The 144,179-nt window shown below is 45.6% G+C and overlaps 2 protein-coding genes across 3 annotated transcripts; both read left to right on the forward strand.

Annotated features, from left to right (window-relative positions):
- The first annotated feature begins 18,115 nt into the window (after positions 1 to 18,115).
- Positions 18,116 to 87,805, forward strand: DAXX (death domain associated protein). 2 transcript variants are annotated; one of them, XM_040324956.1, is made up of 8 exons: positions 18,116 to 18,268; positions 32,033 to 32,437; positions 38,005 to 38,854; positions 53,826 to 54,010; positions 59,437 to 59,584; positions 67,114 to 68,194; positions 84,022 to 84,157; positions 87,151 to 87,805. In XM_040324956.1, the coding sequence occupies exons 2-8, from the start codon at positions 32,111 to 32,113 to the stop codon at positions 87,202 to 87,204; spliced, it is 2,781 nt and encodes a 926-aa protein (XP_040180890.1). In that variant the 5' UTR covers positions 18,116 to 18,268; positions 32,033 to 32,110; the 3' UTR covers positions 87,205 to 87,805. The 2 variants fall into 2 exon arrangements, with proteins under 2 accessions (XP_040180890.1, XP_040180889.1); XM_040324955.1 differs by having other exon boundaries at positions 18,117 to 18,268; positions 67,111 to 68,194.
- Positions 87,806 to 136,422: 48,617 nt separating this feature from the next.
- ZBTB22 (zinc finger and BTB domain containing 22) lies at positions 136,423 to 138,332 on the forward strand. Its single transcript, XM_040324957.1, has one exon. It carries the CDS (start codon positions 136,448 to 136,450, stop codon positions 137,759 to 137,761), a length of 1,314 nt encoding a protein of 437 aa, XP_040180891.1. The 5' UTR covers positions 136,423 to 136,447; the 3' UTR covers positions 137,762 to 138,332.
- The last annotated feature ends 5,847 nt before the right edge of the window (positions 138,333 to 144,179 follow it).

The following is a 144,179-nucleotide window of genomic DNA, read 5'->3' on the forward strand; positions in this document are numbered from 1 at the left end:
AGAGTCAGAGGCGTGGGCTGATGATGTTACAGCCTCTGCCAATCCAAGCAGACTTTGTATTAATAAATAGAATACATCGCTCGCTGTGATTGGCTCCAGCAAGAATGAAGAAGAATATGGCTCCAGAAGGAAGAAATATGAAGCGTTGGAAGGGGGGTTATCTTATACAGTGAGTACAGGCAAAAAAAATTCAACTGTAAAATTAGGGGGTCGTCTTATACGCCGGCAAATACGGTATATATATATATATATATATATATATGTGTGTGTGTGTGTGTGACGCTATCTTAAAACAATAGATGTTTATTTTAAATGCTAGGCTTTGGTTCAAAGTACAATAAATATACATATTAATGTTCTCATGTCGTCAATAAAATGGACACTTTTTCTGCTTGTGCTGTATCAATGTGCATATACACAATATAGGACATTCCGATTCTGCCGTAAAAAGGCTGCCTTGTAGGGCTCATTCACATGGATGCATCTGCCCATACAATGTTGTGCTTTCATTTTTTTATGGATGTGTACATATGTATATATGCATGATGTGTTGTAAATAAAATTTCCATGATTTACTAGTATCTTGACTGTGTCTCCTAATCTTGCAGTAAGCAATGAGATTCTGCTTTTCATCTTCTAGTTTAAAGTGAATTTAAACTCCGACTGAAGATTTGCTATCTTATTGGGGAAACTCTAGCAAGTTTTAAAGGCAGAAAGTTTTCTACTTTTTCTTTAGCATGCATTAACTGCTTGCCAGCTGTATACAGTTGTGCTCATAAGTTTACATACCCTGGCAGAATTTATGATTACTTTTTTCAGAGAATATGAATAAGACTTTTTCCACTCGTGGTTAGTGTTTGGCTGAAGCTTTTTTTTTTTTTTTTTTTTTTTTATCAATCAACTTTGTTTACTCTTTTTAAATCATAATGAAAGCATGCTCCCCCAAATGACCCTGATAAAAAGTTTACATACCCCAGTTCTTAACCACTAGAGGCCTGCGCTATAGCCAAATGACGGCTACAGCACGGGCCTGAAAATCCGGGAGCACCTCAATAGACGTCCTCCCCTTTGCACGCACGGTGGATCACAGATCCGTGTAAGGGGCCAGTCCTGGCCCCTTACCACGTGATCAGCTGTCAGCCAATGACAGCTGATCACATGATGTAATCAAAGGAACAGCTTGTTTACAAGGGACATCGGTCCCGAAGGAGGCACATCTGCCTTCTGTGTCCAGAAATACAGCCTATAGTGCCATCTATCAATGCCCACCTGTGATGCCAATCGGTGCCACCTAGTAATTCTGCCTCAATGCCCATCAGTACAGACTCATCAGCGTACATCAATGAATGAGAAATTACCCGTTGGCAACATTTTATAACAAAATATATTATATAATTTCTCTCAATTTTATATATATATTTTTTTTTTTTTCCACGCAGAGGTGATCAAATACCACTGAAAGAAAGCTCTATTTGTGGGGAGAAAATCATTTAATTTGGGTAGTGTTGCATGACCTCGCAATTGTAATTCAAAGTGCGACAGCACTGAAAGATGAAAAATTGGTCTGGGCAGAAGGGGGTTTAAGTGCCCAGTGAGCAAGTGGTTAATACCGTGTATTGCCCCCTTTTACCATCAATGACAGCTTGAAGTCTTTTGTGGACGAGGCTCTTTATCCTCTCAGATGGTAAAGCTGCCCATTGCTCTTGTCAAAAAGCCTCCAGTTCCTGTCAATTCTTGGGCTGTCTCGCATGAACGGCACATTTGAGACCTCCCCAGAGTGGCTCAATGATATTGAGGTCAGGAGACTGAGATGGCCACTCCAGAACCTTCACTTTATTCTGCTGTAGCCAATGACAGGTCCACTTGGCCTTGTTATAGACAAGGTTGAGCTGGCCATAGATGGGTATAGGTGATACTTGGTCCCCAATAGTATGCACACAACAAAATGCACTTGAGACTTTTAAGGAGCTTCAGGTAAAAAGTATAAATTATTTGACAAACATTAAATACAAGAAAAACCTATTAAATGTTGACATATAACTCAACATTGCATTTTTATCATGGACCTTTTCATGAGATCTGTAAGTAGTCTATAATGACTGTGCTAGGTCTCAACGTGTTTTGTGAGTCTTCTTCTGGAGGAGCACAGATAGATGTGGATGATAAGGTTGTTCAAATGATTGACTTCTGTTGAATAGGGACGGAGGGAGGAGCTAGCAACATGGCGGCGTAGGGCTGTGTCAGCTCCGAGCTCCATGAACATCTCCAGATGATCCTACAAGGAGGAGGAAGCGGGATGGGTGAAGCCGAATGAGAGGGGGTAAAACGGCTGATAAACAGCTGAACCTCTGGCGCTGTGTCTGTCGTGAAGGGTGGATGTTTGTGGTCCTGTAAGCAGTGGGCGTCTGACACGTGCGTTGCGGTCAGATCGGAGGAGTGTGCCGGGACCGAAAAGGCTGAGCGAGCAACTGTGTGAGCTGGAAGGCATTCAAGACACCCGTGGCTGAGTAGAGCAAGGGAGCCGAGGTCGGGAGGAGTGGCAGTGGGGGCACTCGTGACTGGTGGCGTCCTCTGTGAGAAGGTGGGGGAGCTCTCTAGCAACTGTCTCCCCCTCCCCTCTGTGCCCTCCTTGTCCAGGAAGGATCGGGAGGAATTACGTTCCCTAACTGACTGGCAGGAGCCGAATCTCCACGGACCGGAGGAGTGGGCTGAGAGGTCGGGTCAGGAGGATCCATAGGCAGACAGCAGGCTGTGAGAAGCAGGTGGCTCAGACTTTCTCCTTTATGTTAAATTTAAGGGGCCCCTAGGGGGCTAAATGAAGGACTGAAGAGGCTCCCCCTCGCTTTTATTGTTTTTAGGTCCAGAAAAAAAAAGAGGGAAGGACTGTATGAGGTGCTAAACTGTGCCAGAAATATATTTATTACCCACTATCTGCAACTTGCTGTATTCTGCTGTGCCTTACCATACCTTACCACACATACCCCCTACATTGGTAGACTATACTCTCCTGCCCACTAGAGGGCCAAGAAGGCCTGAGATAAAGGGTCCCTAAGGACGGGAATGATCGCAACAAAAGTTCTGTGGCTAAACAATTGATGACCTGATCTGACCCGACCCATCAGTGAAGCCCAGTTTAACTGACAGCAGCCGATATAACAAGGAAATATTTTCTGAAAAGTGTTTGAAAGCACAAGGTGGCTTTGAAGGTTAGCACACTCTACCTTCCATATCAAGCTTGAATAAAGGTCAAACTTTTTTTTTGGATCTGGACTGTATGGATTAACAGATTAAAGGCCATTGGAACTCTGGGGGAGTTATAGGTTAACAGATCTAAGGCTATAACTAATCTCTTGTGTGTTTTTTTTTTGGGTGCCGCCAGTTATCTGGCTGAGGACATTTAGATATCTGGAGAATACGTCAGACGAAAAGGAGTACAGAAACTGTCAGGTGCACTCCCACTTTTTTCTTTTTCCCCCTCACTCCTGTGGGAAAAGGTGCATTAAAAAGGGGGCTCTTGATCATTTTAGATAACCTAGGAAAAATGGTAAAGAACACTCATAAAGCAATCCAGGGGGAGGCATCAAGTAAAAAAACAATTAAGTCCTATCTTATTGCAGAAGGGGAGGCACAATCAGGGGAGAGCCCCAATAAAATAGGCCCTGGCTCAGCCCCTACGACACCGATGAAAGAGAAATCTTCCCCAGATATGGCCAGGGATACGGTGGAGAAGGAAGGCAAAAATACATCTGGGGCTACCCTAGGGAAAGACAAAGGAAAAACCATAAAGGGCCAAACACCAGAAGCAAAAAGTAAAGAAAGTTTTTGGTTACCCCTGAGAGGAAACAACAAAGGGCAACACCTCTGGAGGACTTACAATTACCCCCTACAAAACAAGATATGGTAGACATGATTGATATATGTCGCCTGGAGCGAACCATTAAAGGTGAGATGGGAGCAACTAGAAAAGACATACAGAGTGTCCTACAAAGAGTCGAAGGGATTGAAGAACAATTAGAAGAACATAGATGCGCAATTTCAGAACTAAGAGAAATTGCAGATTTGGATTGAAATAAGAAAAGCCTGCTATAAACTTGAGGACCAAGAAAATCGTAGCAGAAGGAGGAACCTCCGGATAAAAGGTCTCACCGAAGAGGTTAAAGATAAAGACTTGGGAGATGTGCTTCGGGAGCTATTCAATCTTGCTTTAAAACGGGATCTAACTTTGCCAATGCATTTTGAAAGAGTCCATAGAATCCAGAGGTCCTATAGTGTCCAGAGGGATGTGCCACGGGACACAATAGTAAGATTCCAGGACTATGGTCAAAAGGAGTTTGTCTCCCAAAGCACAAGAAATTCCACCCCTATGGAATACAAGGGCAGTAAAATTATGATTTTTTTTCTGATCTATCTCCTGAGACACTGGCTCGTAAAAGAGCCTTGAAACCTTTGACAAGTGTTTTACAAGCAAAAGAAATCCCCTATAGATGGGGATTCCCAGCGTGCCTGTCAGTGAAACATCAAGGTGTATCCCCTTATGTTCGATTTCCAGAAGACGTAAGGCAGTTCTGTAATGGACAGAATTTTCAAACGGTCCAAGTAGACAATTGGGAAAAAAGACCACCAGTATGGAAAGATCAGAACTGAAACAGAGCATAGTTGATACGATCTAAATTGTAGACCGTCTCCTAGGACGGCCTATAAGGAGAGACTTTTTTTGAAGGGAATTTTTTATTTTTTTATAGAGATTAGAATAACATGGAACTGATCACCTGGAGGGGGGGGATATGGAGTATTGTACCAGCCTGTCCTCCCTGGACCACTCTTGAAGGAATTGGGCCCGGGGAATGGGAGGACACGCTGGTCACTCCATTGGAGGGCCAACTTGGCAGGTTGCCTGGTGGGGCGCAGACCGAGAGGGTTCATATATTGATTTGCAATATGTTTGGGGGGGGAGATGCGGTCTCAATTTATTCTAAACCGATGGTTTTGAAAATAGGTATGGAAGTTCTCTGCCTGACAGTAAACCTTGAATTTCCTCCTCTAAATGTTGATATAGTGTGTATCGCAGGGAGATGGGGGGGCCAGCGGAGAGGGGCTGTTCCCTCGGGGGAGAATTCCACTCGGGATCGCCCCTCCTCGCTCTCTCTTGGGAATATCTTGTTGTACAGGACAGATAGGTTGTCAAAAGAACATGTCTAGTTTAAAAAAAATTACGTATAATGTACGAGGACTGAATGGCCCCAATAAGCGCTATCAGATTCTGCAGGAGATGAGGAGTCTGTCGGCCAACATAGTGTTCCTTCAGGAAACTCACCTAAAGGAGTCATCTAGGTCGAGACTGTACTCAAGGGACTTCCCTATATGGTTCCACAGTTACTCTCCAAATAAAAGATCAAAGGATATCACGATAGGGTTTGATAATACACAGTTTACAGTGGATGCAGAGTCGGACCCCGACGGAAGATACATTTTTATTAAAGGGTCCTTATTTAATACGAAGTACAACCTGGTGAATGTTTATTGCCCTAATACTCGCCCTGTCAGGTACCTGAGGAAAATCTTAAACAGATTAGAGGGTTTCAGAGAGGGCAAGGTGGTACTGGCTGGTGACCTTAACTTTGTCTTTGACCCAGTACTGGACACCCAACCGGTATTGCTAAGGTTGGAGGGCAAATATTTACGTGCAATTAAACATAAATTACATCAAATGCAATTGGTAGAGGCTTGGAGAATTTTACACCCAAAAGGAAAGGACTTCTCATATTATTCATTGGTACATAGATCCTATTCTAGAATATACCATATCATCCTTGATCATCAGCTGTTGAAAGGTTTGAGAAGGATAGAAATAAAATCAATAACACTCTCTGACCATGCTTCGGTTGAGATGATACTGGATCTAGGGGCGATTCCTCTTGGCCAGAGAGTTTGGAGAATAGACGAATCCCTCTTAAGGGATACTAAGATAGCTGGTGATATGGAGAAGGATATGGGTCTGTTCTTTAAAGAAAATGATAAGGAAAATGTGGCTCCATCGGTCTTATGGGAAACTCATAAAGTATATATGAGAGGGAGGATGATGGGGGGGGGGAAAGGCAAAAGAACAAAATCAGGCAGGCTCAGAAACAAACTTTATTAGAAGAAATACAGGCCCTTGAACAGAAACATAAAGATAATCTGGAAGAGCAGAGTCTGACCCTATTAACCAGGAGGAGAGAAATGTTGCGGGAATTACTGGAACAGGAAACTAAGTGGGTATTTGATAACGTGAGTAAGAGGTTTTATGCCATGGGGAATAAACCGGGAAAACTCCTAGCAAGGAAAATCAAACCTAAAAATACAAAGAATTATTTCCTAAAAATTAAACATAAGAAAGGAGATATGAGGCACTCTACCAAGGACATAACAGGAATCCTTCAAGAGTATTATCAAAACTTATACAAAGTAAATAAAGAACAAGATGCAACAGAAATTCAGAGGGGACGGAAAATTGAACAATACCTAGAGGGGAAAAAGAAATATCAAGAGAAGAAATTAGTCAAACAATTAAAAATATTAAAATGGGAAAGAGTCCAGGCCCCGACGGGTATACCTCTCTCTATTACAAAAGATACAGAGAAATTCTTATACCTTACTTCCAGGAGTATATGAACTCCATTGGGAGAGGCCTGCCAATGCGAGAGGAAGCTTTGGGTGCACACATAACTCTCATAGGTAAGGAAGAGAAGGATCCCACACTTTGTACAAGTTATAGACCTATCTCCTTGATCAATGTGGACATTAAGATCTATGCGAAGATCTTGGCAGAGAGAATAAAACCTCTGATGGCAGCCCTGATAGACAATGACCAGGCGTGGTTTGTACCGGGGAGGGAAACACGAGACAATGCGCTGAGAGGACTCTTCCTAATACAAAATGCTAGGAAAAATAAAGTACCGGTAAGGTTTGTCTCTTGACGCCAAAAAAGCGTTTGATAGATTTGACTGGAAATTTATGACAGCAACATTAAGATATATAGGATTAGGCTCTAAAATGCTTAGGTGGATAGAATCACTATACTCTAAACCCTCGGCGCAGCTCCGGGTGAATGGCACCCTGTCGGAGAAGTTCCCACTCTTTAATGGGACCCGCCAGGGTTGCCCGCTCTCTCCGCTCCTGTTTGTCCTTTCACTAGAACCCTTACTAGCAATTATCCGGTTCAACCAGGAGATAAAAGGGATGATGGTGGAAGGGAGGGAACACAAGATCTCTGCGTTCACGGACGATATGATGCTGTATGTATCAAACCCAAGACAGACATTACCAAAAATGATGGCGGAATATGAAAAATACGGTGAGATCTCAAACTTAGAAATCAACAAAGAGAAAACTGAGACCCTGATTATATCTATGGGACAGAAATAACGCAGGGATCTTGGGGCCCTCTATCCATTTACATTAAAACAGAAGGCTATGAAGTATTTAGGGATATTTTTGTCAAAATCAGAAAGGGAATTATATGTAGATAATTATATTTCCTTATTAAATAAAATTAAATCAGAACTCAAAGGTTATAGGACAGACAAAATATCCTGGTTTGGGAGAATAAATACTATTAAAATGATGACATTGCCTAAAGTCTTATACATATTTCAAGTACTCCCAATTAAAATCCCAGATGTTTTCTTTAAAACATTGGGGAAAATGATAAGGAGATATATATGGAAAGACAAGAAATCTTGCATTTCAGCAGAGATCTTGTCTAGACCAAGCAGTGACGGGGGGGATATATTTACCAGACTATATATTATGAGGCAGCGGTCTTGAAAAGGATAACTGATTGGTTTCAGGAAGAAAGTCTAAGGAAAAAATGGGTAGGTATTGAGGAAAACCTAAGCGGAAAGGTCTTGGGGAAAAAGAATATGGATCCCAAAACAATATAGGGATCTCTCTGAATACATCTCATTAATAACTAAAGAGATCTTCAGAATATGGGACAGAGTATGCAAAGTTAAGGGGTGGCTCTACAACAGTCCTCAGTTGCCCCTCACGGGTACGGACTACTTTCCGTGGAGGTAAGGGGGGTGGCCGGTTCCTGAGATGGGCAACTGCGGATACATTAAAATTAAGGGACATAATGAAAGGTGACACTCTGTGTCCTTTGGAAGAATTACAAGGAAAGTTCGGAGCTGCTGTAGGTGATGACTGGAGGTACAGACAGATCCAGCATTTCGTAGACTCTCTTTGAAACCCCCTGCGTGCTTTAAATGAGCTGAACCTATGGGAGAAGCTCATAGATCGGGGAGGTCTGGGGGGGACAAGGGATATCGAACATATATGGCATACTGACCCCGGTGAGAGGAACGGAGACATTGAAAATGTTGGGGGGGGTGGGAATTAGAATTAAAACAAAATCTACCTGAGGGTAAGAAGAGGCAAGTCCTGGACTATGTTCACTCCTCCTCAATAGACACTAGAGCAGGGGTATGCAATTAGTGGACCTCCAGCAGTCCCATCATGCCTCTGGGTGTCGTCCTTGTGGCTGTCAGAGTCTTGCTTTGCCTCATGGGACTTGTAGTTCTGCAACAGCTGGAGGTCCACTAATTGCAAATCCCTGCACTAGAGTAAAAGAGATGAACTATAAGCTCTTGACCAGATGGTATTTTTTTCCACCGAGACTTCACAGAATAGACAGCGGGATGTCACCTCTATGTTGGCGTGGATGTGGGCAGGAGGGAACCCACGCTCACATTTGGTGGCAGTGCCCGCTGATACAGACATTCTGGAAAGAGGTCATGGGTGTTATAAAATAGATAAGTGGAATAGAGGTGAAATGGGATCCTTGGATCTGCCTGTTCCATAACACGAGGATATCAAGGAAAAAATACAGAATGTCCCTGATCCCATACCTATTGAATGGAGCAAAGGCACTGATACCAAAGAATTGGAAAAAAGAAAATGCTCCATCGATGGGCGAATGGATCAGGGAGGTTGATAGAATAGCAGTTATGGAGGAACTTTTGTCAATCCAAAATGAATGTAGGCCGGGATTTGAGAAGACTTGGAGAGGTTGGAAGGAGTTTAAGGGAACAGAAACCTTTACTAATATCATGGATCGATAGGAGGGGGAGTAGGGGGGGCTAGAGAATCACGTATACAGTGGTCTCCCCCCCCCCCCCCCCATGTTTCCTTTTCTTTTCCTTTTCTTTTCTTTTTCTCTTTCTTTTTAGTCTAAAATAGGCCCAAAATGGGGGTGGGCTAACAATGGGATAAATCACCCAAATTACATTTATATATATATATATATATATATATATATATATATATATATATATATATATATATATATATATATATATATATATATATATATATATAAAACTTAATATTAGTCACTGTGGGGTTCACAGATAAGTAAACAGATTTACACCAATATAACTGGATTTTTTTTTTCCTTCTCCTTTTCACAATATATATGAATGTATGATCAAGTGCACACATGACGGATTGTGTACACACAAAATTTCTAAATTTGTTTTTTTTTCTGGTTTGTTTTGGTTGGTCGCTTTTAATTTTTTTAAGATCAATCCTTATGCACGTACGAAAACACTTAATATTAGTATTATAGACTCCGCCACAATAAAAGGAGAAGGAATTTCCCCTTTTTTTTTTTGCATAAATCACCTGAGTTGGCACGTTTTTTTAATTCTAGTATCTAGATCTTAACACATAAATACGAAGGTATGTATATGTGTACACATTGTAAGGGGTTAGCTCGGTAGCGGGGTGTGTGACCCCCTTGGATGGGTTCACCACACACTGAATTTATACAGACAGGCAGTCGAATATGGTTGAAAACAAAGATTTTGGTTTATTCTTCGATCTTGCTGGAAACAAGTGCAAGCATCCAAACAGCATAAACAAAATCAAACATAAAATAAACCCTAGCTACTTTTGGCGTCTACCTTCCACACAGGAACCTATCTATGGAGTCTGGCACAGCCTACTGCTGGGTAGACAGTGCTGGTCATACAGCAGAAAAACGATAGTCTTTTTGTTCCCGTAGGGGGCGGGAATCATTTAAATTAGGCGCGTTCCCGCGCCGATCGTAGAGCGCATGCTCCGTCGGGAAACTTTCCCGACGTGCATTGCGGCAAATGACGTCGCAAGGACGTCATTTGCTTCAAAGTGAACGTGAATGGCGTCCAGCGCTATTCACGATTCACTTACGCAAACTACGTAAAGTTCAAATTTTGCGACGCGGGAACGACGGGTATACGTAACATTGGCTGCCCCTGCTAATAGCAGGGGCAGCCTTATGCGAAAACCGCCGTACGCAAACGACGTAAACTGCGTACGCAGGGCTCGCGTAACGTTGTGAATCGGCGTTAGTATGCAATTTGCATACTATACGCTGAGCACAACGAGAACGCCACCTAGCGGCCATCGCAAGAATGCAGCCTAAGATATGCGGGCATAAGAGCCTTATGCCGCGCAGATCTTAGGCTGCAGTCGCCGTAACGAGGTTCCTGAATCGGGAGCATTCGTTACGCCGGCGCAAGTAAGCAATTGCGCTGCGTAACTATGGTTACGCAAGCGCAATTGCTCTCTGAATCCGGGCCACTGACAGCTATACCCAGGGGCTGAGGTGAAGGCAATGGCTTTGGGTAACAATTAGAGCTTGCTTACACCTGACAACACACAGTGCACCTTATAACATGTGTGCATTGTAATGTGTGATGCGTATGGCCGTATGCGCTGTAACAACTTATTTAGTGTTTTTTTTTTCTGTATTGAAACGTCACAAAATTACATTTATCACTTTTAGGTGTATTACTGCAGTAATATGCTTGAGAAATTGATGCTGGTATTGGATACCTCATCCTATGTAAAAATAGATATATGATATTTGGAGATTAAAATGATATGGAAAGCTGAATGGAAATGAATGTGCTTCCCTACACATGACGTGCGGGAACGTGCCTGAGCTTGGCCACACCTGTAGATGTGAACCAAACCTAAGAGCAGATTCACATCTGTGCAGGGCGTTTTTGCTGCATTGCATTTTACACTCATTTTAGGCACGCTACTATCGAACTCTATAAACGGCACATTTTCACGGATGAAGCATGCAAGATCCGACAGGTGTAATTGTTTTACACTGTCGGATCTTAGGATGCAATACCGCGGCCGCCGCTGGGTGGAGTTCGCGTCGTAAACCAGCGTCGGGTATGCAAATTAGGAGTTACGGCGGACCCCCGACGGATTTTCGCGTTCGCTACGTCGCCGCTAGTCTAGTTTCCCGTCGCAAAGTTAGTCGTCGTTTTAGGTGCCCTAACTTTAGTCAGCAAACGTATTGCTGTCTAAAGTATGGGCGTCGTTCCCGCGTCGAAATTTAAAAATGAACGTCGTTTGCGTAACACGTCCGGGAATACGGAAGTACGCTACGCGCGTCGCCGTTCGAAAAAATTACGTCACGGCGCGCAAAGCACGACAGGATTTGCGAAACGGAGCATGCGCAGTAGGTTCCGGCGCATATTTAAATGGCGCACGCCCATTTGAATTGGCCCGCCTTGCGCCGGAGGCCGCCGGCGTAGTTTTCATCGCAAGTGCTCTGTGAATCAGGCACTTGCGATGAAAACTTGCGGCGGTGTAACGTATCTACGATACGTTACGCCGCCGCAGTTCTATGTGAATCTGGCCCTAAGGTCCCTAACTCAGATTCATATGCTAGGGCCAATTTTAGACAGAAGCCAATTAACCTATCAGCATGTCTTTAGGGTGTGGGAGGAAACCGGAGTACCTGGAGGAAACCCATGCAGGCACAGGCATAACATGCAAACTCCAAGCAGGTCGTGTCGTGGTTGGGATTTGAACCAATGGCCCTTTTTACTGTTAGGCGAGATTGCTACCCACTACACCACTGTGCGGCCCACATTTGGCACCTTTCAGGGGGAAGGGGGGTGCAGATACCTGAATAATACAGGTATTTGCACCCACTTCGGGGCATAGAGCCCTGCAGGGGTCACTCCACCCCTCCAATGCTGTCTTCTGGGAAACACACAGGTCCCAGAAGACAGCAGGGACTAGTGAGGACGCTCATGCGCAGTAGGAAACCAGGAAGTGAAGCCGCAACTTTTCACTTCCTAAGTTTCCCTCACAGAGGATGGAGATGGGGGCAGCTGAGAGGCGAGCGATTGATCGGCTTCTAGCTGCCGACATTGCGGGGACCTTGGACAGGTAAGTGTCCATTTATTAAATTAGTATTTGTAGCTGCTGGCTTTTAATATATATATTTTATCTTATTTCTTTTTTTAGGCGGACCTCCACTTTAACCACTTGCCGCCCGCGAATGACAGATTGACGGCGGCAAAGTGGTTGTAGAATCCTGACTGGATGTCATATGACGTCCTCAGGATTCTGAGCCGCTGCGCGCCCCCGGGGGCGCGCATCGCGGCGATCGTTGTTGCAGGGTGTCAGTCTGACACCCCGCAACACTGATCTCGGTAAAGAGTCTCTCACGGAGGCTCTTTACCACGTGATCAGCCGTGTCCAATCACGGCTGATCACGATGTAAACCGGAAGAGCCGTTGATGGCTCTTCCTCACTCGCGTCTGACAGACACGAGTACAGGAGAGCCGATCGGCGGCTCTCCTGACAGGGGGGGTTCACGCTGATTGTTTATCAGCGCAGCCCCCCCTCGGATCGCCAGAAAAAAAGAAGATGCCAATCAGTGCCCACAAATGGGCACTGATTGGCACACATGGTAAATCAGTGCCGCCCCACAGTGTCCATCAGTGCCACCCCACAGTGCCCATCCATGCCCAGTGCCCACCTATCAGTGCCCATCTGTGCCACCCATAAGTATCCATCACTGCCGCCCATGAGTGCCCATCTGTGCCGCCTATGTGTGCCCAGTGCCGCCCATGAGTGCCGCCCATGAGTGCCTATCAGTGCCGCCTATGTGTGCCCATCAGTGCCACCTATGTGTGCCCATCAGTGCCGCAAACCAGCGCCGCCGATCAGTGCCACCTCATCTGTGCCCGTCAGTACTACCTCATCGATGTCCATCAGTGCCATCTCATCGGTGCCCATCAGTGCCGCTATATCAGTGCCCGTAATTGAAAGAGAAAACTTACTTATTTACAAAGAAATTAACAGAAAAAAATAAAAACGTAATTTTTTTTCAAAATTTTCAGTCTTTTTTTAGTTGTTGCGCAAAAAAAAAAAACCGCAAAGGTGATCAAATACTACCAAAAGAAAGCTCTATTTGTGGGCAAAAAAGGACGCCAATATTGTTTGGGTACAGCGTAGCATGACCACGCAATTGCCATTCAAAGTGCGACAGTGCTGAAAGCTGAAAATTGGCTTGGGCGGGAAGGTGCGTAAGTGCCCTGTATGGAAGTGGTTAAAGAGGAAGTAAATCCTGATGGGTTTTACTTCCTCTTTGTTTCCTTGCAAAGGTAAAGCATAATAGGCTACTATGCATCACATAATAGCCTATTATGTGACACTTACCTGCAGGAGAAGCCCGCGATGTCCCCGTCTTCCTTGCTGGCAGTGAGTGTCCATTCTTCACCCCCTCTTCCTTTCCGGGGCTGCAAACTCCAGCTCTGTGACTGGCCGGAGTCGCAAGTCACGGCATGACCCCAGCTTGAAACGGCACAGCGTGCACTTTCAAGATGGCGCATGCGTTGTAGAAGGCATCGTTCGGGGACATTGCAAATATCTCCTAAACCGTGTAGGCTTAGATATTTCAAGCACCTACAGCTAAGCCTTAATCTAGACTTACCTGTAGGTTAAAGTGGTTAAGGGTTTACAACCACTTTAAAGCGGCGTTCTGCCGGGAAACAAAATATTAAAAGTCAGTAGCTACAAATACTGCAGCTGCTGACTTTTAATATATGGACACTTACCTGTCCAGGGCGCCTGCGATGTCAGTAGCCGAAGCTGATATGTCCGCCGGCTCTCGGATGCTGCAGCCGCTGCCATCTTCGGTAAGGGAATCGGGAAGTGAAGCTTCACTTCCTGGTTCCCTACTGCGCATGTGCAATCTTACTGGTCCCTGCTGTCTCCCAGAAGACAGCGGTGGGGACAGAGTAGGCGCCGGACGCGGCGTAGGTCACTGTGGTGATCTATGCCAGAAAGTGGGAGCAAATACCTGTATTAGACAGGTATCTGCTCCCTCCGCCCCCCTGAAAGGTGCCAAATGTGACACCGGGGGGAGGATTCCAAAAAGTGGAAGTTCCATTTTTGGGTGGAACTCCACTTCAACAAAACAAGGTCAGTGAATTTATTGAGAAAACACAAATACATATAATCAATATATTGTATGAAATATACAGAAATACAATGAACAATGGAGACTGTGGATGGCAATAAGTAATCCTCACCAGCGATTCTGTGTTTAGTCACTTTGGCTCTCATACCTGTTTACCGCTTATGGACCAGAGCAGTTTTCAAATTTCTGCTATGAGCCTGTTTATTCCGTGATAATTTTGTTATTACGTAAAGCGGAGTTCCGGCCACAATTTCACTTTTTAAATATAAATACCCCTGTAATACACAAGCTTAATGTATTCTAGTAAAGTTAGTCTGTAAACTAAGGTCCGTTTTGTTAGGTTGTTACAGCATTTAGACACTTTATAAAATAGAAATTGGCTGGGGCCATCTTAAGTGTGGGCATCATGAAGCCAGACTGTATGACTTCCTGGATTTCAGCCTTGCACATGCTCAGTGCTGCACAAGCAGTGTCAGATCAGGTTTCAGCACCTGTGCTGTCCAAGTCACATGATTCTTTGAGACTCGGGGAGTGCACAGACTCCTGGAAAGTTACACCCACTACATTCCCAGGAGTCTGTGCGGTGTAGGTTAGGAAGCATTAAGCACCTAGGTGCAGGAAGTGGGAAGATTAACTATTCTGCCTAGCAACAACACTTTGAAGGCATCTAAAAAAAAAAAAATTTTTCGTAAAGGACTAATGACATTTTTTTTAAAACTACTAATGTAATGTTATATTTATGGGTGGAACTCCACTTTAAACCCTTTGACCCCTTTCACATGGGTGGACCCCATGTGACAGGTCCGCCTGTCAGTTTTTTAGGCGGACCTGAACAGATGCTCCGTGCAGGTCTATGGAGTCACGGACGTCAGCGGTGACATGCCCGCTGACATCTGACCTGCTCCGATCTGCTAAAGTGTGACGGGTGGAAACCCTATTTTTCATCCGCCTGGCGGATCGGATCGGTTGAAGGTGGACTCCACGGTCCCCCATGGGGGAGAGCGGTGCTCTGACTGGTAGGTCTCTGCACACTGTCATCTGCCTGCTCAGCCTCATCCCCTACTGCGCATGCGCGAGGCCTCGCTCCTCAATCCAATTGGCCCGGCAGCCGAGGGAGGGAAAGGATACCTCCCCCGGAAAGGTGCGAATTGTGACACCGGAGGGGGGGGGGATCCGATAAGCGGAAGTTCCACTTTTGGGTGGGACTCCGCTTTAAGCGTTTCAATTTGTATGTAATCAGACAGGCCTTTGCACTACATGGTTTTGGTAAATCTAAGGACTAAAAACTGCAGAAAATCTTCAGCATGACTCCCATTGGGCTAGATTCAGGTACCTTTTGCGCTTTTTTTTACGGAGGCGCAGGGCAACGTTTTTGCCCTGCGCCCCAGCATATTTTCTGCGCTACCCGCGATTCACGGAGCAGTAGCTCCATAAATTGCGTGTGCGCTCCGGCAAAATGCCCGGCGTAAGCGCGCGCAATTTAAATGATCCCGTAGGGGGCGGGAATCATTTAAATTAGGCGCGTTCCCGTGCCGAGCGTAGAGCGCATGCTCCGTCGGGAAACGTTCCCGACGTGCATTGCGGTAAATGACGTCGCAAGGACGTCATTTGCTTCAAAGTGAACGTGAATGGCGTCCAGCGCCATTCACGATTCACTTACGCAAACTACGTAAATTTTAAATTTCGCGACGCGGGAACGACGGGTATACGTAACATTGGCTGCCCCTGCTAATAGCAGGGGCAGCCTTACATGAAAACTGCCGTACGCAAACGATGTAAACTGCGTACACAGGGCTCGCGTAACGTTGTGAATCGGCGTTAGTATGCAATTTGCATACTATACGCAGAGCACAACGGGAACGCCACCTAGCGGCCATCGCAAGAATGCAGCCTAAGATATGCGGGCATAAGAGCCTTATGCCACGCATATCTTAGGCTGCAGTCGGCGTAACGAGGTTCCTGAATCAGGAGCATTCGTTACGCCGGCGCAAGTAAGCAATTGCGCTGCGTAACTATGGTTACGCAGGTGCAATTGCTCTCTGAATCCGGGCCATTGACTTCTGTTAACCACTTTAGGACCGCCCACAGTAGATCTATTATGGCAGGGCGGCCGCTCTGTAGCGGATCACGTACCTAATACGCGATCTGCGTGCTGGGATAGGAAGAGCGCCCACATGACCCCACCGTCCCGGCTTTGCTGCGATTGGCTGCAACACCAACCAATCAGCAGGTGGCAGCCACTGATTGGTCGCTGGCACCCGACAATCGGCTCCGGACATTACCGAAGAGAGCCCTGCGTAGGTAAACAAACACAGAGCTCTCTTCTGACAGAAGCAATGTGCCATTTATTTATTTTTATTCCTGCAAGGCACATTGCTTAGTAAAAACAGCACACAGTATACACAAAAGCACTGACTAGGCACACATTTAACTCTTTGATCACCCCTGATGTTACCGCTTCCCAGCCAGAGTCATTAGTACAGTAACAGTGCTAATTTTTAGCACTGATCACTGTAATAATTGTCAGTCACTCGTTTCCGCAAAGTGTCAGTTGGTGTCCGATTGTCTGCCGCAATGTCGCAGTCCCACTATAAGTCGCTGTTTGCTGCCATTACTAGTAAAAAAATAAATAAAAAATCCATAAATCTATCCCATAGTTTGTAGACACTATGGGGTAGATTCACGTAGATCCGCGTATCTTTGCGGCGGCGCAACGTATCCGATTTACGTTACGCCTCCGCAACTTAGACGGGCAAGTGCTGTATTCTCAAAGCACTTGCTCCGTAAGTTGCGGCGGCGTAAGCCCGCCTAATTCAAATGTGGGACAGGGGGGCGTGTTTTATGTTAATGTTCTGTGACCCGACGTGATTGACGTTTTTCACGAACGGCGCATGCGCCATCCATGGAAATCTCAGAATGTGCATTGCTCCTAATACGCCGCAAGGACGTATTGGTTTTGACGTGGACGTAAATTGCGTCCAGCCCCATTCACGGACGAGTTACGCAAACGCCGCAAAATTTTTACATTTCGACGCGGGAACGGCGGCCATACTTAACATTGTTACGCCTCACCTTTGCCACCATATAGCAGGGGCAACTATACGCCGGGAAAAGCCTAACGTAAACGGCGTAACTTTACTGCGTCGACCGGGCGTACGTTCGGGAATTCGCGTATATAGCTGATTTACATATTTCGACGCGTAAATCAGCGTACACGCCCCTAGCGGTCAGCGGAAAAATGCAGTTACGATCCGACGGCGTAAGAGACTTACGCCTGTCGGATCTAAGGGAAATCTATGCGTAACTGATTCAAAGAATCAGGCGCATAGATACGACGGCGCGACTCAGAGATACGACGGCGTATCTGGAGATACGCCGTCGTATCTCTTTTGAGAATCTGGGCCTTGAACTCTTGTCCTGTCCTGACATGGCTGCTGGGCGGTTTGAAGACAGGAAAAAACCTTTCATTAAAATATTTTTAGAAATGATATTCTATTGGCTGGATGTAAGCCAAAGAAGGGGGGAAGGAAACACTCAAAATACACTGGCAACAGACGAGAGCGCGCTCTCATGCCCGCGCTTTCACAGACTAAGTTAGTTCTTTCTTCTGTAAAGCCCCGCCCTCCTCCTCCTCCTTCTGTCCTCCCGCTCCGCCCCCACCTTCAGCTACTTTCCAGCTTCCCTCCTCTTTCTGCTGCTCCGCCCCCTGTCCTCCAGCTCCGCCTTCCCCAACTGCTCCGCCCCCTCTTCCAGCTCCTCCTCTCTTGCTCCGCCCCCCTCATCCCGCGCTCTGCCCTCCCCTCCTCGTCCTCTCCGGCCCCGCCCCTCTTCTTCTCCCGCTTGGCACTGCGCGCGCTCTGACGCTTTCCCGGAAGCGGAAACGGAGCTCTCCTCTCTTCTGACGCTTAGACGGGGCACCGGAAGAAGGCGCTGTGTCGTTTAACGGTGCTGTACGGCGTAGAGCAGGCCGTACCGGTAATTGGGCAGCGGCTGTGGTGTCTAAAACAGGTTAGTTTCTCCCGAGCGGACTTTCCCTCTAAATGGAGTGTATATATAGTGTGGGCAGACATAGGAATGGCTGAGACCGGCTGTGACAACAATTCATTGTTTGTCTTATCATCATCCTTCCCTCCCCCCTTCTCCTCTTCTCTTCTCTCATCACCACCTATAATTGTGGTACCTACACTGGGCTGTATACTTCTATACCGGATTGTATATATACACCACTGACTGCTCATTATCTCTATACTGGCCTATATATATATCTATCTATATATATATATATATATATATATATATATATATATATATATATATATATATATATATCATGGTTGGACATTTTGTATTTTTAATATATTTTAGTATTTATGTATAATATATAAATGTATTGTGGTTTTTTGTTTTTCTATATTTCTGATGTTGTTTTTTTTTTATTTTTTTATATATATATATATATATATATATATATATATATATATATATATATATATATATATATAGAGAGAGATATTATAGATAGATTGAGATATGTGTGTGTGTGTATATATATATATGTGTGTGTGTGTGTGTGTATATATATATATATGTATATGTATATATGTATATATATATCAGATCCACAAAGATCTGCCCCCGGCGCATCGTATCTGAGATGCGCTACGCCGCCGTACCTTACCTGGCTTTAAATCGAATCCGTAAAGAATTTGCGCCGTAAGTTACGGCGGCGTAGTGTATCTCAAGCGGCGTAACGTCGCGGAATTCAAATGCGGCGAGTAGGGGGCTTGTTTCATTTAAATGAAGCGCGTCCCCGCGCCGAACGAACTGCGCATGCTCCGTTCCTAAATTTTCCGCTAAATGACGTAGCAGGGACGTCATTGTTTTGACGTGGACGTAAATTACGCCCATCCCGATTCACGGACGACTTGCGCAAACGGAATTTTTTTTTTTTTTAAATTAAACGCGGGAACAACGGCCATACTTGACATAGCAGGTGTAACTATAGGCCACGAAATAGCAGCTTTAACTATACGCCGGAAAAAGCCGAACGGAAACAACGTAAAAGAATGCGACGGCCGCTCGTACGTTCGCGGATCGTCGGAAATAGCTAATTTGCATACTCGACGCGGAAAACGACGTGAATGCCACCCAGCGGACGCCGAAGAATTGTATCTTAGATCCGAAGGCGTACGAAGACGTACTCCTGTCGGATCTTACCCAGATGCCATCGTATCTTGTTTTGAGGATTCAAACTAAAGATACGACACGGGAAATTTGAAAGTACGCCGGCGTATCAGTAGATACGCCGGCGTACTCGCTCTGTGGATCTGCCCCTATATATATATATCTCATCTCTATCTCTATCTTTTGTCATTTGTTTTATCTCAAATTTTTGTGTGAGGCAGATCTATATCTCTATCTCTTTTTACATTCTTTTTTACATTTTTCACCACTTCAATCCCGGAAGAACTGTCTGCCCAATGACCGGGCCATATTTTTGCGATACGGCACTGCGTCGCTTTAACTGACAATTGCGTGGTCGTGCGACGCTGTACCCAAACAAAATTTATGTCCTGGTTTTTTTTTTCCCCCCACAAACTGAGCTTTTTTTTTAATGGTATTTGATCACCTCTGCGGTTTTTTTATTTTTGCGCTATAAACAAAAAAAGCGACAACTTTGAAAAAAAAAAAAGCAATATGTTTTAATTTTTTGCTATGATAAATATCCCTAAAAAAATGTTTTTTTCTCAGTTTAGACCGATAGATATTCTACATATTTTTGGTAAAAAAAATCGGAATAAGCGTATCGGTTTGTGCAAAAGTTAAAGCGTCTACAAAATGGGGGATAGATTTATGGCATTCTTTTTATAGTTTTTTTTTATTAGTAATGGCGGCAATCTGTGATTTTTTATTTTTTTAATAACTGCGACATTATAGCGGACACTTTTGACGCTATTTTGGGACCATTGTTATTTATACAGCGATCAATGTTATAAAAATGCACTGATTACTGTGTAAATGACACTGGCAGGGAAAGGGGTTAAAGTGGGGGTTCACCCAAAAAAAATGTTTTAACATTACATTCAGCCGAGTTGTTAGAATGACAATCGGCTGTTTCTTTTAATTTCCTTGCCGTACATACCGTGTGTGTGTGTATATGTATATGTGTGTATATATATATATATATATATATATATTAGTGTTTGTGTTCACCGCGGCTTCCGGGTATGTAATATGCGGGACTGGGCGTTCCTAATTGATTGACATGCTTCCGACCGGCGCATACAGCGCGTCACGAGTTGCCGAAAGAAGCCGAACGTCGGTGCGCAGGCGCCGTATAGAGCCGACTCGCAGTCCGGCTTCTTTCGGCAACTCGTGACGCGCTGTATGCGCCGGTCGGAAGAATGTCAATCAATTGGGAACGCCCAGTCCCGCAGATTATACCCGGAAGCCGCGGTGAATATATATACAGTGATGAAAATAAGTATTTGAACACTCTGCTATTTTGCAAGTTCTCCCACTTGGAAATCATGGAGGGGTGTGAAATTGTTATCGTAGGTGCATGTCCACTGTGAGAGACATAATCAAAAAAAAAATCCAGAAATCACAATGTATGATTTTTTTAACTATTTATTTGTATGATACAGCTGCAAATAAGTATTTGAACACCTGAGAAAATCAATGTTAATATTTGGTACAGTAGCCTTTGTTTGCAATTACAGAGGTCAAACGTTTCTTGTAGTTTTTCACCAGGTTTGCACACACTGGAGGAGGGATTTTGGCCCACTCCTCCACACAGATCTTCTCTACATCAGTCAGGTTTCTGGGCTGTCGCTGAGAAACACGGAGTTTGAGCTCCCTCCAAAGATTCTCTATTGGGTTTAGGTCTGGAGACTGGCTAGGCCACGCCAGAACCTTGATATGCTTCTTACAGAGCCACTCCTTGGTTATCCTGGCTGTGTGCTTCGGGTCATTGTCATGTTGGAAGACCCAGCCTCGACCCATCTTCAAAGATCTAACTGAGGGAAGGAGGTTGTTGCCCAAAATCTCGCAATACATGGCCCCGGTCATCCTCTCCTTAATACAGTGCAGTCGCCCTGTCCCATGTGCAGAAAAACACCCCCAAAGCATGATGCTACCACCCCCATGCTTCACAGTAGGGATGGTGTTCTTGGGATGGTACTCATCATTCTTCTTCCTCCAAACACGGTTAGTGGAATTATGACCAAAAAGTTCTATTTTGGTCTCATCTGACCACATGACTTTCTCCCATGACTCCTCTGGATCATCCAAATGGTCATTGGCAAACTTAAGACGGGCCTTGACATGTGCTGGTTTAAGCAGGGGAACCTTCCGTGCCATGCATGATTTCAAACCATGACGTCTTAGTGTATTACCAACAGTAACCTTGGAAACGGTGGTCCCAGCTCTTTTCAGGTCATTGACCAGCTCCTCCCGTGTAGTCCTGGGCTGATTTCTCACCTTTCTTAGGATCATTGAGACCCCACGAGGTGAGATTTTGCATGGAGCCCCAGTCCGAGGGAGATTGACAGTCATGTTTAGCTTCTTCCATTTTCTAATGATTGCTCCAACAGTGGACCTTTTTTCACCAAGCTGCTTGGCAATTTCCCCGTAGCCCTTTCCAGCCTTGTGGAGGTGTACAATTTTGTCTCTAGTGTCTTTGGACAGCTCTTTGGTCTTGGCCATGTTAGTAGTTGGATTCTTACTGATTGTATGGGGTGGACAGGTGTCTTTATGCAGCTAATGACCTCAAACAGGTGCATCTAATTTAGGATAATAAATGGAGTGGAGGTGGACATTTTAAAGGCAGACTAACAGGTCTTTGAGGGTCAGAATTCTAGCTGATAGACAGGTGTTCAAATACTTATTTGCAGCTGTATCATACAAATAAATAGTTAAAAAATCATAAATTGTGATTTCTGGAATTTTTTTTTTGATTATGTCTCTCACAGTGGACATGCACCTACGATGACAATTTCAGACCCCTCCATGATTTCCAAGTGGGAGAACTTGCAAAATAGCAGGGTGTTCAAATACTTATTTTCCTCACTGTGTATGTGTATGTGTGTGTGTGTGTGTGTATATATATATATATACACACACATACGGTATGTACAGCAAGGAAATAAAAAAAATGGCCTAATGTCATTCTAACAACTCGGCTGAATGAAATGTTAAATTTTTTTTTTGGGTGAGCCCCCGCTTTAAACAGTAGGGGGCGATGAAGGGGTTAAGTGTGTCCTAGGGAGTGATTCTAACGGTGAGGGGGGTGGGCTACCAGTGACATGACGGCGATTACTGCTCCCAATGACAGGGAGCAGTAGATCGCTAACATGTCACTAGGCAGAACAGGGAAATGCCTTGTTTACATAGGCATCTCCCCCGTTCTGTAGCTCTGTGTCACGATCGTGGGACACCGGCGGACATAGAGTTTGCGGTCACGGAGTACGCAGCAGGCCCACACCCACTAAGCCGCAATTTAAAGGGGACGCCCATTTGCGCAGCCCTGCTATTGTGCCGACGTATATTGTCGTGCGCTGGTCGGCAAGTGGTTAACTGACATGTGACCCTGTACACAAACAAAATCCTATTTTTTCCCACAAATAGAGCTGTCTTTTGGTGGTATTTGATCACCTCTGCGGATTACTTTTTTGCGCTGTAAACAAAGAGCGACAATTTTGGAAGAAAAAAAGTTTTTCTTTTTATTTTTATTTTTTTGCTGTAATAAATATCTAAAAAAAAAAAAATGTATTCATCAGTTTAGGCCGATTGTATATTCTACATATTTTTGGTAAAAATAAAATCACAATAGGCATACGCCTATATACATATGTTGGTTTCCACAAAAGTTATCACGTCTACAGACTATGGGATCGTTTTAGGCACTTTTATTTATTTTTTGTTGTTTTGACTGGTAATGACGGCGATCTGCGATTCTTATCGGGATTGCGGCGGACAGATCAGACACTATTTTGGGACTATTAACATTTATACAGCGATTAGTGCTATCAATAGCCACTGATTAATGTATAAATGTCACTGGCAGCGAGGGGTTAACTGTGTTCCCTCAGTGTGTTCTAATTGTAGGGGGGGCTTACTGGGACATGACAGATCACTGTTCCCAATCACTGGGTCACTAGGCAGAATAGAGAATTGCATGCAGATGGCGGACATTGTGCCCGTGGGCATGCTCGCCCGCTATCCTGCTTTTACGGACTGACTTACAGTTTACACACACACAGCTCCCGGTCCTGTCAGGGGAGAAATGCCTGACCGTCTGTTCATACAATGTATGAACAGTGATCAGTCATTTCCCCTAGTGTGGCCACCCCCCTACAGTTAGAACACACCCAGGGAACATGATTAACCCCTTCCCCGCCCCCTAGTGTTAACCCCTTCCATGCCAGTGGCATTTTTATGGTAATCAATGCATTTTTATAGCACTGATCGCTATAAAAATGCCAATGGTCCCAAAAATGTGTCAAAAGTGTCCACCATAATGTTGCAGTACCGAAAAAAAATCGCTGATCGCCGCCATTACTAGTAAAAAAAAAAATTGGGGTTTCAAGCTTTGAAGAACACGATCACCCATTGGATCAAATAGGCAATTATGGAAGTTTACAAAAATTTTAAGAAGGCGTGCCCCTTCTCCCCGATGTCTACTTCTCGAGCTGGGGCAAGGCCAGAACAAATTTGCAGAACAGCGACATGGTGAAGCTACTTGACTTTCAATAAACAATATAGGCTGGACCTTCTCTTGGCACAAGATCAAGCATTCAGGTGAAAGGTCCTCCAGGCGGTACCCCCCCCCCCCACCCCCCCAATTCTGACAAGTTCTCGTTGATCCTGTCCTGGACAGACGACTGGCGAAAACCAGAGTTAGATTTACCGATAACTGTTTCTCAGAGTCGTCCAGGACAGCAGGGATCCCCTCCCAATATGATGTCAACTTTTTGGACAAGTTTTTTTTGTTGTTTCAGAAGTACTCGGATAAAAGACTGAGGGAGGGGGATGGTGGCCGCCCTTTAAAGACTTAACTATTTGTGTTTCCTCCGGAGGTGGAGCCTGTCTCTCCTGTGCTGTCCTGGACGACTCCTAGTAACAGAGTTACTGGTAAGTCTAACTGTTTTGTTTTTTTCTAGCAAAAAATACAGATATTTACAATGTTTACAAAGGTCTTAAAGTGGATAAAAACTCTTAAGATATTCCACTTGACAAAGTGGCTCGCGACAGAGAGCCATTGGTTTATGTGCTGTGAGTAGAAATATGGACAGAGGGCGCTAGACCACTCAATAATAAATTGTTAATAAATAAAGTGATCCTGTGGAAGAAAATTGCATCAAATATAAATACAAAATCTAAAATAAATTGCAAAACATCATAAATGTCTCTATGTTATGACCACATGACATTAAGTCCCAATCTTGTGAATAGTGTGTCACAACAAAGTGTCACAAAGCGTGAAAGGAATTCTTCTTGGTTGGTTTACTCTTGCTTTTTAGTGAAAAAAAGGAAAATGCCACCACCACATTCCAGTCTTCTTAACCACCCAATATCTGTGCTGTTGAGAAAAGGATGCGCTTACCAGAAGAGATAGACTACTTTATTTAAAAAGCTAGTCAATTGAGCCTATGCAGGATTGTGCCTGCATACACATCGGACAGGAAACAGATCTTAGCCTCATCCCAGGAAGTTCCAGTTAGGATATGCAAAAAAAGGCAATAGTGTAATACTGATAAAAATTTATTAAAATACAAAGTAGAAAAAAACAAAACAGCCGAAATGGCCTCTTACTGTAGGGGTGCCTACCCGGCACTGGGGCTGCAAGCGTGTCACCGCTACCTTGCGGTACGATTGGTGTGCGGGTCGTTCGATACTAATGCTACCACCGTAGCATAGCTTGGCGTCCCAGCTGACAGCTCCACGAGCAGGGGAAGGCACGTCACGTGACCGGGTCCGCCTCCGACGTACGTTTCGTTTGGTAGAACGTCTTCAGGGGGGCGTGCCCGATCACAGGTGCATGATGGTATATGTAGTCACAAAAGACTACTCATTGGTCCAATAAGTAACACATATGTAGGGAGTTTGGTCCTTAACCTCTGACTGCTGCACTTATGTGTTTTTGTTGGTTGAGGTTTCTATGCCGAGAGTGCCCGCCAAGAACATTTACTATACTCCCAGTCTCTGTGATAAGGAGCCAGTGGTGCTAACTCCAGATCGTGTAACAGTTGATCACATCTAAAACTACATTCACACAGCACCCAGGGGCAGCTATGAAGTGGAACTAAACCTATTGATTTTCAGTTGCAAAAAACTGTTTGCATACCCGGCATGCCGGGAATGTAACTGTCACATTTGCTTGAGCTCTCAACCAAACTATCAAACCATCAAATGGCTTGTGTCATAACTGATCACATGTCCCGCACCATGGAAACTGAAAATAGAAGCTGAGATGGCAGCTTCCTTGGCTGAAAAGGATAGGAGAGTTTAGACCCCTTTCATACTGCCGATGCCCATCGCGTCGGCGGTAAAACGGCGCTATTTTACCATCTGATTTTCTGGTGCATTTCAGCCGCTAGCCAGGCACTTTTAACCCCTGCTAGTGGCGGTGAAAGGGCGCATTGCCCGGCGGTATGGCAGCGCTGCCCATTGATTTCAATGGGCAGGAGTTTACCGCTGCTAATGCGCTCCAAAGAAGCTGCTGGCAGGACTTTTGCTGACGCCCTGCCAGCGCACCGCTCCAGTGTGAAAGCCCTCCGGCTTTCACATCGGAGACAATAGAGCAGCTGTTTTAGGGCGGATTGCAGGCGCTATTTTTAACGCTATAGCGCCTGCAAAATCCCCTCAGTGCGAAAGGTGGTGTCGGCGGTAAAGCGCCACTATTTTTAGCGGCGCTTTACCGTCAATTTTGCGGTGCGTTTTGGCTGCTAGCGGGGCAGTTTTACCCCCACTAGCAGTCGAGAAAGGGTTAAATACCACAGCAAAGTGCCTCGGTAAAGCCTGCAGTAATTTCACTGGGCAGGAGTGGTGGAGGAGCGGTATACACACACCGCTCCAAAGATGCTGCTAGCAGGACATTTTTACCGTCCTACTAGCGCACGCTCCAGTTTGAAAGCAGCGGCTGTTTCAGGTCGGTTTGCAGGCGTTATTTTTTGCGTTTATAGCGCCTGCAAACCGCCCCAGAGTGGAAGGGGGCTAACTAGTTCCAGGCTGAGCCAATTCTGACATTTATCTCATACATGTAAAATGCTTTTTTTTTTTTTTTTTTGCTAGAAAATTACTTGGAACCCCCAAACGTTATGTATATTTTTTTAAAGTGGAACTTTACCCATAGCAACGTGAAAAAAATTAATGTTTACCAAGGAACATACATTCCACATTAAAGCGGTAGTAAACCACTGGGTTTTTATATATATATATATATATATATATATATATATATATATATATATATATATATATATATATATATATATATATATATATATATATATATATATATATATATATTTGCACCCTGAAAAAATGTATGATGTGCTAGTAGAGCTGCATGAATAATAGTTAAAAAAAATCACCACCTTGATTCAACCCCCCTTACAATCTTAAAGGAGTTGTAAACCCTCCTTCTGTGCTGCAGCTGCCCACCAAAACCCCCTTTTTTATACCTGAACCTGGTTGTTCCAGCAACGGGGACGAGCACTCGGCTCCAGATGTCGTCTTTGGCTCCCGCTGCGGTCAATCAAATCCAGTGAGGATGATGGCCGCTCTGTGTAAAACCCTTGCACAGAGCAGGTAAGTATGACATGTTTGTTATTTAAAAAAACAAAACCGGAGATTTACAATGACTTTAATTTTGGCATTTCCACGATTCTATGTACACAGTGCAAAGCTGTTCTCTGCTCAGAGCTGTAAAAAAAAAAAAAAGCTGGGAAATGTATATCAACATAGGTTTGTGCCTGAAACCTTCTGCCACAAAGTCATTTCGAGGGATGAGACCAAAATTTAGCTTTTTGGCCACAACCATAAACACTACATTTGGAGAGAAGTCAGCAAGGCCTATGATGAAAGGTACACCATCCCTACTGTGAAACACGGAGGTGGATCGATGATGTTTTGGGGATGTGTGAGCTACAAAGGCACAGGAAATTTGGTCAAAATTGTTGGCAAGATGAATGCAGTATGTTATCAAAAAATACCGGAGGAACATTTGTATTCATCAGCCAGGAAGCTGCTCATGGTACGTACTTGGACATTCCAACATGACAATGATCCAAAACACAAGGCCAAGAAGACCTGTCATTGGCTACAGAAGAATAAAGTGAACGTTCTGGAGTGGCCATCTCGGTCTCCTGACCTCAATATCATTGAGCCCCTCTGGGGAGATCTCAGCTTATCGACACTCCAACCGCCCATCAGACATCCCATCTCCCCAGAATCAAGACGAGACACGCAGCTCTGTACTTGTTCCAAATGTAATGACACTTTAATGGTTTCTTCTCAGCTTTTTATGCAGTTACAATCATGTGACAATATTCAAAGGGACAATGAGATCTCCACCCCCCTAATCACACACCAAGGCTAATTACTAAACATTCTAGACGTGTCGGCGCCGGCCTATATTTATCATGACTAATCACTGCACATTCCTTCATTAACAGCATAACAAACAAAACACCATCACACACTGAGTTCCCTAGGCAGACGTTCCGTCTCCGCATACAGCTTGACACCTATTCACACCTCTGAGCATCAATAGGCTTTAGACAGTGTTATCACACAATTAAAGGCCTTTCAAGAGCCAGCCTTATTTAACATGTCACTAGGCTATCCAGAGAGATGAGTCACTATTGACTGGTTGGGTCACAATTAACCAACAACTTGCAATCTCTCAAGATCCTGCAATATGAACTATTATTAATGTCCCATCTCATGTAATACATGAATTATGATTTACTTGCCACCCCATGCCCAAAGGGCACAGGGTGGACTCGGACCCAAGAGTTATCAGTGACGCTGACACAGGAGTATCCCCCATCCTCACAAAGTCTCTGGGTGTCACGGTCATCCTGTTACAGGGTCATTTGGGTAGTTTTTGTTGCCATTATGATTTAAAAAGAGTAAACACAGTTGATTGGTAATAAATGGCTTCAGCCAAACACTAATCATGTAAACTTCTGAGCACAGCTGGTGCAACGGATCAAAAAACTCACGGTTCGTATCGTTCCTCGGATCAGAGTCACGGATCGGATAATTTTTCGGATCTGCAAAAATAAAAAATCTCCCCCACTGTAATATCCACATCTCCCCCACTGCAGTGGCGTCACTAGGGTTGGTGTCACCCACCAACCAACTATAGTCCCCCCTCAGTACAGACCGTCTCCACCAGTATTGACCCCCCTCCTTCAAAAAAAAAACATGCTTCTCATTTTATCTAGAATCGTGTAGCTCCATGTGCTAGTATGCAATACATACTAGCACATTATGTTAAACTTGCCTGAAAACAAAGCCTTCCAGCTGTCACCGCTGCAGGCATTCTCATTTTGACCCGGTCTTCCTTCCGGGTCCATGGACTCCAGGTGTGTGACTGGCCGAAGCAGCAATGACTTCACTCCCCTGCATGCAGTGGCCGTTCCTTTAGAGTCCATGCGCCGGTGATATCCTTGGCTGCATGTCTAATAAACTCCTAAACGTGCACCTACAGTACCTATGGGTAAGCCTTATTAATTGCTTACCTAATAGGTAAACTCCCATAGCGGACTTTTACCTATTAGGAGTTTACTCCCACTTGAATAATTATGCTACCAAAATAATTGTGTGCTGTAACTTTCCTCCAGCATTGTTCCTCCTTGCTGGAGGTGGCCATTTTGTTGAAGCCCAGGGCCCCTGAACAGCATTAAATCATAAATTTGAACTAAACTCATCGATTTAACAGTTTCAAAATAGTTACATTCCTGGAATGCTTTCAGTGCTAACTGTCACATTTGCTTGTGTCTTTTTTTTTTTTTTTTTTCAAATCAACTTTTTTTTTTTTCAAATCAACTTTATTGCTATCACAAAGGATGAAGAACATCCCTTGTGATAGCATGGGCTGTCACAGGTCCCCTTTATGGAGAAATCTGGGGTTCATTAAACCCCTGATCTTTTGACCTCTAAAGAGATTGGTTTGAGCAGATGCTTTCACAAGCCGGTAACTGTTTGTTTGTTTACATTAGACTGAAACCAGAAGTGACGAGATCCCTTTATGCTGCCGCCTGTAAAAGTGATCCAGTGGCTGTATAGCTGCTAGGATCACTTTTTCATAAAACAGAATCTCCAGCTGAAATACTAGGAGCAGCCGCACTAGAGATAAATTCCCCAAACGTGTTCAGAAAAGAACATCCTGGCCCTGCCTCACAATTAGTAGCAGTGTTATCAGGCCTATTGATTGGGCAACCCAGCAGCCAACTGAAGAAGCGCACAAGGTAGGTGACTTTGTTGCTGCTAATTGTGAGACGTTTAGTGCTACATGATTCCAAACGCACTGAAAAGACAGATTTGGGCCTCATTCAAACTTTTGCACCTATCCCTACACCTGTGTGAAGGGTTGTCTGCACATGTATTCATGCAAACCCGTGCAGACGGCCTGTTCAAAGCAATGAGAGGTGGCCAGCTTCACGGATTTCCAAGCACATCCTGCAATGCGCATCTGTAGCTCTGATGCATGTAGCAGAATGCAGACCAACTGCATTCTGATCGGTGCATCAGGTCTGTATAAGTGTATGCTCTGGGACTCTATGGAAGAGCTGTGCGGGTCCGTTTAACCCGGTCATCGACTTAAACATGCTGCCTGCACAGAACACCCGTGCATCCCATGCGGGTGAAGACCTCTCTTTACAGGGGTGTACAGATAGGCCCTAGAGTTTACAGATTCTAATCCCATGGTGCCCCACCTGCAGCCCTTTGGCACATTTTGCTCAACTCTGGAGACCTCTGAAGACATTAATCTGTGTTTCACAATTTCCCTGTTTATAGTCGTGATTTCCATCAGCCACATTTAATAGGTCTCCCATCTATCAGAGTCTCTTAAAACATGTACCAGGTTTCCAACATTTCTTATAGCCTGTTCAGTCTCTGACCCTCTCTTGTATCATGTCCGCAGTCCCTGACCCTCTCTCTTGTATATTGTCCGCAGTCCCTGACCCTCTCTCTTGTATATTGTCCGCAGTCCCTGACCCTCTCTTGTATCATGTCCGCAGTCCCTGACCCTCTCTTGTATATTGTCCGCAGTCCCTGACCATCTCTTGTATCATGTCCGCAGTCCCTGACCATATCTTGTATCGTGTCCGCAGTCCCTGACCATCTCTTGTATCATGTCCGCAGTCCCTGACCATCTCTTGTATCATGTCCGCAGTCCCTGACCCTCTCTTGTATCATGTCCGCAGTCCCTGACCCTCTCTTGTATCATGTCCGCAGTCCCTGACCATCTCTTGTATCATGTCCGCAGTCCCTGACCATCTCTTGTATCATGTCCGCAGTCCCTGACCATCTCTTGTATCATGTCCGCAGTCCCTGACCCTCTCTTGCATCATGTCCGCAGTCCCTGACCCTCTCTTGCATCATGTCCGCAGTCCCTGACCCTCTCTTGCATCATGTCCGCAGTCCCTGACCCTCTCTTGCATCATGTCCGCAGTCCCTGACCCTCTCTTGCATCACGTCCGCAGTCCCTGACCCTCTCTTGCATCACGTCCGCAGTCCCTGACCCTCTCTTGCATCACGTCCGCAGTCCCTGACCCTCTCTTGCATCACGTCCGCAGTCCCTGACCCTCTCTTGCATCACGTCCGCAGTCCCTGACCCTCTCTTGCATCACGTCCGCAGTCCCTGACCCTCTCTTGCATCACGTCCGCAGTCCCTGACCCTCTCTTGCATCACGTCCGCAGTCCCTGACCCTCTCTTGCATCACGTCCGCAGTCCCTGACCCTCTCTTGCATCACGTCCGCAGTCCCTGACCCTCTCTTGCATCACGTCCGCAGTCCCTGACCCTCTCTTGCATCACGTCCGCAGTCCCTGACCCTCTCTTGCATCACGTCCGCAGTCCCTGACCCTCTCTTGCATCACGTCCGCAGTCCCTGACCCTCTCTTGCATCACGTCCGCAGTCCCTGACCCTCTCTTGCATCACGTCCGCAGTCCCTGACCCTCTCTTGCATCACGTCCGCAGTCCCTGACCCTCTCTTGCATCACGTCCGCAGTCCCTGACCCTCTCTTGCATCACGTCCGCAGTCCCTGACCCTCTCTTGCATCACGTCTGCATTCTCTCACCCTCTCTTGCATCACGTCTGCATTCTCTCACCCTCTCTTGCATCACGTCTGCATTCTCTCACCCTCTCTTGCATCATGTCTGCATTCTCTCACCCTCTCTTGCATCATGTCTGCATTCTCTCACCCTCTCTTGCATCATGTCCGCATTCTCTCACCCTCTTTTGCATCATGTCCGCATTCTCTCACCCTCTCTTGCATCACGTCCACAGTCCCTGACTATAACCTGTTGTGTGTCTGCTCTCTCAGCTAATGAATTGTCACAGAATTTTATGTGCATCCCTTTGGTGATGATGAGGGGCCGTGCTTGAAGCCACCCATATCAACATTGCTGACCACCACTGCTCTTATCTCTCTGGCTAAATGTGCCCCTTTTTCAGTGTGTTCATAATGAAATGTACAGCAAGAAAAACATGAATGTATTTACCCCCCCCTTTTTTTCCCCTCTCTCTTTCAGGTTGGGATTGAGCCTCGCCTACCCTGGCTTGCCATGCTAACGCAGAACTCTCTGTCCTTGAGATTTTGAGGTGGAAAGATGGCCAAGGTGGTTGATATCATTGTGCTGGATGATGGCGATGATGATGAAGAAATACCATCCTGTTCCCCTATAGCATCCTATTCCCCTATAGCATCCTGTTCTTCCCCTAAGGCATCCTGTTCCCCTAAGGCATCCTGTTCCCCTAAGGCATCCTGTTCCCCTAAGGCATCCTGTTCCCCTAAGGCATCCTGTTCCCCTAAAGCAAAGGAAAGTCCACCTGAGCCTCCACCAGCATCTGAGCCGCAGAACAGTGGAAATAAAGATGGCGGAAACACCCATAACAAGGCCTCGATGAGTGCAGAAAACCAAAAACTTTTTGAGGAGGTATTTGCACACTTTTTTTGTTCATTCTTAGTGAGGTCCATGCTTATTTCTAGCTAACCCCTTACCTTTGGTCAAATCTATGATTGCTACTGTCCTGCTCCTATGTTCTCAGGCTGTTTCTTTTTAAAGTGGTTTTAAAGTTTTTTTTTACCTTCATGCATATGCATGAAGGTAAAAAAAACCTTGTGAGCAGCAGCCCCCCCCCCACCCCAATTTTTGCCTGATCCAACAATGTGCACAAGAGCAGCGGCTCTCTAGGGTCTCTGCCGCCTCATTGGCTCCTACTACTGTTGATCACAGGCAGTGAGCCAATGAGGGGAGGGCAGTGGCGGGGCTGAACCACGCTGTGTGTCTAAATGGATAGCTGCTTGCTATGGGGGCACTTGCCAGGAGCGCCAACAGGGGACCCAAAAACAGAGGGGTCGGGGCTGCTCTGTGCAAAACCACTGCACAGAGCAGGTAAGCATGACATTTAAATAAAAAAATCAAACTTTATTATTACTTTTAACCACTTAAGGACCGACTATATACGTCGGCAGAATGGCACGGCTGGGCACATCCGCGTACATGGCTCTTTAAGCGACCCGGTCCAAAGCTCCGTGACCGTGGGACTCGCGGACCCGATCGCCGCTGGAGTCCCGCGATCAGTCCCCGGAGCTGAAGAACGGGGAGAGCTGTGTGTAAACACAGCTTCCCCGTTCTTCACTGTGGCGCTGTCATCGATACTGTGTTCCCTTTTATAGGGAACCACAATCAATGACGTCACACCTACAGCCACACCCCCTACAGTTAGAAACACAAATGAGGTCATACATAACCCCATCAGCGCCCCCTTGTGGTTCACTCCCAAACTGCAATTGTCATTTTCACAGTAAACAATGCATTTTTTGCTGTGAAATTGACAATGGTCCCAAAAATTGTCCGAAGTGTCCGCCATAATGTCGCAGCCACGAAAAAAATCGCTGATCGCCGCCATTAGTAGTAAAAAAAAAAAAATTAATAAAAATGCATTAAAACTATCCCCTTTTTTGTAAAACACTATAAATTTTGCGCAAACCAATCGCTAAATGTTTATTGCGTTTATTTTTATTTTTTCCAAAAATAGGTGGAAGAATACGTATCGGCCTAAACTGAGGAAAAAAAATTATGTTTTATATATTTTTGGGGGATATTTATTATAGAAAAAAGTAAAAAATATTGTTGTTTTTTTTTCAAAATTGTCGCTCTATTTTTGTTTATAGCGCAAAACCTAAAAACTGCAGAGGTGATCAAATACCACCAAAAGAAAGCTCTATTTGTGGGGAGAAAAGGACGCCAATTTTGTTTGGGAGCCACGTCGCACGACTGCGCAATTGTCAGTTAAAGCGACGCAGTGCCGAATCGCAAAAACTGGCCGGGTCCTTTTAGCTGCCTAAAGGTCCGGGTCTTAAGTGGTTAAAGTGGATGTAAACCCGAAAAAATAATTTTTTGATGTCACAATGTAGGGTATAAGATTTTCTATCATCTGTGCCCAGTCTTGCCACACAGAGTTAATCCAGCTCTGAGCAATCCTCTTTTATTGTTCAGTGAAATAAAACGGACTTGCAGAGAAAAATCTAAGTCCGTTTCGCCCTCTTGCTGTGAGTGACAGGTTATTTACATATCTCGTGCACTAGCCTGGAGACAGAGGCACATCCTGTGTGAAAAGTTCACAATTCACATCCCCCTCCACTCCTCTCCCTTCCAGCTCTCCCAGGATTGGCTGCATTTGCAGTGTTTTGACTGGATGTTTCTTATCATGGGGTGTGATCCACAGTTCAGTGTGATGAGGAAAGGCCTGTATAGTGCAGTGAAAACAGAACAGGAAGCAGAATATACACAGACGAGTGATCTGATTTAGGTTAAATGTATCTAGTGAGAGCTGGGCAGAGGAGAAGCTCGAGTGATCTGATTGTTATATTGCAGTGTGTGTGTCACCTGATCACAGTTGCAGCATCAGGTTTTTTACATATCTCATGCACTAGCCTGGCGACAGGTATTATTAATTCCCACCCCCACTCCTTTTCTTAAGTCATGTGGTTACTTTTCTGGATTTTGACTGGATGTTGGTGATCATAGCAGAATTTAGTGTAAGGAATACACAGGACAAAATGTATGTTGACAAGGGGAGTGTAGAGGTGGGCGGGCAGTCTACTGACTTTTACCACTCCACCCACCGAGCTCCAGCTAATGTCACAGAGGCAATCCAGGCTCTACAGGAATCCCGACAATAATGTTGGGATCTACCCAGATGCCTGACCAGCAGCTGACTCGGCCTCTCGGCGCACTGCTGAGAGCCTACGCCAACTGCTCTCGCCCCCTGCACAGTCAGATGCTCCAGTGAGTGCTGGAGGGGCAGAGCACAGAGCGGTGATCAGCGGTTTTTGATTGCTCAGCCCTTTGTGTAGACTTGGCAGCCATCTAGGTAAGTATAAATGTTTGTTTTCTATTCCTGCACTTCACTTTAAAAATAAAAGGGGGGGGGGGGGAAGGGCGGGGTAGTAATTGGTCATGAAGATTGCACTGACAGCAGATTTGCTTTGTTGGCATGAGAAGCTCAATGGAGATGTAATAAAATCTGTACAAGGGAAAGATACAGGTTGGGTATGCAAAGCATGTAATATGTAATTAACAAGGGGGGGGGGGGGGGGTGAGAGAGTAAATAACCTAGAAACGGATGTGGATAGGATAGAAAAAGGGAGGGGCGGATGGGTGCACGAGCCACTTCACCTTTCTGGAATAAAATCTTTGTCTCGTAAACAGAAGGTGCATCTATGACACTTTCTTCTCCTAATGAGAACGTCTAATGATCCCTTCTTTTGTTTCATCCATCTGTCTGTGTAATCTGATCTTTCCTGCACCTCATGTCTATTTCACAGCATAGTGGGGAAGGAGACTGTGGAATGCTGGTGCTATGCTTTGCTTGGTGCAAGTGATATTATTTCTTATATACAGTATCTCACAAAAGTGAGTACACCCCCCACAAATTTGTAAATATTTTAGTATTTCTTTTCATGTGACAACACTGAGGAAATTACTTTGCTGTAAAGTAGTGAGTGTACAGCTTGTATAACAGTGTAAATTTGCTGTCCCCTCAAAATAACTCAACACACAGCCATTAATGTCTAAACCGCTGTCAACAAAAGTGAGTACGCCACTAAGTGAAAATGTCCAAATTGGGCCCAAAGTGTAAATTTTGTGTGACCACCATTATTTTCCAGCACTGCCTTAATCCTCTTGGGCATGGAGGTCACCAGAGCTTCACAGGTTGCCACTGGAATCCTCTTCCCCTCCTCCATGATGACATCACAGAGCTGGTGGATGTTGGAGACCTTGCACTCCTCCACCTTCCGTTTTGAAGGAGACTCCACAGATGCTCAATAGGGTTTAGGTCTGGAGACATGCTTGGCCAGTCCATTACCCTCAGCTTCTTTAGCAAGGCAGTGGTTATCTTGGAGGTGTGTTTGGGGTCGTTATCATGTTGGAATACTGCCCTGCGGCCCAGTCTCTGAAGGGAGGGGGTCATGCTCTGCTTCAGTATGTCACAGTACATGTTGGCATCCATGGTTCCTTCAATGAACTGTAGCTCGCCAGTGCCGGCAGCACTCATGCAGCCCCAGACCATGACACTCCCACCACCATGCTTGACTGTAGACAGGACACACTTGTCTTTGTACTCCTCACCTGGTTGCCGCCACACACACCTGACACCAAATAAGTTTATCTTGGTCTCATCAGACCACAGGACATGGTTCCAGTAATCCATGTCCTTAGTCTGCAAACTGTTTGCAGGCTTTTTTGTGCATCATCTTTAGAAGTGGCTTCCTTCTGGGACAGCAGCCATGCAGACCAATTTGATGCAGTGTGCAGCGTATGGTCTGAGCAATGAGAGGCTGAATCCCCCCGCCCCCACCTCTGCAGCAATGCTGGAAGCACTCATAGATCTATTTCCCAAAGACAGCCTCTGAATATGACGCTGAGAACGTGCACTCAACTTCTTTGGTTGACCATGGTGTGAAGGACTTTTTGCCTATGTGCTTCAGTCTAATGCTCTCCCTGCTAACTTAGTGCTGTGGGTTAGAGGTAACAGGTGTTTCATGTGTGATTCATCTCTCTCTGTGAACACTGTTCATATGTTAAATAAGGCTAGCTTTTGAAAGGCCTTTAATTGTGTGATAACCCTGTCTAAAAACCTAGTGATACTCAGAGGTGTTAATAGGTGTCAAGCTGCATGCAGGGACGAAATGTCTGCCTAGGAAACTTAGTGTGTGAAGGTGGTTTGTTGTTTAAGGAATGTGCAGTGATTAGACATGATAATTGTCGGTCGGTGCCGACCTGTTTAGAATGTTTTAGTAATTAGCCTTAGTGTGTGATTAGGGGGGGTGGTCGAGATTTCATTGTTGCTTGAATGTCTTGGACTGTATAAAAAGCTGAGAAGAAAAACATTAAAGTCTGTCTTGTTCTAGCAGTAAGCCTGGACTAATGTGTGGCTTAATGGGCAATCTCAGGAATATCCCTCCTCGTGGAATATTGGGTGATGTTCTTATGGAAGAAGGGAATCTTTGACGGGGATATCATACCGATACCGTCACACATGGCAAGGCCTATTCGGAGTGGAACTTGTCCTGTTAAACCGCTGTATGGTCTTGGCCACCGTGCTGCAGCTCTGTTTTAGGGTTTTGGCAATCTTCTTATAGTCTAGACCAGTGATGGTGAACCTTGGCACCCCAGATGTTTTGGAACTGCATTTCCCATGATGCTCAACTACACTGCAGTGTAGCTGAGCATCATGGGAAATGGTAGTTCCAAAACATCTGGGGTGCCAAGGTTCACCATCACTGGTCTAGACCATCTTTATGTAGAGGAACAATTCTTTTTTTTTTTTTTTTTTTTTTTTTTAGATCCTCAGGGAGTTCTTTGCCATGAGGTGCCATGTTAAACTTCCAGTGACCAGTGTGAGAGCGATAACACCAAATTTAACACACCTGCTCCCCATTCACACCTGAGACCTTGTAACGCTAATGAGTCACATGACACCAGGGAGGGAAAATGGCTAATTGGGCCCAATTTGGAGATTTTCACTTAGGGGTGTACTCACTTTTGTTGCCAGCGGTTTAGACATTAATGGCTGTGTGTTGTTAATTTGAGGGGACAGCAAATGTACACTGTTATACAAGCTGTACACTCACTACTTTACATTGTAGCAAAGTGTCATTTCTTCAGTGTTGTCACATAAAAAGGTATAATACATTTTTTACAAAGATGTGAGGTGTGTGTGTGTGTGTATATGTATATATAATATGTATGTGTGTGTATATATGTGTGTGTGTATGTATGTATGTATGTATGTGTATATATATATATATATATATATATATATATATATATATATATATATATATATATTAAATATTTTTTACACACACTTTTTTATTTTTTTTGCTGAAAGTGAAAGGCAATGGCTTTGAGGGGGTTAGCACCTGTGGTAAGAGGTTTTTCAGTTTTGTGATGGGAATTTCCCCTAACATCTGCACCCTTTATGCTTTCAGTTTGTGGACTACTGCTCCAAGTTAACCGCCGAACATCCAGAGGTCATACCCTTCCTTCAAAAATGTCACTCCAAGGCCAACGCTAGCTACCTTTCCTCTGTTGAGTTCCGCAACACTTTGGGTCGCTGTCTCGCCCGTGTGCAGGGCAAGCAAACAAAGCTTTATGTTTACATCAACGAACTGTGTACTGTGCTCAAGAATCATTCCGAGAAGAAAAAAGTCCCCCTGCGAACGCAACCGGCCCCTCCACAGCGTGACAAGACGGAAGCTGGATTCCCAAAGGAATGGGTAGAAACTGAAAACTCAAGGGAGGAGGTAGAAACAGAAAATACAAATGAGGAGGTACCGGAAAAGAAAGCGGGATCCAAGCATCAGATCCGGCGCCTCGAGAGCCTTTTGCGGCTTTACGCTCAGGAGATCCAGAAGCTGCAAGAGAAGGAGCTTAGTCTGGATGATTTGGATGATGAGGACTCGACATACATTCAGGAGTCGAGGCTGAAACAGAAAATGATACGTATCTATGAGAAACTCTGCGAGTTGAAAGACTGCTCTAGCCTCACGGGTCGGGTTATAGAGCAACGGATAGAGTACAAGGGCACCCGATACAAGGAGGTCAATCGCCGCCTGGAAAAGTTCATCAATAACACCAGAGATGTCTTCCCGGATTATGGCGACGTCCTTAAGGTGGTGCAGAAAGCCAATGAAAGGCATAACCTGACTCTGACACGCAAGCAAGTGCAAAGCATAGCACAGGACGCTTTTCGGGACCTTGGGAACAAGCTCAAAGACCGGAGACATTTAGACTTGGTGTATAACTTCGGTTCTCACCTGACTGATCCCTACAAGAGCGGTGAGTGCGTTTAGAAGAGATTGTGTTAGTGTGGAAAGTTAAAAATGCTTTTCTCTTTCGTTCATAGACGGACACAGCCTTCATTGACCTTAGGGTTATGCTTCTTCCTACCAGGAGATCAGAGTAACAAAGTCCCTAAGGTCAATGAAGGCTGTGTCCGTCTATGAACTCGGAGAAATGGATTTTACGGTGAGTACAAAAATCCTTTTTTCTCTTTCGTTCATAGACGGACACAGCCTTCATTGACCTTAGGGACTTTGTTACTCTGATCTCCTGGTAGGAAGAAGCAAGAAGCATAACCCTAAGGTCAATGAAGGCTGTGTCCGTCTATGAACTCAGAGAAATGGATTTTACGGTGAGTACAAAAATCCTTTTATTTAACCCCTTCCCGCCTCCCGGCCCTTGAAGGGTTCTAAAAGTGGGTGTTTCGTCAGATTTGGCGACCCGTCAGAATATGTAACGGAACGTCGCCGCCATCTTGCTACAACCCGCACTTCTCCACAGTAAGAGCCGGTTCACACTGGGGCGACTCGTCAGGCGACGCAGCCGCCTGACAAGTCGCGTCCCATTCTAGTGAATAGAACCGTTCTAATAGGAGCGACGCAAGTCGCTCCGACTTAGAAAAAGGTTCTTGTACGACTTCGGGGGCGACCTGCATTGACTTCTATACAGAAGTCATTTTGTAAGTCGCCTTAGATGTCGTCATGTCGCCTGGCCGAGTCGCCCCCGAAGTCGTGCCGCCCCTGTGTGAACCGGCTCTAAGGATACGCTGAGAAGGGGGCAAGCGGACATCTTGTTGCGCCCGCCAGAGTTTTGCATTTCACACTTTATTTATAACAGTAAACGGAGCTTATATGGTATTATAGAGTATTTACAAATACGGTGAACTGTTTACATGTTGAATTATAAAAGCAGTGGCGTTTTGTCAGATTAGCAAACCTGTGAGATCAGCAGGTTTGCCGCTGCTCTGTTTATTGTTAAAAATAAGTGTGAAATTAAATACTCTGTGGGTGTAACAAGATGTTCCGCTTGCCCCCTTCTCAGTATATCCTTAGTGTGGGGTGTAGCAAGATGGCCGCGACGGAATGTAATTTCCATTGCACATTCTGTCGCCTTATCTGTGGAAACACGGCAGTTAAAGGAAGACATTCGGGTCATGTGACCGCTGTGATTGGCTGTAACAGCGGTCACATAATTGGAAAGCTCTCGATCGCTAGTATGTATTGGAAGCTTTCCAGTACCCACCAGCTACCGTGCTGGGAGAAAGTTGTTGGCACGGTAAGTTGTTTGAACTGCTTGCCAACCAGCTGCCGCAGTTATACCGCAGCAGGCCGGCTTTGCTGGGCGAGATCACGTAGCTATATGTCATCTCGCTGAGCAGCCAATAGGGGCGCGCGCGCCGCCGGAGGCTAGCACTCTCGCCCCTGACGCGCGTGCCCGGCGATCGCTCGTTACAGAGCGAGAACCGGGAGCTTTGTGTGTAAACGCACAGCTCCCGGTCCTGTCAGGGGGGGAAATGACCTATCGTCTGTTCATACAATGTAAGAACAGCGATTTGTCATTTCCCTAAGTCAGTCAACCACCCCCCCTCTTCAGTTAGAACACAGCCAGGGAACATGATTAACCCCTTCCCCGCCCCCTAGTGTTAACCCCTTCACTGCCAGTGGCATTTTTATAGTAATCAATGCATTTTTATAGCACTGATCGCTATAAGAATGCCAATGGTCCCAAAAATGTGTCCGAAGTGTCCGCCATAATGTCGCAGTACTGAAAAAAAATTGCTGATCAACGCCATTACTAGGGGAAAAAAAATATTAAGAAAAATGCCATAAAACTATCCCCTATTTTGTAAACGCTATAACTTTAGCGCAAACCAATTAATAAACGCTTATTGTGATTTTTTTTAAACGAAAAATAGGTAGAAAAATACGTATCGCCGTAACTGAGGACAATTTTATTTTTTATATATTTTTGGGGGATATTTATTATAGCAAAAAGTAAAAAATATTCTTTTTTTTTTTTTTTTTCAAAATTGTCGCTCTATTTTTGTTTATAGCCCAAAAACTAAAAACCGCAGAGGTGATCAAATGCCACCAAAAGAAAGCTCTATTTGTGGGGAAAAAAGGACGCCAATTTTGCACGACCGCACAATTGTCAGTTAAAGCGACGCAGTAGCGAATCGCAAAAAGTGGCTTGGTCTTTGACCAGCAATATGGTCCGGGGGTTAAGTGGTTAACAGCTGCTCTGCTCGGTGTTGAGGCCCACCTGCCGAGCGACTGCATATATGTGTGCGGCTGGCGTCAAGGGGTTAACGTAGACCTGTAATTTGTTTTTTACAGCTGATTTAAACACAAAGTTGACATGGTTTGCTAAAGTACTGTGTACCATAAACTATTGCTAAAATACTGACTTCACTTCACTGTATCTCTTTTTTTTTTTTTCGGTTCCTTAACCACTTCCTGACTGCTCTATAGCAGATTTACTGTTACAGGGCGGCCATTGTGTACAGAATCACATTTATATATGCAGGATTATGCACTTCTGAGTGGGGAGCACGCACGCGCTGCTTCTCCTGCGTTTAGTCACAGCAGAAATGGATCAGCGGGTGTGCCCAATGGATATCTGCCAGCACCCACTGAATGGTGATGAGGACGACAGGCCAACTCTATGTAAACAAGGCAGAGCTCTATCCTGTCAGCTGGGAATGCTGTAATATTGTTTCTCTTCTGTTCATGGATGGACACGGCTCCAAATATTCTTGACAGTAGGGTTATGTTCCATCTGTCAGGAGAGGACTAGGCAGACATGTTAAATGGTTAAAAAACATGTACTACAGCAAAGTTGAACAGCACCACCCAAGGGGTTGGCCCTCTGGTCATAACCCTGCAGTCAGCAGCTCAGTTTTTTTTCTGCCTAGCATAGGAGAAGGACCTGGCTCCCTAGGGGCCCATTGGTCCTAGGAGAACTTTATTTTGTTATTTTTTTGATCATGAGGTCTACTATTAACTGCCGGCTGGGTGACAGGCTGGATAATATAGATCCTTGTAGTCTCCCCAGTTCGGCCATCGAGTGTGAGCAGACCTTTAGCTGCGTGCGTGGTTGGCCACAACATACCCCATTACTTCAGGGGTGGCCGGTGAGCTACATGCTCCAGGGCTCACTTATGACCGGGCTACTGCTGTCCGTGTCACAGTGGGCCGTGGCCGACAGCCACTCCCATACTGGTACGGCAGTGGGTCTGTCAGGAACGCTTCCAGCGCTCCCCGCGGGACAGGTAAATAGGATCCTCCGGCCCTGGCAGGATGGAGCAGCTGGGCATTCTTGGGGTGGTTGTTTAGGGGATCTCTCGCCCTCCCTTACCTCTCCCCCCGTCCTTCCCACCTTCTCATGCGTTTCTGGGCCTGCTGTTTTCTGGGGTCCCTGGGGGGGCTCCGGGGTCCTGTGCTGTGTGGGGTGGTCTGCCATTAAGGGGGCCTCCTTCTTTTACCTCAGCATTCACACCATTTTCTTGTAGCCGCACTGTATTTATATCAATTCAGCTGGCGCCCATTTTCTTGTAGTTGCGCTGTTTCTAATGCAGTTGCAGTCGGCAGCCATTTTCTTGTAGCTTGCACTTTTTTTCCATGAGGCAAGCTGCGGCCATTTTGTTGTGGTTTTAACATTGGTTTTGGGCTCTAGCGCTCAAATGGCTCATTCTGTACAGCGCGAATGGCAGATCACCTCAGAGACTCCTCAGGCACTCACTGTGCTGAGTGTTGGTAACGGACCGCAGCGATAAACAGTACCCAGGTCGGGGTGGTGAGTTTCCTCTGGGGTTAACCCCTCTGTCTGTGGCAGGGTGGGTTGTTTCAGATACTTTGACTTGGTCCCTGAGTGGCTGTCAGGTGAGCGGTATGGTGTCAGAGGCTGGCGCTTCTTCCCCAGAGATTCCAGTGATAGCAACTGGTCCCCCAGCACCTGCAGTACAGGTAGACGCTTTGTCGGCGGTCCTGGAATCATTTGTTGCCAGGGTGGAAGCGGTGTGTGGGCATGAGGGGGGTAAAAAGTGCCCCCCCCCCCACCATCATCTGTGGACAGCTCTGATTCAGACTCGGGCCTGGCCGTGGTGCAGAGCCCCTGTTCTGAGGTATCAGAGGACGCAGACCGGGACCTTTCGGACAGTGAGGAGGACTGTCCGGGGCAGTGCCAGAGAAGGTGCTGGTGGGGGCACTTATCACTGCGGTGCGGGAAACCATCAAACCCTCAAACTGGAGGATGCGAGTTGGCGCATCTACTGAGGTGCGGGTCCATTTTGGGTCCCGCAAGTCGACCCGCACTGCCAAGGTTTTTCCTTATCTGTCTTATTTTGATAAATTTATAGACAAGGAATAGGCATGGCCGCAGAAGACCTTTGCGGCCCCAAAACGCATGGCGGTCCGTTACCCTTTTGTGGACCCCCCCGTGTCTAGGTTGAACAAGTTCACCACAATTCCGGTAGAAGGGACCCATGCATTCAAGGACCCTACTGACAGGAGGTCCAAAGCGGTGGCCCGGTCCATGTTCACCATGCAGGGGTCCACATTGCGACGAGTATTGGCCATGGACCTAGTGTCACAGACTCTTAGAGTGGACAAAATTGTTGCACTGCGAGCTGGAGAAGCATTGGGCTTCCCCGGTCTGTGTGGAGTTGGCTGACCAACTGGTGCCTGGCCTTGCGTATATCTGCGATGCAGCTTTGGATACAGCTCCCTTGCTCTCCAGAGCCTCTGTATCTGCTGTGTTACTACGTCGCCTAATTTGGCTAAAATGCTGTTCCGCGAACCAGATTTTCCAGAAGGCTCTGGCAGATTTACCCTTCCAGGGTGAGAGGCTATTTGGAGGTTCGCTGGACGACATTATTAAGAATGCCACTGGGGGTAAGAGTACTTTTTGTCAGTCTGGGCCCGCAGGTAAGTGTTCCCAGGCTGACAAGGGGCCAGCTGAGGGACAAAAGCGTCCATGTATTCCCAAGCAAAACAAGCCTGCGAACAAATCTGCGACAGCATAAAGGTTTGCCCCCGTCCGACTCTCGGGTGGGTGGTCGCCTTCGCAGCTCGATGGACCTCCCTGCTTTCCGACCAGTGGGTGTGCGAAGTGGTTTCATCAGGGTACAAGATGGAATTTATTTTCCCGCCCACCAAACAGATACTTTCCCTCAAATCTTTATCTTCTCTCGATTTGTCAGAATGCCCTATTGGGGGCAGTGCAGGACCTGCTGAGGCATGGGGTAATAGTACCTGTGTCGCTGCCGGGCAGTTTTTAGGGGTTTTACTTCAATCTGTTTGTAGTCCCGAAAAAGGATGGATTCCGTCCAATCCTGGATCTCAAGGCCCTCGATGCCTTTGTGAGGGTACGAAAATTCAGGATGGAATCAATTCGCTCTGTGGTCGCTGCACTCCATCCGGTGGATTTTCTGGTGTCCTTGGACATCGAGGACGCATACTTGCATGTCCCTATATATTCAAAGCACCAGAAATGTATGCGGTTTGCAGTAGGGGCCAGCCACTACCAATTCCCTTTCGGTCTGGCATCGGCACCAAGGGTTTTCACCAAGGTGCTCGCTCCGATTCTGGCCTTGCTGAGACAGCAAAGAATTGCTATCTTGGGCTACTTTGACGACCTCCTGCTCGGAGCCGCTTCGGGTTAAGACTTGGAGGAGGATGTGGTGATCGCTAGTCAGATTTCGGCTGGGTATTGAACCTACAAAAGTCGGTGTTGGTGCAAACTCAACACCTGGAGTACCTGGGGTTAATTCTGGACTCCTCGGAGGCGAGAGTTTACCTCCCCTTAGAGAAGTGCAAACTCTCTTCGGTCGGCGGTGAGGCTGCTGGCATCTCGCAGGTGGTCGACACTGCGCTTCTGCATGCGAGTCCCGGGTCTCATGGTGGCCACCTTCGAGGCGGTACCGTATGCTCAATTCCACACTCGTGTCTTGCAGAAGGAAATCCTGTCCAAATGGGACAAGTCTCTGTTGTCCCTGGATTGTCAGATCCAGGTGGGTCAACTAGTCAGGGCTTCCCTGGTATGGTGGCTGAGATCTCCAGCCCTTCAGTCCGGGAAGTCGTTCCTTCCTTTTCACTGCATACGACGGACAACAGCCTGACCGTCTGGTTAATTGTCGGTTAAACCGACGCAGTGCCAAATCGCAAAAACTGGCCAGGTCATTTATCTGCATAATGGTCCGGGTCTGAAGTGGTTAGACAATAAAAGGTATAGATATATGGTTTATATCCACCCTGAATACAAAGGACAGAATCCATGCCATAAAATAAAATATTGTCTAGAGAAGAAAAAAACATCTTTTATGAAAAAATGCGAGGGCTTTGTCGCCTGTTAGAGCCGGTTCACACAGGGGCAACATGATTTTCAGCACGACTTTGGGAGGCAACTTGAACATGACTTGAGTATGAATCACAACGCGACCCACAACAGAACTTGAAGTCGCCTCGAGGAAGGGGAACTCGATGCCAAATTTTAAATAAAAAACCGTCATGGATTCCCCCTCTAGGAGCATATCGGGTCCTTAGGTCTGGTATGGATTTAAAGGGGAACCCCCTACGCCGAAAAAACGGCGTGGGGGTACCCCAAAATCGATATCAGACCCTGTTTTGGGCACGCAGCCCGGCCGGTCAGGAAAGGGGGTGGGGACGGGCGAGCGCCCCCCCGAGCCATACCAGGCGGCATTCCCTCAACATGGGGGGGGTGCTTTGGGGTGCCCCACCCCATAGCACCTTGTCCCCATGATGATGGGGACAAGGTCCTCTTCCCGACAACCCTGGCCGTTGGTTGTCGGGGTCTGCGGGCGGGGGGCTTATCGGAATTTGGGAGCCCCCTTTAATAAGGGGGGCCCCCAGATCCCGGCCCCCCACCCTATGTGAATGAGTACCCATTCACCTGGTGGTAGAAAAATGTCAATAAAAAAAACTACACAGGTTTTTAAAGTAGTTTATTGGGCATCTCCGGGGGTCTTCTTCCGACTTTGGGGGTCTTCTGACTTCTCCCTTCGCCGTATAGCTATTTTCCAGGTATTGTATCCTGCGGGACTGGGCGTTCCTATTCAGAGACTAAGTGATTGACGTGATGACAAAGGCTTCCAACCGGCACATAATGCGCGTCACCAGTTTCCGAAAGCCAAACGTTGGTGCGCAGGCGCCGTATAGAGCCGACGCGCTTATGCGCCGGGGGGAAGCTTTTGTCATCGCGTCAATCACTTAGTCTCTGAATAGGAACGCCCACTCCCGTGGGATTCAATACCTGGAAAATGGCTATACGGCGGTATGTACAGCGAAAAAAAAAAAAAAGAACCTCCATACTGTACATGTCGGCAGTATGCTGGATGGAATGGTATATACATGTTTTAGGGTGAACCTCCACTTTAAGGTGAAAAAACATGAACCTTTACAACCCCTTTAAGCATAAGCAATGTGCACAAACGGCACATCATCAGATACAAAATATGACTTTCTGTTCTTTTGGAACACCTTATCAGCGTGACCTTGAACCTCGGCTCTCAAAGTAGAACTTTCTCTGAACATTGCACCATGAGAACAACAATTCAGTCCAAGGACTTCTTTCTGCAAAGTAATTCTAGCAAGTGAACCTGTGACTATTCAAATTCTGGATGGACCCTCTGCACACTGCTATATACCCTTTCTACGCCTCGCTGCTCCAAGTGAGCCGGCAAAGCTGCAATCCAATCCAACGATCTGTATAGCAGGGTGCGCACTAGAGGGCGACCGATATGGGTTTTTCTCTGGCCGATGCCGATATTTAGAAATCGGGGCGGCCAATGGGCAAAATATGCCAATTTTTGCGGCCGATATTTTAGGCCGATTTTTATTTTTTGCCAGATGCCACTGATTGGCAGGTGGCACTGGCAGGTAGCACTGGATGGCAATTGCAGGTTTCACAGCCGATAGTGTAACTGTGAAACTGAATGCTCTGTGCAGCGGTGTGTGAAACTGTATAGAGAGAGGAGCTGACAAATTCAGCGTGATGTCGGAGGTGAACGGGAACCGGGGTGGGCAGGACCAAGCGGCTATCCACCCAATGATTGGGCCGTTTAAGAAAGGGGCGGGGCAACATACACGTAGCCGCCCGCCCAGATCCATCCCATTGGCAGGTGTTGGATAGCTGGGTCATGCCCACTCCGTGTCCCATCCACTCCGACATCCAGCCTCTCTCTCTCTCTCCCTCCCCCTCCCCCCCCCCACATACTACGGTTTTGCCAACAGTGTGGAGAAGAGAGGAGGATTCTCCACACTCTGCTGGCAGAGGTGCGGTCAGTGTTCTATCAGCCTAATTTGGATAATAATCGTCCGATTTCTCCAAAATGGCCAAATATCGGTCGACCTCTAGTGCGCACCCCGTCACTGCTGCAGAAATCAGATGGCTGCACTACGACAATTAAACTATTTACTATTCCCACGATTAAATTCATTTTTTATTAAGAAGATCCATAAAAGCATAACATGATGGGCATACAGGCAGGGGAGGAACAGGTTGACGCGTTTCACACGATAGATGCACATCTAACATGTGAAACGCATTAACCTGTTCCTCCCCTGCCTGTATGCCCATCATGTTATGCTTTTATTGATCTTCTTAATAAAAATTTAATTGTATCATTTGTGGGAGTGCAGCCATCTGATTTATTTGTTTATCCTGATAATGCAGTACATGTTTGAAGTTAAAGTTCCGGCCAGAATATGACTTTTAAGATAAAGATACCCCTAGAATACTCATTCCTCATGCAATGTAACAAAGGTATGCTGTAACTATGCCCAGTTTATTTGTGCAGCATTATTTTCTTACTTTGTGAAGTTCCTGCACAGCACGGCCATCTCCAGTGTGGGCATCTGAAGCCACAGTGTCCTCCTTCCTGGATTTCGTGCATGCTGGCTACCCAGCATGCACCTGCTGATCTTGCACATGTGCGGTGCAATCCTGGTCAACTTGCCATGCCAAGCTGACCAACATCTTCCATAGATGCCAATGTTAAATGTTACTCGAGTCGCACCATGCTAAGCTGACCAAAATTTCCATAGATCCCAATGTTAAATATTACGGGAGCAGTGCCATGCCAGGCTTACCAAGATCTCCCAGAGGAGCCAATGCAAAACTGGAAATGACGTCCACAGGCGTGGCTGCTAAAGAAGGAAGTGAAATTTAGATGTAGGTTTTAATCAGGTAACTGAACAAAAAAATAATTTGCAATTAATTTTTTTTTTTTTTTTTTTTATCAATAACAGTTTTATTTAGAAGTTTTCAATACACATATATATGTAGGACCATACACGTAAGCAACATCTAGTGGAGTGGTCATTAACATATTTGACAATCTCCAAAGCTCTATCTGACCAGTTATGTGTCCTCTCACAAGGTAGCGAATAGTTCGTACTGAGCCTTAGCTACATAAACCGGTTAAGTGCAAGGTACGAGATAAACATTTCAGTGCGGCAATTTAATTTTAATGATGCACATTAGTGCTGCATGGCGAGGAGTGAAAAATGTGGGTGGCACTCCGCTTTAATTTGGCCAACTGCGTCAAAGTAATCCCTTTTATGTCCAGTCCTACTCTGCTCTGCCAATGCATATGCTACGGTGGACACCCTGCCAAAATGGGGCATACAGACATGGGGAGGAAGGGGAAAGCTACTTTGTGTCTGTTTGCCCCATGTTGGCATGGTGTCCAGTCCACCGAAGGACTGTCCGTAATAGGGATTACCTTGACACAGTTGGCCATCTTAAACCTGTATTGCAATATGTGTGAACCAAAAATCCCTGTTGCAAAGCTTGCTAGAAAGGGTATATAGCAATGTGCAGAGGGTTCATCCAGAATTTCTGGTAGGGTTGCACCGATACCAGTTCTCCGATGCTTGATACCTGGGCAGTCAGCGGTGGGGGATTTACATGCACCAATCTCCCTGTATTGATTTCAATAAAGCAGGGTTTGACAAATTTGCTTGGAATCTAGGAGCCAGCTAAAAAAGTTAGGAGCCAGAAAACGCACCCCGTCCCGCCAAGCTCGCGCACAGAAGCGAACACATACGTGAGCAGCACCCGCATATGTAAACGGTGTTTAAACCACACATGTGAAGTATCGCCGCGATTGGTAGAGCGAGAGCAATAATTCTAGCCCTAGACCTCCTCTGTAACTCAAAACATGCAACCTGTAGATTTTTTTTAAACGTCGCCTATGAAGATTTTAAAGGGTAAAAATTTGTCGGCATTCCACGAGCGGACGCAATTTTGAAGCATGACATGTTGGGTATGAATTTACTCAGTGTAACATTATCTTTCATAATATAAAAAAAAATGGGGATAACTTTACTGTTGTCTTATTTTTTAATTAAAAAAAGTGTAATTTTTTCCCAAAAAAGTGGGCTTGTAAGACCGCTGCGCAAATACGGCGTGACAAAGTATTGCAACAATCGCCATTTTATTCTCTAGGGTGTTAGGATAAAAAATATATATAATGTTTGGGGGTTCTAATTAGAGGGAAAAAGATGGCAGTGAAAATAGTGAAAAATTACATTAGAACTGCTGTTTAACTTGTAATGCTTAACTTGTAATACCAACGGCTCACCACCAGGTGGCGCCAGCTCACAAATTCTCTAGTCGCCCTGGCGACCGGGATTTGTCGAGCCCTGCAATAAAGCAGCCAACAGCCGCTTTGAGCACAGGTATATATTGATTCTGTTTATTATATAAAGGCCCTAATATTAGCAAAAGGAGAAACTTGGATACCTACCCTACCTTGTGTGTAAGTAGGGCACACCAATAGCCACATATGGATGTAACCAGGACTTTAAAATTTTGTATTGAATGAATGAATGAATGAAAAAATTTATATAGCGCGGCACATGCGAACTGAATCGCCTCTGGGCGCTGGTTGTTTGTGTCTCATGCCTTCAGAAAAGCAGGGTTTTGATCTGCTTTCTGAAAGACAGGTGGTTTTGCTCCAACCGAATGCTGGTTGGTAAAGCATTCCAAAGCCTGGGGCCCTGGAAAGCAAACCTTCTTTCTCCTTTGGACTTGTATTTGGTTTTAGGAACCTTGACCAGATTTTGGTCGGTGGAACGCAGAATGCGGTTGCAATTGTGCGGTTTGATCTTGTCGCATAGATATCTAGGAGCCTTCCCATGGATGCACTTATGTGTCAGGCAGAGTGCTTTGAATGCAATTCTGTCTTTCACTGGCAACCAGTGAAGGGATCTCAGTGAAGGTGAGATTGATTCCCAAGATTTTTTCCCAGTCACCAGTCTAGCGGCCGTATTCTGTACGACTTGAAGACGAGCGATTTGGTACTTGGGGAGCCCGAGGTAAAGGGCATTTGCATAGTCCAGTCTGGAATTCACGATTGTTCCCACCACGACTGCTACGTCTTCTTTGGGGATAAATGGAATAAGTCTGCGTAGTAGGCGCATCAAATGGTGCGCCCTGCTGACTACTGACCCTATTTGTGCGTCCATTGTCATGAAGGTGTCAAACGTGACTCCTAGACTTTTGACTTTGGAGCTAGGGGCGATGATTTGTCCCAGAATGGGCGATGGTGTCCAGTTTGTTGCAGGTTGTCTCTTCCGACTGGCATCGAACATAAAGAGTTCTGTTTTAGCGCTATTGAGTTTGAGATAACTCTTAGTCATCCAGTTTTCTATTGAAGAGAGACATTTCTCTAATCTGAGATGATGATCCTTTTTGTGGCAGATGCGAAAATACAACTGCGTGTCGTCTGCATAAGAGTGATAGAGTAGTTCTTGGCTACTGATAATATCAAAGAGAGGACGAAGATAGATATTAAACAGCACCGGTGATAGGGGGGATCCTTGGGGGACCCCACATGGCACCGTGCGTTTTTCTGACGTGAAAGATCCCAGTTTCACTGTTTGTGATCGGTTTCCAAGAAAAGAGGAGAACCATGGTAAGGCATCTTCTGTGACTGCGGCGACTTCTGTTAGTCGTCTCAGTAGCAATTTATGGTCTACTGTGTCGAAGGCTGCGCTTAGGTCCAGCAGAACCAGGAGACACGATTCTCCTTCGTCTGCGGCCTCGAGCGCGTCGTCCCATATTTTCAGTAAGGCCGTTTCTGTCCCGTGTCCGGGACGGAACCCGGATTGAAATGGATCAAGTAGGTTGTGGGTATCCAGATGCTGTTGCAGCTGATTTACCACCACTTTCTCCATTATCTTGGACAGAGCATTTAGACCTGTTATGGGACGGCGGTGAGTTGGGTCCATAGGATCCAAATTAGGTTTTTTCAAGATCGGCAGGATTGTGCCCTCTTTCAGCAGGGAAGGCACTATGCCTTCCTTAAATGACTGATTTATAAGCTGTGTGATTGGAGGCGCCAGGATGTCGGCACATTCCTTCAGTAGCTTGGTGGGAATGATGTCATTGGGTGCTGTGCTGTTCCGCAACGCACCAATGAATTTTTTGGTGGTATCGATGGAGATGGGTTCCAGAGTGAACTTAGTTGATTGTAGAGGCTTTCTGTCGGTGTTTTGTAGTTGATTGAAGAGGGGGCTGAGTGGAGTATTGTTTTGCCGAATACTTACCCGAATTTTTTCAATTTTGTTGATGAAGAAATCCGATAGTTCATTGCAGAACTCTTGGGTGTCTGAAGTGGGGACTTCAAGACATCCCGGATTCATGGTCTGGGTGACCATCCTGAAGAGTTCGCGTGGGCGATTCATTGCGCTGTTAATCACCATGGAAAAGTGAAGTTTTTTGGCTTTGAAAATTTCCTTGTGATATCGTGTTACTGCTTTGTAGAAGTTGAGGCGGTCTTCTGAAGGACTTCTTTTCCAGGCGGCTTCCGCCCTTCTGCGCTCTTGCTTCAATAGCGACAGCTGGTTATTGAACCAGCTGGACTTTTTTGCCCGGCTACGGACTTTGCGCTTTGGTGCTGCTAAGTCGGCTGACTGTAGCAGAGCTGCATTTATGGCATCCAATGTATCTGAGGCTGCTAGCTGAGGAGGAATAACCCCAATTCGGTTTCCCAGGGTAGATCTGAAGAGTTCCGAGTGGAGCTTCTTCTGAGATCTAGCCCAGTGTATTGTCACCGGCTTGGGTACTTTCATAACTAGTGGAATTCTGGGAATTATGAAGCTAATTGCATGGTGGTCTGTCCATGGCAAAGGTTCATTACCCACAATGTTTATTTTCAGATTTTGTCTGAAAATTAGGTCGAGTGTGTGACCTGAAGCATGCGTGGGTCCGCATATAAGTTGCTGGAGTCCTAACCCTTCCAGGTGGTTGATGCAGGCCTCCGCGATGGGATCCTGTGAGGAGTTGGCCCACAGATTGAAATCCCCGAGCAGCAAAAGATGATTGCTGTTAAGGGAGTAAGTGGATATGAACTCCGTTAATGCTGGAAGCAACTGCGATTTGGGCCCAGGGGGCCTATAGCAGAGGAGAATGTGAACGGTCTCCTGGGAGTGAGCTTGAAGTTGAAGCGTAAGGGTTTCCATAAAAGGTAGAGGATTTTGAAGGACTGGTTTAGTGATTGCAATATGAGACTTATGAATCACCGCCAGGCCTCCTCCTCTTTGCCCTATTCTATTTTCCGTTAAGATGCGATAATTTGCTGGTACCAGTTCTCCGAGAATGGTGTTGCAGTCGTCTGACAGCCAACTTTCTGTAATAAAGAGGCAGTCTAGATCGTTTTGTAGTAAGAAATCATGGATTTCTGATCGGTGTTTAACTGCCGATCTAGTGTTAAGCAACGCACATGATATGTGCTTGAGCTGTGTTGAATGGTTGAAATTTTTGATGATCGATCGACGATCGAATCTCAAAAGTTGATCTGATTTTAAGGCTTTTGTGGTGACGGCAGGTAATATTGTTGCGAATTGTCTCAGACCCCAAATGGTTTCTGCAGAGTATCGCAATTTAACCATTGTTGCCAGTCACCGTGGGCGGGGGTGCGAGTGTTGGGTGAGAGAGGATTCGTAGAATCCTTGCTCGAGGGAATTTTTGGTCCAGAGGAAGGCAAAAAAAACCTGGGCAAGCTGGCCAATGTGCTGCGGCAGGGAAAAAAATTCCTTCCTGATCCCTGAAGGCGATCGGATCAAACCCTGGATCAAAGACTGAAGGCTATGGAGGGGAAAAAGGGGGGGATGCTGGGTGTCACTGCTGCTGGGGTGTACCAAAATGGCCGCCAGGCAAAGCACAGGACCCAGGCTGGGGGGGGGCTGTCAGCTTGGTAAAAACAGTAATTTTACAGATGAGGTTGCTGAACAGGGGGTGGAGGGGACCTCTAGGGGTGCGGGGGCGAGAATCCAGAGCGATCTGCACTATTGGAAGTAAATGCAGGGAGAACGGTCGGCGCGCCGGTAGGCCGCGGCTGAAGCCGCGGACTTTCCTAAGGTGCGGCGGCCGCGAAAAGGAGCAGGCTGGCGCGGGCGTGTAGAAACGCCGAAAAACGCCGAGAATACACCCAGGGGGGGGGGGGGTGACTTGGGACCACCACAAACGTGGGTGGCCGTGCGGGCGGCGATGCCGGACGACAGATGGGGCAGAGAGCCGCAGTGTGGGGTCTGTGTGACGGCTGCCCTGATAAGGACGGCCGTCAGTGGTTCCCCAGGATGTCAGGCCCTGAGAGGCAGGGTCTTACCTGCGGAGGAAAGGGGAGTCCACGAGGAGAGAAAGGAGCTGGTTCCTGGTTCCAAGGAGCTGTTTCTTGTGCAGCGCAGGTATGGAGAGTCTGCCTAGCTTCTGACTGCCAGGTCTGGGTGAGAGCAGGCTCGTAAGCGGAAGGTCCGAAGCACCCTACTCCACCGCTGACACTGACTGTATTGTGTACCTTTTTATTTATTTTATTTTTTTTCAACTTTTTTTCTTGGGTCACATGATCACATTTATTACCACTGCATTGGTTTTTTTTTTTGCAGCTTTAATAATGTATTATGTCAGTTATTTTATGGTTTTTATTTTTTGCTCAATTGCCCAGGTGAGGACCCTGCTAAACATGACACATCCCTGGCCCGACGTCTCTGTGAAAACCGCAACTTGGCTGTAAATCGCTTGGAAGGTGTCATCAAAAAGTTTGCAGAAATGCAGGATGAAGGGGATGATGAGGATTGGAAGAACAAGAACAAAGACAATGAAGTGCCGAGTACTTCCAAGGATGTGAAGGTAGATAAGAGAGGGGCTTTAGATAGAGCCTAGAAATAACACAACCTTTTCCAGCCTACCAGAGCCATTCATAGGGAGGGGGGAATGCAAGCAGGGTCAAAATGTTTTCATTTTGAGAGGCCAATCCATGTATCCCCCTGTTTTGTTACATAGTTGGTAAGATTGAAAAAAACACATTGGTCCATCTAGTTCAGCATGTGTGTTTGTTCACGTCACTTTTCATATCCCAGTAACATTGTATTCAAACACAACTCACATATTTTTTTTATTTATCTACACTCCTCGCTGACGCCACCAACTGTGGATGGGAGTTCCGCATCCTTGACACTTTAACAATATAGAACCCATTATGCTAGAGGTCTTTAAACTACGGCCCTCCAGTATTTTAGGAACTACAGTTCCCATCATGCGTAGTCATGTCTAAATGTCAGAGCTTTACAATGCCTCATGGGATATGTAGTTCTGCAACAGCTGGAGGGCTGTAGTTTGAGGATCCCTGCTTTATGCAGTTAAGGATTTTGTGCAACTTGGTTGTGTGGCCACATGTTTTTCTTTAGAGACCTAAGATTAATTTACTTTCTTTTAAGTCACCAATTAACCACTTGCCTACTGGGCACTTCTACCCCCCCCCCCTTCCTGCCCAGGCTAGCTTTCAGCGCTGTCACACTTTGACAATTGTGCAGTCATGCAGCACTGTACTCATGACATTTTTCTAATTTTTACACAAATAAAGTTTTTTATTTTTTTGTGCCATTTCATCACCACTGGGTTTTTTATTTTTTCCTAAATATACAATAAAAAATGTTTTTCGTAGTTTTGCAAACAGGTACGTTTTTTATCCTTCACTGATGAGGCGGCACTGAATGACAGCACTGTTGGGACTGCACTGATTATCAGTCTAGATATCCCTTTAACACAAGCCAGTTATTGTCTCTCCTCACGCTGTCCGCATGAGGAAAGGAAGGCTGATATCCGTTGTGACGAGACCCTTTGCTCGCCCGGTTCTGCTCTCCCAACACTCCTCTGCTACCAGTGAGTCCGCTTGCAGATTGCAACGTCTGATGGTCCAGTCATCCAAGGTTCCGGGATCCGAACTACAGCTATGTGCCGTTCAGACCCATTAAGAACAAACACCAGGCAGGCTGTATGTAAGTTCAAACAGGACTCTCTTTAATGTCGGCATTCAGCTGGTTATATACAGTTTACAAGCTTATCAATCAAAGAACAATGAAATCTCCACCTCCCTTTCACACACTGGGGCTTCCATCCAGATTATAGGTAGACACTCTGGTGCCGACCCTGACAAGACACATTTCTTTAGATAATGACATTAGTGAAGTTAATTACTAATAGTAACAGAATCACAACGAAGCAATCAGAATAATTAACCTGAGCCAATTATCTAATCATTTAGCCTGACAAGGTGAATAGGCGTCTCGTCTGCAATTCCCCACGATACAATACACATCTCTTAAGGTCTTCTTCACACACACAATAGATCAATTAACCTTTAGAATAGAGAGCTGGCTGGTGGTGGGACATTAGCATTTCAACAGTCTGTTATGCAGAGGAATGAGTCACTCTGTCCCACATGAAATCACCTGTAATATGTCCCATCTCATGTAATACATGATTTATTAGCAACCCTCTCCTGTGTAACAGATGTCAAGTAGAAACACTTTAGCATCCCAAGGTCCATGACATCCGTCTTCTGTCATTGGACACAGCTGATGACTTGGTAAAGGGCCGCTGTGATTTGGCCTTTACCCTGATTCCGAAGGACTCGGGGAGGATGTCCATGTACGCCCTCCCTGCATAGTAAGCCCACGCTGTAGCCATCTTTCAGCAATAGCGTGGATGGGAAGTGGTTAAAGATTTTGTATATTGTGATCATTTCTCCCCAAGTGCCTCTTCTCCAGAGAGAAGCAGTTTGTTTTTATAGTCGTTCCTCACAACTGAGGTCCTCCAGCCACGTTGTAAGCCTAGTGTGACGGTATCGGTATGATATCCCCGTCAAAGATTCCCTTCTTCCATAAGAACATCACCCCAATATTCCACTAGGAGGGATATTCCTGAGATCGCCCATTAAGCCACACATTAGTCCAGGCTTACTGCTAGAACAAGACAGACTTTAATGGTTTTTCTTCTCAGCTTTTTATACAGTCCAAGACATTGAAGCAACAATGAAATCTCCACCCCCCCCAATCACACACTAAGGCTAATTACTAAAACATTCTAGACAGGTCGGCACCGACCGACAATTATGTCTAATCACTGCACATTCTTTAAACAACAAACCATCTTCACACTCTGAGTTTCCTAAGCAGACGTTTCATCTGTATCCAGTTTGACACCTATTAACACCTCTGAGAATCACTAGGTTTTTAGACAGGGTTATCACACAATTAAAGGCCTTTCAAAAGCTAGCCTTATTTAACATATGAACAGTGTTCACAGCGAGAGATGAATCACATATGAAACACCTGTTACCTGTAACCCACAGCATTAAGTTAGCAGGGAGAGCATTAGACTGAAGCATATAGGCAATTGCATCACAATGGCCCCCCTTTTTCTCCCTGCTACGGCAAACCCGGTTGGACCTTCCCTGGTCCAGTAGGGTTGACGGGTTCAGAGCTTTTAGTCCGAGGTTAACTCCGTTTGGCGTAACTGACCTCCCTTGGCAACTGCTCCCGACTCAGGTATGTCACCGGGTCGTCAGATCACACGCCGGTCAGTCCCCAAGTCTTTGTGTGATCTGCAGAGTCACCAGAAGTCAGTGTGAAGACGGCGAATGGGTCTGTGCGCCGCCGTCTAGGTGTCCCTCTATGGGAGGGGGCAGGTTATGGCTCTGAAGTGACAGTCACAGGAGATTCATAAAAAAGAAAAAGTTATATTTGTTGAAATGCTGTAGCACTGGTGCTCAGAGTCCGGGGGGGGGGGAGGGGACTCAGAGCCCCATAAGGTCAGCCACCCCCTGCTCCCTCCGCAGCCGCCGGTTCTCCTCTTTGAGCTTCTCCAGCTCCATCTCCAGTTCATGGAGCCTGGGGGGGTTAGCCCGCTGTGACCTCAGGTGGTTGTTCTCCTCCTCCATGCGGCTTATGCACTCCTCCAGCTCCATGTACTCATGGATCAGCTCCTGCTTGCTCATGTCCTGCAGGCTCTCCACGTGGTCCTTCATCATCCGGAACTGGGTGGTGGTGTAAGGGGCCACCGGTGGGCCCTTGGCGAACATCTCGGCCCGCATCTGGGACGCCCGCTGCGACTCCCTCTCCAGTCGCTTCTTATCCTCCCAGGTCAGCTTGTTATACGGCTTCCAGGCCTCTTCTTCTTGGGGGGTAGCCGGCGGTGCCTCTTTCTGCCCAGCTCCCTCCAGGGCCCCTCCGGCTCATGGCTGTCGCCCATGACCAGCTGACAATGGTGTTCCCTGTTGTCCGTAATAACAGATTGTACCATGAGGGCTTCGTAAGGGGTGCCCAATGGTTCTTCCTGACCCAGCTCCTGGAGATCCCAAGCCGAGTCTACACAATGGGCTGCTGCTGGAGGGCGGTACCCAGGTTGAGACCAATTTGACCTGGTGTTGTCGTTCATGGGGCAATTCTGCTTGAAGTGACCGAGCTGTTTGCACCGGAAGCAGCGTTGTTCGTTGTCCTCCTGGCGTGGATAGCGAGGGCTAGATGTCATCGGTCTGTTAGGAGGTTGGTATCTAGCGGCTGGTGGGTGTGAGGGCGCCGTTGGTCGTGGAGGTTGTACCCGTGGTGTGACCTGGTTCGTCTTGCGAGTATCCGCATATTCATCCGCCAACTTCGCGGCCTCTGGTAGAGTCATGGGCCTGCGATCTCTCACCCAATCTTTGACATCCGTCTGGATGTGATTGTAAAATTGCTCCAGGAGCATTAGTTGCAAAATGTCCTCTGCGGTGGTGGCCTGGCTGCTGTTAACCCAGTTAGAGGCCGACAGGGACAACTGGCATGCCCATTCCGCGTAAGAGTCTTTCGTGGTTTTGCGTGAGTCCCTGAACTTCTGTCGGTGGGACTCTGGGGTTACTGCATAACGAGCCAGGAGCGCTTCTTTAACCCGGGCGTAGCTATGGATATCCTGATCTGGCACGGTCCGGAAAGCATCAGAAGCTTTGCCTGACAGTTTGCCTGACAATATTGCAACCCAGTCTCCTCTAGCTATTCGGTGCAGGTTACATTGTCGCTCAAAGTCCGCCAGGTAGTTATCAATCTCACAGTCCTTTTCATCAAAAGCTTTAAAAGCGCTAAACGGGATCTTCCTTGTGTCTGCTGTGCTGTACTCACTGTTTGGAGAATGTGCGGCTGCTTGTTGGACTGCTGCCAGTTTTAACTGTAGTTCTGCGTCTCTTATTTGTTTAGCAGGTCCATCACTTTCAGCACCACATCCGGCGTTGGGTTCGGGCCGAACCACGCTAGGTTCTCTCTCATTAGCTTGTTGGCTGGCGATTCCTCCTCCTGAATCACTGGTGTCTCCATCTCTTGTACTGCTGGCGTTGCTGCAATCCCGTCCTCCTGGTCTCGCTCCATTGATTCTGCTATGATGACCCGCTTGGTTTTGTTGCTAGCAATCCTTCCACGAACTTCCAGTAGTTCTTCCAGTGTCTGCTTGGAATCCGGGTGTGAAGGGGAATAGAAGTGAAAATCCCACTGCTACCAACCAATTGTGACGGTATCGGTATGATATCCCCGTCAAAGATTCCCTTCTTCCATAAGAACATCACCCCAATATTCCACTAGGAGGGATATTCCTGAGATCGCCCATTAAGCCACACATTAGTCCAGGCTTACTGCTAGAACAAGACAGACTTTAATGGTTTTTCTTCTCAGCTTTTTATACAGTCCAAGACATTGAAGCAACAATGAAATCTCCACCCCCCCCCCCCCCAATCACACACTAAGGCTAATTACTAAAACATTCTAGACAGGTCGGCACCGACCGACAATTATCATGTCTAATCACTGCACATTCTTTAAACAACAAACCATCTTCACACTCTGAGTTTCCTAAGCAGACGTTTCGTCTGTATCCAGTTTGACACCTATTAACACCTCTGAGAATCACTAGGTTTTTAGACAGGGTTATCACACAATTAAAGGCCTTTCAAAAGCTAGCCTTATTTAACATATGAACAGTGTTCACAGAGAGAGATGAATCACACATGAAACACCTGTTACCTGTAACCCACAGCATTAAGTTAGCAGGGAGAGCATTAGACTGAAGCATATAGGCAATTGCATCACACCTAGTTACCCTTCTCTGGACATGCTCCGGTTCACGGACATCCTTTCTGAAGGTTGGTGACCAAATCTGGGCCGGAAACTCAAGTTTTTTTTTTTTTGCTCTGTTTAGTTGATTTAGTTTTCTCTGCTTGTTATTACTATTCCATTAATGGTTTGGGTGGGTTGCAGGTTTCTCCAAGAAGCAAAAGAGCACAATCTCACAGTTCTCGTGAATCTGAGGAAGATGAAGACGAGGATGAAGAGTCGGAGGAATCGGATGTGGATATTGAGGAAGAGCTTAGACAGAGTCAGGAGGCACCTGATGATGAAAATGAAGGTCAGTGGAGGATTTAAAGCCATAATAAACCCAAATGTAAACCTTTATTATATTGCTGTATATCAATCTTTAGATGTGGTGGCTGCACACAGCCGTGTGTTAAACACCCGAAGTTCAGTACCAGGTGGGCCAAATATGTCAGTGGCAGGCAGCTCCAGGGCACTGCAGCATTGGAGTGAAGGGGGAGTAGAGTTCTGCTTTTAAAAAAAAAAAGGTTAATGATCCATTGAATTTGGAGGGGGTTTTGTAGGTGTCTGGCAGCCTGGGAGAAAGGGGGCCGATATCATTATTTTCCTTTTTAGAATACACCACCAGTGTATTCTTAGTTTTAAAAAAAATTACTTAGTTTTGTTTATAAAACTTTTTAAATATGACAAACTACTTCCAGTCTCTGAACTTCTAGCTGGGTGCAGTAGTTAATAAATTCAGGTCTGAGGGCTGAATTTAATAAAATAATCTTCAGATGGGGATCTGTCCACCTCCTCCCCTCCATTGGGAAAAACCCATGCATGCATGTAACACAAGCTGTGAATGGAGTAGGGAATCTTGATATTCATTTTGCCTGCTCCATTCACAGATCGTAGTACATACAGTGTAAACAATTTACAGGATTTTCTCCATGGTTGAGAGGGGAGAGGAGGAGACAGCTTCCTGCTGAGGGATTCTTTTATTGAGTGCTGCCTGGAGACCCTAACCTATCAATTCCTGCAGCACCGGATGTTTAGAGACAGAGGACCGGTATCTTTTGCACAAAAGATTTCAGCATAACCCGGCAACCTGCATGGTGTGATACATCCTTTATTACAGATAAGTTGGGTCACTAAAGTTGTAGGGGAAAGTTTTTTTTTTTTTTTTAGCTAAACTTCAGCTTTAAGGCGGTTTTGTGTATTGGAGAACCAATAGGACATGGCCATCATATTTATCAGATTTAAATAATATAATTTAAGTACCAATTTCGAAGAGATGCCCACTTTAAAACAAACCATGTGGCCAAACATTTGTGGACCCCTGACCACTACAGAATTGTATGAGCTTGTAGGAAATCTCATTCTGAACCCTTGGGCAGTTGGAGGTCCCCCTTCTCCCCTTCTTTATGGCTATAACAAACTCTTATGGAAATTCCTTGTGCAAGATTTTGGGGTTGTCTAATGGAATTTGAGCCCATTCAGCGGAAAAAGAATTTGAGGTCAGGCAGTGACGATGATTGAGAGGATGTGGCTTGCCGGCATAATTTCCAATTTATCCCATAGGTGTTCAGTAAGGTTGAGGTTAGCACACTGTGCAGGCCACTTGAGTTCCTTTACAACAAATGTTTTTTAGGGCTCATTTACACTTGCTTCGACTTCAACACACAAAACCGCCTACCGCTTTAACATGCTTTTTTGAAGATTTAATAAAGCTTAGCAAATGCCCTGTGTTGATTTTCTATTTGTTTTAAAGGGGCCCAGTAGTACACCCACTTAGCAGATCCCCTGCTCATTTGTAAACCTATTTAGCAGACTCCTAATATATATATATATATATATATATATATATATATATATATATATATATATATATATATATATATATATATATATATATATATATATATATATTTAAAGATATAGTGCAAAAATTTAAATCGGGTACAATTTGTGTAAAACAAACATATGATCTGCTTCTACAATAGAGATAAATGACGCTTGAATGTTCAGATGATATGTACATTATATGACAAGGTATATTCCTAGCTCTTATTTAAATCATCCTGGCATATTTAAAACCTGGCGGCTTTTAGTGACATAACCTTGACATGGTATTATCTCTTCTCAATAACAAACAGATCTCTTGCTACTACTTCTTATATACGTGTACATAACAAATGTTATATTGTACACAAGCTTTTGTTAAATTTGGAAAGAATCAATGGTTTAACATATCCTATAATCAATCCAATTCTAAGACTTTAAAGTCAATGTTATGAGATATGACAAAGTATATCTCACTCTAGTTTCAGAAGTGAAGCCAATTCATACTGCAGTTAGAATTCACCTCTCTCCCAAACTATTCTAACAATAGATTGGATTAGTCAAGCATATGTTCAACCACACTTCAATTACCTAAATGGTAATAATAAAATTATACATTACCAGTAATTAAGAGTTCTGCTTGAGAAGGGAAAGTCCTAATGAAGGATTTCTGTGAACCCCTTACATGTTTGCGGTCACTTTCTGTCTTCCGGCTTCCTTCAGAGATCAGCTCCCATCCTCCTCAGATCAAGCCATCTCTCTCCCACCAAGCTTTTTCCTTTTGTCCTGTGTAATCGCTTTGATCTCCCCCAAAGAAGTGGGTGTGTATTCCCCTATCACGTGACTGACTATGTCACATGACAATATGTTTTGGTGGGTGACCATCTTGAACCGTGCCGATATTAACCTGTAGGGGGCAGTGGTGTCTAAGAAATAATTCCTAATTTTAGTGTTAATCAGAGTTAATCATGATCTATGGCCCCCTGTGACCTGAATCTTTGGTATAGCATCATAAATTGTTTTATATGTCAAACAAAATGACAACAAACCTAGACATTTCGGCAACCCCTAAAATTATGATTGAGATCAGGTTTTATGAACAGCACACATACTTTGAAGTTATTATAGGATCTTATACCTGGGACCCCAGTAATGTCTATGTATTAAACAGGCTTATATATGAATTACTTATACACATATATTGTTAAGGCATTATAAAGAAACAATACTATTTAAGATACAGTATGTTATTCCACCGGGATTGTGAATAAGCCCCATTGGTCTCATAGTACAAAGGCCACCCTACACAGCTTTTAACAGCTTGTGTTCATCAGACTCTTATCTACAGATGTCAAACCTTCTATTTTATGGTCTGCGATAAAGATACAGAAGAACAATGCCTTCTTGTAAGGCAGAAAACCGCTGTATAGATCTTTGACTTGATATTAACCTCTTAGAGAATAAGATCCAAAATGGCTTTAGTATTGTTCATTATATATATATATATATATATAACAATAGAAAATATACTTGTGCAACTTTATATGTATTCTTTTAACCCCAAATGTTCTGACAGTGCCCTCGTTCAGCAGACTCCTAGCTTATTGGTGCCCTTGTTAAGCATATCTCCTGCTCAGTAGCGCTCCCCAGCTTTGTTGATCCTCTGCTCAGTAGTAACCCCCATCTCTGCTGATGCCCCACTCAGTAGTAACCCCCAGCTCTGTTGATCCTCTAGTTTGCTGATCCTAGTTTGCTAAGAATATGCATGCATCGTACATACTGGGGGAGTACAACTGGAGGGATCCGTAGTGGAGAAGGATCTGGGGGTTCTGGTAGATCATAAGCCCAATAATGACATGCAATGCCAAGCTGCGGTTTCCAAAGCGTGCAAAGTCCTTTCTTGTATTAAGAGAGGTATGGACTCCAGAGAGAGAGATATAATTTTGTCCCTGTACAAATCATTAGTAAGATCTCATGTGGAATATGCAGTTCAGTTTTGGGCTCCAGTTCTCAAAAAGGATATCGGCCAGTGGCGGCCCGTCCATAGGGGGCGCATGGGCGCCGCCCCCCCTCTCCCCAAAGCCAGTAAAAAAAAAAAAAAAAAAAAAATGAAAAAAAAAATTTTTTTTTTGGGCCCTTTAAGAAAAAAAAAAAGGTCCTTTAAGACGGTGCATGTTCAGGGTGAGCGCCGGTCAAAGACTCAGAGCACTGCTATAGCATCATTGAAGCGTCATGCCAATGCAGCAGGCAAGACGCTTCATTTGCAGTTTTTTGTTAAGCTCTGTGGCTATGTGCTGTGCGCCATGAGCCAATCACTCTCCAGTGTCTCCACTCTCCTCTCTAATTGGGTCCTGCTGCTTCCTCACTGCAGAAGGAAATGGGCGGTGCTTTCCCCGGGGCAGTGTTACCTTAGTCCTCCTGGAGTCAAAAGCGAAAGTAAGTAACTTTATTAAAAACACTTTATTTGTCTCATTGTCTGTCCTGTCCAGTGTCCCTGTCCATCCCATCCATGTCCAGCACCTTGTGCTGTATGCTCAGCCTGTACTGTGATCGGACTGAGAGAGGACAGGAGGGAGGGGGAGGGTGCCGTGCTTCACATCTCCTGTCTGTGTGTGAGGGCTTAGAGTGCCTGCGTCCTGCAGCTGTGCTTTACAAATCTCTTATCTCTGTCTGTCTATCTAATCTATCTGACTGTCCTGCCTGTCTCTCTCTCTCTCTCTCTCTCTCTCTCTCTCTCTGTCTGTCTATCTGTTTAATTATCTATCTATCTCTCTATCTATCTATAGCCATATCTATCTATCTATCTATCTATCTATAGATCTATCTATCTATCTATCTCTCTATCTATAGATCTATCTATCTCTCTATCTATAGCTCTATCTATCTATCTATCTCTCTATCTCTCTATCTCTCTATCTATAGATCTATCTATCTATCTATCTATAGATCTATCTATCTATCTCTCTTTCTATAGATCTATCTATCTCTCTCTATAGCTGTATCTATCTATCTCTCAATCTATAGATCTATCTATCTATCTATCTATCTATCTATCTATCTGCTACCTCTGTCTAATTATCTATCTATTTATCTATCTAATTATCTGTCTGTCTATCTATATCTATCTGTCTGTTTAATTATCTATCTATCTATCTATCTATAGCTATCTGCCTAATTATCTATTTATCTATCTAATTATCTATCTATATCTATCTGTCTGTCTGTTTAATTATCTATCTATCTATCTATCTATCTATCTATCTATCTATCTATCTATCTATCTCTCTATCTATAGATCTATCTATCTATCTATCTATAGATCTATCTATCTATCTCTCTTTCTATAGATCTATCTATCTCTCTCTATATCTGTATCTATCTATCTCTCAATCTATAGATCTCTCTATCTATCTATCTATCTATCTATCTATCTATCTGCTACCTCTGTCTAATTATCTATCTATTTATCTATCTAATTATCTGTCTGTCTATCTATATCTATCTGTCTGTTTAATTATCTATCTATCTATCTATAGCTATCTGCCTAATTATCTATTTATCTATCTAATTATCTATCTATATCTATCTGTCTGTCTGTTTAATTATCTATCTATCTATCTATCTATCTATAGCTCTATATCTCTATGTCTCTATCTATCTATCTATCTATTTGTCTGTCTATCTAATTATCTATAGCTAGCTGTCTGTCTGATTATCTATCTATCTATCTATCTATCTATATCCATCTAATTATCTATCTATATCTATATATCTGTCTGTTTAATTATCTATCTACAGCTCTATCTCTTTATCTATCTATCTATCTATCTATCTATCGCTCTCCCTCTCTCTTTCTCTGTCTCTCTCTATCTGTTTAATTGTCTATCTATCTATCTATCTATCTATCTATCTATCGATCTCTATCTAATTATCTATCTATATCTGTCTGTCTGATTATCTATCTCTATCTATCTATCTATCTATCTATCTATCTATCTATCGATCTATCTAATTATCTATATCTATATGTCTGTCTAATTATATATCTATCTATCTATCTATCTAATTATCTATCTGTATGTCTAATTATCTATCTATCTAATTATCTATAGCTCTATCTCTCTCCCCCTCCCTCCATCTATCTATCTGTTTAATTATCTATTTATCTATAGCTCTATCTAGCTATGTCTCTCTATCTATCTATCTGTCTGTCTGTCTATCTAATTATCTATCTAATTATATATAGCTCTATCTCTCGCTCCCTCCCCCTCCCTCTATCTATCTATCTATCTGTCTATCTATCTGTCTATCTATCTATCTATCTATCTATAGCTATCTGCCTAATTATCTATTTATCTATCTAATTATCTATCTATCTATCTATCTATCTATCTATCTATCTATCTATCTATCTATCTATCTATCTATCTATTTGTTTTATTATCTGTCTGTCTATCTATCTATCTGTCTCTCTGTCTGTCTGCAGGTCCCATTGTCTGCGAGTGGCGGGGGGGGGGGGGGGGTTGACTGGGGTTTTGTTTGCGCCCCCCCAAAAAAATAGAGCACCAGCCGCCACTGATATCGGCGAACTGGAGAAAGTGCAGAGAAGGGCAACCAAACTGATAAGAGGCATGGAGGAGCTCAGCTATGAGGAAAGATTAGAGGAACTGAATGTATTCACTCTTGAGAAGAGGAGAATAAGGGGGGATATAATCAAAATGTACAAATATAGAAGGGGTCCATACAGTGAACTTGGTTGTATTCACTTTACGGTCAACACTGAGGACAAGGGGGCACTCTGTACGTCCTAGAGGAAAAGAGATTTCACCTCCAAATACGGAAAGGTTTATTCACAGTAAGAGCTGTGAAAATGTGAAACGGACTCCCTCCAGAGGTGGTTCTGGCCAGCTCAGTTGATTGCTTTAAGAAAGGTCTGGATACTTTCCTAAATGTACATAAAATAACTGAGTACTAAGATTTATAGGTAAAGTTGATCCAGGGTAAATCCGATTGCCTCTCTGGGAATCAGGAAGGATTTTTTTCCCCTGCTGTAGCAAATTGGATCATGCTTTGCTGGGGTTTTTTGCCTTCCTCTGGATCAACTGTGGGTATATGTGATTGTATGATATTATTATTATTTTTTTATTTCTTATGGTTGAACTTGATGGACTTGTGTTTTTTTTTCAACCTGACTAACTATGTAAGTAGCGCCCCCCAGCTTTGTTGATCCTCTGCTCAGTAGTAACCCCCATCTCTGCTGATGCCCCAATCAGTAGTAACCCTCATCTCTGCTGATGCCCCACTCAGTAGTAACCCCCAGCTCTGTTGATCCTCTAGTTTGCTGATCCTCCTCTCTGTCCCTCCCAGTCCCCGCTTACCTCCCACTATATTGCTCCCACGCTGCTCACCAAGTGTGACATCTGTTAGCTTTTCCTGCTTCGGTCCCCCAACTTTGCTAATCCTCTACCACTTGGTTCTCTCTCTCTCTCTCTCTCTCTCTCTCTCTGCTTACCTTTTGCTATAGTGTTTCCATGTTACGCACTACATGTGCCATCTGCCTTAGTCTGGACCCCGCTCACCTTCCTGCTGCACAGCAGATGTGACGTCTGCACCAGACACTCCCAGAACACATAAACTGGAAGTGACGGCTAATGACGTCTTTCCGGTTTGCTTGTTTTGCATCCTGCTGAATAAAACCCCCTCAAAAGCTTCAGGTGCTGTGAGTGTTGTCATAGATTTCTATGGAGGCTTTAAAGCACCAAAAAAAGACATATCATTTTTGAAGTACAGCAAACACAATATGTGAACAGGACTGTGAGCTAACCATTTTATTTAGTGGCAGGTGCTTTGATTGCCATTCAGTGCTTTATTAATGCATGTCCAATGCCACATATTGAAGCAAATATAAACTCAGTAGTTTGAAAGGGTGTCCACATCATTTGACCATATAGTGTATACAAGACAGAATTCCCATTTTTTTTATATATATTTTTTTTTTCTTCCACTTTAATTTAGAAGACATGAATGTTGACTACTCGAATGAAACCGACCAAAAGATGGAGGAGACCTCCGATCAACAGAACTCTTCTCCTGCTAGTAAGGACGAGGGGGAGAATGAAGAGAGTGATGATTCTGATCAGGATGGAGATGAAGAGGATTCGGATAAGGAAGACGACCAGGATTTGTCTTCAGGTTCTACATCTCTCTCAGCTGAGAAGGAAGATCAGAATACAAGCTTAGAGGTGGAGACAGCTGATCCTGCCTCTCCTTGTCTTAGCAATGATACTCAAGTGGTCAAACAGTCACAGGAGGATCACGCAGAGCAAGAAAAGGGCAATACGACCTCAGGTGTCACTTCTGAGAAGGCAGATTCTGAAAGTCACAATGTAGAGCAGTTGGAGATGAGCGTCGTTGAAGAGGATTTTGTTTGGGGGAATGAAAAAAACACGGAGGAAATAAATGTGCCTTATGTGGAGGCAAAAACGCCTTCCAACAATGAGCAGAGTACAGACACACAAAATTTAGAAAAGGATACCAAGAGTCCGACGGTAAAAGGAAAAGAGGGAAAGTTCAACCGTTTGGACAAATGCATCAACAAAATTACAGGCAGTCTTGCTCACAATTCTATCAAAGCAGAGAAAGCATCACCTGTGCGACGCGAGGAAGAACGATTCAGGCATTTAAACAACAAAAAGCAACGTTTAGGGGGCACGCCAAGGACTGAGGCGCAGAGCAGTAACGGAAAGCTAGTCTGTGTAGATACTCCCGGAGAGCGATGGGACCCCGTACGCAAGATTGCATTCAGTCGGTCTTCAGATAAAAACTCAGATGTGGTGCACTTGGATAGTTCCAAAAACAGCACATTCAGTGATACCAGCAATGGAGTCCACAAGGCCATGGTTTTGTCACCCACTCCCGTAAATCGCTTAAAACGGAAAAGAGACATGAGCACCCCTACAGAGACTAATTTGACAACAAAGTGTGAAGAAGTTGGTTCCAACAGGAGAAAAAGAAAGAACACCTCACAGTTATGGACTGGGAACGGAGTGGCAAAGCACAAGGGGGAAGACCAAAAACTCAATGTTGCAAAACTGAGCAGGTGAGCTTTTGGACTTTACTGCCTTAGAACTGGAGGACACCTGTCATTTGGCTGTTATTAGTCCTAATGGTGTGAAGGAGAGGGCTAGAGGAAGTATATGCTGTGCTGTATTTTAGTCATGTCCTCTACATGTTCTACCGTTATGAGGTTATGTGGAGGAATAACAGCCAATTAGCACAGGTGATGGGAAATGGTGGGGGTACAGGATCGAAATAGAGGAAGAGGAGAGTGCAGTGTCGGGGGGGCTACCCAAGAGAAAGGGGTGGTGTTGGGGAGGAGCTAGCTGGTTGACTTTGCAGAAGGGCGATTAGGTGATGGTGCTTGTAGTTCTGCAACAGCTGGAGGGCCCCAGGTTGCCTATCCCTGCTACATGGTCACTGTGTCCAATCTCTGAAAATCTGTGCTGAGCCTAAAGGGTAAATGGTTTGTGGACGTCGCACCATCACACCTATAAACTTGTTGGACATCCCATTCCAAAAATCATGGGCATTAATAATAACCTCAGCTCTTTTTGGAAAGCCTTTCTACACGATTTTGTAGGGTTAGTTTGGGGATTTTTGTATATTCGGCCAAAAAAGCGTTTCAGTTTAGGTACGGATGATGAATGAAAAGAAAACAAAGGAACCGCGCTCTTGTATCATAAATTGCATATCACCATAATGATAAGCAAATGCATTTTCCTTTAAATTATAAAAAAAAAACATAAAAATTGTGACATCCATGTATAGATCCCACATGTGAATAACGTCCTCAGTGAGTATAGGAAAGGTTCCTCTCCACCCCCATGCAGGCACACAATGCACTCACCAGACTTGGAACCCTTTCACATTTGTGCGACCTGAAAGTCGTGTGTTTTTGCAGTGATTTTGACACGACTTGAAACAATGCCTGTGTAATGTTGAGGTCTATGGACTTCATGCCACATCAAAGTTGGACTAAAGTAGTGCAGGGACTACTTTGAAGCTGCACAGATATGAATGGTACTCATTGAAAATCATGGGGTATGACTTGTCATGTGTCTTTTCAGTAGCAAGTTGCACAAGTGCGAAGCCCCGGACCAATATGCTGCTAAATGCCCAAAGGCGTTTTTACAATTCGGCACTGCGTCGCTTTAACAGACAATTGCGCGGTCGTGCGACGTGGCTCCCAAACAAAATTGGCGTCCTTTTTTCCCCACAAATAGAGCTTTCTTTTGGTGGTATTTGATCACCTCTGCGGTTTTTTTTTTTTTGCGCTATAAACAAAAATAGAGCGACAATTTTGAAAAAAATGCAATATTTTTTCCTTTTTGCTATAATAAATATCCCCCAAAAACATATATAAAAACATATTTTTTCCTCCGTTTAGGCCGATACGTATTCTTCTACCTATTTTTGGTAAAAAAAATCGCAATAAGTGTTTATCGATTGGTTTGCGCAAAATTTATAGCGTTTACAAAATAGGGGATAGTTTTTTTGCATTTTTATTAATTATTATTTTTTTTACTACTATTGGCGGCGATCAGCGATTTTGTTCGTGACTGTGACATTATGGCAGACACTTTGGACAATTTTGACACATTTTTGGGACCATTGTCATTTTCACAACAAAAAATGCATTTAAATTGCATTGTTTATTGTGAAAATGACAGTTGCAGTTTGGGAGTTAACCACAGGGGGCGCTGTAGGAGTTAGGGTTCACCTAGTGTGTGTTTACAACTGTAGGGGGTGTGGCTGTAGGACTAACGTCATCGATCGAGTCTCCCTATATAAGGGATCACTCGTTCGATGCAGCCACCACAGTGAAGCACGGGGAAGCCGTGTTTACACACGGCTCTCCCCGTTCTTCAGCTCTGGGTAGCGATCGCGGCGGAGCGGCTATAAACGAATAGCTGCGCCGTCCCGGATCGCTCCCCGTGGGAATCCGCACGCACCGGGGGGGGGGTCCCGATCAGACCCCCCACCCGCTAGAAGGCAAGGACGCCCTTCTGCCTGTCCGTGCCATTTTGCGGATGTAAATAGTCGTGCGGCGGGTGTTAAGTGGTTAATTGACCCCTATTACAGGGAGTCAAATTGGGCTTATAGGAAAATCCAAGATGTCATATATGAGGTCACAGGAATGAATCCAAACCGCTGCTGTCTTCTAATATATTTAGAGTATATAGATGGCTTATTCAAAGCTCCAATTTTGCCATATAGAGAGGGAGAGGAAAGAACACGCTCATGGTGCAGTAACTTAAATAATTCATTTAAAAAAGGTTGTATTGCACTTACATCAAAGAAGACAGGGATCTTCAAATATTGTTTAGGAATCGCCAGTTGGCGCTCCACCTGCGTGCCAGCTGACCAGAAATGATGTATCTCAAACACCACCTATTGTTCCTATATTTTTCTTTTACTGATGTTGAATGAGAAGGCGTGGCTTGCAATTGGCTCCTGACGTCACAGTGTGGCGCAACTCCATAATAATGTCCATGGCTTTGGAATGGGATGGCCAAGAATCTTTAAAGCGGTTGTAAACCGCATATATAATTTTTTTTTTTTTTTTTACCTGCAAGGCAAAATGCATAATCAGCTAGTATGCACCGCATAATAGCTGATTATGAAATACTTACCTAAAAACGAGGTGAACAACACTTACCTGGTTCACGCCGAGCGAGATGTCATCTTGCTCCGGCGTGTCTTCCGGGTATCGCCGCTCCAGCGCTGTGATTGGCTGGAGCGGCGCCGCTCCAGCGCTGTGATTGGCTGGAGCGGCGATGACGTCACTCCCGCGCATGCGCGCGGGAGATTTAAAAATCGGCAAGGTCCGGCGGCTGCCGGATCTTCCGCCGTGGATCCCCCCTGCGCATGCGCCGCCCGCATTGCGAGGGGAATATCTCCTAAACCGTACAGGTTTAGGAGATATTCTTTTTACCTACAGGTAAGCCTTGTTATAGGCTTACCTGTAGGTAAAAGTGCAAATTTAAGGTTTACAACCGCTTTAAGTACTTGCTGACCTACGTACATATATAAATGTCTTATCGGCAAGCAGTTATTACAAGATTATGGTTGCAGCCGCTCAATCACTTTTACAGTGGCACCTGTGGGGGTCCCTGGGCTTTCCTGGTCCTCCCGGGTAGCCCAGGACCTCAGCAAGCAGCTGGGATGGCTTCACATAGAGATGATGGAGAAACTTCCGTTTCTCAATCTCCTCTGTGGCCAATGAACCTGAAAGCGAGATGTCTCTGTAAAGAGTTGCCTGTCAGTTGGCCAAAGCTATCCCAAGAGGCACAATTTTAGGTCCTGACATGTTTGGTACTTAACACAACATTCTCTTTGTAAAGAGGAAAGGATTGCTGCTGCTCCCTAGGCCCAGGTAATAATAAAAAGCACCCTCAGCCTATGTGTCTTCACCACACACCGTAATGCATTTTGCCCCGCCCTCCTGGTCTTTATCATGATCAGTAGTAGCGGCAATTTTTTTCCTCCTTTACATTTACTAACCCTGGATTGGTATCAGGATAAGCCTGCACCACATGTTCTGGGACACCAGGATAGGTTTTTATCTCTACTTTGAGCAGCACCAAAAGCAAACATCATCTTTAATATTTTACCATAGACTAAGATTTGGTGCACACAATTAAGGCCCCTTTAGTGTGCACTAAAATTAAATCCAGCGTTGTCTTTATGCAGCTGGTTTTGTACACAGGGACAGTCATGCTGGAAGAGAAAAGCGCCTTTCCTAAACTGTTATCACACTTGCTAATAGAGCTGCACAATTAATAGTTAAAGAATCGATTCAACCCCCCCCCCCCCCCACAATCTCAATACAGCATTTCCACTATTCCAGTGCTTCTCAATTATTTTCGGTCATGCCCCCCCCTAGGAAGAAGAAAACATTTCGCACCCCCCGCGCGACTGTAAATAGTATCATTTGTCTATAATTTTTTTATAAGTACACCTCTGCATAACACTGTATCCACATATCCCCCCACACAGTATTGCCCTTCTTCACATATCCCCCCCACACAGTATTGCCCTTCTTCACATATCCCCCCACACACAGTATTGCCCTTCTTCACATATCCCCCCACACACAGTATTGCCCTTCTTCACATATCCCCCCACACACAGTATTGCCCTTCTTCACATATCCCCCCACACACAGTATTGCCCTTCTTCACATATCCCCCCACACACAGTATTGCCCTTCTTCACATATCCCCCCACACACAGTATTGCCCCCTTTACATGACCCCATCACATACCCCCCCCCCACACAAAGTATTGCCCCCTTTACATGATCCCCATCACATATCCTGCACACAGTTTCCCCCATCACATAACCCCCTTTTTCCCCCCACAGCACAGCCCCCACTCCTCGTCCTTAACATTTCCATATATTTTTCCTCCCTCTCCACTCCTACCTGTAACTTTTCAGCGCGGAGAGCAGGAGGCGGGACATTCGTCAAGTGAAGCCGCAGCGGCACGGGGCGGGGCGACTTTTGGGCGAACTGGTGATTGGCTGCTAGGACCGCCTCCTAGCAGTCAATCACCTGCCGTCCAACATGACAGGTGATTGGCTGCTAGGACCGCCTCCTAGCAGCCAATCACATGCCGTCCAACATCTCTGGTCCCGTCCCCCAGTTCAAAAATGTCCCGCCTCCCGCCGTCCGCTCCTCTAACTAGCGGAGGAGGCTGGGGACAGAAGCGGATACTAAATGGCGCGATCGCCGCGGTCCGGAACGAGCCCCCCCTTTATGGAGCCTCGGGCCCCCCCTGGGGGGCGCGCCCCACTATTTGAGAAGCACTGCACTATTCAGTGCAGACAGTTCTCTGCTCACTGCTGACAGCTGTCAAAAAAAAAAAAGGCAGCCTGTCACGTTTATCAGGCAGAGATAAAGAGAAACATTGTAACATTTTGTTCTTTCGAGATCAGGGGTGCCCAATCAGTGGCCCGGGGAGCCCTCTGATGTGGCCCGCAACCTCCTGCTCTGGGATGGAATAGAATAGAATACTGTTATTGAGCCCTGGTTCACACTGGGTACGATTTAAGATGCGATTTGTCATGTCAGATCGCATCTCAAATCGGTGGCATTTGCCGGCAATTGTCAGCAATGGCACTGTCCTAATCGGTGCGACGCCGCATCTGCGGCGCTGCACCGATTTCAAAAAGTAGTTCCTGTACTACTTTTTGAGATTTCGGGCCGCGATTTACATTGAACCCTGCACAGATGTCTCTTAAATCGCGGCCGGAATCACGGCAAAATCGCAGCCGCGAAATCGTAGCCGTAAAATCGCGCTTCTACCGCAATTTTGAATTCGCAGCAGTGTGAACCTAGCCTAAAGGTCATTTTATTACTAAAATCACAGTGTATATCTGGGCATATCTCTTCTACAGTGGTTACTGGGCTACTTTCAAACTGATCTGCAGGTTACCTGCACTAAGCCATAGACTTCTGTTATTACCTGCGAGTTTGAGCTTTCTGAAAGTGCACCAAACCTGCAGAATATAATGGAAGTCTGGAAAGCCAAAGGTACCCTGCAATGTTCCCACGGTGCAGGAAAAAAACACAGCTCATCAGTGTAAAAGTAGCCATGGGCCCCTTTCACAGGTCGGTCCGACACAATTCGACCCTCCATGCACCTCTAAGGAGTGGCAGACATAAACCGACATGTGTCCTAACTCCAATCTGATCCGCAAAAAAAAAGTATAGTGAGCTGTGTCCATGTCTGCTCTGCATATGCAGAGCAAACATCCCGTCCACCCGCTCTGCTCATTGTGGCCCGTGACCGGTTACTAAGTCGCTTGTGTGGCCCTCACTCTTCAAAAAGTTGGGCACCCCTGTTTTAGATCAAAGGGATAAACTTTGGTCTGTAAATTAGGTCAGTTAACCATTTGCAGACCGGAAGAGTTCCCCCCCTTAATAACCAGGCAATTTTTCGCAATACGGCACTGCGTTGCTTTAACTGACAATTGGTTGGTCGTGCAACGCTGTACCCAAACAAAATTGTCGCTTTTTGGGGACCAGTGACATTATTACAATGATCAGTGCCGGCACTCTCCTGCGGCTCATATCGGGCGCGTGCGCCCAAACTATCTATTGCATGAAATGACGTACAGGTTCGCAGTGTGTGGGTGGTTTTTCAGTTAAGAGTTCCAAGTATGATCAGTGTGGATCAATATACCTATGTACATAACATATTGTGCTCCAATTGGATTACCTCAATACCATAAACGCTGCTGCCACTAAAAGACAAAATATCCGAAAAAATGTACCGTATTTATCGGCATATAACACGCACAGGCGTATAACGCACACCTTAATTTTAAGAGGGAAGTTTCAGGATTTTTTTTATTTTATTTAAAAAAAAGAACTTTGAAGCAAAATAAGGGTCAGTGCCCATCAATGCAGCCTGATCAATGCCCATCTGTAGCCTCACAATTGCCCATCAATGCAGCTTGATCAATGCCCATCTGCAGCTTCACATTTGTCCATTAATGCAGCTTGATCAATGCCCATCCGCAGCCTCACAATTGCCCATTAATGCCGCTTGACCAATGCCCATCTGTAGCCTCACAATTGACCATCAATGCAGCTTGATCAATGCTCATCAGCAGCCTCCCCATTGACATGAATGCAGCCTGATCAATGGCCATCTCAGGGAGGGGGTTGGGATGAGCGCCGTCAGATTACATACAGCGAGAATCTCCTGTTTACTCAGCGGCCTCTTTAATACAAAGTCCCGCCTTCTCCAGGACCAACTTCGATGATAGACAGAACATTGGTCCAATGCCGGCCCAGGAGGCGGGACTTCCTATTGCAGAGGCTGCTGAGTAAACGGGAGATTCTCGCTGTATGTAATCTGACGACGCTCCTCCCGCCCCCCCCTTCCCGTTCTCTCCGAGGCAGCCCAAATTTCAGTATTGGCATATAACACGCACACATTATTTGCAACCGATTTGCAGGGTGAAAAAGTGAGTGTTATACGCCAATAAATACAGTAATTCATTTGTGTGTGTGACTGCGCTAATACCTCAAAATGATGTGTAAAATAAATAAAATGCTAAATAAACGCCAAAAACATATCAATAGGGATAGCGTGAACGAACAATCAATAAATAAATAAATGGCTGAAATCCATATGTAAAAAATGCCATATGTATGTTTATTTATTTGACTTTTATTTATTCTGCATTTACAATTTTGATGAACTTGGATTGATTTATTTACATGGGGTATTTTGCACATATGGATTTCAGCCATTTATTTATTGATCATACTAGCAGTATTGATATGTTTTTGGTGCTTTTTATTGATATTGCACATCATTTTGAAGTATTAGTGCAGTCACTTATCTTCTGAATTCCTATGTATATACCATACCTGGCCGATGCCCCTTCGAAGCCAGGAAATCATTAAAATAGACGCCGCTACTCTTCTAAACTCCACTTACATCTGGGTCCTGCGTGGAGCAAGTGCCCTTCTACATTGTGAAGTTAGGAGGTTGGCCACTTGGCATGGGCGCTATTTAGTATGTGAATGTAAAACATTCTGTGATTCGGCAAGGTGGAGAGCCGGGGCCGTAACATCTACACCTCATCCAATCAGAACACTTTGCATTCGTTCAGAAAATGCAAAGCATACTCTAAATAGTGCCCATGCCAAGTGGCCAACCTCCTAACTTCACAATGTAGAAGGGCACATGCTCCACGCAAGACCCAGTTGTAAGTGGAGATCAGTAGAGTAGCGGCGTCTAGTTTAGATTTTCTGGCTTCGAGGGGCATCGCCCAAGTATGGTATTGACATAGGAAATTCTGTGCCAAGCAGCTGACCTAAGTTCAGACTGCAGCAGGGCATGCAGGACCCAGAAGCAAGTGGAGATCACTGGAGTAGCGATGTCTATCTCGGTGATTTTCTGCTTGCAGGGGAATCGACCAGGTATGGTATATGGGGACAAGGGGGCACTCTTTACGTCTAGAGGAAAAGAGATTTCACCTCCAAATACGGAAAGGTTTCTTCACAGTAAGAGCTGTGAAAATGTGGAACAGACTCCCTCCAGAGGTGGTTCTGGCCAGCTCAGTAGATTGCTTTAAGAAAGGCCTGGATTCTTTCCTAAATGTACAGAATATAACTGAGTACTAAGATTTGTAGGTAAAGTTGATCCCGGGTAAATCCGATTGCCTCTCGGGGGATCAGGAAGGAATTTTTTTCCCCTGCTGTAGCAAATTGGATCATTCTCTGCTGGGTTTTTTTGCCTTCCTCTGGATCAACTGTGGGTATTTTGGGTGTATGGGATTGTACTAGGTTTTTTATTTTGTTTGTTTATTTTTTGTGGTTGAACTGGATGGACTTGTCTCTTTTTTCAACCTGACTAACTATGTATAGTTGCATTGATCCAAGCTGGACCAATGTAACTTTGGATACCTGGAATTTTTCCTTATCTCTTTTGCTGCTTTGGACATACTTTTGTTTGCAGTAGTGTGGGAGGAGTTTACACACACAAACACATTGTTCATTTTATTAGTTTTGCATTATGATTATTCTGCTCAACAGTTTCAGAAAAGGGTAGCAGGAAGTAATCTATTATGCAAAGTGCTTATCAAATTGTACAGCAGTACAAATAAAAATAAAAGGAATAAAGGACAACACATAATGTCCCCGGGGTTGGTTATCGGTCTATGGTAGGGTGGAGCATGGCCAGTTTCTAGGACACCAATGTTTGCATAAAGGGATGAATAGTGGAAGTTGATGGAGAGGGATAGATGTATCAAGACCTTAAAGCGGAGTCCTGCCGGAAAAAAAATCAGCAGCTACAAATACAGCTGACTTTTTTAAAATAAGGACACTTGCCTGTCCAGGGTGCCCGCGATGTCCTTACCCGAAGTGGACCTGTCCCTTGGCTCCCGGGGGCAGGTGCCGGCATCTTCAGTAAGGGAATCGGGAAGTGAAGCCTTGCGGCTTCAGAGCCTGGTTCCCTACTGCGCATGCACGAGTCGCGCTGCATGTTCGGAGTGGTCACTTCTGGGACCTGTGTGTCTCCCAGAAAACAGCGGGGGCGGAAGAGGGGCCGGACATGGCGTAGATCGTCTCGAGTTCTGCAGCGATCTTTCGCTCGCTGGAAGTGGGAGCAAATACCTGTATTAGAGGTTACACTTGTCACCTGATGTGCCAAATGTGACACTGGGGGGGGGAATCTGAAAAGCTGAAGTTCAATTTTTGGGTGGAACTCCGCCGCTTTAAGATTATATGATAAAGTAGAGATGGAAGGCCAGCAGGATAGAGGTTCATGAAACACTGGTAAGGGCTGCTTGCTTCCAACAGACACACTTCTTCTTGTGCCAGGAGATCTGGGTTGAATCTCTCTGGGGGAAGCTTGGAGCACCAGGGCTGCCGGATAGAAAGGTACTTATCCATTTTTTCCGATTCAGGTTTTTGGTGTAGTATCGCTGAGTTACTTCAAAGAAAAGGATTTTATAGCAAGTGCAAAATATATTTTTAAGAAATGCCATTAGCTTGTCTACCCCTTCCTTTTAGGAGGGGGGGTTTTAGGGAAGCTGAGGAATCTCAAGATGACCAAAATTTGCTTTTGATATTGGCACAGCGGGATTGTACGTACTCGTTTTACTACAGGAGACCTCTACAGCTATGCCTGCTTTGTCTTGTTGCATGCTATTTAGTATGATTGTGGTACTCAAGTTTGACTTGTCATGTATTCTATGTGTGGGCTACCAATTCTACCTGAAAATGCTGGATGGTGGGCTGATCTTTGGCTTCAGCATTTCTAAGTATCAGTGTGTGGCGTCTGAGCACCTGATCTGCATGTTTTTCCAGGTTGGTGAAAAAGGTTCAAGCCAAAGGCTGCTGGGAAACACTGTTGCCACAGTTTCTTGGAAGTTTGAGTGAATTCATATGGCAGGGCTCGACAAATCCCTGTCGCCAGGGCGACTAGAAATAGTGTCCTGGCGACTTGGCTTGGAAGCTGGCGCCATCTGGTGGTGAGCCGTTGGTATTACAAGTTAAGCTATTGTCTATTACAAGTTAAACAGCAATTCTAATGTCATTTTTCACTATTTTTCAATGCCATATTCTTCCCTCTAATTAGAACCCCCAAACATTATATATATTTTTTATCCTAACACCCTAGAGAATAAAATGGCGATCGTTGCAATACTTTCTGTCACGCCGTATTTGCGCAGCGGTCTTACAAGCGCACTTTTTTTTGGGAAAAAATTCACTTTTTTTTATTAAAAAATAAGACAACAGTAAAGTTATCCCCATTTTTTGTAATATTATGAAAGATAATGTTACGCCGAGTAAATTCATACCCAACATGTCACGCTTCAAAATTGCGTCCGCTCATGGAATGCCGACAAACTTTTACCCTTTAAAATTTTCATAGGCGACGTTTAAAAAAATCTACAGGTTGCATGTTTTGAGTTACAGAGGAGGGCTCTACCAATCGCGGCGATACCTCACATGTGTGGTTTGAACACTGTTTACATATGCGGGTGCTGCTCACGTATGTGTTCACTTCTGCGCGCAAGCTCATCGGGACGGGGTGCGTTTTCTGGCTCCTAACTTTTTTAGCTGGCTCCTAGATTCCAAGCAACTTTGTCAACCCCTGTCATATGGTACCAGCCTGTGGTGTGACCCACCCCATACCATCCCATCCCATCAAAATCCATATACATGTATAGCCAAACTGATGGACGTTGTAGAGTGAACAGATCTTTACTAAGTCTACTCTGCTGATGTGTTAAAGCTAAACTCTAAGCAAAGTGTGATTGCTTTAGAAATAAGACTACCTACTGTGTGTTGGCTTCTTTTTTTTTATTTAGAGTGTCATATGTTTTATAGACTTGTTTTGCATTCATGCGGTGGCTAGGCTGAGTTTGGGGCAAATTTTTGTTTTTTAAATCATGGGTAAAGGAAGACTATATTTATGTTTTTACTATATTGAGATGGCCCACCCTTTGGAGCTATAAAAGCTTCAACTCTTCTGGGAAGGCCGTCCACAAGGTTTAGGAGTGTGTCTATGGGAATTGTAACGGAACGTCCCACACTCCGCTTGAGTGCTTCCGTCACATACCGCGTCCTATCAGTCTGGATATAGATATCAGATATTCCAGCTGCCCTCAACACACAACGAGACGAGACTTGTTTGTGTGCTAAACATGGAGTTTTTAATAGAACCAAGAATGCAACCTTATATACAGTTTAAAGAGGAGGTAACCAGAACATAAATTAACATGAGCTAATTAACTATTTACCCAGACTAGGCGACTCATAGATATGACCTTTTAGAGTAGACGTCCCGTCTCTGCTCACCTGCTATACAATACACAATATCATAAGTGTAAACACAGGACATCTTCACACAATAGCAGGGTCAATTAGCATCTAACAGAATGTGTCCCAACATGATGAATGAGTCACTCTTAAAATTAACCCGTTGAGTTCAGAATCAACAAACCGTAAATAGTTCTTTACAGATATCCTGGAATTTATTGTGGATAATAATTATAATGATCCCATCTCAGGTAGTCCAAGATATAATTTCTTAGTCATCCTATGCCCCTAGTGGACATAGGATGATTTTAGACATAAGAGGGTCAGAGTCTGTCACATTTTTCCCCCATCAAAAGTCGACTAACAAGGTCCCAGACTTCCACCTGGTCTGGACATGCGTTAGTCGGACAAAGTGAACTCACAGTCTGTCCGCATGACCTCCAATCTTGGCTGCAAGGAGTAGTTGACACCAGTAGATGTGGGGCAGAGGTCATCGACTCTCTGTCCGGCTGCCAGCGCTTGAGCTGGGTGGTTTTTAACATTCCGGGGCTTGGTCTGCTGCTGGGCAGAGGGGCTGACCACCCCAGCTTCCTGAAGCTGTAGGTGCTAGGCAGGGGCCAGCGGCGCCCTGCCCTTTTGCCAGCACTTCTGCTGGGGACTCCACATCATCCGCCCCGGCTAACCGTTTGGGAAGGAGGCTGGAATCCTCCACACCCAAACTGTGTAGCTGCCATTGGGGAGGTGAGTTGGCTGCTTCCTTTTCCGTTCCCTCATCTGGCTTCTGGGACAACATGTCTGTGGTACTGTCTCCCAGATGCACGGGTCTTTGCTGGGGAGGAAAGACCACGTTCTCCACCCTGGCCAACAGTTGGGGAGGGACGATGAACACCTCTCCCTTCTCCCCCTGTATCTGCTGCTGGGAAGTGATCGCCACCTTCTCACCCTGAGCCTCCGGAAATGCCACAGGGGTGAGGCAGCGGTCTTGAACCCTCTGTCCGGTGACCAGCGCTTTAGCTGGGGAAGTTCCTTGCAACTCCACAGATACTGCTGTTGGTGATGGGCAAAGCATAGTGAAGTGTAGCCCTGATACCAGCTCTTCTGCTGGAGGCTCCCCAGGTTGTTCTTCCTCAGCAGAAAAGTCTATCAAATCCCCTGTCTCTGCAACTGGTGTCTGGGGATAGAGGTTCACCATCTCCTGTCCGTGGAACCCAGAAGATGCTCTCGGTGCTGGGCAGAGGTTAGCAGTACTCTGCCCTGCTGTCAGCACTTCATCTTTGGGGATGGCAATATCCAGATTTTCCACTGCCGACTCTCTGGCATACTGCTGGACAGGCACATTCCTCCATCCAAGATCATCCCATGCAGAAACAGGATCATCAAGGTCAGTCAGCATTTGCCTCATCCGCCATAAGACCTCTGCGTCCATAGCTGCGGGGCAGGTTGGCGAAGCACACTGTTACTCTGCCACATTGCCGACTCTTCAGCCAGGATTTCAGCATTGTCCACTGGTATTTCCTGATAGTCCCAGGCAAAGGGAGCCCAGTCCTGGTGCTGAGCAGTCTCTAGCAGCCGTCTGTAGAGCCGTCCCGTCTCCGCTCACCTGCTATACAATACACAATATCATAAGTGTAAACACAGGACATCTTCACACAATAGCAGGGTCAATTAGCATCTAACACAGGGGTCTCAAACTCAAATTACCTGAGGGCCACAAGACAAGTTTTCATATGCCATGGGGGGCCGCATGCAAACTTTCAAACTTCAAAAACAACAGTACTGGTGTCAGCGAACACAATATTAACCCCCAGCACTGGTGTCAGCGAGCGCATTATTACCACCAGCATTGGTGTAAGTCAGGGGTTGACAAATTTGCTTGGAATCTAGGAGCCAGCTAAAAAAGTTAGGAGCCAGAAAACGCACCCCGTCCCGACGAGCTCGCGCGCAGAAGCGAACACATACGTGAGCAGCGCCGCATATGTAAACGTGTTCAAACCACACATGTGAGGTATCGCCGCGATTGGTAGAGCGAGAGCAATAATTCTAGCTCCTCTGTAACTTAAAACATGCAACCTGTAGATTTTTTTGAACGTCGCCTATGAAGATTTTAAAGGGTAAAAAAGTTTGTCGGCATTCCACAAGCGGACACAATTTTGAAGCGTGACATGTTGGGTATGAATTTACTCGGCGTAACATTATCTTTCATAATATTAAAAACAATGGGGATAACTTTACTGTTGTCTTATTTTTTAATTTAAAAAAGTGTAATTTTTTCCCAAAAAAGTGCGCTTGTAAGACCGCTGCGCAAATACGGCGTAACAGAAAGTATTGCAACGATCACTATTTTATTCTCTAGGGTGTTAGGATAAAAAATATATATAATGTTTGGGGGTTCTAATTAGAGGGAAGAAGATGGCAGTGAAAATAGTGTAAAATGACATTAGAATTGCTGTTTAACTTGTAATGCTTAACTTGTAATACCAACGGCCACCACCAGATGGCGCCAGCTCACATCTGGTGGTAATAACTTGTAATACCAACGGCTCACCACCAGCTCACAAAAAAAAAAAAAATTTTTTTTTTTTTTTTTTTTTGCTCCCCCCACTTCCACCCTGCCTGCGGGCCATTTATAACTGGTCCGCGGGCCGCAAATGGCCCGCGGGCCGGTACTTTGAGACCACTGATCTAACAGAATGTGTCCCAACATGATGAATGAGTCACTCTTACAATTAACCCATTGCGTTCAGAATCAACATACAGTAAATAGTTCTTTACAGATATCCTGGAATATATTGTGGATAATTATAATGATCCCATCTCAGGTAGTCCAAGATAACATTTCTCAGTCATCCTATGCCCCTAGTGGACATAGGATGATTTTAGACATAAGATGGTCCTAGTCTGTCACAGGAATGTTTGACTATTCTTCCAGAAGAGCATTTGTGAGGTCAGGCACTGAGGTCTGACAAAAAGACCTGCCTCAGTTTCCGCTCTAATTCATTCCAAAGGTGTTCTATCGGTTGAGGCCAGGACTCTGTGCAGGCTATTCAAGTTACCCTAGCCCAAACTCACTCATCCATGTCTCTATGGACCTTGCTTTGTGCACTAGTGCACTGTCATGTTGGAACAGGAAGGGGCCATCCCCAAACTGTTCCCACAAAGTTGGAAGCATGAAATTGTCCAAAATGTCTTGGTATGCCGATGCCTTAAAGTGGATGTAAACCCAATTTTTATTTTTTGTTTTTTTGATGTCACAATGTACAGTATAAGATTTCCTATCATTTTTGCCCAGTGTTGCCACACAGAGTTAATCCAGCTCTGAGCAATCCTCTTGTATTGTTCAATAAATTAAAACGGACTTGCTGAGAAAAACCTTAGTCCGTTCCGCCCCCTTGCTGTGAGTGACAGGTTATTTACATATCTCATGCACTAGCCTGAAGACAGGCATTATTTTTTAATTCCCACCCCCACTCCTATTCTGAGTCATGTGGTTACTTTTCTGGATTTTGACTGTAGGTTGGTGATCATTCAGTGTAAAAAATACATAGGAAAAAATTCATGTTGACAAGGGGAGTGTAGAGGAGGGCAGAGAGTCTACTGACATGACAGCTCCACCCACCGAGCTCCAGACAACGGATCCACCCACATAATCTGCAGTTTTTCGGGTCTCATAACAGACAGAGGGGAGACTTTTGATAGGTGAGGATACATGCAGGAGGCATCTATATCCTTATAGATCAGCACTATGGCAGTAGTTTAGAATGGATGAGTGCGTTTACATCCACTTTAAGAGTTCCTTTCTCTGGAAATAAGGGGCTAAGTCCCACCCCTGAAAACCAACCCCCACACCATAATTCCCCCTCCACCAAGTGATTTGGACCAGTGCACTAAGCAAGGTCCATAAAGACATGGATGAGGGAGTTTGGGGTGGAGGAACTTGACTGGCCTGCACAGAGTCCTATCGGGTTGAGGTCAGAACACCTTTGGGATAAATTGGAGCCGAGACTGTGAGCCAGGCCTTCTCGTCCAACATCAGTGCCTGACCTCACGAATGTGCTTCTGGAAGAATGGTCAAACATTCCTGTGACAGACTCGGACCCTCTTATGTCTAAAATCATCCTATGTCCACTAGGGGCATAGGATGACTGAGAAATGATATCTTGGACTACCTGAGATGGGATCATTATAATTATCCACAATATATTCCAGGATATCTGTAACAAACTATTTACTGTTTGTTGATTCTGAACTCAACGGGTTAATTGTAAGAGTGACTCATTCATCACGTTGGGACACATTCTGTTAGATGCTAATTGACCCTGCTATTGTGTTAAGATGTCCTGTGTTTACACTTATGATAATGTGTATTGTATAGCAGGTGAGAGGACCTCTCCCAACTCCAGTACTTTTCTCACGACCCAGTCAATTTAAAATAAAACACACTGCTATATTTATTTTCTGTTGTGTATGAGGGATTGTACCTGCAGGAAGACTGACCTACAGTCAGCAGGTACACAATGTTTATCTGCAGTGTAATATTACGCTTGGCAATGTATAACATTTCTTTTTTTTCCAGAGTGAGCAATTCCTATACATCCTACTTAAGCCCTTCCGAGCCTTGCAGTGACAATGAGCACGACATTACACTAGACTTGATGGTGACCTGCAGCCCACAGATGACCCCAAACAGGACACCATCCCGACATAATAAGGTGAGCAGAGATGTACATGCGTTTTGTTTTTAGATGTTTCTTTTTCTACCATTGAGGGACACAGGAATTCGTAGAATTTTTAGACTGGGGTAATACTGAGGCTCCATTCACATCTAGGCGGACGAAATCGCGGCGTTTTGTCCCGCGAATTGCGGTGGCAAATAGCGGCGTTTTGTACCGCGATTTGCGGCGACAAAATGCCGCGATTGTCCGCCTAGATGTGCCCCTCTATGGAGATGGTCGCCGAAAGCCGCCTGAAAAAAAGGTTGGGACCTTTTTTTCAGGCGACAGGCGTTCGGCGTGGAGATGTGAACCATCTCCATAGAGGGCAATGTGTTTCCAGCCCTCTGGCGGCAGCGGCGTCACACTACAGGCGACAAAACGCCTAGGTGTGAATGGGGACTGAGAGAGACACAATAACAACAAAAGCATTGGGCAACATGAAAAAACCCCTCCTACAACCATCATTCCTCTGTATTTACTCGTGTGCTTAGGAGAGTGGAGAGGTTTTCTTCACCGCTGCTGTCCTCTGATCACTTAGAAGATTTTTCTGCTATCAGCAAGCTACTGCTAAATTCATGTTGCATATATTAAATCCGGGAAATCTTTCCGGTTCGCCAACAGCACTGGTAGATTTAGGCTGAATTCTTTTTTTTTTTTTTTTAGCTAGTTTTACAGACCTTAAAAGTTATGTTGTATATTGGGCAGAAAAAAAATGCACTACATTTCTGCAATTTCCCCACATTTTATCTGTTTTAAAGGTAAATGTTTTTTCACCTTTAATGCATTCTATGCATTAAAGTGGAGGTTCACCCGGAAATTGCTATTTTTAACCTTAGATTGAGGCTCATTTTGTCTAGGGGAATCGGCTAGTTTATTTAAAATCGAAGCTGTACTTACCTTTTTAGAGAGCGATCTTCTCCGCCGCTTCCGGGTATGGGCTGCGGGACTGGGCGTTCCTATTTTGATTGACAGTCTTCCGAAAGGCTTCCGACGGTCGCATCCATCGCGTCACGATTTTCCGAAAGTAGCCGAACGCCGGTGCGCAGGCGCCGTATAGAGCCGCACCGACGTTTGGCTTCTTTCGGCTATTCGTGACGCGATGGATGCGACTGTCGGAAGACTGTCAATCAAGAAGGAACGCCCAGTCCCGAAGACCCATACCCGGAAGTGGCGGAGAAGATCGCTCTCTACAACGGTAAGTAATGCTCGGATTTTAAAACAACTAGCCGATTCCCCTAGACCAGTGGTCATCAACCCTGTCCTCGGGGGCCCACTAACAGGCCAGGTTTTATGTATTACCTTGGGGAGATGCAGACTAGAATACTGCAATCACTGAGCAGCAAATTATATCACCTGTGATGTATTTCAGTTATCTTGCAAACCTGGCCTGTTAGTGGGCCCTGAGGGACAGGGTTGATGACCACTGCCCTAGACAAAACGAGCATCAATCTAAGGGTAAGAAAAAATGTATGGGTGAACTCCCGCTTTAAGGTGAAAAAAACATCTGATGGTGCATTGCCAGCACCCTTGATCTCCTGAGACCATACTGATCATCCTAACACAATCCACCTGGAGCGGTAACTTTCTTTCTTCCTATTCTACACAACATAGGCCAAGTTATTCTATGCCAAGATGAGAACTGGGAGAGCTGCTTAACCACTTAATACCCGGACCAAAATGCAGCTAAAGGACCTTGTCCCTTTTTGCGATTCGGCACTGCGTCGCTTTAACTGGCAATTGCGCGGTTTGTGAGACGTGGCTCCCAAACAAAATTGCCGTCCTTTTTTTCCCCACAAATAGAGCTTTCTTTTGGTGGTATTTGATCACCTCTGCGGTTTTTATTTTTTGCGCTATAAACAAAAATAGAGCGACAATTTTGAAAAAAATGCAATATTTTTTACTTTTTGTTATAATAAATATCCCCAAAAATATCTAAAAAAAAAATATTTTTTTCTCAGTTTAGGCCGATACGTATTCTTCTACCTATTTTTGGTAAATGAAAATCTCAAACGTTTATCAGGTGGTTTGCGCAAAATTTATAGCGTTTACAAAATAGGAGATAGTTTTATTGCATTTTTATTAATTCTTTTTTTTTTTTTTACTATTTATGGCGGCGATCAGCGATTTTTTTTTTTTTTTTCGTGACTGCGACATTATGGCGGACACTTCGGACAATTTTGACACATTTTTGGGACCATTGTAATTTTCACAGCAAAAAAATGCATTTAAAAATGCATGGTTTGCTGTGAAAATGACAATTGCAGTTTGGGAGTTAACCACAGGGGGCGCTTTTGGGGTATGTGTTCCCTGAAGTGTGTTTACAACTGTAGGGGGGTGTGGCTGTAGAAGTGACGTCATCGATTGTGTATCCCTATAAAAGGGATGACACGATCGATGACAGCGCCACAGTGAAGAACGGGAAAGCCGTGTTTACACACGGCTCTCCCCGTTCTTCAGCTCCAGGGACCGATCGTGGGACTCCAGCTGCAATCGGGTGCCGGTCACGGAGCTTCGGACCGGGTCGCGGGAGTGCGACCGGGTACTAGTACAGGACGTACCTGTACATACATGTGCCCAGCCGTGCCATTCTGCCGACGTATATGTGCAGGAGGCGGTCCTTAAGTGGTTAAACTCCTTGATATATAGGAAGTGTGTACAGGTCCCAGTGTGGGTGCGTGTCCTTCCTTCAGAAGTCTGTATTCTTATCTCACTACACTTTGGATCTTCTGTCCAGAACAGCAGGAGGAAGATAAAGATCCTTTAGCTTTCCACTTGCTGGTAGATCTCAAATGGTCATATGTGGGATTTCATCGTTTTTATTCAATGTATTCATAACCAGAAAATATGTATAAAACCTGAAATGGCTACCTATGTAAAGTTCTCCTTTGTTCACCGAATGTTTTTCGATCTCCTTTTTTTTTCGTTTGTCTCTCCTGTCCCCCTTCCCCACATACCCCACCCACCGTTCCCCATCCTTTCCTCTGCTCCAGACTGATGCTGCCACACAGTGTGACCCAGATGAGGTGATCGTTTTGTCCGACTGAATCCAATGTGAGAAGATCGGGGGCCATGGCAGGCTGCGTGATGTTTGGAGCTGATGGACATTAGAGGAATAGCAGAGAGTGTTACTTATATGGAAGTAGGGTATGTTTTGTTAGGTGGGGGGGAGTCCAGAGGACGACTCCTGGTAGATATGAGTGTGTTACAGAACCTCAGGGGGGGGGTCCAGCGGATCAGACTTTCTTTTGGGGCGTTAATATAAGATCTTCTGGAGAGGCCAAATGTGTACCTGTGAGTAGGTCTTACCCTGGAGTATTTTATTTTACTCTGGGTATTTTTAATATCGCCTCTCACTTGTTAATTCTTATTTTATAATAAAAAATTAAAAAAAAAAATTTAAACCTCAAAAAAAAAAAAACTTTGAAATAAATGTTCATTTTATTATTCTCTGGCTCCTGTATTTGTATGCTGGGAGGATGCATAGAACTGAAGAGTACTGATCACGTGTCCTAATGGCAGGGATCTTAAATATAATCATTAAAGTGCAACTAAACTTTCAAACTATAAAGATTTGTAATTTTTATGTTGCAAACATTTGTAAATAGATACAAAGGTATATTATATATTCTTGTTTTTAGACAGTTTTTTTTTTGTGTATGTTTGTTTTTTTTTTGTTTTTTTCATTTACATTTCTTCAGTTTTCTGGCCTAGGCCAACATGTTCTACATCCCAGGAGTTTTCATTAAATTATTTTTTTTTTTCTTTCATCTGGAGGAGGGGCTTTTTTTTTTAGCTAAGCACACCCTCCTGCATGCCTCAGCTAAGGGCAGATCCCAGGAAGTTATTGCTACATGAATCATCTGCTCTTAATGTGTCATTTAACCCACATCATTAAAAACTATCAATAAATGCTGTATTACATGCTGTTTATACTCGGTCACTATGGGTTTCGTTTTCTGTATTCTGCAAGACTGGTTGATCCTGCTATTCTCTTTCTTCTGTCTATGTCCCCACTGCAGTTGGGGGATTCTGTTTTTCAGTTTTTAGTCCATTTCTATGCTGACCATTTCCTCAAACACATCTATAGAAGGAATACCCTCCAGAAGGGAAACAGGGGGACCATTATGGGCACAACAGACTGTAGGAACTCAATAAAAAAAAAATATATACCTTATTTATCGGGGTATTGCGCGCTCCGGCGTATAGCGCGCACCCCTAAAGTGGACCCGCATTCCTGTAAAAAAAAACATTTTAGTACTTAGTTTTGGTGTCTTGCGCGGCGGCCTCGTCGGGTCCGGCGTCCGTCTGCGGCTTCGGTGGTGTCCTCCTCGTCGGGTCCGGCGTCCTTCTGCGGTGTCCTCCCCGCTCGATCCCCGCGCCGAGTTTGAACCACTGCGCCGGCATATACCGAGCGCAGTACACTCGGGTATAGTCGGGCAGGCTCTGCTCCTCTCGCGGTCACGTCCTGTACATCCAGGACGTGACCGCGAGAGGAGCCGAGCCTGCCCGACTATACCCGAGTGTACTGCGCTCAGTATATGCCGGCGCAGTGGTTCAAACTCGGCGCGGGTATCGGCGTATATCGCGCACCCACGATTTTGCCCTGAATTTCAGGGCAAAATAGTGCGCGATTTACGCTGATAAATACGGTAATATACTTTATTACAAATCATTAAAAATAGGTAACAGAATAATTGCAGCTATTCATTTGCATGCATGAACAACACAGTACTGATCAATAACGGTATACTTGACCATAATTGACTCCTTTCAAAAAAAAAAATAGGGTTTTGTAGTTTGTTCTTCAGGGACGCTCATATGCAAGTACGTTCTATAATATAAAAAAAATCATTAGATCTCACACATAATCCATATAGAGATAAATGTAATACACAGCTATCATAGTTACCCAAATGTTAGAAACTTCAATAAGCTCAGCCGCAAAAGTTAAAAAACCAAAGTGAAAATATGTTGCCACTTCCCGATAAGCCCTCATTTATGGATATCACTGCCAAACCTGGGCCAACAAGGCTACTGAGGTCGCCAGCAGACAATTTAGAACCACATTTATGAATACAGGAATATGTAAAGATATTAGGGCTGTGCAAATTAACTTTTAATTAATCGATTAATCTTTAATTTTTTTGATCAAACAAAATCTTTTTGATCGATTAAAATTCTTTTGATTGGTACTCGCCTCTCCGCCGGCTTCAGGGAGTTCCGTCGGAGATCCGGTGACGTCACGGACAGCGGCGGGGCTTGCCGTGTCCATCTGAAGGGCTCCTTTGCTGTGCCTTCATATCTGCATGCCGGCGGGACCTTCCTATCTGCCACACGCAAGGGCTGTTACACTTCCCTCTATCAACCTGGGATTCTACAACCATCCACTGGGAGTTGTGATAGTTCCCTTCATGGGACATCTACATGCCGACGGAATAATGTTAACCTCTCCTCATCTGGATTCAGCAGTGGTATCGTTGTACACATTTTTATACCAGTATCATACTTGGGTACATGTTTTTATGACTGCTTTTGGTACCGTTTGGTATTACTCGCACCATTTTTACAGTTTATGTAGCTACATCAATTTCATCTCCAGTGGAATATTTATTTGGTTACCCACTTGAAGACTATAAAAGTTTTAATGCTATTCCCATCGAGCGCTGCTTTGTGTGTTTTTTGTATCCTGCTATTCATTTTCCCAGTGGTTGGTAGCTGCACTGGGAATCAGCCTGCAAGGAGATCAACTAAAAGTAGTTGGATCTGTATGTGTGTTATAATTAATCGATTAAAAAAAAAATCGATTAATCGAACAGAAAAATTTTGATCAGTAACAGCCCTAAACGATATATTAAAATTTTAAGTGATTAAATTCAAGACGTCCTAGCAAGTTTCCATCCAGAATATACCGTATACGCCGGGTACCTGTGTCAGACGTCGGCCATCCATTGTTAAAAAAGTACGCCTCCTCCTCTGACTGTTCCGTGATAGGCGGAACACTAATTTTCCCAGCAGAGCCTCTGTTTAGTGTTCAGCCTATCATGGATGCCTTCTCAGCCTCGGACGAGAAGACATCCGTGATAGGCGGATCACTGAACAGAGGTTCTGCTGGAAAAATTACTGTTCCGCCTATCACGAAACAGCCTGAGGAGGAGGCGTGGCTTTTGAATAATGGATGGCCGCCGTCTGACATACTCTGCAAACAGGAGAAGGTAGGGAGATCGTCGAGGCATGTTACAGATGGCACAGTGAGGCATGTATGATGGCACAGTGAGGCATGTTACAGATGGCACAGTGAGGCATGTATGATGGCACAGTGAGGGGTCGTCTTATACGGTGAGTATATGTCATGGTCTTACCTCCTTGCAGGCTTCTTATCACTGACATGTGCTGGCAGCCATCTTGCTTCCTGGGGTTTTTATAAACTTACCACGCCCTGCCCTTCCCACTGGGAGGAGCTGGATGCTCAGCATATATATATATATGAGGGCTGTTGCAGCAGGTCCTTGCTTGGGCCTCTCGTCTACTGGTTCCTGTGATTGTGCTGCTTACTCTTTGTTACCGACCCGGCTTCCACGGACGATCCTTCTGGCTCCTGATCCCCGGCTTCATTTCACCACCTCTTTCTGACTACGGACTCTGGCTGGCTGACTCCCATTTCCTGGCTATCGACCCTGGCTCCGGTGGAAGACTCTGCTTACTGTTTGATCATCCGTTTGGACTTTAACCTTGCTGTTTGTTTTTTTAATAAAGACTTCCTATTTCATTTATCTGTTGTTGTACGTCTGATTCATGCTTCCGTGACAGTATATCCCAAAACCAACATTTTAGCTGGAAAACTAGGGGGTCGTCTTATACGCCGGCAAATACGGTATATCAAAAACGGCTTGTATAGTTACCCAGGAAGAGTATTGCACAAAATCGAAGTGGATACTGCAATTAATGGAAGAAATATTGGCTGAGATTTGCTGAGAGGTGTACATCCAAAACAAGGCAGCCAATAAGTGCTTATAATTGGATCTAAAGTCAAAAGTCTAAATCCACAGAGGAAGGGAGGTTGTTGCTATACCAGCATATTGAGCAACCGCCATTGAGCTTACAGCTTGGGGTGACATTGAGCTGTCAGGGCTGGATGTGATACAGGGGGGGGGATTATTTGATTCCCTGCAGATTTTGTAAGTTTACCCATTTTATCATAGGTGTATATTAAATGATAGATAGATAGAATATCAACCAAAAATCCAGAAAAAACAGGATACTAATGTTATATATTGAGTTGCAGTTCAGTGAGTAAAATAAGTATTTGATCCCCAAGCAAAACATGACTTAGTACTTGGTGGAGAAACCCTTGTTGGCAAGCACAGAGGTGAGACGTTTCTTGTAGTTGGTGATCAGGTTTGCACAACTAGATAGAATTAAGGCCTGGAGTCTGGCTAGGCCACTTTATGACCTTATTGTGCTTCTTCTTGAGCCACTCCTTTGTTGCCTTGGTGATTTGTTTTGGGTCATTGTCATGCTGGAAGACCCATCCATGACCCATCTTCAGTGTTCTGGCTGAGGGAAGAAGGTTCTCATCTAAGATTTTACAATACATGGCCCCGTCCATTGACCACTCAATGCGGCAAAGTTGGCCTGTACCTTTAGCAGAGAAACGACCTTAAAGCATAATGTTTCCACCTCCGTGTTTGACTGTAGGGATGGTGTTCTTAGGGTCATACAAAAGAACTTTGTCGTATCTCTGAGTATCTATGCGACTGATTCATAGAATCAGTTACGCATAGATATCCCTAAGATCCGACAGGTGTAATAGTTTTACACTGTCGGATCTTAGGATGCAGTACCGCGGCCGCCGCTGGGGGGAGTTTGCGTCGTAAACCAGCGTCGGGTATGCAAATTAGGAGTTACGGCAATCCACGACGGTTTTTCGCGTTCGCTACGTCGCCGCTAGTCTAGTTTCCCGTCGCAAAGTTAGTCGTCGTTTTGGGTGCCTTAACTTTAGTCAGCAAACGTATTGCTGTCTAAAGTATGGCCGTTGTTCCCGCGTCGAAATTTAAAATTTCACGTCGTTTGCGTAACACGTCCGGGAATACGGAATTACGCTACGCGCGTCGCCGTTCGAAAAAATTACGTCACTTTGCGCAAAGCACGGCGGGAGTTGCGAAACGAAGCATGCGCAGTAGGCCTAATTTAAATGTTACCCGCCCATTCGATTTGGACCGCCTTGCGTCGGACGTATTTACGATACACCGCCGCAAGTTTCCAGGTAAGTGCTTTGTGGATCGGGCACTAAAACTGAAAACTTGCGGCGGTGTAACGTAAACGGCTTTCGTTACACCGGCGCTATTGTACCTGAATCTGGCCCTTAGTCAGCATTTTTCTTCCTACAAACACGGCCAGTCGAGTTATTGCCAAAGAGCTCAGTTTTGGTCTCATCTGACCACAGCATTTTCTCCCAATCCTTCTCTGAATCATTTAGATGTTCATTGGTAAACTCAAGATGGGCCTGTACATGTGCCTTCTAGAGGAGCGGGCACTGCAGGATTTCAATCCATGGCAGTGAATTGTGTTACCAATGGTTTGTTTGGTGACTGTGGTCCCAACTGCCAATGAGATCATTCACAAGCTCCTCCCGAGTAGTTCTGGGCGGATCTCTCACTTTTCTCATGACCATCCTCACCCCATGAGGGGAAATCTTGCATGGAGTGCCAGACCTAGGGCGATTTGATAGTTATTTTGTATTTCTTCTTGCTGATGGTCTTGTAGCTCCAGTTTAAAATACACCTATGATAACAATTCTAGACATTTCATCATAAGTGGGCAAATGTACAAAATCTGCAGGGGATCAAATAATTTTCACCACTGTATATAAAGACAACAGTGGATTAAAAACGCACCAATTGCAAGAGGTGGGGCCCAGATTAGCAGTTCGCCAATCCGCCCTTACTATACAGCCCGGCCCACTGATGCAATTATGTCACGCGTCGCTGGGCCATTGGCACGTGGGAGCGGCCATACAGAGTCAGGAGCAGGAAGATGGGTGGCGCTCATGGATACCATGTGTCCATGCAGAGGCCGCCACCTGGCAATGTAAACAAAGCAGGAGAGGTGGCTCCTGTGTGTCGGGCAGCCAAGAGAGCACCAGGAAATAAAAAACAAGGTAGTCTCCCCCCCAAAAGGGGAAAAAACAGAAATCGACTGTGTTTACAAATTATTCCAGCACACATTGAGTTCACGCAAAACTGTGCTGTATATACAGCAAAATATATATATATATAATATATATATACTCATGAAGTAACAGTATTTAAGCAGATAAAAAAAGTATATTGGGGGTAAGCAACCCTTCCTGGATGGCTTTGTATCTGGGGTTTGGGAGAGATGAGAATCTAGGACATAAGGACATATACTTGTTTTCTTTAACCACTTAAGGACCTATTCACGCCGATATACGTCGGCAGAATGGCAAGGCTGGGCACATTCACGTACATGTACGTGGCTCTTTAAGCCCAGCCGTGGGGTCGCGCGGGCACGCGACCTGGTCCGAAGCTCCGTGGGCGCGGGATTCGCGGACCCCATCGCCGCTGGAGTCCTGCGATCGGTCCCCGGAGCTAAAGAACGGGAAGAGCTGTGTGTAAACAAAATAAATGGGAGGAAAGAAATTTTGGACAGCCGCACTCCAATAAAAGGTAAAAAGGTGTTGCCTTTTATTCTGGTAAAAAATACTACAAAAGCAAGAAAAAAAAACAGCAAACAGTGGGGTAATAGAGCTTTTTTCTTGCTTTTGTAGTATTTTTTACCAGAATAAAAGGCAACACCTTTTTACCTTTTATTGGAGTGCGGCTGTCCAAAATTTCTTTCCTCCCATTTATGCTCTGTGCATTGCCTGCACCCACTGGATTTTGGGCTATTTTATTTACCACTGAGGTACATCATCTGGAGCGGCGGTTCCTTCTTTCTATAGTGTGTAAACACGGCTTCCCCGTTCTTCACTGTGGTGCTGTCATCGATCGTGTGTTCCTACGACCGACGTAAGGTCGGCCATTCATTTACATGGGGTCACGGTTGATTTCAATACATCACGCCCACTACCTGCCTACTTTGAATATGGGGGGGGGGGGTTACGCCGGCCCATTTACGTTACGCCTGCGCAAATATGGGAGCGAGTGCTTTGTGAATACTCAGCTTGCCTCGGCGTAGTGCATATGAGATGCGCTACGCCGGCACAAAGATACGCCGATGTACCTGAATCTGGCCCAAGGTCTCTTAATAAGGAATCATTGTAGATGGATTTGCTGAAATTTCTGGAAGAGGAAATGTACAGCCCCGTGCAAAAGTTTTGAGGATGACACATATATAAATTTTCTCGAAGTCTGCTATCTCAGTTCTTATGATGTCAATTTGCATATACTCAGGAATGTTCTGAAGAGTGAGCAGATGAATTGCAAAGTCCCTCTTTGCCACGAAAATTAACTTAATCCAAAAAAAAATTGTCAGTGATTCTCTCATTACCACAGGTGTCAGTGTTGATGAGGACAAGGCTGGAAATCACTCTCTAACTAATTCCTTTGGCTTGAAGTACCAGGTTGTCCCTGACATGGTGGCTCAGAAATTTGGGGAAGGTCTTTCTTCCCTTCCTTTAAAAGATCCTGGGTGCAGATGGAGCCCTGGGCTTCTCTGGGGGACTCGTTGGAGGTGTCTTGTTATCCGATCAACATCCTGGAACGTGGAGTAAATTGGTTTTCTCTGCAGGATTGGATCATCCTTCTGTGAGTGTCATCCTTCCCACAGATGGGCCTGGACCAGTGGTTGCGCTCTATCAAGGGTTTATTTCTGCCCCCTGACATTGGTGGCTTTATCCTGCAAGGATCTCTTTCTAGTTCTGCACAGGGACAAAGGGATGTCGAGGTCCTGGACTTCCTTCTTGCATAAGGTTGTTTCTGCCTTTCTCTTCAATCAGGACGTCCTTGTCTCGTTTCGGTTTGGTTCTAGTTCACCAAAAGCAAATTTTACTCCATTGTATGGATGTTGGTTTCGGTTTTGGGAAGTTTTATGCCCATTCATCCAAAGAAGCATTTGTGAGGTCAGATCACATCAATCACTGATGTTGCACAGGAAGACTTGGCTTACAATTAGCATTGCAATTAATTCAAATGTGTGTTCTGTATTTGGGGTAAGAGCTCGGTACATGCCATTCAAGTTCCTCTTTTTGTGGCACAGGGCCAAAGACATTCTGGAATAAAAAAAGGGTCTTCAAACTGTTGCTACAGTGTGGAGATGCACAATTATTTAAAATGTCTTTGCATGCCGTAGCTTCTACCCATCACTAAGAACACCTCTACTCGATCATTTGCAATACTGACTCTAGCACCCTCCAGGTTTAGGCAGGGTTGCTTCTCACAAATGTATTTGCCAGGAATAGTCATCCTGGTTGATTGTTAGAGATCTATTGATTTCTCCCTAAATTTTGGCTGTGTTGCACTTTTCACTTCTTCCACTAGGTGGCCAGGCACTTGGCCTATCCTGGGCACATCTGGCTGCTAGGCTGTCTGAGGGTTGGGACTGCGGCTTGCAGTCCAACCAAAAGTGACGGTTCTGTCGGCCAGAGAACCTGTTGTGGTCGGAGATGGAAGGGAAGCTGTCGCCACTAAGGACCCATCCACCTTATTACCAGGAACCACAGTGAGTAACTAAAGCAAGTACCGATGCAGCATTCTCACCAACCGGGGACGGTGAAGAATCTGGAAACTTCAGTGGGTATCAAGCCAGGGACCCTGCCAGCGGAGGTGACACTCGCAGAGCAGCCTTGTGTGTCAAGCCAGGGACCGAGCGGGCCAGTGGGGTGAAGCTTGAGAGGTGGAGGTGACTCTTGAGGAAGATACCACCGTGAAGATTGGAAGAGCTCAAGGGATTCAGCGTCGGTGAATCAGTGGGTCTAGTGAGAGACCGGGAGCTCAGTGGGTTGAAGAACTACAAGGAGTGATTGAAGTGGAAGTGAAAGGAACTGTTATACTTGGTGTTAGGAACTGTTATGCTGTCTCCTATGGCAACAGTCGTTATCTGCACATGCAGATGTGGCGCCCTGTTGGATGCCTTTCCCTGCATGGCTGTCGTCCTGTTGAAGTCTAGGGGTCTGACAATTGAACTTGCAACTACCTAAGGGTGTCCTGGCCCTAACCCTCTCTTCCCCAAAAGTTTTTTAAGAGAAAATAAAAAAAGTGTCTGGCGCCCAATAACTTTAACCACCTTGCACCCACTATGCCTCACAACCCACCATATACAGAAGGATGTCAACTATCCCTGGCCCTGGATGTTCTCATTAGACCAAAGAAGGCCTGGGACCTTGCTACATAGCATAGGTAGCTGGTCATGTGTACACAAATTTTTGACCATATAGTGTGATCCAACATTGTTATTATTATATAGGGTTTATATAGCGCCAACAGTTTACACAGTGCTTTACAACATGAGGGCAGACAGTACCAGTGCATCGATAGTGGGCGCAGGAGCGCCGCCCCCTCTCTCTCCTGCACTGCCACTGAAGTCAACAATACATAGATTCGTGCATTCATCTGAATAACAGCAGTTGGTTGGCTTTGGAAGTGTCTATCAGAGCCAGAGCCTTCCCGATTACAGCCTGTTGGCTCTAATCGTCTTCCAAATAGTTAACCAGGTTAACACTGACACGAGTCTCAGGCAATCGGGTTCACCGGGTCTGGTTACCGGTAACCTGATAGGCTGAAGTGACATCGAAGGACAGTGGAGGGAGGATGACTGACCCGAGAAAGGTAAGTGCCAGGTGGGGGGACAATCTGGTGGTATTTTAGGGGGAAATCTGGCGGTTTTTGAGGGGGCAAACTGGCGGCAATTGATGGCATGGCACAGTGGCGACAATTGATGGCACAGCGGCTGCGTTTAGCATGGCACAGTGGCTGCGTTTGATGGCATGGCACAGTGGCGACAATTGATGGGCACAGTGGCGACAATTGATGGCACAGTGGCTGCATTTGATGGCATGGCACAGAGGCCACAATTGATGGGCACAGTGACGACAATTGATGGCACAGTGGCTGCATTTGATGGCATGGCACAGTGGCGACAATTGATTGACACAGTGGCTGCGTTTGATGGCATGGCACAGTGGCAACAATTGATGCGCACAGTGGCGACAATTGATGGCACAGTGGCGACGTTTGATGGCATGGCACAGTGGCGACAATTGATGGACACAGTGGCTGCGTTTGATGGCATGGCACAGTGGCGACAATTGATGGACACAGTGGCGATGTTTGGCATGGCACAGAGGCGACAATTGATGGCACAGTGGCTGCGTTTGATGGCATGGCACAGTGACGACAATTGATGGGCACAGTGACGACAATTGATGGGCACAGTGACGACAATTGATGGGCACAGTGACGACAATTGATGGGCACAGTGAGGCTGCAATTGTTTGTTTGTTTTTTTTTTTTTTTATTTGTTTGCACCCCCCCCAAAATTTTTGAGCACCAGCCACCACTGGGACAGTACAATCGCAATACAGTTTAATACAGTAGGAATCCGAGGGCCCTGCTCATTAGAGCTTACAACATGAATTATAAAACATCCTGCATAAGTTCTGTTATGATTGGTTCTCTTTTAATAACAGAAAAAAATAAGAAGCTCATGCGACTCCTCAATATGTTGAAGGGGCAGACACAGCAAGGAGCTCCTTTTCATCCTCAATTATCAGTACAGCACAGAGATCAGGATGTCTAGTTTTAGATGTTAAGTTTCCAGGTTAGGAAACGGGGACAAAACCATTATTCATAGGTTTGTCACTTTGCAACTATAAATAAATTCATATTATTAGTGTGTCTGGGAAAACCGGTCCTCCGGGCTGAAGTGTTTCAGGACTGGAGAAGCATGCATCATCCATTTCCTAAGTATACCAATGAGCAATATAGGTTTGTAATCAGATAATGTTTATTTAGTGCCTGACATGGTTCACAAATAAAAATCAACATTTTACCTAAAAAAAAGAACACATTTTAAAGGCAAAAAAAATCTAAAAAATGATTTTTTTATGTAGAAGATGAAAACTGGTACTCTCTTCCACCATGCCTTCTATATGTTTGTCAAACACCACCACTGTGTCGAAACAGATGTAGTCTCACCTTTTTAGATGGACCCCACTACAATAGGAGGTCAAACAGTGCTTTTTGATAAAGATACTTTTACCATTTACTTTTACCATTTGGGCACTTTTCAGACTCTTCGGCAATCCATCAAACAAGAGTTACGATGGCTCCCACCTTTCTCCAATGCAAACCATTCCATAGGTAAAGAGAAAACTCCATAGTGTATAACGATTAAAAAAAAATTATTCAACAAGTTAAAGTGGAGTTCCACCCTAAAAATGATTAGCTAGATTTACGTACGGCGGCGCTTCTTTAGGTCGGCGTAGCGCATCCCATTTGCACTACGCCGACGTAAGATAGTGAGGCAAGTACTGTATTCACAAAGCACTTGCCTCCTAAGTTACGTCGGCGTAGCGAAAATGGCCCGGCGTAACCCTACCTAATTCAAAATAGGCAGGTAGGGGGCGTGTTATATGGTAATGAATTCACGATTCATTACCATACATGGAAATGAAGCGCCGATCATACGGCGCATGTGCGCGCATGCTCAGTATCACGTCGCAAATACTCCTTGCTTTCGTCGTGAACGTAACCTACGCCCAGCCTCATTCTGAATCGGCTTACGCAAACAACCTGAAATTTGACGGCTGTCCCGACGTCCTTACTTAACATTGGCTGCGCCATCTTTTTGGTGGTTTATCTTTACGCCTGAAAAACGCCTTACGTAAACGGCGTAGCTTACTGCGACGGGCGTACGTACGTACGTACGTACGTACGTGAATAGGCGTATCTTGCTCATTTACATATTCTCTGCGTAAATCGACGTACACGCCCCTAGCGGCCAGCGTAAATATGCAGCTAAGATACGACGGCGTAGGAGACTTACGCCGGTCGTATCTTAGCAAGATTTAAGCGTAGCTCAGTTTGAGAATACGCTTAAAGATACGACGACGCGGATTCGGACTTACGACGGCGTATCTAGTGATACGCCGTCGTAAGTGTTTCTGAATCGAGCTAGATCTTTCTATTAACGTAAAAAAAAAATTACTCACTTCTATCTGGCTGTTACTAGGCATATTTCGTAATCTGCCTAGTTCCTGGTTCTAGGTGGTTCAACTTCCTGTCCTTAAACCCCATTGCCTCCTTAGAAATGATGACACTCATTTCCCAGGAGTCTCTGGGCATTACTGTGCCTAAAAATCGCCCAGCATGCACCTCTCCCTGAAAACCAGGAAGAAAAAAAGAACTGGGCTTCCGGCCACAACATGAGCTGGAGGATATAAGGCAAATGTTTGCAATGATTTCTGGAACGTTTGGGGAGCTATTAATATGTTTTAGGGACTATTTAATGTGATTAATTTTAGCTTGCAAAAAAAATAAAAAATGATGCCTGAAACCCCGCCTTAAAAATGCACTCACAATATGACAGGAGATCAAAGGCATTAAATTATTTCTCTTGTGACAAATGATCCCTATAATGACACCTAAATGTGTGGTGCATCAATGAGTGAACAAAGCAGCGCCTGTGAAGAAATCTTAATCACATTAAACAGTTTAAGGTGGCATCATTTTTTGTTTATTTATTTAATGTGAAAGAAATCAGTGCAACAGCAATAAGAAAAGCTGCACAAAAAATTATTATATATAAAAGATATATAAATATATAGTCTATGAAACTTAGTGAGTCCAAATAAACTGTGTTTAGTAAGTGATCTTATCACAAAAGAAATCTTCTAATATTCTTCCACCACAAGTGTTGAAGGTGAATCCTCCACCCTTATAGACTGCGCACTCACCGCAACAATTTGCCTCACACTCTCGTGCTTTGGCAAAATGAGTAAAATAGGATCCAAACAAACTTGAAAATCAGGCAGTGAATAAATCCAAACGTAAATCAAGGTGATAAACAAAAAACTTCTCCAGCTATGACAGTGGTCACGGCGGACTATAAAACAACCCAAGCACGTACTCACGACCCTTATGGTGTAATGGAGTAAAAATGCTGAATTTGAGATGCCTGTCCTGGCTAAACAAGTTCCATAGCCAAACCAATTCAGGGTAGACTTGTAAAAAGTGACTTAGTTGCCAATTTCCGACATGTTTCGTCGTATAGACTTAATCATGGAAGTGGCTGCCAAGTCACAACTCATTGCCTACCTGCAGTCCAGGTATAGCACCTACAGCACTGATCTTACAGCAGGTTACTTACTGTACCTGACATGGTGCACATTGTGATTAGTACTTGCTCTTTTGCTACAGCAGGAAAATGGTGGTCTTGTGATGCTTATATCGCCTTATGATTTCCTGATGATTGAGGAGACATGTGCTCTGTTATAGAGCTATTACTATCAATGATACTTATTGTATAGACTGCTCAGATTATTTTAAAAGATCACTCGATTTTTTTTTCTTTTTGTTCAGAAATACTTTCATTATCGTGGCTTTTGCTCCTTCGATATACAATAGTGACAACAAGTAGACTAAATATACAACCTTTGAGGAAGTCCGGACGGACGCAACGTATCAGGTGGGAGGAGCCTACATGACATCATCACGCAGGAAGTACCCGGGGTGCCATCTTGTTTCCTTAGAAATCTGTGTAATTGAATGCCCCCTTTTTTTTTTCTTTTAACAAGAGAAATAATTTTAAATGTAAAAAAAATGGTAGAAACAAAAGGCCTAAGGCTTCTTTCACACTATGGATTGTATGTCCGTTTTATAATATCCGTATTACACCTATTAACGGACGTTTATTAACGGATTTAATAACGGATACATACGGATAAATATTTTACCATTCTTCCTTTATTGAAAACGTATAATGTTTATCCGTATATATCCGTATACATCCGTTATATCATTCCTTTCTAACGTCCGTTAATAAAAAACATTTCACCCTTTCTTGAAGTCCAGCTCCAGAAGTCTTTACTGAGCATGCTCAGTAAAATTAACGTCCGTTAACATAACGGACATTTACGGAGACATTTACTAACGTCCGTGCGCCATAGACTTCAATGTTAAAATATAACGAACGTTAATATATCCGTTACTTGCAACGGACAAAAAATGGACAAAAAATAGTGCAAGACCCGTCACATATTCCGTTATAACTAACGTCCGTACGTTATAACGGACTATTACGGATCTTTACGGAACATAAAAAAATCCCATAGACTTTAATGATATTTTATAAAGGACGTATAACTTCAGTTTTTTAACATTATCTGACGGATTTTAATACGGATTATTAAAACGGATTTATTTTGTAGTGTGAAAAGGGCCTAATATGAACCACCCCCACTGCGCTCAACTGGAGATAGATAGATAGAAAATTGGGTTGTAAAGCTGCTGCTATTAACGAAAATATAAATGTGACAAATGATCCCTATAATAACACCTAAATGTGTGGTGCATCAATATGAGTAAACAAAGCAGCGCCTGTGAAGAAATCTTAATCACATTAAACAGTTTAAATAAATAAACAAAAATGATGCCACCTTAATGTGAAAGAAATCAGTGCAACAGCAATAAGAAAAGCTGCACAAAAAAAATTATATATAAAAGATATATATATATATATATATATATATATATAAAGTCTATGAGTCCATGAAACTTAGTGAGTCCAAATAAACTGTGTTTAGTAAGTGATCTTATCACAAAAGAAATCTTCTAATATTCTTCCACCACAAGTGTTGAAGGTGAATCCTCCACCCTTATAGACTGCGCACTCACCGCAACAATTTGCCTCACACTCTCGTGCTTTGGCAAAATGAGTAAAATAGGATCCAAACAAACCTCACGTCGTATCTCTTTCTGAATCCGGCCCACAGTAAATAATAAATGGCGAACAAACTGATATTGAAACCACAAAATAATTGATGCACAAAAACAAAAGTCCAAGTAATCAGGTAAATGAATACACAGTGATAAATGTGAATCTATAATAAACATCAAAAGTGACAATAAACCAAGTGTGTTGGTGAACAAGTAAATATATAGTCCAAATATTCCACTGAGATGAAAGTGACTGTATAATTAATGGTCTGTAGGTAATCCACCACCGTGAAGATCAAAGGCTTACCAAACGAGTTGGACCCAGCGAGGCTTACGCCTGATGAGTCGAACGGGCTTGTTGGTGTATCACACCCAGGGAGAAGTAAGCAAGCACAGCTTCCAATAGAACCAGGCAGAGGTATATCACAGTATTGACATCAATGATATATACCATGGATAAGGCAACGGTACTTCATATGTAAATCCTCCCAATTTATCATGTAGTAAAAGGAGAGAAATTGGGCCACATAGTGTGATTCCGTTTCAAAATTAGAACATTTATTAAATAAATATAAAATGGTCACTCACATTTGAGAAGACATGTAAAAGCAATTAAAATCTAAATAACGCAGTGGCATCAGCAGAGCCCATCCTGACGCGTTTCTCCTAATAAGGCATCTTCTGGGGTGCTGGTCCACTGCGTATATATAGGTATGAAGAACCCCCTAAATGAGGGCCATCTCTACAATTGCCAAAACAAGAAATTGAACCACTTCCTGTTTGTAAAGACGCCCCCCCCCCCCCCCCCCCCCCCGTGGCTTGCACTTCAAGCCTCATTCTGATATGTGGCTCAAGCCTCACTCCTGGAATTAAAATAGTTTTTAAATTTGTATATTATATAAATTTACGCGAATATGGCCAGACCCCTCTATCTGGAAATGACATATAAGGTATCCTAATGTTGCACCATAAGTCTACGACAAAATGGCGCCCGGACTCAGAAGTGCAACACGTCACAACCCAGGAGCAGGTTCAACCAGACCATATCAGGGGACAGCTTAACCCCCGAATCGGCACATATGGCCACAAATTATGGACCGAGAGGTCCCAAAAAAAAAATGATCTATCGCGGGGGGGAAAAGAAAATGGCGATCGGAACCGTGGTCCTCTAGTGGATGTCCTCACCCAAATGGTGGATGGAATCAAGGAAAACCAAGCCTCATCCTGGCTCTAAGCACAACTTCCGGGTCAGAAATGACACCGGAAGTGCAATGACTGGAAGAGAATTAGAATTATAATCAGCACATTTAGGAGCAAATCTAATTAAAAAAAACTTAAATAAATTTTTATAATTGATGAGCCGTATTTTGCCCCAACTAAATGGAAGCAATACAGATAAATAAAGTAGAACTACTGGGTATGTAAGTTCCCCTCTACATATCTTCCACTGGACTTAGTGTAAACAATTAAGTTCATCGGATCAGTGGAATAAAATGCAAAAAAGGAGAGCTGACCCCCACCTTGGGATATCATATAATAAAGAGATATTCATATTGAAATTGCAGAATAAAAAAAATTGGTTGAATGAGATGTAATGTTCTAATTATTAAAATAATATTGTACAGTCACAGAATATGTTATTAGATATGGAAATTTAAATAGAATTAATATCAAAAATGTGAAACTGACGAGGAAGTGAACCTTGTCCTGAAAACACACTGTGAGGGAAGGGATATTAAGCATTATTTATAAATGAATTAACGTCCCATTCGACGTTCATACCCCATGGTTGGTACGTTTGGAGAACATATATCCAATATGCAGAGCTTTTTTTTTTATCAGAAAATAGGTGCAGGAACTCAACTCACAAACAGTACGAGGGTCTTAAAGGGGCATTAAATATCAGGATTGCATTACATACAGAGTGCAGAGTTCAGGGGGGTTACACACAGAGTGCAGAGCTGTCACTTGTAAACACAGAAACCAGACTTCTGTGTGTACAAGTGATTGTGGTGAGCAGGCACCAAGGGGTCTGAGCCAGAGGAGGTGGAACTGAGTTCCCCCTGAAAAAAAGCCCTGCCAATATGTCCCCAATTGTGATACACCCCTAGTGAGAACACCCCATCTCCATGGGGGAATATAACTGTCTATCACCTGGAAACTAGTACCTGCAGGATTGCGATCGTGGTGTTCCCTAAAATGTCTGGGAACTGTATGTTTGGTATCTCCGCCTTTTATCTTGGCAATATGTTCCCCTACTCGGATGGTGAATGTACGTGTGGTGCGACCAATATACTGTTTCCCACATATCCCGAAGCACATGTATGGAAACCTTTGATTGGGTACTGACATGAAAGGATACTATCCCTGCAAAAAATGCGTGGTATGTTGTCATAATAAAATTGGGAAGGCAAAAACTTTACAGTTCAGTTCCACTGTCACTAACCAAACCTACCTAATTGAAATATGAAAAATCTGTCTCGCTTTGTAAAATTATCTATTTATTGGCGTATAACGCGCACTTTTTTCCCCTTAAAATCAGGGGAAAATCGTGGGTGCGCTTTATACGCCGATCCCCGCTTTCTGAGCACCGCCGCCGACATATACCGAGTGCAGTACACTCGAGAGGAGCCGAGCCCAGCTGAGTGTACCCGAGTGTACTGCACTCGGTATATGTCGGCTTTCTGAGCGCCGCCGCCGACATATACCGAGTGCAGTAAACTCGGCTGGGCTCGGCCACGCTCGGCTCCACGAGAGGTGCCGAGCCCAGCCGAGTGTACCTGAGTGTACTGCACTCGGTATATGTCGGCGGCGGCGTTCAAAAACAGCGCGGGAGAAGCGGGGAGGACACCACGAATGCCACAGACGGACGCCGGACCGGACAAGGCCGCCGATGGACGCCGGGCAACTGTAAGTAACTGTATCTGTATTGTCAGTATTTCTTTTTTTTTTTAGGATTCTCCTCTAGGTTTGGGGTGCGCGCTATACGCCGATGCGCGCTATAGGGCGATAAATACGGTATCTATAGGCCATTTGGGTCCCCTCAGAAGCCTGGCTAACAATTTCCTAGTTAGCAACTCCTATGTCCTGTCTCTTTGCTAGGACATGAAAACCGTTGGTTTTCAGTCTTGCAATGAAGGGAGTGGGCATCCATCGGTTTCAACATCCTAACAACAAGTCAGGACATGGGGGTTGCTAACTAGGAGTTTATTAGCGGAGACCCAAATGCCCTACACTACCGGTAAAATAATAAAATGAATGATGATTTTACAAAACTTAACAGATTTTTAATATCTACTGGGGTTCATTGACTGCAAAGTGTATTTTCTGGAAAAGCTACACTTAGCCTTTAATATCGTGGATGTTGAAGCACAGGTTTTAAAAAATGGGCCATTTCTGAGTCCATGATTCTTGCAATGTTTAACACTAGGAACGCTAGTCTATCATTGGACATGGAAGGTATACTTCACTTGTTGTGAATATCGGGGCTTTCACCCTAGGAATGTCTCCATGCAATTTGTCCTCTTCCCCCCTGCAGCTGGACCTGGACCAGCATTTGGCTCTTTGGCACTATCAAGGGCTAGGTTTCTGCCCATTATGTCTTATTTCAGGGAGTCTCCCTTGCAGTTCCCTCTGCAATTCCATGGAATCTGAATCTGTTTCCCTCCTTGCTTCAGATGACATTGTTAGATATTGCTCTCCCCCTTTATTCACAAGGTCGTTGTACCCATCACCTCTACTAGGCAAGTGTCTAAACTGGTGGCTTTATCCTACAAGAAACCCTTTCTGATTTTGCATAGGGACAATGTAGTGTTGAGGCCAAGGACTTCCTTCTTGCCTATTGTAGGCTCTGCCTTTTGTCTGGATGTGGGTTTGGGCTGTGCGAGTGTATCTCGCAGGTACGGCTTATTTTAGGAAGACTGGTCCCCATTTTGTAATCCATGATTGACGCTGTAAGGGTGCTCTAGCTTCTTGTTACACCATCTCTAGGTGTCTCAGGTAGACCATCATCCAAGCTAATGGGGTCATAAGTATTTCCTGTCAATGCAAACTCTACGGCATTCAAGCAACTGCTTCCATGATTTGTAAGGCTGCCATCTGGTCTTCTGTTCACATGTTCTTTAAGTTCTACCAAGTCGACGTTGATGTCTCATTTGATGTTGGTTTTGGTTGTAAGGTCCTTCAGGTGGCTCTTTGAGCCTGCGGGCAGTTGCCAGGTCCTGGTTTTTGTTTTTGATCCTGTTAGCGTTTGCTGTGTTGCCTACACCTCAGTTTGCCTGCTTTTGGACATCCCAAAGGTGAAAGCCTTCCTATGTTTCTTAACCACTTAAGGACCGGACCAATATGCTGCTAAATGACCCAAGGGGTTTTTACAATTCGGCACTGCGTCGCTTTAACAGACAATTGCGCGGTCGTGCGATGTGGCTCCCAAACAAAATTGGCGTCCTTTTTTTCCCCACAAATAGAGCTTTCTTTTGGTGGTATTTGATCACCTCTGCGGTTTTTATTTTTTGCGCTATAAACAAAAATAGAGCGACAATTTTGAAAAAAATGCAATATTTTTTACTATAATAAATATCCCCCAAAAATATATAAAAAAATATTTTTTCCCTCAGTTTAGGCCGATACGTATTCTTCTACCTATTTTTGGTAAAAAAAATCGCAATAAGCGTTTATCGGTTGGTTTGCGCAAAATTTATAGCGTTTACAAAATAGGGGATAGTTTTATTGCATTTTTATAATTTTTTTTTTTTTTTACTACTTATGGCGGTGATCAGCGATTTGCGACATTATGGCGGACACTTCGGACAATTTTGACACATTTTTGGGACCATTGTCATTTTCACAGCAAAAAATGCATTTAAATTGCATTGTTTATTGTGAAAATGACAGTTGCAGTTTGGGAGTTAACCACAGGGGGTGCTGTAGGAGTTAGGGTTCACCTAGTGTGTGTTTACAACTGTAGGGGGGTGTGGCTGTAGGACTGACATCGATCGAGTCTCCCTATAAAAGGGATCACACGTTCGATGCAGCCGCCACAGTGAAGAACGGGGAAGCCGTGTTTACACACGGCTCTCCCCGTTCTTCAGCTCCGGGGACCGATCGCCGCACTCCAGCAGCGATCGGGTCCGCGGGACCCGCGGTCCTGGAGATTCGGACCGGGACCGCGACCCACGGCTTGGTACTAGTACAGGACGTACCTGTACGTACATGTGCCCAGCTGTGCCATTCTGCCGACGTATATGTGCAGGAGGCGGTCCGGAAGTGGTTAATGAATGAGAAAGAGAATAGAATTTTTGCATTCACCATAACACTTGAGTCCATTAAAGGGGTATTAAAATAAAAAAATAGCCGCCAACTCCAATCCGTAAGAAATATTTATAGGCACATATAGGAAAACCAAAAACAGACGTGTTTCGGCTGAAGAGCCTTGGTCACTGCAACTAAAGGGGTATTAAGCCCAAAAGCAAACATTTATAATACTGCAGCTTAACATTTTGTGAATTGAATTAGTCCTTTCTCAAAACTAGTGCAGAGGCAGCCAGGCACGCAGCAACAGTTCAACTTGTTCTGGCTCAATAATCAGTATTTTTTGGGGGTTTTATCATTTTTTTTAAATAAAAAGAGCTTGGGATAGGGGAGGGGAGTTTTGGGATACTGAATTTGCATGAATCTATCTATTGTCGCCGCTGCCGCCCACTGTTCAGGTGTCCGGCCCCCTGTTGAGCGCGGGCCATCTAAATAACAGCGGTGGGTGTGTTCTGGAAGTGCCTGATTAGAGCTAGAGGCTCTAATAGGCTTCCCGATTAGAGACTGTGGGCTCTAATTGGCTTCCAAATGGTTAAACAGCGGTCGCACGGCTCTGCGTTCCCTGTTTAAACCATGCTGTGTTAGGGAATCGCTTCCCTAACACTGACCCGCCTCTCAGCCAATTAGGTTCACCAGGTCTGGTTACCGGTCACCTGATTGGCTGAAGCGGTAGGCTTGGAAGGACGAGAGGGGGGGGCCGCAGGAGAAGAGTGTTCCTTATCAAGGAAGAAATGGAGGACACCGCTCGCTGCCGTCACCCGCTGCCAACCCGAGACAAGGTAAGGGCCGAGCAGACAGCGGGCATGCGGGGGGCAAAGTTTGGGGCACTGTGGCAACACTTGAGGCACACTGGCAGCATTGGGCACACTGGCAGCATTGGGCACACTGGCAGCATTGGGCACACTGGCAGCCTTTGGCACACTGGCAGCCTTTGGCACACTGGCAGCATTGGGAACACTGGCAGCATTGGGAACACTGGCAGCATTGGGCACACTGGCAGCATTTGATGGCACAGCCATAGCATTTGGTGGGCACAGTGGCAGCATTTGGTGGGCACAGTGGCAGCTTTTGATGGCACAGTGGCAGCGTTTGATGTTTTTTTTCAAATTCTTTTCAGTTTATTTGCGCCCCCCCCAAATGTTTTTAGCACCAGCCACCACTGGACTCTGTGAATGACTGTTGGGCTCAGGATAGCTTCTGCAGGTGAGGGTAGCCAACCCCATCCAGATGGGTGAATTCCCTCCAACTGGAAAAAGAGGAAAGACCCAACTCTTCTAAATCTCAGACTATTTATCTGCCTCTCCCTCCACCTTCTGGGCACACCTCCCCAAAGATTTTCTGGAGCACAACAAATATTCAGGCAGAGCTTTGCCCTACTCGACCCTCTATGTTCCAGGACCTTCTGGAAAACACAGGAGAGCAATTAAACCTGCAGTATGTGAGACCCAGAACAGCCAAATGCAAACATCAACTTCTCCTCTGACTGCAGAGGAGCCATAAAGAACAAAGTTCTTTACAAGGGGTTGTAAAGGTTTGTTTTTTCTTTTCTAAAAAGGTTCCTTTAAGCTAGTGCATTGTTGGTTCACTTACCTTTTCTTTCCATTTCCCTTCTAAATGTTTTTTCTCTTAGTTTTCTTTGTCTGGATTTCTCACTTCCTGTTCCTCCTCAGTAAGCTGTTTTAGCTGACTAACCACCGCTCGGATGATGGTGGCAAGTTTACTGAGGAGAAACAGGAAGTGAGAAATTCAGACAAAGAAAAAACTAATTTAGAAAGGAAATCAAATGAAATGGTAAGTAAACCAACAATGCTCTAGCTTAATGGAACCTATTTAGACAAAAAAAACCTTTACAACCCCTTTGGCGTAACGTGTAGAGGAGGGGCCAATCTGTCGTCACACTGAGGCTGGCTGATGAAAGAGGCCTGGCCTTGCCTCCGAAATGCATTGCTATTGGCTGATTATCGCAGCGGACTGCACCAGGCTTTGACAGCTCTCCACTGCCCCGTCACCAAGCGAGCCGGCTGGCATCTCCCTGATCATCGTCAACAGCAGAGACAGACACATGCGGCGCCCTCTGCTGATTTCATGGGTTTCCTCACAGTGTCATCCTGAAGAGCCTGCTTTATTTTAAACAACGTGAGTGTATTTTATGCTTGTTTATTTATCCCTGATTAACCACTTGCCGATTGCCTAATGACAATATACGTCGGCAGAATGGCAGGGCTGCGCAAAACAACGCGCTCCCGCCGCGTGATCCGTGACCATTTTTTGCGGAACCCGCGGACTCGATGTCCACCAGTGTCCCCTGATCACGTCTGCTCCCTGTCATCGGGAGCAGTGATCACTGTCGTGCCACTTGTAGCCCAGCCCCCACACAGTTAGAATCAATCCCTAGGACACACTTAACCCCTTCATCGCCCCTAGTGTTTAACCCCTTCCCTGCCAGTATCATTTACACAGTCGCTGTATAAATGACAATGATCCCAAAATAGTGTAAAAAAATAATAATAAAAATGCCATAAAACTATCCCCTATTTTGTAGAAGCTATAAGTTTTGCGCAAACCAACCAAAATACGCTTATTGCGTTTTTTTTTTACCAAAAATATGTAGAAGAATACGTATCGGCCTAACCTGATAAAGACATTTTTTTTATATATATATTTTTGGGGGATATTTATTATAGCAAAAAGTAAAAAATATTTAGCCAGATTCACATACCTTTAGGCGGGCGTAGCGTATCTCCTATACGCTACGCCGCCGTAACTTTGAGAGGCGAGTATTAGTATTCTCAAAGATTTTGCGGCCGAAGTTACGGCGGCGTAGCTTTTTAGGCCCGGCGTAAGCCCGCCTAATTCAAATGTTGAAGCTGTGGGCGTGTTTTATGTATATTAAGTGTGACCCCACGTAAATGACGTTTCGATCGAACGGCGCATGTGCCGTCCGTGGACGTATCCCAGTGCGCATGCTCCAAATCACGTCGGCAAATCGTCAATGCTTTCGACGTGAACGTAACTTACGGCCAGCCCCATTCACGGAAGAGTTACACAAACGACGTCAAACTTGAAAAATTTGACGCGGTTCCGACGTCCATACTTAACATTGGCTGCGCCATCTTTTTGGTGGTTTATCTTTACGCCTGAAAACCCCTTACGTAAACGGCGTATCTTTACTGTGACGGCCGGGCGTACGTTCGTGAATAGGCGTATCTAGCTGATTTATATATTTTAGGCGTAAATCAGCGTACATGCCCCTAGCGGCCATCGTAAATATGCAGTTAAGATACGACGGCGTAGGAGACTTACGCCGGCCGTATCTTAGCAACATTTAAGCGTATCTCAGTTTGAGAATACGCTTAAAGTTGATACGTTCGTCGTAAGTCTTTATGAATCTGGCCCATTGTTTTTTTTTTCAAAAGTGTCGCTCTTTTTTTGTTTATAGCGCAAAAACTAAAAAACCCAGAGGTGATCAAATACCACCAAAAGGAAGCTCTATTTGTGGGAAAAAAAGGACGTCAATTGTGTTTGGGTGCCACGTCGCACGACCGCGCAATTGTCAGTTAAAGCGATGCAGTGCCGAACCGCAAAAAGTGCTCTGGTCAGGAAGGGGGTAAATTCTTCCGGGGTTGAAGTGGTTAAAACGTTACTACACCAGAGGTGGCCTGGCGCTTCTTTTTCCCCTTCCCTTTGCTTTTTGTCTTCACAGGTATCGGGACCCCAGCACGCCATTAAAGCAGCCTACCACCAGGAGTAGTTTTAGTACTTTTATGCCTTGTACAGACGAGCGGAATTTCCGGCTGAAAAAGTCGTCAGATATTCCGTCCATGTGTATGCCCCGTCTGACTTTTTTCGTTGGAGATTCAGATGGAAATAGATAGATAGATAGATAGATAGATAGATAGATAGATAGATAGATAGATAGATAGATAGATAGATAGATAGATAGATAAAAATGTTCTCAATTTTTCCATTGGGAAAAAAATTTGATCGGAAATTCTGATCGTCTGTATGCTTTTCCGACAGAATAAACACCACGCATGCTCGGAAACAATTCGACGCATGCTCGGAAGCATAGAACTTCATTGTCTTGGCTCGTCGTAGTGTTTTACGTCACCGCGTTCTTGACGGTGGGATTTTAGTGTGACCGTGTGCATGCAAGACAGCTTGAGCGGAATTCTGTCGAAACGCCGTCGGGAAAACCTTCGGCGTTTATTACGACGGGAAAACCGGTCGTGTGTATAAGGCATTAATGTTGACATTTGTGACCTTTGATTATACCTTTGGGACTATCTTATAAACCCCCCTTTTTTAATGGATTGACTTCATCCCTAGCAGCCACCACTTGACGTATACCCATCATACAGCTGGTAGATTGTAGCACTGATTTACACACTAACGTGTGCTTCTCTTTTTTTTTTGTTTAATCACTTCCCGCCCGGCCTATAGCCGATCTACGTCTGGGAAGTGGTTTTGAAATCCTGACTGGACGTCCTGCAGGATTTCATGCCGCGCGCGCCCAGCGTGGCGATCGGTGATGCGGGGTGTCAGTCTGACACCCTGCATCTCCGATCTCGGTAAAGAGCCTCCGGCGGAGACTCTTTACCACGTGATCAGCCGTGTCCAACTACGGCTGATCACGATGTAAACAGGAAGAGCCGTTGATTGCTCTTCCTCACTCGCGTCTGACAGACGCAAGTAGAAGAGAGCCGATCGGCGGTTCTCCTGACAGGGGGGGTTCGCGCTGATTGTTTATTAACAATCAGCGCAGCCCCCCCTCGGATCGCCACACTGGACCACCAGGGAAGCCCACCCTGGACCACCAGGGAAGCCCACACTGGACCACCAGGGAAGGGCAAACAAAAAAAAAGGGGGCAAAAAAAAAAAAGTCTGGAAAAAAAAAAAGCTTTAAAAAATAACACTGACTGGCAACATGAATAAATCAGTGCTGCCCCACAGTGTCCATCAGTGCCACCCCACAGTGTCCATCAGTGCCACCCCACAGTGCCCATCCATGCCCAGTGCCCACCTATCAGTGCCCATCTGTGCCACCCATAAGTATCCATCAGTGCCACCCATAAGTGCCGCACATGAGTGCCCATCTGTGCCGCCCATGAGTGCCCATCAGTGCCGCCTATGTGTGCCCATCAGTGCCGCCTATGTGTGCCCATCAGTGCCGCCTACCAGCGCCGCCAATCAGTGCCACCTCATCTGTGCCTGTCAGTACTACCTCATCGATGTCCATCAGTGCCGCCATATCAGTGCCCGTAATTCAAAGAGAAAACTTACTTATTTACAAAAAAATTAACAGAAAAAAATAAAAACGTATTTTTTTTTCAAAATTTTCAGTCTTTTTTTAGTTGTTGCGCAAAAAAAAAATCAAATACCACCAAAAGAAAGCTCTATTTGTGGGGAAAAAAGGACGCCAATTTTGTTTGGGTACAGTGTAGCACGACCGCGCAATTGCCATTCAAAGTGCGACAGCGCTGAAAGCTGAAAATTGGCTTGGGCGGGAAGGGGCGTAAGTGCCTGGTACGGAAGTGGTTAAACTACGGCTTTTTTTTTTACCACCTAGCCCTGGCCACAAGTATGAATGAGGTCCTCCAGCTTTTGAAAACTGGGACGACAAAAAAAAATGATTCATAGGTCTGACACACACTATTATTATGAATTTATTTATAATTACTATATCTGTGAAAACCGGTCCTCCAGGTTGAACCATTCCAGGTCTGGAGCAGCATGCACCATCCATTGCCAAAGTATACGGATGATGAGCGTTATGATTTTATCTTCTGAAATCTTGCTTCCGTGCAAACATTCCAAATCTTCTGTGAACCATATGCTAGTCATCTGCCCATTTATTATTATTATTATTATTAGGGTTGTCCCGATACCGATACTAGTATCGGTATCGGGACCGATACCAAGCATTTGCCCGAGTACTTGTACTCGGGCAAATGCTCCCGATGCTTCACCCGATACTTGTCCTGTGTCCTCCTCCAGCCCCCCCTCCGTTTTGCTGCAGTCTCTCTCCCTCTGTGCCCCCCCCCCGCCGTGTTTTCCTTCTCCTCCCTGTCCCCCGCTGTTTCCTTCTCTCCTTCGTGTCCCCTGCCGCTGTTTCCTTCTCTCCTCCGTGTCCCCCGCGGTTTCCTTCTCCCCCCGTGCGTCCCCCGCTGTTTCCTCCTCTTCCCCGTGCCCCCGCCGCTGTTTCCTCCTTTTCCCCGTGCCCCCGCCGCTGTTTCCTCCTCTTCCCCGTGCCCCCGCCGCTGTTTCCTTCTCTCCTCCGTGTCCCCCGCGGTTTCCTTCTCCCCCCGTGTGTCCCCCGCTGTTTCCTCCTCTTCCCCGTGCCCCCGCCGCTGTTTCCTCCTCTTCCCCGTGCCCCCGCTGCTGTTTCCTTCTCTCCTCCGAGTCCCCCGCTGTTTCCTCCTCTTCCCCGTGCCCCCGCCGCTGTTTCCTTCTCTCCTCCGAGTCCCCCGCTGTTTCCTTCTTTCCTCCGTGTCCCCCGCTGTTTCCTTCTCTCCTCCGTGTCCCCCACTGTTTCCTCCTCTCCCCCGTGTCCCCCGCCGCTGTTTCCTTCTCTCCTCCGAGTCCCCCGCTGTTTCCTCCTCTTCCCCGTGCCCCCGCCGCTGTTTCCTTCTCTCCTCAGAGTCCCCCGCTGTTTCCTTCTCTCCTCCGTGTCCCCCGCTGTTTCCTTCTCTCCTCCGTGTCCCCCACTGTTTCCTCCTCTCCCCCGTGTCCCCCGCTGTTTCCTCCTCTCCCCCGTGCCCCCCACTGTTTCCTCCTCTCCCCCGTGTCACCCGCCGCTGTTTCCTTCTCTCCTCCGTGTCCCCCGCTGTTTCCTCCTCTTCCCCGTGCCCCCGCCTCTGTTTCCTTCTCTCCTCCGAGTCCCCCGCTGTTTCCTTCTCTCCTCCGAGTCCCCCGCTGTTTCCTTCTCTCCCCCGTGCCCCCGCCTCTGTTTCCTTCTCTCCTCCGTGTCCCCCCGCTGTTTCCTTCTCTCCTCCGTGTCCCCCGCTGTTTCCTCCTCTTCCCCGTGCCCCCGCCTCTGTTTCCTTCTCTCCTCCGAGTCCCCCGCTGTTTCCTTCTCTCCTCCGAGTCCCCCGCTGTTTCCTTCTCTCCCCCGTGCCCCCGCCTCTGTTTCCTCCTCTCCCCCGTGCCCCCCCGCTGTTTCCTTCTCTCCCCCGTCCGTCCCCCGCTGTTTCCTTCTCTCCTCCGTGTCCCCCGCGGTTTCCTTCTCTCCCCCGTGCGTCCCCCGCTGTTTCCTTCTCTCCTCCGTGTCCCCCACTGTTTCCTTCTCTCCCCCGTGCCCCCCCCGCTGTTTCCTCCTCTCCTCCGTGTCCCCCGCTGTTTCCTCCTCTCCCCCGTGCGTCCCCCGCTGTTTCCTCCTCTCCCCCGTGCGTCCCCCGCTGTTTCCTCCTCTCCCCCGTGCGTCCCCCGCTGTTTCCTCCTCTCCCCCGTGCGTCCCCCGCTGTTTCCTTCTCTCCTCCGTGTCCCCCGCTGTTTCCTTCTCTCCTCCGTGTCCCCCGCTGTTTCCTTCTCTCCTCCGTGTCCCCCGCGGTTTCCTTCTCTCCCCCGTGCATCCCCCGCTGTTTCCTTCTCTCCCCCGTGTCCCCCGCGGTTTCCTTCTCTCCCCCGTGCGTCCCCGGAACTGTCAGGATGGAGAGCGGCGGTAGGAGCCGGTAAACCCGGCTCCTTACTGTTCCGAATGGACAGAGTCAGCGATGACTCTGTCCATTCACAGAACTGAAACATCGTAAACTGTGATTACAATGTTTCAGTTTATGAATGAAGAGAAGACACTGTCTTCTCTCCTTTCATTTTCAGCGCAGCTGAGGCTGCTGAGAAAGGGATTGGGGAATCTGTGTCCTTAGTCCCTTTCCCTGTCTCAAAGGGGAGATGTCAGAGGTCTGTTAAGACCCCTGATATCTCACCAAAGCCCCCCAACAGGGCTGATTAAAAAAAAATTAAAAAAAATTGCAATAAATAAATAAAATAATAATATTTTTTTTTTAAATAGTAATAAAAAATTTAAAAAAAAAATGTCAATCCACTACCCACCCCCCCCCCCCTCTAAAAAAAAACGCCACTGTAAAAAACAAAAATAAAATTAAAAAAAAGTAAAAAAAACAAAAGAAAAAAACGCCACGGTCACATCACATTAAAAAAAAAAAAAGTATCGGTATTCGGTATCGGCGAGTACTTGAAAAAAAGTATCGGTACTCGTACTCGGTCTTAAAAAAGTGGTATCGGGACAACCCTAATTATTATTATTCAGGATTTATAGAGTGCCAATAGTGTACACAGCACTTCACAATATAAAGGGGGACAGTATGATTACAATACAGTTCAGTTCAGAAAGAATAGGGGGCCCTGCTTGCAGGGCTGTCTTAATGAGAGGGCACACCTGGGCACTGCCCAGCTGCATGGGGGGCCCCTGCACTTTCCCCAAAGCAGCTGGTCCTTGAGCCAACGCTGCCCCGAAATTGGGGGCCCCATGATGGCACTGAGAGTGATAGATACACAGGGGAGGCAGTCTGCCCCCTACCTACTTGATGTCTGTTTACCGGCACTGTCATCATTGTAGGGGCCCCAGAGCATTACTTTGCCCAGGGGCCCATGATGCTATTAAGACGGCCCTGCCTGCTTGTGGAGCTTACAATCTAACTGTATTTTTCATACCAGTGGTGTGTAGGTACTGGGGTCACAGTTGTAACTGGGCCCCTGCTCCATGGAGGGGGAGGGATCAGACTAATTCCTACTCCTCCTTTACTGCCTGCCGTGAGCCCAATCATAATGTGGAGCCAACACGCTGGGTGTCAAAATGTCTTCACTTCTCTGTTAGAACATACAGTCACGAGACCTGGGAACATCTGGAAAACAGCTGGGCTGAGAATGGGGGTGCAACAAGGGACGGAGCAGGCAGCAGAGTTAACCACTAAGGCCCCTTTCACACTGGGGCGTTTTTCAGGCGCTTTTAGTGCTTTCACACTAAAGCGCCTGAAAAACGCCCCAGTGTGAAAGGGGTCTTAGTGTTAAAAAAAGCGCCTGAAAGAAGCTGCATCTGCAATTCCAATGTGAAAGCCCGAGTGCTTTCACACTGAGGCGCTGCGCTGGCAGGGCCCAAAAAAAGCCCTGCAAGCAGCTTCTTTGCAGCGCTTTAGGAGCGTTGAATACACTGCTCCTAAAGCCCCCTTCCCATTGAGGGAGCTTTTTTTAACGCCAAAGCGCCTGAAAAACACCCCATAGTGAAATGGGTCTTAGCGGTGCTTTACCAGCGTTTTTTGAGCGCTGGCAGTGTGAAAGGGCTCTTAAAGCACTCGGGCTTTCACATTGGGATTGCAGATGAGGCTTCTTTCAGGAGCTTTACAGGCTTTTTAACGCCAAAGCGCCTGAAAAACACCCCAGTGTGAAATGGGTCTTAGCGGCACTTTACCAGCGTTTTTCGGGCACTGGCAGTGTGAAAGGGCTCTTAAAGCACTCAGACTTTCACATTGGGATTGCAGATGAGGCTTCTTTCAGGCGCTTTACAGGCTTTTTAACGCCAAAGCGCCTGAAAGACGCCCGGAAAATGCCCCAGTGTGAAAGGGGTCTTAAGGACCGAGCCTGTTCCCTGCTGGTTCCCTACTGCACATGCGCGTCCTCACTGGTCCCTGCTGTCTTCTGGGACCTGTGTGTTTCCTAGAAGACAACTGGGGAGGACAGTGTAGGCACAAGAAATGGCGTAGGTCACCGCGATCAGACAGGCATCTGCTCTGCTCTCCCCCCTGAAAGGTGCCAAATGTCACACCAAGGGGGGGGTTTCCAAAAAGTGGGAGTACCATTTTTGGGTGGAACTCCGCTTTAAGGCCCCTTTCACATGGACTTTACGAACAGGTCAGCCTGTCAGCTTTTCAGGCGGACCGGATTGGACGCTCCATTCAGCCATATGTCAGCGGTGACACGCCCACTGGCACACGCGGCTATTCGATCCGCTCCGCCAAATCCAGACGGATGGCGACCCTATTTTCCATCCGTCTGGAGGATCAGTTTGGTTGAAAATGGACAGGCGGTCCGTTTTTATCTGATCTTCCCATAGAGAACAGCGGGGCTCTGACAGATCCGTCTCCCCACAGTGAGTGGATCGATCCCCCGCAGTGGAGTTCGCCGGGTGGACCGCCCTTAAGCCTGGTAGACGCGATACGATTCTTGGCCAAAGAAGCGTCTGATTTTTGTCTTCAGGGCGTGTGCCAGAATCTTGTCTTGCATACTAATGGTACACAATTGTCGGCCAACAAACACAAATGTAGTGACGTACTACGAGGAATTTCAGCTCTCGAGCACCACCCTTTGGGCCCCTTCTGCTAATTTCGTGTGTTTGGTGAGCATTGATTCCGAGCATGTGTGTTTGTACTTTCAACTTTTGTGTGACGGACTTTGTGTACTGACCATCAGAAAATCTGACAACAAACCGTTGTCCGTCGAAAATTTACTAGCCTGTCATCCAACATTTGTTGGCAGAAAGTTGGAAAACAATTGTCTGAAGGAGCGTACTAACGGCCCGTACACACGATCGGATTTTCCGATGGAAAAAGTGTGATGGAAGGGTTTTGTCGGAAAATCCGACCGTTTGTACGCTCCATCGGACAATTGTTGTCGGAATTTCCGACAACAAATGTTGGATAGCATGTTTTCAAATTTCCCGACAACAAATGTGTGATGTCGGATTATCCGATCAGAAAAAAAATCCAAAGTACAAACACGCATGCTCAGAAGCAATGCTCACCATAACACAACATTAGCAGAAGTTGCCCAAAGGGTGGCGCTAAAGAGCTGAAAAAACACATCGTTTTGTGTTTGTTATACGACAACGTTTTGCCGTTTGTATGTGTAGCGCCCCCTTACGTTCAGTAAAGGCACTACGCTAAAGTTAGTGGGGAAATGAGAGAGAGAAGTTGCTCTCATTCCGAATTATGTCAAATTTGGCTGTCGCCAAATCTGGATTGTTCTGTGGGTCAGACTGCGGCAGGTGGCGCCAGAGAGGTCCAGGCGGAGCCGCTTCTTCTCAGCAGCCAATCAGAGGAGTTTTTCCTCGCGGGGCATGCTGGGGAGGAGAATTTCTGTGGCGGAGGCCGTTGTTCTTGGTTCTTCGCGGGTTCCTGGTTCCGAGTGCGGCGCCCACCTTTGGGGTGTGCGCACATCGCGGGCCCCACCACTATGGCCTACCTGGCCTGGGGTCGCGCGCGACGCGGAGTTCCTGACTCTGGGCCCTCATGGCCTGGAGCGACTGATGCTGCCAGGGGCCTCAGTGACTTACTGGGTCCCCAGCTCTACTGAAGAGATCCTAAGCTATGTGCTGTGCGGTGGGGGATCGGCTCAAGGAGAACCCGGAGGCAGGTTGTCTGAGAGGCTTGGACGAGCCATCGGGGATCTGGTGACCGGGACACTGACAGGTACACTTTACTGGTCAACCGGTGACCTTAACGCAATTCATTGGGAGGATACGCTGATCCCAAAACAATCAGCGGCTCCTGAGGGGGTAGCGCTACATATGCAAGACAAGTTCATAGCCAATGCCCTTCGGACAAAAGTCCTACGCTTTGTCCAAAGGAAATCCAATCGCGTGTACGAGGCTCAACAGTCAGATATTTTTTATGCCAACAGTCTGTCATGACTCAATCCCCTGCCAACAATCCGATCGGCTTTGCTCCGATACCCCTAAGGCCCCTTTCACATTGAGGAGTTTTTCAGGCGGTAAAGCGCTAAAAATAGCGCTGCTATCCCGCCTGAAAAACTCCTGCCCAGCTACCTCAATGTGAAAGCCGAAGGGCTTTCACACTGAGGCGATGCGCTGGCGGGAGACAAAAAAATCTCCTGTCAGCAGCATCTTTGGAGCGGTGAGAGGAGCGGCATGTATACCGCTCCCTCACCGCTCCTTCCTATTGAAAACAATGGGAACCGCGGCAATACCGCCCGCAATGCGCCTCTATAGAGGCGCATTGCGGGCGATATTAACTCTTTATCGGCCGCTAGCGGGGGTTAATACCGCACCGCTAGCGGCTGATACCCGCAGCAATTCCGGCGGTATAGCGCCACTATTTTTAGCGGCGTTATACCGCCACCGCAGCTCCCGCCCCAGTCTGAAAGGGGCCTAACTAAAATCTAGTGGAACCAATTTAGTAAATTGGTCACCTAATTAGTAAATAGATTCCACCTGTGTGTAATTTAAGGCAGGAAGGCCGAGGAGGAATCAGGAGATCCCACAGCGGGTAACCCCACAGGTGCTGGCCCGACTCGCCACCGCGACAAACAAGGAAACTTGGGAAAGGCAGACGCACAACGCAACATTATACCAATAAAACGTCTTTATTTAACTTCTTTGTAGACATATGCAGTCACAGGAATGAACAGAGGCTAACCAGGACGTTTTTCCTAGTTTCCTTTGTGTGTAATTTAATCTCAGTGTAAAAACAGCTGTTCTGTGAAGCTCTCAGAGGTTTGTTAGGCTGGATTCACACCTTTGCAGTTTTAGTGCTTTTTGCAGATTTGCACTGCAGTCCATTTTTACATGGTTTCCTATGGAACACGTTATGTTATGTCTGCTCCAGGATTCTCACTATTGTATGAAATAATGGGGGAGAGTCACTAAATCTGGAGCAGACAAGAATGTAGAACATAGTAACCAATCAGCTTCCAGGTTTTAGTGTTAAAGCTTAATTGAACAAGCAGAAGTTAGAAGCTGATTGGCTGCCATCATTCTGTGTGCAGCTTTAGTAAATCTCCACCCCCCTCCCATAACATCAGACGCACACCATGTCCTGGTCCATGCCTAGTGCAGCCCTCCACCAATCAGCACCCAGCCTCCTCTTCTCCCCAACACACATAAATCTTCTCCTATACATTGTGTGTCTCCGCAGCCGCACAAAAGCCCTCTATTTAACCCACGGGCCAATCAGCGACTCTCCTTTCCAGCTGTTCCCTTGACGGACAGCCCCCTCGACCAACCGCGGCCGCCGCGCGGGCCCAGCGGACGCCGTCGCCTGAAACAAAAGAGGCGGGGTCTCCGGCGCTCGGCGGCCAATCGCCGGTGACCGCATCCTTAAAGGCGAAAGTGTTTCTGTCGGCGTAGCGGGGCCGGCTCGGCTGTGGGCGGAGGTGGCTGGGCGCCCTTAAGGGTGGGGGCGGAGCCTGAGGGAGGCCTGAGACACAGAGGGTGTTAAAGAGGCAGCCAGAGACAATCCTGGGGTGAGATAAACTGCTGTGTGTGCTGAGATTAGAATGCAGCGTGAGGGGTGAGACCGATCACCGACCTGAGTGCATTGTGTGTGTGTCCCCTGTGTGTACAATCCATGCACCGCCTGTGTGGGCTCTACATTGTGTGATGTACAGGAGAGGGCTGCCTGGTGTGCTGTGTGTGTCTATATACTGTATATATTACACTTTGTAGATCAGCCTGCTGCATTCTTCTTCCCAGGAATCACATGATGATTAGAGATCAGGGTGTGTGATTTATATTACTACATTGCGCACAGCGGCGCGCCGCTATATCCACAGGCAGCGGGCGGTTATACGTTCTATATTGATAAATATCACGTGACCTTCGCCTGGTACTCAACCCAACGCCGAACATGTCATCTACCGCAGCTTACCGATCGTTCGATGCGGCGGCTGCATTCGTTTTCTTTTTTTTAGGCTCCCCCCCCCCTCTCTGTTTTCACCTGGTGATCTGGCCAGTAACACACCTTGGCCCAGATTCTCAAAGGGCTTACGACGGCGCAACGCCATGTACACCGTCGTAAGTCCTAATCTGGGCCGTCGTATCTATGCGACAGTTTCTTAGAATCAGTTACGCATAGATATCCATTAGATCCGACAGGCGTAAGGCTCTTACGCTGTCGGATCTTAAATGCAATTTTTTTTTTTTTTTTTTTTTGGCCGCTAGGTGTCGCCTCCGTCGTTTTCCCCGTTGAGTATGCAAATTAGCTAGATACGCGAATTCCCGAACATGCGCGCGGTCGACGCAGTGGAGTTACGACGTTTACGTTAGGCCTGTCCCGGCGTAAAGTTGCCCCTGCTATATGAGGGGCAACCAATGTTAAGTATGGCCGTCGTTCCCGCGTCGAAATTAAAAAATGTACGTCGTTTGAGTAAGTCGTCCGTGAATGGGGCTGGACGCCATTTACGTTCACGTCGAAACCAATGACGTCATTTGGAACAATGCACCCTGGGATATTTTTCGGACGGCGCATGCACAATACGTTCGGCGCGGGAATGCGCTTAATTTAAATGCTCCGCGCCCCCTACCCGGCTAATTTGAATTAGGCGGGCTTGCGCCGGGTGATTTGCGCTACGCCGCCGCAACTTTACAGGAAAGTTCTTTGTGACTAAAGAACTTGCCTGTAAAACTTGCGGCGTAACGTAAATGAGATACATTACGCCCGCGGAGTTTTACGCCCATCTATGAGAATCTGCCCCTCCTGTATTAGATGTGCTTTACCCACTTTTGACCCCTATACTCTGTAACCTTACACACACATGCCCTATGTAAATTACACACTGCTGACCCCTATACTCTATAAATTACACACTGCTGACCCCTGCACAATGTACATTGTTTACACCTGACCCAAGTACAATGCACTATATATATATATCCCCCTGCGCTATATAAACAAAATACTTATGGCCCTGCACTATGTATATTACACCCCCCCTAAACCCTGGAGGGAAGATCACAGGAGGCACAGCAGCATTGTCAGTCTGGGGTAGGGGGAGTGTTAGATGGACTAGAGCAGTGATGGCGAATCTTGGCACCTCAGATGTTTTGGAACTACATTTCCCATGATGCTCCTGCACTCTGCAGTGTAGTGGAGCATCGTGGGAAATGTAGTTCCAAAACAACTGGAGGTCCAAGGTTCTCCATCACTGGACTAAGAGATGTAACCAATTCCAGCCCAGGTCTGCTCTGGTACTTCTCTCCTACATGTAAAATCATAATTTTATTGATTTGTTTGTTTATTATTATTATTATTAGAAAATCACTTGTACCCCCCCTTATATATATATAATAATATAAAAATGATATATATATATATATATATATATATATATATATATATATATATATATATATATATATATATATATATATATATATATATATATATAATCATTTTTATATTATTATATATATTTATTTATTTTTGCTAGAAAATCACTTGTAACCCCCAAACATAATAAATGAGATATATATATAATTTTATTTATTATTATACAGGATTTATATTGCGCCAACAGTTTGCCCAGTGCTTTACAATGTAGGGAGACGCTGCACCAACAGTACAATTCAAAACAAGAAGGTTATATATTTTTTAGCAGAGACAGTAGGTCAGTGATGGTGAACCTTGGCACCCCAGATGTTTTGGAACTACATTTCCCATGATGCTCATGCACTCTGCAGTGTAGTGGAGCATCATGGGAAATGTAGTTCCAAAACACCTGGAGTTCCAAGGTTCGCCATCACTGACCTAGGAGATGTAACCACTTCCAGCCCAGGCCTATTCTGGTACCTCTCCCCTACATGTAAAATCATTTTATTTTTTTTTGCAAGAAAATCACTTGTAACCACCCAAACATAAAATGTATGTACCGTATTTTCCGGCGTATAACATGACCTGTTATACTTAAAAATATGCCTTAAAACTCAGGTTTTTTTTCTTTTCAACCGGTACCTGTATGCAGAGTCTCAGTCAGACTGCGGGCGTCCATTGTTCAAAAGCCGCGCCGCCTCCTTGTGCTGTTCCGCGATAGGCGGAACACTCTGTTTCCCAGCAGAGCCTGTGTTTAGTGTTCCGCTTATCACAGAGGTCCTCTCATCCTCGGCCTTGGACGAGAGGACCGCCGTGATAGGCGGAACACCTATATAAGGGAACACACGATCGATGACAGCGCCACAGTAAAGAACGGGGAAGCTGTGTTTACACACAGCTCTCCCTGTTCTTCAGCTCCGGGGAGTGATCGCGGGACTCCAGTAGCGTTCGGGTCCGCGAGTCCCGCGGCCGAGGTCACGGAGCTTCGGACCGGGTCGCGGGCGCATGCCCGCGACCCACGGCTGGGCATTATACAATCACGTACAGGTATGTGATTGTGCCCAGCCGTGCCATTCTGCTGACGTATATCGGCGTTAGGCGGTCCTTAAGTGGTTAAACAATGAATGGACGCCTGCAGCCTGTAAAAAATTCAGGTACACTGACTCGGGCACAGTGAGGCGGCAATGGGCACAGTGAGGCGTGCAAATGGGCATTGCTGACCCTCTTTTCCACTTACAGTAGCTGCTGCATTCTCATCCTAGGCTTATACTCGAGTCAATAGGTTTTCCCAGTTTTTGTGGTAAAATTAAGTCCTCGGCTTATACTCGGATATATACGGTATTCTCTATGAAGTTGGTTCACCTCTCCACCCCGTGTCACCTGAAGCCAAGCGCCTGAAGCTCAAAAAAGTTCTGGCCCTAGAAAAACGTGTGCGATTTTGCAATTTTCACAGGTCATGTGATTCAAAAACGCAACACCGGTGTGTTTTTATGCGTTTTCAATAGGAAGGTGCGCTTTTGGTGCTTTTTTTTTTTAACTGACCAAATATGCAACAAAAATGCGGCAAGCAGGATTTTTAACACTGCAAGGGACCAGAGTGAAGACATACCGTATTTATCGCGGTATAACGCGCTCCCGCGTATACCGCGCACCCCTAAAGTTGCCCCCAATCCTGTGGAAAAAAAGTTTTTTTTGTACTTATAGTTTTGGTGTCTTGCACCGCGTCCATCGGCGGCCTCGTCGGGTCCGGCGTCCGTTTGCGGCTTCGGGTGTCCTCTTCGTCGGGTGCGGCGTCCTCCCCGCTCGTTTCCCGCGCCGAGTTTTGAATACTGCGCCGACATATACCGAGCGCAGTACACTCGTGTATTGTCGGCAATGCTCGGCTACCCGCGCTGACGTCCTGTACGTCCAGGACGTGAGCGCGGAAGGAGCCGAGACTGCCTGACTATACCCGAGTGTACTGCGCTCGGTATATGTCGGCGCAGTATTCAAAACTCGGCGCGGGTATCGGCGTATCCCACGCACCCACGATTTTACCCTGATTTTCAGGGCAAAAAAGTGCGCGGTATACGCCGATAAATACGGTACATAGATCTCAAAGTGTTACTAAACCCACAACAGTACAATCGGTCTGTATATGCAGTATGCTTGTTATACTCGCAATCAGAGTTGATGGGAAGATGGATGGAGCCAAATACAGAGCAATCTTAGAAGAAAACCTGTTATGCCGCATACACACGTTCGGAATTTCCATCAGGATAAACTCTGACGGATTTTTCTGACGGAATTGCGTTCAAGCTGTCTTGTATACACACTGTCACACCAAATTCCGACCTTCCAGAACGCGGTGACGTACAACACTACGACGAGCATAGAAAAATTAAGTTCAATGCTTCCGAGCATGCGTCGACTTGATTCTGAGCATGTGTGTTTTTTTTTTTTACGTTGGAGTTCCATACAGAAGAACGGAATTTCCGATATAATTTTTTTTTTTAGTCGGGGGGTAAAAAAAGAGAACATGGGCCAGATTCACAGCCAGCGGGCGCAACTTAACTTTTCCGATTTAAGTTACACCGCCGCAAATTTTCTGCCTAAGTGCCCGATCCACAAAGCACTTACTCGGAAATTTGCAGCAGTGTAACTTGAATCCGTACGGCGCAAGGCGGGCCCAATCGAATGGGGTGAGTCCCATTTAAATTAGGCGCGCTCCCGCGCCGGACATACTGCGCATGCTCCGTCGGGTAAATTTCCCGACGTGCATTGCGCTAACGGACGTCGCACCGACTTCATTTGCTTAGACGTTAAAGTAAATGGCGTCCAGCGCCATTCACGGACGTCTTACGCAAACGACGTTGATGTTTAAATTTCGACGCGGGAACGACGGCCATACTTACCATGGCTTAAGAGAACTAGGGCTCAGCCCTAGTTTTACGCGGCGTAACTCGACGGAAACGACGTAGATTTAGATCGACGGGACGTTCGGGGATCGCCGTAAGTCTTCATTTGCATATTCTACGCCTAGAATTGCATCTAGAATTGCATCCTTAAGATCCGACAGTGTAATTGTCGCATAGTTAGAAACAGAGATACGACGGCGTATCAGTAGATACGACAGCGTATCAGTAGATACGCCGTCGTATCTCGTTTGTGAATCTGGCCCCATGTTCTCTTTCTAAGTCCGTCTGCATTTCAGATGGGAAAAAAAAAACGCAGATGGGGCACACACACGGTCGGAATATCCGATGAAAAATTTTCGTCTGACTTTTTCTATTGGAAATTCCGATCGTGTGCACGCGGCATTAGAGTCTGCAAAAGACTTGAGACTGGGGCGGAGCTTCACCTTTCAGCAGGACAACGACCCGAAACATACAGCCAGAGCTACAATGGAATGGTTTAGATCAGTGGCCCGGGGGCCAGATGTGGCCCTTTGCGTGCTTTTATCTGGCCCTTGGGGCACTGTTTCATCCACTGATATTTAACAGTGGGGCATAATTCCCCCCCACTGACACCAATGAAGTGGCATAATCTCTTCCAATGACTCCAACGGTGGGGCACAATTCTTCCCAACAACACCACCGACGGTGGGGCACAATTCTTTTTCACTTACACCAAAGACAGGTCATTGTTTATTTTTCCACTGACATTGGGACCTTTTCTACACCCAATGACCAAAGTCTGGCCCACCTTATGTCGGAAGGACCATAAACTGGCCCTTTGTTTCAGAAGTTTGGAGACCTCTGGTTTAGATCAAAGCATATTCATGTGTTAGAATGGCCCAGTCACAGTCCAGACCTAAATCACATTGAGAATCTGTGGCAAGACCTGAAAATTGCTGATCACAGACGCTCTCCATCCAATCTGACAGAACTTGAGATATTTTACAAAGAAGAATGGGGAGAAATGTCCCTCTCTAGATGTGCAAAGCTGGTAGAGACATCCCCAAAACGACTCGGAGAAAGGGGGTTCTACAAAGTATTGACTCAGGGGGGCGCTATACAAATGCCCCTCACACTTTTCACATATAAAAAAAAAAAAAAAAAATGAAAACCATTTATAATTTTCCTTCCACTTCACAATTATGTGCCACTTTGTGTTGGTCTATCACAATAAAACACATTTACGTTTTTGGTTGTAACATGACAAATTGTGGAAAATTTTAAGGGGTATGAATACTTTTTCAAGGCACTGTATAGGGGCGTTGTCTAGTGCACGTTATAAATAGAGTAGAGAAAATAAAATGGATGCATTTCCATATACGCAGAGCTGCACATACAGGCTTCATTAATAATGCAATGTTAGGTGCAGTGACCCATCATAACAACCTATAAATATAAAACCTGCTCAGTGGATGGAATGGCTGGGGGAAGCAATTACTTAGGGCTGCTCCACACATGCATTGCAACACAGCTGCTGGTATGCAGTGTAGTGGGGCCGTGATCAGCACAGTGATGATTAGAGATGAGATCGGGCGTGTTCGGGATCCCACCTGCCCGATCCTGCCAGGAAGCCGACACTGCACACGGCTAATCACAGGCAGCGAGACATTTCTGGATCTGCGCCTGTGATTAGAGGTGTGCAGTGTCGGCTTCCTGGCGGGATTGGGCAGGTGGGATCCCAAACACGCCCGAGCCCATTCCTAGTCATGTGTTGAGGTTGTGTTTTTTTTTTTTTTTTTTTTATAAAGCAAACTTTATTGAGATGTCAAATAGACAATTGCCAGCCATGTGGGCCGAGGCAGTGGAGTGCCTCACGCTGCGCTGTAGGGGTGCAACGGATCAAAAAACTCATGGTTCGGATCGTTCCTCGGATCGGCAAATAAAAAATTCTCCCCCACTGTAATATACACATCTCCCCCCCCCCCCACTGTAATATACACATCCCCCCACTGTAATATACACATCTCCCCCCCCACTGTTCACCTCCCCCCTCCTCTAGGGGCAAGAGACCCCCCCCCCTCCTCTAGGGGCAAGAGACCCCCCCCCTCCTCTAGGGGCAAGAGACCCCCCCCCTCCTCTAGGGGCAAGAGACCCCCCCTCCTCTAGGGGCAAGAGACCCCCCCCCTCCTCTAGGGGCAAGAGACCCCCCCCTCCTCTAGGGGCAAGAGACCACCCTCCTCTCGGGGCAAGAGACCCCCCCCGGGCAGTACAGACACTCCCAGCGTGTGCTTCTTCCCCAAGAGTGCGGGCTCCTCCTCTGTGGGTGTAAACAGAGGAGGGCCGCCGCCGGGTGTACCAAGATGGCCGCGGCTCCGGAGCTAGGCTGAAGCCGCGGCCTTTCCTAATGTTATTCCTGCGGCTCCGGAGCTAGGCCGAAGCCGCGGCCTTTCCTAGCGTTATGGCCGCGGCTCCGGAGGTAGGCCGAAGCCGCGGCCATAACGTTAGGAAAGACGGCAGCTTCGGCCTAGCTCCGGAGCCGCGGCAATCCGCGGATCACAGTGTGTTCCGATCCGAAGGGGGTGACCCGTTCGGATCACGGATCAACTGTGATCCGTTGCACCCCTACTGCGCTGAGATGAAGTTTCTAGCTGCCATATCCCTGGTATTCTCCTGTTCTGTGGGCTATTGTTTACAAAATAAAAGTAGTCTCAGCGGCGCATTCGCAGCATGTTGCCCAAAAGTAGCTCCTGAACTTTTTTTGGGGCGGCAAGCTTCACACGATGTGGGTTGCTGTGCGGCAGACCGGCACCACCATTTTAGGTGTCATTCAGATGAATGGCATCTCAAATGTGAATCCTGCGATTCGTCATTCACACATCGGCGCTTTGAAATCTGTATTTTTTTGGACCATTAACCGCTTGCCCGACCAGCGCGCAGCGATAAACGTCGGCACAATGGCACGGCTGCGCAAATGGGCGTACAGATACGCCCCCTTTAAATCGCGGCATAGTGGCCGCGAACTCGATGTCCGCCGGCGCGATCATGACACGGAGCTGCAGAACAAGGAGATGCTGATGTAAACAAGGCATTTTCCTGTTTAGCCTAGCAACATGACAGAGATCTACTGCTCCCTGTCATCGGGAACAGTGATCTCTGTCGTATCAGGGGTAGCCCACCCCCCCTACAGTTAGAAACACTCCCTAGGACACACTTAACCCCTTCATCGCTCCCGAATGTTTAACCCCTTCCCTGCCAGTGTCATTTACACAGTAATCTGTGCATTTTTTATAGCACTGATCGCTGAATTTTTCCTAAATTACGAACTATCCAAATAACGAATGCTGCATCTAAACGAATGAAACATTAAAAGAAAATAATAGTAATAAAAAAACGTTTTTATTATTAATTTATTACATTCCATTCGTTTAGATGCGGCATTCGTTATTTGGATAGTTCGTAATTTTGGAAAAATTCATATTCGTTTCTTTTCAAATTTGGCTGTTAGAGAATGTAGCGAATACAAATTTTAGGGTTGTCCCGATACCGATACCAGTATCGGGACCGATGCCGAGTATTTGCGGGAGTACTTGTACTCCCGCCAATTCCCCCCGATGCCTCATCCGATACTCGCCCCCCGCCGCCGCCGTCGCATACCGCAACAACAACGCCGCCGCATGGTTTACAGCGTGCGGGGAATATCACAGCTTTCATTTGAATAGCTGTAGTGTTCCCCGCTGCGCCGCGTATAGACACTCCCCCTTGCTCGGGATTGGACGGGTGATCTGTCCAATCCCGAGCAAGGGGGAGTGTCTATACGCGGTGCAGCGGGGAACACTACAGCTATTCAAATGAAAGCTGTGATGTTCCCCGCACGCTGATTAACCATGCAGCGGTGGCGGCATCTAGGTATGGGGGGACATGGCTGGATTTATGGGGGACATGGTTGCATATAGGGGGGACATGGTTGCATATAGGGGGGACATGGCTGCATTATGTGGGGGGACATGGCTGCATTTGGGGACACATTTAAAAAAAGTTTCGGTATCGGCGAGTACTTGAAAAAAAGTATCGGTACTTGTACTCAGTCCTAAAAAGTGGTATCGGGACAACCCTAACAAATTTATTCAAAGTTACGAACCATCCAATATAACAAATGCTACATCGAAACAAATGAAACGTAACAAATTAAAAATAATAAAAACGTTTTTTATTATTTTTTTTATTAATTTGTTACGTTCCATTCATTTGGATGCTGCATTCGTTTTTTTTGGATGGTTCGTAACTACGAATAGATTCTTATTCGTTACATTCTCTAACAGCCAAATTTGAAAGAAAATTCCAATACTGATAATTTAATAGTTAGTAATAGTTATTATTAGTTAGTTATTATTTAGAATTTTTGAGTTTTTCGTTCTTTTGAATCTTCGGATTTACGAATTTTTCTAATTTACAAAAAAGTGGAGTTCCAACCACAATTAGCATTTTTTAAATGTATGTCCTTTCATCCTGCCTTTTTATAATATAAATCCGGTCACTTACTATTTTACAATCCGCCGCTGCTCCGCATAGTTATTCAAAAAAGATAGTTTATAAAACTATGTCCACACCGTTGTCATTTTGCTTGTGGGCATTGTGAAGCCTACAAGCACATGGGGCCAGATTCACAAATGAGATACGACGGCGTTTCTCTGTTTCTATCTATGCGACTGATTCATAGAATCAGTTACGCATAGATATCTCTAAGATCCGACAGGTGTAATTGTTTTACACTGTCGGATCTTAGGATGCAATACCGCGGCCGCCGCTGGGGGGAGTTCGCGTTATAAACCAGCGTCGGGTATGCAAATTAGGAGTTACAGCGGATCCCCGACGGATTTTCGCGTTCGCTACGTCGCCGCTAGTCTAGTTTCCCGTCGCAAAGTTAGTCGTCGTTTTAGGTGCCCTAACTTTAGTCAGCAAACGTATTGCTGTCTAAAGTATGGCTGTCGTTCCCGCGCCGAAATTTTAAATTTAACGTCATTTGCGTAACACGTCCGGGAATACGGAAGTACGCTACACGCGTCGCCGTTCGAAAAAATGACGTCACGGCGCGCAAAGCACGGCGGGAGTTAGGAAACGGAGCATGCGCAGTGGGTCCGGCGCGGGAGCGCGCCTAATTTAAATGGCACACGCCCATTTGAATTGGCCCGCCTTGCGCCGGAGGCCGCGGGCGTAGTTTTCATCGCAAGTGCTTTGTGAATCAGGCACATGCGATGAAAACTTGCGGCGGCGTAACGTATCGTAGATTCTACGTGAATCTGGCCCTTACTTCCTGGAAGTCTTGGATGGGGAGTGATAATTGGGTAGCGCACTGCATCCTGGGAAATGATGACACACATTTCCCAGGAGCATTAGAGGGAGATGATGTCAGAATCCTGGGTGGATCCAAAGGCAGATTTCGTGGGACCGCATAGCAACAGGCATTTCCAGATGAGTAAAAAAATATATATTTTTTCGGTCTAATGAGCACAATAATGAAAAAATATTTTTGGGATGGAAACTCCACTTTAAACAGGTTTTTGTTCATTCGAATATTTCTGAACGAATTTGTCAACTTTTGTAGAAAAAAACGAATTCGGAACGAATCAAATTGCACATCTCTAAATGGAATGGCGCTGGTTCCTGCATCACAATAGTGTGAACCCGGGGCTTCTACTTTTCTTCCATGTTTTGGTCTGGCACACTGGCCCGGATTCACATACATTGGCGCATATTTATGCCGGCGTAGCGTATCTAATATACGTTACGCCGACGCAGCGCACAGAGGCAAGCACTGGATTCACAAAGCACTTGCTCCCACTCGCTCTTAAAGATACGCTGGGTTTGTGGGCACGGCGCATAGATACGACATAGTTATACTTACGCGGCGTATCTCGAGATACGTCGGCGTAAGTGCTTTGTGAATCTGGGCCTCTCTTCCTATGGTTTGAAACATAAACGAACGCAGGCAGCGTTTCTACATTGTAGACGGAGCGTGTGTTTGCTGTGCTGAGGCAGGGACGGATATAAACGGGTCTGTGTATTCTGCAAAGTGCTGAGGGATTTGTGGCGGTGTGTAAATAATGGCATCCAATGTACACATCCAGGTTTATTCAGCTGGCCAAAGGGACGTAACCCCTAGCAGCCAATCAGATTCTAGATTACTATGGCCATTTCATCCAGGAGGTTGTGATTGGTTTCTATGGATCTCTGGTACATTTCATTGCTCTTTGTATTTTCTTACTGGGGGCTCCTATAGGTGACCTTGTTTCTCTGCACTTGACTTACATTTGAAGCATGCTTCAAAGTAGAACTATGGGTAAAACTTTATTTTTATTTCACTTTGGAAACAGTAAGGGAGGGTAATAACTTTTTATTTACCGTATTTATCGGGGTATACCGCGCGTCGGCGTATAACGCGCACCCCAAACCTAGAAAGGTAGTTTAACCACTTAAGGACCGGACCAATATGCTGCTAAATGACCCAAGGGGTTTTTACAGTTCGGCACTGCGTCGCTTTAACAGACAATTGCGCGGTCGTGCGACGTGGCTCCCAAACAAAATTGGCGTCCTTTTTCCCCCCACAAATAGAGCTTTCTTTTGGTGGTATTTGATCACCTCTGCGGTTTTTATTTTTTGCGCTATAAACAAAAATAGAGCGACAATTTTGAAAAAAATGCAATATTTTTTACTTTTTGCTATAATAAATATCCCCCAAAAACATATATTAAAAAAATGTTTTTTCCTCAGTTTAGGCCGATACGTATTCTTCTACCTATTTTTGGTAAAAAAAATCGCAATACGCGTTTATCGATTGGTTTGCGCAAAATTTATAGCGTTTACAAAATAGGGGATCGTTTTATTATTATTATTATTTTTTTTTACTAGTAATGGCGGCGATCAGTGATTTTTTTCGTGACTGCGACATTATGGCGGACACTTCGGACAATTTTGACACATTTTTGGGACCATTGTCATTTTCACAGCAAAAAATGCATTTAAATTACATTATTTATTGTGAAAATGACAGTTGCAGTTTGGGAGTTAACCACAGGGGGCGCTGTAGGAGTTAGGGTTCACCTAGTGTGTGTTTACAACTGTAGGGGGGTGTGGCTGTAGGAGTGACGTCATCGATTGTGTCTCCCTATAAAAGGGATCACTCGATCGATGCAGCCGCAACAGTGAAGCACGGGGAAGCCGTGTTTACATACGGCTCTCCCCGTTCTTCAGCTCCGGGGAGCGATCGCTGCGTCCATCGGCGGCCTTGTCCGGCGTCCGTCTGCGGCTTCCTTGCGCGGGGTCCGTCCAGCCTTGTGGGTGTCTGTCTGTGGCTTTAGAGGTGTCCGTCTGCGGCTTCCTCGCAGGGTCCGTCCAGCGTTGTGAGTGTCCGTTTTTGGATTTGGCGCCTTTGCCGAGCCGAGAGGAGCCGCATTTCCTGTGTGTTCAGCTCCTCTCGCGTGGCTGCGGGTGGAGCTGAGTGCGCAGTACGCTCGGCTCGGTCTATTTCGGCGGCGCCCGGGAACAGCAGTATCGGCGTATATCGCGCACCCACGATTTTCCCTTGATTTTTAAGGGGGAAAAAAGTGTGCGGTATACGCCGATAAATACAGTATTTATTTTGCCATCTGTGTCCCATTGGTGAAAGGAAATTCCTGCAAATTAACCACTTGCTGATCGCCCAATAGCAGATTTACTCAGGAACAGAGTGTTTCCCATCTTCTCTGAGGGTTTCTGTGTGCATCCGAGCATCTCTGAACGGTCTCCGAGTATTTACGAGTCTCTCCGGCGCCCCCACCTCTGGCCACATGCGGTACTGCATACAATAGAAGTCAATGTGGAACAAGTTATCTTTGTTTCCATTGACTTCTATGGGGAAACTCGCTTTAACCACTTGCTTACTGGGCACATATACCCCCCTCCTGCCCAGGCGAAATTTCAGCTTCCGGCACTGCGTCGCTTTAACTGACAATTGCGCGGTCGTGCGACGTGGCTTCCAAACAAAATTGACATATTTTTTTCCCCACAAGTAGAGCTTTCTTTTGGTGGTATTTGATCGCCTGTGCGGTTTTTATTTTTTGCGCTTTAAACAAAAAAGAGCATCAATTTTGAAAAAAAATACAATATCTTTTACTTGTTGCTATAATAAATAGCCCAATTAAAAAAAAAAAAAAAAAAAAAATTCTCAGTTTAGGCCGAAAAAAAATCGCAATAAGCGACTGGTTTGCGCAAAAGTTATAGTGCCTACAAAATAGGGGACAGATTTTTTTTTATTTTTTACTAGTAATGGCGGCGATCTGCGATTTTTATTGGGACGGCGACATTATGGCGGACACATCGGACACATTTTTGGCGCCATTCACATTTATACTGCAATCAGTGCTATAAATATGCACTAATTACTGTATAAATGTGACTGGCATTGAAGGGGTTAACACTAGGGGGTGAGGAAGGGGTTAAATATGTTCCCTATATAGTGTTCTAACTGTAGGTGGGGGGGGGGGGTGACGTGACCGATCTGTGTCCCTATGTACAAGAGACACAGATCGGTCTCCTCTCTTCCTGACGGGACGCTGTCTCTGTGAGAGCCGGCAATGAGAGATGATCTCATATGTTTACATTTGAGATCATCTCTCATTGGCCGCACAGATCGCATAGCAAATGGCCACTCTGATTGGCCGTTCGCCGCGATCTGTGATTGGCTGTGTCCAAGGGACACGGCCAACACAGAGTTTCCCCACTGCGCGCTCGGGAGCGTGCGCTGGGAACTCCAAAAAGGGGCGGACGTCAATTGATTTTCAGGTCCGCGCTGTAGCCGTCATTCGGCTATAGCGCGGGCCCCAGGTGGTTAATATGCGAGTGCTTTGGATTACAAGCATTCTCCTGGAACGAATTATGCTCGTAATCCGAGGTTCCACTGTTTACAATTCTGCGCTTCCAAGTAGGGGGCGTGCGCGCTGCTTCTGCTTTGATTTGTCACAGCAGAAGCCGATCAGTGGGTGCCGGCCAATGGATGTCACACAGAACAGAGAACGGAGCTCTGCCTATGTAAATAAGGCAGAGCTCTGTTCTGACGGGGAAGGGATGGATTTTGTGTCCCTGCACAAAAGCCCCGCCCACAGTACACATAAACACAGGATACGCACACATTTAACCCTTTGCTCACCCTAGATGTTTAACCCGTTCCTAGCTAGTGCTTTGTACAGTGACTGGGTACCAGTGACACCAATACAGTGACCAGTACTAAAAATTTGCACTAAGCGTCAGAAAGTGTTAGTGTCCGATTGTCCGCTGCAATATGGTAGCCTCGTTATAAGTCGCTGATCGCCGCCATTACCATAAAAATAAATAAAAATTCCAGTGTATATATACCGTAGTTTGTGGACGCTGTGGGGCAGATTCACATAGAAATGCCCAGGCGCAGCGTATCAGAGATACGCTACGCCGCTGTATCTTACCTGGCTCTAAGTCGAATCCAGGAAGATTTCGTGCCGCCGTAAGTTATGGCGGCGTAGTGTATCTCTTGGTGTGTAATTCAAATCGGCAGGTAGGGGGTGTGATTCATTATAAATGAAGCGCGTCCCCGCGCCGATTGAACTGCGCATGCTCCGTATCGAAATTTACCGCTGTGCTTTGTGCAAAATGACTTCGCAACAACGTCATTTTTTGAACTTCGACGTGACTTACGTCCATCCCTATTGACGGACGACTTGCGCAAAAAAAAAAATTCTAATTTCGACGCGGGAACGGCGGCCATACTTTAACATGGCAAGTCTATCTATACGCCGCAAAATAGCAGCTTTAACTATACGCCGGAAAAAGCCGACTAGAGACGACATAAGAGAATGCGACGACCGCGCGTACGTTCGTGGATCGCCGGAAATAGCTAATTTGCATACCCGATGCTGAAAACGACGCGAACTTCACCCAGCGGGCGCCAAAGTATTGCATCTAAGATCCAAAGGCGTACGAAGCCGTACGCCTGTCGGATCTTACCCAAATGTCGTCGTATCTTGGTTTGAGGATTCAAACTAAAGATACGACGCAGGAAATTTGAAAGTACGCCGGCGTATCAGTAGATACGCCGGCGTACTTGCTCTGTGAATCTGCCCCTATAACTTTTGCACAAACCAATTATTATACACTTATTGGGTTTTTGTAATCAAAAATATGTAGCCGAATACATATTGGCCTAAATTTATGAAGAAATTTGATTTTTAAAACATTTTTGTTGAGTGAGTTTTATAGCAGAAATTAGAGCCGCACGAGTAACCGTGAGGGATCGAAATTGCGATCTTTTTCCAGGGTTGCTAGGGGTTCCTTGAGCAATTTCTTCCTCTCAGTTCCTACTGACACCATTGATCTTTTTAGCTATCTGTAAGGGGGTAATTCTTCCCAATGACCACAAGTGTAAGGAGCATTCTTCCCAATGACCATCACACTAATGTATCTTGAGTTGTAGATGCAGTGGAACCTTGGATTATAAGAATACTCCGTTCCAGGAGAATGCTCGTAATCCAAGGTACTCGCATATCAAAGCGAATTTCCCCATTGAAGTAGATGGAAACGAAAATAATTTGTTCCGCATTGACTTCAATAGAATGCAATACCGCGTATGGCCAGAGGTGGGGGGGTGCCAGAAAGCCTCAGAAACATCCGGAAAGGCCAGAGGACACCTCGGCAAGACTCCGTTTCCGAGTTTTGCTGAGGTTAGCCAAGCTGTTCTCGGGCCTTTCCGTGCATTTCCGATCGGCGGCCTAAGGTGGCGCCCCCCCCCCCACCTCAGGCCAAACGCTGTTCTGCACACCGCTTTGGCCTGAATCCTGCTTGTTTTACGAGACTACACTCGCAAACCGAGTTAGGAATTTTTCAAATACAGTGCTCGTATTGCAAAACGCTCGTTATCCGTGTTACTCGCAATCCGAGGTTCCACTGTCAAGTCATTTTGAGAAAGGCTGACTTGGATGAACCAGTCACCTCTTTCTTCTGACGGCTACTGTATCTTTTAATGGTGGTTAGCCTGACAGGTAGGCAGCTTGTCTTGGACTTTATTTGTATACATGTTGGTATCTGTGCCAATAAACTTTTTTATTTTTTCTTTTCCAGGTCCCCCCCCCCCACTTTTCTTACGCTATCATGGAAACCACTGGCCCCCTCATCCACGTGGACTTCCCTGATGTGGCCAGCTCCCTCCTGGAAAGCCTCAACCAGCAGCGTATGGAAGGCAAGCTCTGTGATGTCTCTGTCCATGCGCAAGGCCGTGTCTTTCGTGCCCACCGCGCAGTACTGGCTGCCTCTTCCCCGTACTTTCATGACCAGGTGCTGCTTAAGGGAATGAGCTGTGTGGTTCTGCCTAATGTAGTAGACCCAGGGGCCTTTGAAGCCGTGTTGTGTGCTGCCTACACGGGTCGCCTGACCATGCTGGCCGATGAAATAGTCAATTACCTGACGGTGGGCAGCGTCCTCCAGATGTGGCATGTTGTGGATAAGTGCTCTGAGCTGTTGAAGGAGGCTCGAGCGAACAGCGGCTCCGGTAGCGTAGAAGGATCTGGAAGCGGTAGTAATGTTCCAACACCACAGAGACCTCATTCTGGAAGAGCCAGCGAGAACCAGTCTCCCAGTAGCAGCAACTACTTTAGCCCGCGGGAGGCACCTCCTGAATCTTGTGCGGAGAGGAGTAGAAGAAGAAGCGATGTAGCAAGTGAAACTGCAGAGGAAGCCGGAGTCGAGGAAGACCAAGGAGGAGGAGAGGCTTCTGTTGCAAGCTGCTCCAGTTACCGAAGGCCCAGCATTGTGCCACAAAGGCATTGGGTGTATGTGAAGAAGGAACGGCCCCACCCAGGCCTGGTGTTAACATGTGAAGGTGAGGAGGAAGAAGATGAAGAAGAACTTGAGGAGGACGAAGAGGAAGAACACTTGAGTATAAGTGACGTCCGCACTCTCAATGCTCCAGAAGAGCAGGTGAACTTCTGTGAGCCTTCAGATGGCATGCCTTATGAGGAAGGAACTGCTGGAAGTTACCCACAAGGTCCTCCACTTCTGCCTCTGGACATGCAAGGAAACCAGTTGATGGTCTTACCTTCTGGGCATGGAGCAGCTGGGCAAGGAGGCACAGGGACAGCCCAAGGGGAAGGCGGAAAGATATTTCTGTGCCACTGCGGGAAAGCCTTCTCACACAAGAGCATGCGTGACCGCCACGTCAATATGCACCTCAACCTGCGGCCCTTCGACTGCCCTGTCTGCGGAAAGAAGTTCAAGATGAAACACCACCTTACGGAACACATGAAAACGCACACAGGCGTAAAACCGTACGAGTGCGAAGTGTGCGCCAAGAAGTTCATGTGGAGAGACAGTTTCATGAGGCATCGCGGGCACTGCGAAAGGAGGCACAGGGCGGTGGCAGGAGGGGGAGGAACTCCGCAAGGAATTACTGAAGCCCCATCTGTGTAACACAGGCAAGGGGGCAGAGTGTGGAGGCAGAAGGGTGGCAAGAGGTACGGACTAGTTTGGAGTAGTTGAACATGAGGGCCAAAATGGGAGGTACAGTCTGGAGAACAGGATAGGGGTGCAGAAAGTGTGAGACACAGAAGACTGCTTCTACTGGCTAAAATGGTAAATGCAGTTGTATAGTAGTACTTGAAGACTGGATCGGAAAAAAAACACGCCACCTTCACTTAATTTCAGTATAATGTTCCCTCCGCTAACTTCCAGGTGCCCTCCTGCAATGGCCCTAAATCTGTATTCTTGGTAGACTCCAAATTTTTCATATGTTAAAGGTGAAGATTATGTCTAAGCTCCGGAGCTCACATACTACCAACTCTGTGGTGTTCATTTTTCTACTCTAGCTAAAGGTCTGTGTTTTCCAGATCAAATTTTCTGGGAAACCCTGAATTTGAACCCATAAAATGATGGCTGCGCATTTCCTGGTTCTAGGCATCCAACCTACGTGGCTTTCGCAGAGTAATGCCGCGTACACACAGTCGGAAATTCATGTTCGATGTGAGATTGTTGTCGGAAAATTCGACCATGTGTAGGCTCCATCAGACATTTGCTGTCGGAATTTCCGACAACAAATGTTTGAGAGCTGGTTCTCAATTTTTTCCGACCACAAAAGTTGGCTACGTCTGTAGCCAATTCTGACGCACAAAAATTCTACGCGTGCTCGGAATCATTGAACTTAATTTTTCTCGGCTATACGTGACCGCGTAGTCTTGTACGTGAGCGCATTTTTGACGTTCGGAATTTCCGACAACATTTGTGTGACCGTGTGTATGCAAGACAAGTTTGATCCAACATCCGTTGAAAAAAAAAATCCACGGTTTTGATGTCGGAATGTCCGATCGTGTGTACGCGGCATAAGTTTGCACAGTGCAAATTATGGAATATATTTCTATAATATATAAAGCTGAACGTTTTGACATATGGATGCAGTGTGCCTAATCAGCTATTCCTAGAAAGTTAAAGTGGAACTACACTGCATCTGAGCACCACACAGCAAAAAAAGGCTGTTCATTATTTTTTTTATATTCAAAGTAAACTCCCCATCCATTATGTTTATTTTTTTTAAAAAACACCCCCTAGCATTTCTGGCCTTGGCCATCTTGAGTAAGGGCAGATGATTCATGTAGCATTTACTTCCTGGAATCCATCAGCCCTTAGTGTTCAGGCATACAAGCAGGAGGGTGTGCTTAGCTGTCAAAACCCCTCCTCCCTTTCTAAAGACTCCTGGGATGTATGACATCACTTGCCTAGGCAAAAAACAGGAAGTAACCGAATAAGTGTAAAAAAAAATATATAAAACCAGTAAATATCATACATTCCTATCTATTTAAATACTAATGCTTGCAGCCTAAGGATTAAAAATAATTCATGTTGATTGAGAGAGACGTTCCACTTTAAAGTCCAGGTCCAGCCAAAACGTATACTTTGGGTTTGGATACATTAGGAGAGGTTTCTTCCAAAACTGACAGAGGGTGTCATGCCGCGTACACACGATCATTTTTCGGCATGAAAAAAACGTTGTTTTTCAAAAACATCATTTTAAAAGATGGTGTGTGGGCTAAACACCATTTTTCAGGTTCTGAAAAACGACAAAAAAAAAATTTGCGCATGCTGCATTTTTTAACGTCGTTTTAAACGATGTCGCTTTTCGGGTTGTAAAAAATTATCTTGTGTTGGCTAAAACGATGTAAAAAACCCGCGCATGCTCAGAAGCAAGTTATGAGACGGGAGCGCTCGTTCTGGTAAAACTACCGTTCATAAAGGAGTAAGCACATTCATCACGCTGTAACAGACAAAAAAGCGCGAATCGTCTTTTACTAACACGGAATCAGCTAAGGCAGCCCAAAAGCGAATGGAACTTCCCCTTTATAGTGCCATCGTACGTCACTGTGCTTTGCTAGATCATTTTTAAAAAACGATGGTGTGTGGGCAACGTCGTTTTAATGATGAAGTTGGAAAACGTCGTTTTTTGGACATGCTGAAAAACAACGTTTTCTTTCATGCTGAAAAATGATCGTGTGTACGTGGCATAATGGTTTCGGATGGCCAAAACTAGAAAACGTGGTCAGGAGATGGGCTTAAAACTTATATTTATTCTATTTATATGATATACTGTATTGAAAATGGCAAAAACCTACCACCTGCAAAAATGTACTATAGTATATGTCCTTTGCAAAAATGTGACATGAGGGGGTATGATCTTTAAGGGGGGATTATCTGCAGACGATGGTTATCCAGAATGGGTATAAGATTCTTATCCATAGCGTTGGGTAAAACTGACCATACTTCAGTAGAACTTTCCTTTTTATGAACATTTGTTTGATTTTTCTAATGGTTAGAGGGGTCAAATCTACATTCGTTTTTTGTACATCTTGTAATGAAACCTCCTTTAAAGCTGAGCTCCTGGTTTTCTGTGACTTGAAATAATTAGTTTTGAACCAAGCTGGTCCAAAATAAATATTTACTTGACTAATGCCCCGTACACACGATCGGAATTTATGACATGAAAAGTTCGATGTGAGCTTATGGTTGGAAATTCCGACCGTGTGTAGGCCCCATCTGACATTTTCTGTGGGAATTTCCTACAGCAAAAATTTGAGAGCTGGTTCTCAAATCTTCAGACGGGAAAAGTTCCGACACACAAAAAAACACGCATGCTAAGAATCAAGTCGAAGCATGCTCGGAATCATTGAACTTAATTTTTCTCGGCTCGTCGTAGTGTTGTACGTCACCGTGTTCTCGACGGTCGGAATTTTGTGTGACCGTGTGTATGCAACACAAGTTTGAGCCCAAATTCACGTTTTCTTGTCGGAATTTCCCATCGTGTGTATGCGGCATTCGTCTCGAACCACTGTATGTACTGCACGTAGATTTAGCTACATACCGTACATAGTGCTGGGTTCCTGCTGTGAGACAGAGACTTCTCACACCTGGAACACTACAGTCAGTCTGAGTGGCGTTTAGACATTCATAGGCAGCTTTGTATCCTGTGTATACAAAGCTTTCCTCTGGTTGGCTGAGTTGGAGAGTAAGATGCCACCTCTCTGCTTCAGCCAATCAGAGGAAGCTTTGTATTCATTCACACAATACAAAGCTGCCTATGAATGGCTGAGTGCCCCTCAGGCCAACTCTGGATTGAGCCGAGTGTGAGACAGTAAGTCACCCAGTACTGTATGTAACTGAAGCTACGTGCTTGGAGCCAGTGCAGCACCTAGTGAAGGAAATAGTTTGTTTAGACCAGCGTTTAAAGTTACAGAAAACCTGGAGATCTGCTTTAATACTTTTGGGATTACATTCAAACTGCAGGTCTGGACAACATTTTAAGGGCTTTCAAACAAAATTAATTGACTCAATGATGGAATGTTCTGATGAACTGTTTTTCTTTGCACATTCGAATGAAATAACTGGGGTATGGCCAGCTTACAGATTGGGAGAGGAGGTACTGTAGAGGACACATTGCTTGTTTGAAATTACTGGTTAGTTATTTTTCATATTTTTTGTTTTATTACAGCTGAACTCCAGGCTGGGGAAAATGTAACCCTTGCTGTGGGAATCCTCCCCACTGCAGGGTTAGATCCATTCTGTCTAGGGCAGGGGTCTTTAAACTTTGTAAGCAAAGGGCCAGTTTGCCGTCCTTCAGACTTTGGGGGGGCCAGACTGTGACCAGAGGGAGCAAAAAATGCCCCAACATCAGTGGGCATAAACAATGCCACGTCATCGGTTTAAATGGAAGGAATAGTGTCCCATTGTTGGTATAATTGGGAATAATAGTACCCCATCCCTGGTGTCGGTTGGTGGAATAGTACCCCATCCCTGGTGTCGGTTGGTGGAATAGTACCCCATCCCTGGTGTCGGTTGGTGGAATAGTACCCCATCCCTGGTGTCGGTTGGTGGAATAGTACCCCATCCCTGGTGTCAGTTGGTGGAATAGTACCCCATCCCTGGTATCAGTTGGTGGAATAGTACCCTATTGATGGTGTCAGTTGGTGGAATAGTACCCCATCCCTGGTGTCGGTTGGTGGAATAGTACCCCATCCCTGGTGTCGGTTGGTGGAATAGTACACCATCAATGGTGTCAGTTGGTGGAATAGTACCCCATCCCTGGTGTCGGTTGGTGGAATAGTACTCCATCAATGGTGTTGGTTGGTGGAATAGTACCCCATCCCTGGTGTCGGTTGGTGCAATACTACCCCATCAATGGTGTCAGTTGGTGGAATAGTACCCCATCCCTGGTATCAGTTGGTGGAATAGTACCCTATTGATAGTGTCAGTTGGTGGAATAGTATCCCATCAATGGTACGAGTTGGTGGAATAGTATCCCATCAATGGTACGAGTTGGTGGAATAGTATCCCATCAATGGTACGAGTTGGTGGAATAGTACCCCATCAATGGTACCGGTTGGTGGAATAGTGCCCCAAGGACCAGATAAAGGCAAGCCAAGGACCACATCCTGACCCCAGCCTGCAGTTTGGAGACCCCTGGTCTAGGGGGATGATGTATAAGCAGCAATCCTTACCTTTTTTGTTCCTCTAGCATCTGGCATTCTCCTCTGCTGTCAGACATTCCCAGAGCTGTAGATAGGCCATTGGCATTCTCATGTACATGGCAGGACCACTGGTGAAGCAGGGAGGAGGCCAAGGAGAGCAAAGAAAAAGGTAAACATTTCACCTTATTCCTATCCCTATAGACAAAGAAGGCATTTAACCCTTTGAAATGCAAATGCAAGACCACTGCAAGGGTTTGCTTTTACTTCAACCCGGAGTTTAGCTTTAGGCCCCATGCACACGAGACGCTGGTAAACTCGAGTTCAGAGGCATTTGGGCATTTTTTTCAACTGCCCCTGAACACATTTAATGTTATCCTGTGTGTCCATGCACACATTCACGTTTTTTGGCGTTTTAAAGCAGTTGGGTTTAGGCTCGTTTTTTCAGACGCCAAATTTTGGGTTCAGACGCAAACGTTTTTGCATTTCAAAGCTTTGGGAGGGTCTACAATGTCTTTGTTATGAACGCTGATAGCCGCAAACGCGGTAAAACGCCGCTAAACGCGGCAAAACGCCGCGAAATTCGCGGCAAAAACGGGCGTTTTAAACGCCCGTTTTTTCCTTTGAAAACTTGAGTTTACATGTGTTTGCATTTGCTTCTCGTGTGCATGGGGCCTTAAGATTTTGAGGACCTAATGGTTGGAGTTTTAATTGGTTGGAGACATTTTCAAGAATGAGGAAGATACCTGGTAGTAAAACGTAAGCATTACAGAATGAGCTTGAGTTGAGGAAGCTACTTGGATGAATAGTGAAACTTCTTCACATTTGCAGAACAAGCTAAGCTGATTGTGATTAACTATTTGTTGCACCATGATCTGGATAAGAACCTTCACAATGAGGAACATAATAGGAGACATTGCAGGAGGGCGCATACAAATCTGTAAATTTGGTTTTCTGAACCTCATCCTCTTTGTATCAGTTCCAGCAGCCAAAGGAATAAATCTGTATCACCGGTTTCATCTTAACAACCCAACTTTCATCTCACTAAGAGCAATATACTGACGTTCTCCTACGGCTCTCGAAAAGTTCAAGTTGCTCGGGCCCTTCTAATCCACGGACACGTACTGCCCCCACCATGATATGACCCAAATCTTCAAATTCTTGCTCAGCTGCAGAGATAAACTGTATGACAGCGGCTGACATTGAGTTCTTATGTCTGGTACGGTGCAGTGGGAGAAGCTTCGCCCAACAGACGTTGTGATGGCAGGGGGAGCGATGGACCTATCTACTCTTATGTTATGAGGGTGAAGGATGCCCGTGCCAAGGATCGGCACACAAAGACAACACTTGTACAGTATTTTAGCTTCTTTAGATAAGAAGTGTAAACACTACAGTTCTCCTAAAGTCCCAGGTCCATTGTGTGAGCAGAGACTGCCCCCTTTTTTTTTTTATATGCACATTATTTAATTGGCTGAAGACATGGAGGGATAACTCTAAAAATGGCAACTAGAAAAAGAGATTTATTTCACATGAGGTTTTCTGTATGTGAGAAACAAGCTTGCAGTGGGTGTGTCCAGGAACCAGTAGCGGGGCAAGTTCATCTAGCGCCCAGGGCAAGGAAGTGAACCCCCCCCCCTTTCCCACTGTTTATGCATGCGGTAGAATGGGTTTACTGCTCTGCCCTGTGTCCATTCTCTGGCCCTTTGCTCCACTGTGCCCGGGGCAGCTGCCCTGTGTCCATTCTCTGGCCCTTTGCTTCACTGTCCCCGGGGCAGCTGCCCTGTGTCCATTCTCTTGCCCCTTGCTCCGCTTTGCCCAGGGCAGCTTCCCCTTCTGCCTGCCCCTTGTTCCGGCCAAGCAGGGGTTCCCAAATCATCAGTTGC

This window comes from Rana temporaria, chromosome 9 (genome assembly GCF_905171775.1).
Source record: "Rana temporaria chromosome 9, aRanTem1.1, whole genome shotgun sequence".
In the NCBI taxonomy this organism is placed as follows: domain Eukaryota; kingdom Metazoa; phylum Chordata; class Amphibia; order Anura; family Ranidae; genus Rana; species Rana temporaria.

Bases quoted from the DNA above. Each gene is read 5' to 3' on its own strand.
- DAXX (XM_040324955.1), top strand. From the start codon at position 32,111: ATGGCCAAGGTGGTTGATATCATTGTGCTGGATGATGGCGATGATGAT. The intron at 32,438-38,004 runs GTATTTGCACAC...TTATGCTTTCAG, and splicing joins ACCAAAAACTTTTTGAGGAG to TTTGTGGACTACTGCTCCAA. The intron at 38,855-53,825 runs GTGAGTGCGTTT...TCAATTGCCCAG, and splicing joins GACTGATCCCTACAAGAGCG to GTGAGGACCCTGCTAAACAT.
- ZBTB22 (XM_040324957.1), top strand. From the start codon at position 136,448: ATGGAAACCACTGGCCCCCTCATCCACGTGGACTTCCCTGATGTGGCC.